The sequence below is a fragment of the Nylanderia fulva genome, unplaced genomic scaffold (assembly GCF_048542155.1).
Source record: "Nylanderia fulva isolate GAGA-0341 unplaced genomic scaffold, ASM4854215v1 Scaffold3, whole genome shotgun sequence".
Lineage (NCBI taxonomy): Eukaryota > Metazoa > Arthropoda > Insecta > Hymenoptera > Formicidae > Nylanderia > Nylanderia fulva.
Window position 1 is genome coordinate 3,417,352 of NW_028190368.1, and position 144,179 is coordinate 3,561,530.

The 144,179-nt window shown below is 30.4% G+C and overlaps 2 protein-coding genes across 2 annotated transcripts; both read right to left on the reverse strand.

Annotated features, from left to right (window-relative positions):
• Nucleotides 1–17,847: 17,847 nt before the first annotated feature.
• Nucleotides 17,848–120,166, reverse strand: LOC114929154 (junctional adhesion molecule B-like). The gene is made up of 6 exons (XM_029300579.1): nucleotides 119,909–120,166; nucleotides 65,153–65,255; nucleotides 51,464–51,600; nucleotides 21,953–22,108; nucleotides 20,152–20,485; nucleotides 17,848–18,629 (listed from the first exon to the last, which is right to left on the reverse strand). Exons 2-6 carry the CDS (start codon nucleotides 65,205–65,207, stop codon nucleotides 18,481–18,483), a joined length of 831 nt encoding a protein of 276 aa, XP_029156412.1. The 5' UTR covers nucleotides 65,208–65,255; nucleotides 119,909–120,166; the 3' UTR covers nucleotides 17,848–18,480.
• LOC114929134 (uncharacterized) lies at nucleotides 82,836–87,972 on the reverse strand. Its single transcript, XM_029300552.2, is given in 8 exon segments — nucleotides 82,836–84,350; nucleotides 84,352–85,276; nucleotides 85,640–85,853; nucleotides 85,979–86,211; nucleotides 86,462–86,633; nucleotides 86,792–87,004; nucleotides 87,196–87,377; nucleotides 87,673–87,972. Coding segments are annotated over 8 exon segments (3,498 nt in total). The 5' UTR covers nucleotides 87,866–87,972; the 3' UTR covers nucleotides 82,836–82,984.
• Nucleotides 120,167–144,179: the final 24,013 nt, after the last annotated feature.

The window sequence follows — 144,179 nt, forward strand, 5'->3', positions numbered from 1 at the left end:
TTTCTGTACAAATTAAAGTACTAATATTAACAAATGTAGAAGTGTTCTAATTTCAGGTAAAACAATCTGTACAGCCAATAAATATAGACTTATAGTTTAATCTAACCTCACATTTTGTCGATAAAACAGGACTGATTAGGATAGAATTAGAATTTTCAAGTGTTTTCAACGTGATCTCGAATTTAAGAGCTAATACAGCTTTACAATCGCAACGAATAAAAGAGATTCCACGGTTACAATCTCGTTGTAATCAAATTTAAGTCTTTGGTTTTCTTCTATTCAATTTCGAATCCAACGCGAGCGGAACTGCGTCTTGATCGGGCTTAATCGCAAATTTAAATCTCCTTTGCGAGGATTCTCCGGAAGTAAAGAAGCCGTAATGGTGCGCATTGTCGGTCGTAGCTGAAACTCCCTGTAATCCGGATAACCGTCGTGCGGTGCACGTTATAGTACTACTGAGAGAGAGTATTGACCGTCCCAGCGGGCACAGTGGAAATTTCCACTGCCCTACCCCAAGACTCATGGTATAACCGCGATCTACACAGACTTTCCGGCCCGTTTGATCGTGTGCGTATGGCTGCGCCCTAACGTCTGCCGAACGAATGTAAAGGCTGTCTCTGAGACGACGGTCGCTTTTTATGCGTCCGCCGTATAAGCAGCGGTTGGCAGTCTTTGAGAAAGAGAATTCCGTTTCAACGAGTCAATTTAATGATCGATGCCTATCGATCCGGCTGCGCGATTCCATTGGATGTTGTCCTATAGCGATAGGAACTCTCGGAATGTTCTGGAACACGCAGATATATACAGCTGGAAATTCCAGCTGCCCGCCAACCGATAACGCTGTCGCGTTGCTTTGATTACACATGGGCTGTTATTGATTTTTCTTCACGGTTCAATTTTTATTCTTTTATTTTATCGACCCATTGAATGAAGTAATTATATTGCCCAAATTGTTCAATTTATGTGATGATATATTATTATTATTATTATAAATTGAAAAGGAATTGAAGATGATTAAAGAGATTTAAAGATTTTTTAGATCAAATAGCTGTAGAGATTTAAATTATTATTATTGTCGAAACGCGAACAGGTGGAATTATATTATTAACGGAGGAACATTAAATTAGAATAAATTACATGTATATTTAACTACTATTCCATGGAAATCTTGTTCGTCTCTAAAATACCACAATTCTGTTTTTACAGTTGAAAGTCACAATTAATTGAATAATAATTGAATCGTCGTTCAAGATCGCGAAACCATCGAATTTGCGCATGAAAGAGTTCCTCATTGTTCGCATGCGAGCACGATCGGGCGAGGTTTCGTCGCGATGAGAGCCACTGTCAGGTATGCGGGAGCCCGGTACCCGAGAAAGGTATTAAAGACGAGGCGGCACGAATTGAATCTGAACTGGTGGGCTATCTGACCTTGAGAGGAAAACCGATGGAATGCAATATATACGCGGCACTGTCCCCGCGACTTTCTTTTTCGGCCGCGATGGCGGCGAATGGCGAGAAACGCGAAAAAAGATATGCTCGACGGTGACAGAAACGGCACGAAATAGCCCGACTCTTGCGGATCTATTTTTAGCCCGGCGCCGTCCTTCGCTTTTACGTAACAACATAAAAAGCGTAATATACTGCGCGTCGCGATCTAATCGGATCATCGTAAGGCGTGTATTATCGCGTGCTTCTACTACTTCGCTGTTTGCAGAGACCCGCGCATTTAATTGTGTCGCTCCATAGCTCGATGACGATATTAAGTATCGGTAATATTTGCTGATGAAAGCTGCCATTTTGCTGTCGTTTTGACGACAGGTCAGCTAATCAATTCTGCGACCGCCATTTCCGCATAGACAACGGAAGAACCCATCGTTGCCGATTCGCGCTGGATCTGTCATCTGTCGTGAGACGGTCGGCAGCTGCGTACGTAGCCGGTCAATAAGAGTGGAGAACACGAAGCAACGATGGGTTAGAGTAAAAACTGTATTACTGTTTGCAGAACTAGCTAGATTTTTCATATCCCGCGGCTGAGAATTTTGAAAATATCATTTGCACCTTTTGTTGATCATATATTTGTTAACGATAATGTTAGAAAGTAAAAATTTGATAGTAATAAATAATACTAAATAGCAATGAAATGTTATTCATGTGTAGGCTAAAGTTTAATAAATGTATAAGGGAGAATATCACTTTTGTGCGTCTATCAAAATTTAAATAGCAATATAATGCAAACATATACTAATCGCGATTTTATATTTCATTTGATATATCAAAATTATAGTCAATTAAATATAGCTATCTTTTTAGATGTTCTTGTCTAAAAGCTTTTCTTATTAGTGGATATCATATTTATTTTGAAGATAATAGAAAAATTTAAGTAACTTTTTTTTTTTGAAAAAATATTTTTATAGCAGTCATTATCTACTTATAACGACAAGAAATAATTCTACATGTTTACAATTTTAAACTTATGGGTTGCCGAATTTTTTTGTTGATATGGTATCGTTTATTATTTTTTGGTATTTATATTATAATTATTTTAAATATTTATAATATTTATATACTAAAAAAATCAAATATTATCGTAATTATATATAAACATATTACTAGTTTATAAGTAATATCAGGAATGTTAAATCAGGAAACTGTAAAATTGGGACTTTGTGTAGGTCTCTCTCTCTCTCTTTTTCTCATTTTATTATAAGAAATAAAAGAGGTGACATGTATATACGAATTTTAAATACGGTAAAATTTACATTACATTTTATTAATTTGTAATATTCTTATATTTTTTTTGGATTTTTTCTGTCGATTATAAAAAAAATTTTTTTATGTCGCAAAGTAGAAAAAATCTCCATCATTCAGAATATCGGAAGTTTTTCCATCGTTTGGATTTTTAGTAAGTGCTGGTTTGTTGGCAGAGATTCACCTTCTTTACCACATTATTTATCGACTGCTTCCGTATGCACATCCTTAAAACTTCTTTGCATATCTTAACTCCGATTTGAAGGCACATTGTATGTATATTCGCTCTCTTCTCGAACGCATTCCCTTCTTTTCGCTCGACCTCTTTACTTCCTTCAACTGCCTTATTCTTCAGTTTTAGTTTGCAGATACCTCGCATTCTCGCGTATTCTCTGCTCTGCTAAAAGTTATCGTCTGGAAATCGTGAATTGATTTGGAACATTTCACTCTCAAAATTTTTGGAATGTAAATATACAAGAGCGAAAGTTTCATCGAACGGAAGTTTTTTCTTAAAGAAAAGATAACAAAAAAATATGGATTTCTTGATGAAATTTATACAAGCGATTAGATATGTAAATAATCAGAAGATGTAAGACATTTTTATTAAAAAAAAGAGAACGTTTTAATTTTTTATTATATTAGCAACATTTTTTATATTTGTTGTTATATAAACGAATATCTAGCAAAACAGTGGGAAATGATATAGTAGAGTAGAAAAAATATAGTTCGCAAAAAAATAAAGGTGAAAACGTTTACACAAGTATCCGAAAAAATTTCTCTTTTGTCTTACTTTTTAAATGGGTTATATACTGTATATATTTCTTACATTATACATTTCCTATACAATATGTGATAGGAATGTGGCATATCGTATAGAATTGATCGCATAATACATACACGTATGTACATTGCATGTGTAATTACAAATACAGCATATGCATATGTTACATAAGTCGATTGGTTGAATCCTATTGTACAGATGTAATCCGTTAATATAGTTATCATTAACGAAAATTACGGTGATGTGATTGTGTATCCGATCAGTGTCATCTTATTGGAGTTTGCGAGATAATTCGTTATCATAGGGAGGATGTAGTCTCATGGGAAATTAATCTCAACTATGAGCACGTGACCTCTTTGACTGACAAAATTATTTGCATTCCAGTCAAGATATCATCTTAATTATTGTTTAGTCAAAAACATATTATAATTTTTTAAATTACATTAACGGATAAAATTTATTCTATATTTTAAGCAGACTGTATGTATTTTATCGAAGAAAATTGTGATACACATACATAAGATATTGAAATATGTTTGAAAATAGAAAATTATAGGAAAAGAAGAGAGAATTATTTTCAGCGACTTATTGACACTTACAATTAGATATTAAGAAAATATTGACTGGTGATTATATTAGGTGCGCAACTAAGTTCTCGCTGTTTTTTTTATGAAAATGCAACTTTATTGTGAAAAAATGGTTACAAATGAATCATTCAAAGTATTGCCCATCGTTAGCCACAACTTTTACCCATCTTTCTGGCAGAGCTCGAATACCGTTACGGTAAAAGTATTCGTCTTTTGAGGCTATCCACGAATCAAGCCATTTTTTGATGTCTTCATATGAGCGGAACTGCTGATCAGCCAGACCATGTGCCATCGAACGGAACAAGTAATAATCGGACGGCGCAATATCTGGGGAATATGGCGGGTGGGGTAGGACTTCCCATTTGAGCGTTTCCACGTAAGTTTTAACGGGTTTGGCAACATGAGGCCGAGCGTTGTCATGCAGTAGAATCACTTTTTCGTGCCTCTGCTCGTATTGCTCGCTTGGAAATGGCTTGGCGGGTAACTCCTAATGCTGAAGCAAGCTGTTCTTGCGTTTGGCATGGATCCTCATCGAGCAATGCCTCCAATTCAGCGTCTTCGAAGGTTTTTGGCCTTCCTTCACGCGGACGGTCGTCAACATCGAAATCACCGTCTTTGAAGCGACGGAACCAATCACGGCACGTTGTTTCACTTAGAGCAGCATCTCCGTAAACTTTTTGGAGCTCTCGATGCGCTTCAGCCGCCGTTTTCTTCGAATGAAATAAGAAAATCAACACTTCCCGCAAATGACGATTATTTGGTACAAAATCAGACATTTTCACACAACTAAAAGTATATGACGCCAAAACAAAATCATTAACATGTCAAAGCGGTTTGTTTACCATATGTCTAAGCTTGGCTCGTGACGTTTTGGATATGTCAAAATCGACCAGCACTTACTGCTGGAGCCATCTATAGACAAACAGCGGGAACTTAGTTGCGCACCTAATATCATTTGAAAAATTTCATTTGAATAACAAAAATTTCAGAATGTCGCATTATAACAATGCTTCATACCTATAAAATAATTGAATCTCGCGATTCATCGATATCATGAAAATTAACATTGCATACTGACATCGCTGATTACTGTTTACTTAGCGTTATTGGGAAATTAGTTAATGCAATTGATATTTCAACTACGCTTTGTGCATCGTGCATGAAGCCTGTCTGTATGTCAGGGCTTTAGACGCAATTCATTTACAATCAGTCGATAATCCAAACAATCCAGTGAACTGAATATTCTCCATCGAATTACCATCTTTAACTAATTACTTTGTCTGCCCTGACTTGTTTGAGGTTCCAAGAGTAACATCTCTCGCGTTGAATAAACTGGTTGCGCACGATGCAATTAGACACGATTGCAATACAAGAGTGAAAGCTATCTCGAGGAATGAAGAGATGTCAAGTAGAATTATGTCTTGTGAAAGAAAAACAACTTAATGAAAAATTAATATTATTTGCAAAATCGATTATTTATTATTACTGAAATTCGCCCTGTTTTTAAGTGCTCACTCTTCATATTTGCATAGATATATTTAAAAGACTCGAGTCTCTATATAAATTTAGATATTTTTAAAGATATATATTTTATATGAGTTTATATACTCTTGAATTAATTGGATTGCTTTGTGTATATTTACTTATGTATATTTACTTGTTTATCAAATATTGTATATAGAATCAATTTATAAATGGTCTAGTTCATTCTTTTTCTTGTACGCAATTATTTGTTAGAGGTAACTTAAATTATTTATTGTCAGTGCTTTGTGTCGATTCATTGTATATTTTCATTCTAATTTATTAAATGTACATTTTCATTAATTGTTACTGAAAGAACAAAAAAATTAATTTTTTGTTAATAACATTTCAATTTTGACATACATTTTTTAATCGTGTTATTTTAATCTTATTATGCGATAATTTAACTCTTTTTATAACAGGCATTCTTGCTACAAAATTCTCATATATGTCAAGAATTAAAATTACGACGTAGAGAAATCCACGAGAACTTAAACCACGTAAAAAATTTGCTCCAACCATTTTGATTTACGTAAGAGCTTTCACAAAGTAACGTTTTTATGCGGTAGTCGATTTTATACACAAGTCGAAGTAACTTTTTTAAAAATTATAAATGTTTATTCTTAGAAATGATATTATCGCTTCACACACATACATACATAAGATCGTATTTTATTTTACATGAAATAATATGATAGAAATATTTGGCCAAGCGATCGAATTTAAGAAAGTAATTGAATAAGTCAACAAGGGTAAAACGAGGATAAAAACGAATAAATATATGGAAAATAGGATAACAATATATATTCTCTTGTTTGCTAAAATGCTACATTTACGATTATAAACATCATAATATACAAGTTGCGTTAAAAAAAAACAATATAGGCAAAAAAAATAATTGACTCTTTTGACTTAATCTTTTGCGACAGATAAACGTTATTTCATTTTTTGACAAATCAATTTAAGAAAAGGAGACGAGATTAATATCAATATCGATCAAAATTGGTAAAAAATGTAATTTGTAATATGTGATATAATAAAAGGCCAACTTAACGAGCTTATATGCTATTAATTGAAAAATTTATTTATTAATTTACTTCATACTATACAAAAGTTCAGATAAACGTTTCGACTGTACGACAGTCTTTCTCAATATCCTAATAATATGTTAACAAATTAATTTAGTCATTTCGACATCATAAATAAATACAACAATTATAAGATTATATGACGAAAGCAGTACAAATTCATGTATGTTGGCATGAGTTAGAGCGTCAGATGCTGTTATATTATGTAACCATTTTTTGTCAACGAACATAACACTTTTTTAAAAAATTATTTCTTTTTACTTAACATAGTCACAATGTGTACTTTTTTAAAAAACAAATCGATATCTGTCATATCTGGCCTTTTATTATATCACATATTTTAATTGTATACGAGCCGAAGTTTAATTTATAAAATATATATATGTAATTTGTAACTTATGTTTCTTTGTCAGCTTTTTAATATCAAAACATCATTATGCAATTAGATCGACAATATTAATATTATACAAATAATCATTTTATTATGCATTTCGTAAGAATTAAAATTATTTACTAATTATATATGACGCGATTTTAAAGTACATAAGCGCAATGGAATTTTTAATCTCGTTGGAGAGGGTGTAGAGTATCGAAAATACTCGGAATTAACGCCCACTGATATCTTGGACGTTATATTGGAAACCGATATTCACGACTCTTCATCCTCGTGTCCTTGCCTCTTCATCCTGATCCCTTTCGCCCTTATTCATTCGCTGGTTGAAGCGAGCACACGTGCGTATACTCGTTCTACTGCCTTATCCTATCGAATCGGATACTATCCGTCTATGCCCGAGTTTATTTTGGATCAGAGAAGTAGCTTTCAGCGGAATGTTTAGAAACTTCAGGCGGATTATACAGTGTTTATAGATCGATTGATTCACATACGGATGAATTGATGGACGATTAGGCGACTAATGCATGGTCAGGCGCCTTGGTTGAATAAATCATCGATAATAGCTTCTAAACCCGATGCGATGCGTGACGTGATAGAGTTTGTCGTGTTATCATATATGAGTGGAGAAATCTCTATTGAGATTGGAATTACCAGAGAGAGACGGGAAAGAATAATTAATTATTTCTCTCTTTTGAGAATGTTATAAGCTTTTCATTAGCTTATTATATCTATTTTTTTGCTAAAAATTAAAAATCCTAGGAAGCATGAAGAATAATTATGGAGTGAAAAATGATAAGATGATCAAAGTGAACATTTTAGTTGCATGTACAGTACCCTCCATAAGTTTGGAAACACCTTACATTTTGCAGTTAAAGAATTGCATGGCAGCGATCTATTATAAATAAAAATGTCATTTAAATATTTTACATTTATTTTATGATTTATTTATACAAAAAATCTGCACAGATCGCTGCCATGCGATTGTTTAACTGTAAAATGTAAGGTGTTTCCAAACTTATGGAGGGTACTGTAGTTTAGAATTTTAGAATCAATAAAATCGAGGAGTTAATATACGCGAAACAAGCTAAAAGCCTTAATACAAATGTATGTCGTAAGCTATAAACAGTTATATCGATGAGTATTCATTGCGGATCTATTCATCAAATTATATATCTGTATCTGTATATCGCGTAATCATGTCTATAGTCTGACAGTCTATCAATCAACTCGTATCTACGTAATGGCCCATTATCGGATTGTAAACGAAATGTAATGCTGCGAGCCATCTTTTCCAGTCCTACAAATTATAGAGAAGCAGAGAGATGGAAAGCTTTCAACGGGATATATTCCTTTGAAACAAAATTAGACAGTCAAATATCTAATCATTATTCCTCGTAATGATTTTATAAGATTGCCAATAAAAGATTGTCATAAGTTTTTAATGATTTTATGATCTTGATTTTAAATTTTGTTTATCAGTACAATATATATTTCAAATTATTTTCTCTATATAGTTCGACGTTTTAAATACATTTTTTCGAATTCTTATTCGCGTACTAATGTGTAGCTTTAATACGAGTGGTACGGTAGTTTTTTGGATATGAGTAGTTATCGAAAAAAATGGTACGTTATAGAGTCATTGATTTCTTTCCTCATCGAATGTAACGTTTTATTTTCATCCGCTTTCCTAAGCGAACGTTTAAAATTCCGTATTTCATAGAAAATTTGATAAAAATTAATTTGATAAAAATTTTGCAGAATTCAAATATAATATCCGGATCTTTCAGTGATAATAATTAATCAAGTCATTTCGAACAATATTATTTAAATTGATTTTATTTGTAAGAAGATAATTAGTATTAATCTTGATTATTTAATCAAAGTGTTCAATCCTTTTTTTAAAATAAGAGTAAATTTTTTAATAGAATTGTCTATACGATACATAATTAAATGTAGTTTTTATTTTATAATTATTTATTTATACAGTAAATATCGACTCGATATTAAACCTACAATCGAATGAAATGTATACAATTAATCCGATTTAAACTCTTTATCTCTCTCTCTCTCTCTCTCTATTTTAAATCATTATTTCATATGTACATATAATAAAAAAATATTTTTTTTAGTTACGTGATATACAGGTATATTAATGTGTGTAATAATTATTGTTTGATAAAAAAATAAATAATTGACACAATTGATTAGAAAATCTTGAATCTGAGTCACGTAACTGATTACTTCTCTTGGCGTTCTATTGACACGAAGCTCGAAATCGATCTCTCGAATCGCACGTCCTCCGTCACTTTGTGCCCGCACATGTATATACGTACTGTAGAAACAATAGCTGCGTGTTGTGTGCTGCCTTTCCTGTCGGGCTCGGCTGGGCTTCCATTCACTCTGGACGGCCCACGGGAAATAAAGCACTTCGGCGTGTCGTCGCTGATGGAGACAGAGCAGAACGAAGAGGAACGACGAACGGCGCTTGGGAAATGAAGGACGAAGGACGACGTAGCTGGCAGGTACCGGGCGGCGCATCAAAACTAATGAGCACGGTCGTGTTTTATGCTCGTTATGTCGCCGAGAGATTGGCATGACCGTAAATCTTTGAGATAAGTCTTTCACAAATTTTGATCATGGTAAAAACCTGATTTCTTGTGAAAAATTCAGATTGGACATTCAAGATTTAAGGATAAGAAAGACATGAGGGTAGGTAGAGATAAGACAAGTTGTTGTCCTCTTGTTTTCCGTTCAATTTGATCAATATTATACATGAGACAAAGATTATGTACACATCTTCTTCCTTGATGTATATTTTTTCCTCTTAAATCTATTTATATATGTAAAATATTTTACGAGACAAACTTTGTCTACATGATAGCGAGATCGATGTCGAAAATTTCTATAGACATCGAAAATAAAATTATTCGGCGAGAAAATAAATTTTAGATTGTTAATTTTTTTAATGAAGTAAATATTGAAAATTGAAATACTATAGGAAAAAGGATGTTATCTAAAGAATGCTAAACGAGTTCGAAGTGATCGATCACTTCGTTGGTTTATATATTGTATGATCTACGAGAGAGACGCGCATCTCCGGGAGGAAATTTTTCTCATTAGAATACTCCGAGAAAAAGGCTTGAATAAAAACACACTGGCGAAGAAAGATCCGGGAAAGGAAGGTGAGTGTAGCGATGCCAGTCAGATATTATCGACGTAATGTAAAACCAATAATCAGCCAAGCGGCGAACATTCAGAGAGGCGAGAGATGGCTTGTGCTCGTCGGCTTCGGACAAATAGAAAAGAATAAAAAAGTTGGCAAAAGGGAGACAGAGGCAGAAAGAGAGACGAGAGTATACATGTAGAAAAATAGAGGGAGAGAGAGAAAGAGAAAAAAAGAGAAAGAGAGAGAGAGAGAGATGCACGAGTGTCGATATCTATCGGATATAACCATCTCGAACAACCGGATGAAATCCATTTCCGAGATTGGCGACTATCGATTGAAGCGTATCGCGGAACCGCCCTCGATGCGGTCGCATTTTACTCTCTAACTTTGCGATAATTAGCTGAAACGGCTTGTTAATATCGTAACCAGGTTACGCCAGCTGTGGTTTTCGGTTCGAACGTTAACAAGCCCTTCATCCCTTTCGTCGCTCTTTGTCACCACAAAACCCTTGCCCATTACTACTCTTCCGCCAACGATATTATCTTTCATGTATTTCTCTCCGAGTGCGATACTTTTTAAGAAAGGATTTTTCATTATTGTATAACTTTATCAGTATCCAATTATTCGTGTTGGCATGAAATTTTTTCTCGAGACTTATATACGACTTATAGTTTTTAATTAAAATTGTAGATTTTTTCATGTGACCCAATATTCTGAGACATCGAGTTATATAAAAAAATATAAAATATTTTATTCATTTTATTTTATTTATATACGGCCAGTTGTTTTATTTGAATTATCTTTTTTTGTTCGTTGAACTCTGATTAATATTTCAAAGTATTCGCTCAGACACAGCGAAAACGCTTGCAACGTTTGGTGTGAAAATATAATTGTCTGCTATATAAAAGTTTAAACATTTTATAAATGCAACAAAAAAATGTGGAATCACAATATAAACGTTGTATTTGTATTTTTTTCGCTACGATACGATTTATCCATTCTAAATGTAGGTATCTTTAAATACGATATAATAAATCGGGACGTGTATTTTTTTTTAGAGAAACAAGATTATTTATTTAAGTCTCTCGTTTATAATTACAATATTATTTATATTTTTATTATCCGTTTCTATTTAAATTCGATTAATTTTTTTTCCACATACATATTTTTCTCTCTCTTAAATCTCCACATATTTAAGCGGATAATTTTTATTAAGAATAAAAGAATTTTAGCATAAAATGCAAACTAATTTTCTTTTTCAAGTGCATTGTATTTCGTATTATATAAGCGTGCTCGTGCAAAAACAAGACATATTAGAACGAACGAGTCAGAAGGGGAATTAAACTCGTCGACGATAGGTTGTTTTATGGGCGCAAAACAGTTTTTACCATAAGTGCATTAATATCAAGAGCGAGGAACATTTGCGCGCCTATTCGTTTATTACTCTCGAATTGCACGAACCTCTTTTCGGGTCGCATAGCTTTTCAATTAAGTCAAGAGCGCAGACACCCCATTGCACGAAAGTCTGTTTCAATTAAACCCGTACGTACATACATCGCGCTAATAGAGCTCAACAATTTAATACCTGCAGGGGGCTTTTGTATAAAAAAAAGTCAAAAATAAAAAAGTATTTTTTACATCCGCGCTCTCCCGTTGACGGGAGATCTCGTCTTGTTTGGAGGGCTTATTATTATTTTAGATGGCATTGCGCGTATTTTAGTGCATCCTATATCCTCTATGCGAAAAATACTCGATATGTTATGAAAGTTCGTAGTATAACATTCTTTTAATCTCTCTTTACGAGAGATATATAAATTTGTCTTTCTTTTTTCTACATACCTTACTTCTTTTTTAACATTTACTAGATCAAAGTATTGGACTGTCATTTTATCTCAGTGGGTCTCTCTCAATGATGAAAGACTTCTCCAGTATTAGACGGATTTATCACGATAGATGGAATCTTGATCGAAGAGCTAAACGAGAGAGAAATCTTAAAATAAAAGTGAGTGACATTTATTTAATTACTCAAGATTCTATCATCAGACAATGGTGCTTCATATTATACCATCGAGCTGTAGCTATTTGCATTTATCGAAATATCTGTCGTACGACTGATAATATTAGTTACGGTGTGAAAGGATTTTAATAGATCCCTTATTTAACGTCGAGTATTATTCTGTCCTTTGCAGCAATGAATGTTTCATCAAATTGGTTGAAATCTTTTAGAAAATTATGATATGGTATATTTAAGTATATACAGAATATTGGATATATTATATTTCATATTAGTAAAATAATATTTTTATACATGTTACTCCGTAAAGAATTTTGTACGAATATTTTGTATGTTGCAGTTATAATAATTCTAATATTCATTAAGTAGTATACAATGTAATATTATAGAACATAATAATAAATAAACAGAACATTGTTTATTTATTTGATTTGATTAATATTAATAATGATAGTATTAATTAGTTTGATATAATTTTTGTATTGCACTGATATAACTTCTGTATTGTATTAATATATCTTGTGGCATAATAATTGCCTTAAGATTTATTATTGATAATTGATCAATAATTTAATAATTTACTATTTGTAAATTGTACTTCTATTTTAATGACAATATTATTTATTATTTTTTGGTGAAAAGGATGTTTATTTTGAGCTAAATATAATATTTAGGGCTAAGTAAATAGAAAGAAACACCTTCGTGTGTTTTCAAATAGGGGGAAAAACGGTCGGAAAGATCAGTCGGAATTATCGTTGGGTAATTGAAAAGAATAAAGATATCTGCTTTGTGTGTTTCACAACTTGGAAAATGCAGCGCTGGTATGAAAAGCATTTTTATCTATTATCCTTATTTTCAATGCAAAACGCAGTAAGTGCTTTTGTTGGTAGAAATTTGAAAGATAAATATTTCCTGAAAGAATAGATTCCCCTCGAATAAACTTGATATATCTTCTTCTCTTAATTTCTCTTTAAATAAGCTAGTGCTGCATTATATAATTGTATTATTATTATTATTATTTTGTATATTAGTTTTACTTTGATTTTAACACAAATGAGCTCTTCTCATGCAAATAATAAAATATATTTCCCAAATAACGTATTAAAAGGCAGGATCTTTAAAGAATCAATACTTTTTTATATATATATATACATACTTATACATATATATACATACTTATTATTCGGTAAATACTTTACATTTTCGATGCATTTTTTAGAGATATTTTATTTATATATTATATCTATACATATATACATATCAAATCTCTAGCACAAAAATTTCATTATAAAGTAGTTTGAAAAATTCTTAGGAAATAATCTGCATTCTTTTGTAGTCATATAACGCGGATGTATTTCAATAAATTTTTATTGTAAAATAATATTTTTTTTCTATCGACTAATACATCGATTCATATCATGTGCATATTGTTGACTTAATTATAGAAAAAAGAAAGGAGGGAGAAAGAGATCAATTGCAAAGGTCTTTTATGTTAAACAATAGTGTTATCTTGCGATTGGATGCTCCGGTAATTAAAGTCGTTAATTTAAATAAGAAAATAGCTGCGTATATACTATAGTACCAAAGAAAACTGCTATCAACGAGATCTAAAAGACAAACTGTTCTCGAGTCACTCGCTCGCTGGGGACGTTTTAAATGAGAATTTAATTTTCTGAAATCTCTCGACGATTTGCGCACAGTACGACCGAGACTTATCGAATGACTGAGTCGACGATTAGTATTTTCTGCAACTATGGCTTTTTGCCGAATCGTTGAAAATTATGTTCGCTCTTTCCGAATTAATTACGCGAAAAATAAGGCAATTTTTACATGACGTTTTTTTGACATATATTTTCATCGCGCAGGTCATTAATATTATACCAGCAGTTACCAACTGCTAATAAATTTATGTCATTGTTACAAAAAGAACTGCAAATAGATTTAAAAGATTAATTTAATCAGTACTGTATTGGATATATCCATTTTCTCTTAATCCTGCATCTCTTATCTATTGGCTGCTATTAAATATGAATGCTGTGGATAGATTCTCGGATTTAATATAATTGAGCGAATTAATCTGACAAGAAGAGAAATACGAATTATTTATGAAAATATATGTATAATTATTTATGGAATTGACATCGCAGTTCAGCTGTTAACGATTACTTAACTTCTGTGAATTTAAAGATTTCATTTTATACGTTGAATGAAGGTATCTCGTTGTAGTTTTACATGTTTACCGAAACTTGAGATTCTCCGCAATTAGTAATCGAAGCTGTGTATATATATTCAATATGTTACACGATTGAAACTCAATTTTTAATAATTGACGTACAACAGAATCGAAGAGAATCAAATGTCATGCAACTTGCAAATATTGAAATTATAACGGAAACGCTCACAAACTCTCATATCTCCAATCAAGTGTGCTCGAAACTATTAACGTTGTATACAAATCACATCTTGTGGTGTTGATCGATAATTATTACACACTCTATGTGATAGAGCGTGTTCAATCCTGCGAATGGCTTCATTGTACACCAATCATACTCGAGGCGGAGAGAATTACGTATATTATTTCGCTTGGCATGAGATGTCTTGTTTTGTATCATTATGACATGCGATGGTTCATCTCGTAAGCGGACTCTACAGAGATTAAGTGATATTGTATCGCGATATTAAAACAGTTATGACAGTTTGACATATTTAGCGACTCTCGTTGAGGATAAAATCGCGGTTGATGAAACTGCGGAACTTACATAAGTCGAAAATGTAATTGTCATGTGACTGTAATTACGCTAACGCTTTATGCACGCATGATATATCCTTAATTAGTGAAATTAACTGCAAATTCTGGCGTAAATCAAATAAATCTGTATTCAATGAGTCTTCAGCGATGTAATTGCGTGTTATAATATATAATTATAAATCAACGAGTAATTAAAGCACAGATACTAGATCTAAAATACATCACGACGATGCATTATAATATATATATATAATCTAATAGTAGATCATTAACTTTTTAATAATACGCAAATTATATGTAAATTATTACAGTTAAAAAGTATTAGTTAATTTATTATTAAGTGATAATTCTTTAAAAATATTTATTTATAAATATTTATAAATATTTATTTGGCAAATGTACAAAATATATACAAATGAAGTTCTATACTTAATACAATCTAACGGCTTTTTTTGTTGAGATAATTTTGTTGTAATGTTCGGATTTACGCGGACAACTGCGATTTGACAAATGAGAAAACCGCTTGGAGTTTTCCCTTCAATCATCGCAGTTCTAAATTTGCTTTCACTCGTAGACGCGCTCGTTGGAATTTACCGATAAATTGCATTCGGGGTATTTTAAGTTGAATTACTTTGTCTGAGCGTTAGATTGTTTAAGTGATTGCCATTCTCTTGGAAATTACTATGCCATTGTTTAATTAACTTTAAGAAACGGACAAAACAAAGTTCTATTTTTTCCTTTTTTTTCTTATACAAGTTATATTTCTTAAAGCTAATTTTAATTAATGTTAGTTATTTTTTTCACTTATTTCTTTTTATGAAATATTAAGAATATATCTTTTTCAATGGGTTTTTTAAATTACTATTATTAATTTTATGCATATTTTTATTTAATTGCAATAAAATAGTATAATTCATTTATAAAACTTTCATGAAATTTTTTACATACAAATTTAAATAAAAATTATATTTTAAATAAATCTATATTTACTCTCTATTTTAGTTATTAAAATATTTGAATTTATATTCATTGTAAATTTTTTAATATATTAATGCTTTAAATAATTTTTAATAATGACGTAACTCTGCAATAAATGTACATTTATAATACTTTATTTATTATTCACATAACCCAAAAATCGTAAGTATTAAAAGTAGTAATTTTTTATAAATTTTTATAATTTGACATATGAAGCGTTTTTATTAAGCCATTTTAAATAAATGTACGTCTTAATTTAATATGTACAAAGTCAGTAAAGTTGAAAATGTTTTTCTGAAATATATCGCAGATACATGCATATACATATAATCACACCAATAAAGTATAAAGTATCAATATACGATTATAATATTAGTCTTATGGCCTGTATTAAAAGTATAATAATATAATTATATTAAAATTCGGTACAGTTGCATAACTTTTACATATTATTAATCTGAATAATTTATCTAATAAGTTTTTAATTATACACGTTACAAATATTTTCCTTTCAGATTCTTATAATTGTAAGATAATTATATGAAATCAATATATGTATATATATATGACATATCACATAGACATATCCTTTATTTGCACAACATTATGTTTCTAAAGTACTTACTAATTAGAAAATGTCAAATGTTAATACATATATTACGTATATATGTGTATTATTATAACTATTCATATTTTTTTTACATTATTTATTCTTGTTAATTCTTTTCACAATATTATTTTAACTTTTGCACATTCTTATAATTTCATTAGATTAGTTTTTCTTCTTATATTAATAAAATGATAATAACCATTTAATTTTTATGAATTTTTATCAGAAATATTGTACGGCAGTTAAATTGTTATTACTATACTTGAATTATTGCATTTTTTATAGTTTAGAATACTTTAAATTTCTCAAAAATAATTAGAAGATTTCGATAATTATTACACTTTATAATTTCGTATAGTCATTGTATAATGTATTGCGTATATAAAAAATAAAGTAACTTGATTGATAATATTATAATATATATGTAACAAATACAAAAACATTATTATAAAGAATCCAATTTTGGCAGTAAAGATTGCGCTGATAAAAATTCCTTCGCTATCGATGATTAATTTAAATATCTGGCAGTTTATTCATGGACGTAATTTCAATTGTAATTTTTCAATATAATTGTATAGGTTTTAATAAATTTTTAAATACTTTTTTGTTTTAAACATCACTTAAAATCTGAAATAAAACAATCTTTATCATCTTATGTTATGTAATATTTATAATAAGACAATCCTATATTGTGAAATAATTATATCATCAATATTAGTAACAACCACGAGAACGGAACTACAACTTTTGTTTACAGAACTCAATGTCCAATTTGCATCAAACTACTTGTTAGAAACTTGGAAAGTTATAAGGAGTAAATAATACCTGATTCTGATGACGAAGTGTTGCTTGTCTCGCGACAAGATTTCAACGTTGGATTCACTCGCGAAGACGTAGTATATTTCACGAATGTAATACAAAACGTGAAGATCTCTGAGAAAATTTTAAATTTTACGTTTGAAATTTCAGAATTCTCCTTTACAAGGATATACATTGCTAGAGACATTAAGTTAATATTATTTCATTATTACTATATTCATAAAAATATTAATTTTTTAATTAATATATTGCATTGTCTCTCTACATATTTTCCATTTAAGAAATGCAGAAAAGATTGATAAGTTTTTACTTAAAAAGAAATGGAATTTGCGCGTATATATATATATATATATATATATATATATATATATATATATATATTTTGGCTAATGAATTAAATTTTTACACACACTTTGATCTAAATATAAACGACAAGTTTTCATGAAAAAAAAAAAATGATTTTCAAGAATTTATATAATATTCAACAACATATAGAGAGGACTCTGGTTCTCGCAACTTGGCTCGCGAGTAAATTCATCCACGTCGAAAGACGACCAAATCTCATTCCGCGGATATTATTCACTCGTTACGAGTTCAAGCGGAGTTTCTATCAAGTAGTGTCACTTGGATAAGACGTTTCTTTAAACGAAAGTTACATGGTTACGTGAAAGTTCGTAGTCTTCCTTCTTGAATTTCATCACCGGGGATACGGGGACTCTCGGAAAACCTGTCTGCAGTTGAATCTCTCGCTTTAAGTTTACTTGCAAATAGATTTTTCTTTGATCTCGCGCGGAACCTGTCGCATCCCCGGCGCGACGTTTGAATTTCATCGTCAGAATGAAATAACTTTAGCGCGTGAGAAGCAAGACATGTATGTCAGGATAATTTTTGATACGCTAATGTAACGAGGCATTTTGAGCTGCCGAAAAGAACCTCGAGGTGTTCGAGCTTGTTTCGCGCGAGCTTGTTTGCATGCGGTTAGCGAATACTGCGGTATTTCGCGAAAATAGTGCGGTTTATGCTAATCACGTGGCATGACAGATGAAGCTTTGAAAGCACCGTCTTACATCTGGAATAGTGAAGAGAGCCATAAGAATCAATATGGTGTTGCTCCACGTAGTCGCTGTAAAATTTCGTTGATCATCCCCGTGCATCGCCGCCGGTTTTTCTTCCTCTGAAATATATAAATGAAAATAGATAAAGATTGTTTAATGAGATAAAATTCAAGAGAGAAAAACAATTTGACATGCGAATTTATTTTTCGTCAAATTTTGATAACGTCACTAATTTTGTTGTGATATTAATTTTAATATTAAATTTAACGATAATACTTTAATATAGAAATGTCTTATAAACATCAGTGAAGATTTCTGAGAATATATTAAGCAAAAGTTAACAATTGAAATACACGTTTATAATTGCAGATAATATAGAATTAAATTGATTCTTAGAGCAAATATTTAATTTATAAATAAATAAGAATTTAAGGCACAGTTTCTTATTTGCCGATTACGTTACAAATTATTTTTGTAAACTGTGTGTACAAAAAATTTAATGAGATAAAATTCGAGCAAGAGAGAAAAACAATTTGACATGCGGATTTATTTTTCGTCAAATTTTGATAACGTCACTAATTTTGTTGTGACATTAATTTTAATATTAAATTTAACGATAATACTTTAATATAGAAATGTCTTATAAACATCAGTGAAGATTTCTGAGAATATATTAAGCAAAAGTTAACAATTGAAATACACGTTTATAATTGCAGATAATATAGAATTAAATTGATTCTTAGAGCAAATATTTAATTTATAAATAAATAAGAATTTAAGGCACAGTTTCTTATTTGCCGATTACGTTACAAATTATTTATTGTAAACTGTGTGTACAAAAAATTGTACGCTATATTTTTACAATGTAAATGTTTGTATATATTTCCTTTCCAATACATGAAAAACTTTGAATGGTCGTCCATTGATCCCGAGCGGGATTGAATAGCCGAAGTAGGTTAACTCTCCCTGTTGACTAAAAAAAAAATGGGCGACCGGCCATCCTATATACAGGCATCCTTCGAGATTGAGGACGGTTTGCGAATTTTACGGCCCATAAAACTCGCCCTATACTCTGACACAATGTCTGTTTTTACCGGATCCAGATTTCGTGCATATACGTGAAGCATAAATAAACGTCTCCTTAATGGTTCGAGGAGAGAAAGGCAGCTAGTGATCGGCAATTCCGATGATCAATGAAAAATATTTTTTGAAAGGCTGGACCGATGGAAAGCGGATGCAATAAAATCGGCGGAGCGTAAAATGATAGAGCATTGTCGATGTACATGTCATACTAAATCATATAAATATAAATGCGTACACATCTTTACATAATTTAAATTTTAATTATAAAATGTAATTAGATTATGCGTGCTCATAAAATTGATTAGAAATCTAAAAAAATAATCCTCATATTTGTTCATGTTTATTGTTAAAAATATTAAACTGTAATAAAAGCTGCATGTGTGTATATATATGTACATATTTATGTGTATGTTTAACATCGAATGCATTACACATCATTACTGTTATGTATACCGAATAGCCAGCTGATCCGATCCAACTGATCGGATGAAATTGTTTGAATATTCGGAACGAGAGAATTGATTTGTGACGCTGTATCCGCGCTCAACAATTGCTTACCTTCGATGACGTGTAACATGATGTGAGCTGGTCTGGCATTATTCGGCGAACATGTGTAATTAGCGCCATGGGAAAGTTTCACCTTCTCCACGATGAGTACCGAGCCGTTCCTCCTCATCTCGAATCTAACCCCAGGTTCATTATCATAGTTTATCATACGTGTTTCGCGGTACCAGAATACGTAGCTGGGCGATTCCGCGGCTGCCATAAGCTGGCATTCCAAACGTAGACTAGAGCCTTGTTTTACATGGAGGTCCGGACCACCTGGTATCACAGAATACGCCTCTGTGATGTTTAGCCGTACGAATTGTTGCTGCTCTGGTACCGTTTGTATCTACATTATTAGAACATCACAAAATATACAAACTATAATTTACAGAGTATATTGCATTTTAAAAACAAGTAAATAGTTATATTGATAATTAAGAGAAAATAATTTAATAAATCAGAAATTATTAAATAAATTTTTTCTTATTTATTAAATTTTTCATCTTAATTATCTTTATTTTAATTATGAAATTATGAAATTATTAAATAAATTTAATAATTTAATAGAATCAATATTTCATGTTTTTTTTAATTTTATTATAATTTTAATCTCGAGATATTTCTTAATTTTCTTTCTGGTTTATTATGATTGATATTTAGTTTTTATATTGTTATTTAATTTATTAAATATTTTGATATGATTTTTACGATAATATATGATAGTAAACATGGAAAATAATAATACAGTTTATTGCATAATTGTATTATATTTTGATTATAAATTATATTGTCGAAAGAGATATTTAACGCCGGCATCGTACAAATACTGGTTTACTAGTCATACATGTAGAATATTACTACTGTCTGACCGCAATTGATTGTTACTATTAGTTGAGCCGAATAAACATCAGTTATTTGATGCAGCCAGTAAAAACTATGTCAATATGTTGAATGATTGTCCTCTTAACTTGTTATTTTTTAATGGATGAAAAAATTTGTCCAGAAGTATATGTTAAAAAAGAATCGACACCGAGTTATTCTTACGATATTTGTAAAAATAACTTGTGCTGATATTTAAAAATAGATATCTTTATGAAAATAAATATCTACTTTTTCCGAGCTCTATATTTGAAATTCTCAAATCTAATAATCAACATTTTAACATATTGTAAAAATATATTATTACATAATTACGTTTAATAGTAATTTAAGAGAGATACATTTTAAGATCTTTAAAGTTTTCAAACTTATAGAATTTTCAAAATGAAAGTAATTACTAAACTTAAATTAATAAATTAATCTGAATTAATCTTAAATTAAACTTAAATTAATAAATTGAATTAATAAATTAATATGCATGGTGTTACGAATTGTAAAAAAATTGCAAAATAAATTTATTTGAAGAATATTATGTGATAAAAATTGCTAAAAATAATAGATAATAATAGAAAGATTTGCTAAATTATATTATATAATTTTTGGATAAAATTTTCATAATTTTAAGAATTATTAACATTTTAATGTATTTAAGATTAAGAGATTTATGTTAAATTATTTTAAGATGTATATTAAAGTTTAAATTGATTTTAGGCAAATATAATTATACAATATAATTGATTTATAAAGAAATATGATTATGCATATTAAGCATACCTGATTTTTCAAAGAATGGTCATACATATTTTGCGACATAAAGGCATACATATTATATAATGCAGCACTATCACTTTTTTCATTAATACGATATCAATGTTCTGAAATGGCATATTTCCCTGGATGCATTATAATAAATGTAAATAGTAGCGAGCATTACCTGACACTCATAAAGGCCTGCATCTTCCTGTTTGACGTTCTTGATTAAAAGATTCCAATCAGGACCGTTTAAGACAACAAAACGATTGTCTATAGAGTAAGTGACTCGACCCACTGTTAGTAGTTGTTTGTCTTTTCCGAGTTTGAGCCAAGTCACCTAAAACAAGAATTTTATTTAACAATTGGTTATTATGAATAATATATAATAGTTACAAATTATAAGTATCGATATGTGTATGTATGTAAGTAAATCATTAATCATTTATGCTCTGCATTTTGGTCAAATGCACGAAAAAAACAATATATATATATATTATAAAAAATAACAAAATTAAAGACGAATGTAATTTACAGATCTGTCACAAGTGTCACCTTTTTTATATACATATATATGCTACGTGCATTTTTGTAACTGTTTTTTTCTTTGTAATTTATGCTATGTAATATAGAATATTATGCATATATGTGATACATATATATAGTGCCCTAGATTTTATTAAATAATCGAATATAGTATTTATAAAACATAGTATTTCGCATTCTCTATCTTCTGAATGTCTGTTATATAATTCCGTTTTAAAGTTACTGTAAAACGTAAGCTGTAAATTACATTCAAAAGAAAATTCCAGAGCCGTTCTAAAAATCATTTTGCATTATTTATCTGCATTCTCCCGGCAAAGCGATGGTCTTTGGTGAAAAGAATGACCCAAATCCGTATGTATTACTTTGCTGGCACTCGATTAAATTTTCAACTTTGCAAGCAATAGGAACAGAAGTATCTGCTTGACAGATCTTCTAAAATATCCGGCGCGATATTTTGCTAGAAATATATTGCGTAGGTTTCGCTCGACTGACTTCAAAGATAGACATCGGCGGTTATTTATGGAAAATGTCACCAAGATAGAAATAGATCTTCCGCACGGAATCTCAAGATATTCTCGATCACTCGTCGATCGAGCGAGAAGTTTTTCTTCTTCGAAATGTATATTTACTATAGATATTTCATTCAATATCTGAATCGTTAGATACTTTTCTTACGGTGCAAGGTATCGTATTACAGTTTATATAAGAGAATACTTTTTTGTATGCATGAATACTTCGTCTTTGTATTACGGTTTTCTTATATTCATTGTCACTGGAAAGAAGTCAACTTTAAATTTTAAAAATTGAATTCTACTAGATGGAAAGAAAATTCTTTTTATAAATAAATATATGCAGATTCGGCTTCCTTTCTCTTTAGTACATAAAATAAAACTTTTCTATCTAATTGCAGGATAATACATATATTTGATGTAAATTGCGTGTAAAAGTATTGATATAATTTTAAGGAAGGATATAATTATCTGTGATAATATATTAAATCCCCCAAAGTGACATTATCTCGAATAAATTTCGAAAGAATCCCAGGTGCACTGCGCACATATTTATAAATCGCGAGAAATTAGCGACGCCGCTTTTGGGAGATGCGCGATTCCCTGTCGGTTTAATCTGCCGATTTTGATGAAATTAAGCGGATTCGCGACGATTACGAGCGGCGCGCGCGTTGAAGCGAATTACGAGCAGGATGTTTCAATTATAGAGGTAGATTCAATATTGACGAGCGTAGAATAAATAATTCGCGGATAACGAGTGGCGGCGAGACGACGCAACGGTGCATCGATGCGTAAAAAGCCGCACTACGTAGAAGCAAAATTACAAAGTTTGGAGAATCCCAACTTTCTCCATTCTTTCATTATAGTTCTTTATAAAAAATAGTGTGTGTATAATATATATCTACACTGCTTCAATATCAATTTGCAATTTATCGTTTTAATCTTTCCTTCTGTCGCATATTATTATATCTTTTTTCTCCTTTTTTTCTCATTTTTTCTCCTATTAATCCTTATAAAAAATTTAATTGAGCTTATAATATTTTTTCGACACACAAACTTAGCGCTTTCTGTTATTGCATTTTAAATAAAATTCATGAAACAAATTTAATTGAATGGATTTATGTGATCGACTGGATATAGATACATAAATATAAGATTACTAACAATAAATAGAACCACGATGTGATGGTGAAGTATTTATAATTCTTTTATTTAAAAATTTGAAAGATATAAATTTTCGAGCTTATAAAGAATTTAATTGAGCTTATAATATTTTTTCGACATACGAACTTAGCGCTTTCTGTTATTGCATTTTAAATAAAATTCGTGAAACAAATTTAATTGAATGGATTTATGTGATCGACTGGATATAGACACATAAATATAAGATTACTAACAATAAATAGAACTACGATGTGAATGTGAAGTATTTATTATTCTTCTATTTAAAAATTTTAAAGACAAATTTTGATGAAGATTTGTTTTTAAAATTGAAAAAATTTATATATATATCGGGGAATATGATTATATTAAATATTAATATAATCTATCTTATATTAAAATTTATATTACAACATATTTATAACATAATTTATGTTACACACACATATATGTATACATGTATACATATAATTAATAATAAAAACTTGCTTTTAATTTCAACTGAAATCAGCAATATGTGCTGAAAATACTTTGTAGATATGCATCACACGTGTCGATAGAAAAAACAATAAATGTGTGGTCCAAACACGTACGAAAACAAACGAATAGGCTGTGAAATTAATTCCCGATATATCTCGAGTCCGAATACGAGCGCAATGGCCGACGAATAGCTCGTTATCTTCTCTTCTTCCGTTCACATTGTTTATCGGCTTCACATACTCACACTGTTTCCAGTTTCTGGTTTTCACGCTTCATATATAATAATTTCGTTTAAAAATATATTGTTATCGATCCTATATAAAGTATATATTATTATAGAAATATATCTGTCAGAAATAGTCTAAAGCTAATTAGAGCTTGGAAATAACGCGTTTTTGTTTTTTTTTTACAAAGACATTAAAATATTTTTTTATAATTATAATGGTAACGACGTTATAAAATTTATTTTTAACGAGAGAAATAAATTTAATATATTTTTTAATAATGAATAATAAATTACTTTTATTATTATTTTTAAAAAATAATTTTTAAAAATACATCACTTCAATTTTTAATATATTTTCCTCTTTGCGATACGAAAATTTAGAAGCAATTTTGGTACAAATAAGACTCGAGTATGTTTTGCGATGCAATCTCATCGCATACGCGACGGAGCATCGTGAATCGCTTTGACCGCTCGCATGTCACGCGTGTCGTAACACGCACGTGTTATCACGCAAAATGACACGTTCATCGCGAACGCGTGGAACATCTGGATGCAGTTTGGACGCGGGAAAGACAGAAAGAGTCGCGCGAGATTTCAGTCGATGCGACATGAATAAAAGATTGACCGCACTACCTTTTCGGGCTATTTTCCTAGCGCGCCGATATCGATCGATCACTTTTCGATATCGTCCGTCGAACCGTCCGACGAAAGCTGTAATTAATCCTTTGAGAGCTCTTTTAATTATTTTTATATCTTTGCTCGAAGACGGCACGCTTGATGAACAGATTGTAGCGAAATATTTGCGGTTTCTTTCATCTGATCCGCTGTTTTATTAACTTGAAATTGATTTTTGAAATTAAATAAAAATCTATTTGGAGGTTATATTATACTTGTGAGTTTTTAACTTTTAGGAATCTCTAATCACTTTATACTTAAGTAGAACAAAAAATTATTCAACATTTGATAGAAATAAGGATTATATAGTTATTTTATCGCATTTATAAAATTTGATTTCCAAAAATTATCTTTTTACACGAGTTAATTTTTAGTACTATTGTTAAAAAAATGTAATATATAAAAAAATATATAGGACTCTAATTGTCTACTTAAATTTTTTATTTTTTTATATTATAATAATTTGCAACACGTAATTAGTGATATATAATAATAATAATAATATGAGCGGTCATTATGCACTGCAATTACTGATCAAGTTACGTATTCTCGCTTAACGACACCTGCTGCCCAACGTGCCCAAGTCCGTTTGTCAGCTGGTATGCATGCGCTAGTGGTGAACTACTTCATCGCATTACATTAAGCGCCAAGGGTTAATGATGTCAGTAATAAACAATATGGTCCGTAACACTGCGTTCTCGTGCGAAGGGTCGCGTTAAGATGCCACGTAATTAACCCTTCTATTCAAGCATAGATGAAATTGTTGAAATTTTTGTTGGAAAAAACAGCACTTTTTTTCTCTCTTTTCATCGCATTTTCTCTTTTTCTCTCTAGTAGCTCAATATTTTATATAATGTAATACATTTTCTTCATGTTTTCCTGATTCTCTATAATATGTAAAATATTTACAATATATAAATTTTATTTCTTTCTATTTCTTTTCTCAAAATTTATTTGACAACTAATATAATTAACAATATATATAAATATACATCTCTGAAAGTAATTGAATTTTTAAAGAGCTGTATTAAAACTTGTAAATTGATCATTAATATATTTCATTATAAACATAAATAATATATTGGTTATATATAGTTAATGATTTTGCAAATGAACGAGATCTTTATACGATTATACAACTCCATAATTCGTATTGCAAAAGGTCGTATGAATGCCGCTCGTTTAATTAAAGGGATTCGCGGTATAACGAAAGGCGTTTGCTAGCGGCGAGGCGTTTTAGTGGCTATAAATTTCCAGCGCAGTTACATAACCGAGCAAAACGTACATATGTCGTAACAAGAACCGGATGTTTTAGTATTCGACCAGGGAGAGTGCAATTATAAAGTTTCATGCATGTTACTCTCATGTTGACCGCTCGTTAAAAGGACGGTAGAGATTTTACTTTTAAGATTATCTGCAAAATTTCTTATTCAAATTTTGGCGATGCAATCGTCGAAAAGCGTTTTATTAAACATACTATTTTTTGTCAATGAAATAATTATAAAGCGATAATTTAAAAAAAAAATATAAACTGCAATTGCAGGGTCCTGTTAAGTAGAAAAGCCATAGCATAAAGTCGACAGCATCACCAAGTATGACATTTAATATTATATATGTTTAAATATTTATATTATCGTAATATGTATTATACATTTTTATGTAATAATAAGTAAAAAAATTGGATGAACCGTCAGGATTTTGTTAAGTACAGAAACCGTGGCACAAAGCTGACAGTATGATCAAGTATAAAATCTGGTGGTATAATTATACAATCTACTTTTGTAATTTAAAGAGGATGCAAAGAAATATTACATATCTTTCAGTATTTATATTTCCATAACATATACTATTAATTTTTATATAATGATATGTAAAAAAATGAGATAAACCGTGATTGCAGGGTCTCGTTAAGTAGAGAAACCATACCATAAAGCTGACAGCATCACCAAGTCAATTAAATCTAGTGTTATATATGTTTAAATATTTATATTTTTGTAATATGTACTATATATATTTATGTAATAAGAAGTAAAAAATTAGATCAACCGTTAGGATTTTGCTAAGTAGAGAAACCGTAGCATAAAGCGGACAGAATCACAAAATATGAAATCTGATATCATATATTTTTAAATATTTGTATTTTCGTATTATATATTTATTATATGTGTATATATTATATATTTTTATATAATAATAAGTAAAAAAATTGGATGAACCGTCAGGATTTTGTTAAGTAGAGAAACCATGGCACAAAGCTGACAGTATCATCAAGTATAAAATCTGGTGGTATAATTATACAATCTACTTTTGTAATTTAAAGAGGATGCAAAGAAATATTACATATCTTTCAGTATTTATATTCCCATAACATATACTATTAATTTATATGTAATGATATGTAAAAAAATGAGATAAATCGTGATTGCAGGGTCTCGTTAAGTAGAGAAACCATACCAAAAAGCTGACAGCATCACCAAGTTAATTAAATCTAGTGTTATATATGTTTAAATATTTATATTTTCGTAATATGTACTATATATATTTATGTAATAATAAGTAAAAAATTAAATCAACCGTTAGGATTTTGTTAAGTAGAGAAACTGTAGCATTAAGCAGACAGAATTATAAAATATGAAATCTGGTATCATATATTTTTAATTATTTGTATTTTCATAATATATGTATATTATATATGTATATATTATTGTATATATTTTTATATAATAATAAATAAAAAAATTGGATGAACCGTCAGAATTTTGTTAAGTGGAGAAACCATGGCACAAAGCTGACAGTATGATCAAATATAAAATCTGGTGTTATAATTATACAATCTACTTTTGTAATTTAAAGGGGATGCAAAGAAATATTATATATCTTTCAGTATTTATATTTCCATAACATATACTATTAATTTTTATGTAATGATATGTAAAAAAAATAGATAAACCGTGATTGCAGGGTCTCGTTAAGTAGAGAAACCATACCATAAAGCTGACAGCATCACTAAGTTAATTAAATCTAGTGTTATATATGTTTAAATATTTATATTTTCGTAATATGTACTATATATATTTATGTAATAATAAGTAAAAAATTAGATCAACCGTTAGAATTTTGTTAAGTAGAGAAACTTATTATACAATCTACTTTTGTAATTTAAAGGGGATGCAAAGAAATATTACATATCTTTCAGTATTTATATTTCCATAACATATACTATTAATTTTTATGTAATGATATGTAAAAAAAATAGATAAACCGTGATTGCAGGGTCTCGTTAAGTAGAGAAACCATACCATAAAGCTGACAGTATTAAGTTAATTAAATCTAGAGTCATATATGTTTAAATATTTATATTTTCGTAATATGTACTATATTTATTTATGTAATAATAAGTAAAAAATTAGATCAATCGTTAGAATTTTGTTAAGTAGAGAAACTGTAGCATTAAGCGGACAGAATCACAAAATATGAAATCTGGTATCATATATTTTTAATTATTTGTAGTTTCGTATTATATGTATATTATATATGTATATATTATTGTATATATTTTTATATAATATTAAATTAAAAAATTAGATTAATCATCAGGGTTTTGTTTAAGTGAAAAACTATGGCATAAAGTGGACAGTATGATCAAGTATGCAATCTGGTGTTATAATTATACAATCTACTTTTGTAATTTAAAGAGAATGCAAAGAAATATTACATATCTTTCAGTATTTATATTCCCATAACATATACTATTAATTTTTATATAATGATATGTAAAAAAATGAGATAAACCGTGATTGCAGGGTCTCGTTAAGTAGAGAAACCATACCATAAAGCTGACAGAATCACCAAGTTAATTAAATCTAGTGTCATATATGTTTAAATATTTATATTTTCGTAATATGTACTATATATATTTATGTAATAATAAGTAAAAAATTAGATTAATCCGTTAGGATTTTGCTAAGTAGAGAAACCGTAGCATAAAGCGGACAGAATCACAAAATATGAAATCTGGTATCATATATTTTTAATTATTTGTATTTTCGTATTATATGTTTATTATATGTGTATATATTATATATTTTTATATAATAATAAATAAAAAAATTAGATTAATCATCAGGGTTTTGTTTAAGTGAAAAACTATGGCATAAAGCGGACAGTGTGATCAAGTATGCAATCTGGTGTTATAATTATACAATCTACTTTTGTAATTTAAAGGGGATGCAAAGAAAAATTACATATCTTTCAGTATTTATATTCCTATAACATATACTATTAATTTTTATGTAATAATATGTAAAAAATGAGATAAACCGTGATTGCAGGATCTCGTTAAGTAGAGAAACCATACCATAAAGCTGACAGTATTAAGTTAATTAAATCTAGTGTCATATATGTTTAAATATTTATATTTTCGTAATATGTACTATATTTATTTATGTAATAATAAGTAAAAAATTAGATCAACCGTTAGAATTTTGTTAAGTAGAGAAACTGTAGCATTAAGCAGACAGAATCACAAAATATGAAATCTGGTATCATATATTTTTAAATATTTGTATTTTCGTATTATATGTTTATTATATGTGTATATATTACATATTTTTATATAATAATAAGTAAAAAAATTAGATTAATCATCAGGGTTTTGTTAAGTAGAGAAACCATAGCATAAAGTGGACAGTGTTACTAAGTATGAAATCTGGCGTCACAATTATGTAATTTATTTTATAATTTGAAGGATATAGAGAAATAATATGTGTTTATAAGTAATTATATTTTTTGATAATAGTGAAAAATTTAAATGACAATGAAAGCATTGTACTATTTTACTCATATATCGAACATTATAGTTTAAATAGTTTTTGAGTTATATACGTTTGAATTTGCGGAAAGTGGGTGTATATATATATATACACAAATACACACACATACGGGACATTTTTTTATTAAAATGTGATTTTTTGACGTTTTAGAATTCCGAACACATTGGTATAAAAATCTGAAATAAATTTTTTTTACGAAAATAAATTATTATAATATCTTAATAAAAACAATTTAAAATATTAATATGCGCTTGAAGGTCGACGACCTTTCTTTTTACCATTGAGTTTCTGAAGCATTAATATTAATAAGATGGTAACGGGGTAAAAGCAGTAGCGCTATTACGCAACTTTCCACACGATTAATCGTAACATGGACTAAATAGGACCGTGTTAATAGGAGGTATAAATATCCTATGATTTATTCATGTGACCCGCTTGAGCGCAGTCACGCTACTAATTTTCCAAATCGTGTGAATGTTAAGTTGCTCCTCTTTACATATTATTCAAGAAAATCTCTATTTTATTTTGACATTTTTTGTGAAAGAATAATTGATTCTCCAAATTAGTTAAAGAGTTTATATATTTCGATAGATGAGACATCTTAGATACAATACACATATAATATAGCAAAAACAAACTTATCAATAATTTTTTTGATTCATAAATATTGTTTAAAATATTTTGTCCTGGTTACTGTTATCATTATATTTTGTTCATAAGTTTTTCTTTGTACCTTTGATTCTTCGGACTAGGAGGAAAACCTCGGTAACTGTTGCAATCCGAGAAACAGCAGAAAAGAAGTGACGTCTATTCACAAAATCTTTAGTGCAGCGTCGGGCTAGAAAGAAAATAATCCTTCTTCCACACGAGAGTGATCCATTAATCATGGCTTTTCTTCGCACGTGTGAACGCGCCGCGCTACGATAACATCGGCGCGCCATTTAATTAATGTCCCCTCGAAAGAACGGTTTCCAATCGTAAGAAATTTATTGGCCCTCGACCGTCGCCCGGTCCAGCTTTGGATTCTGTGGCCACACTTTTCTCCCCATTTTATTTATTCCGTTATCTTACGAGGGTGTTTCCTCCCTATAGACGAGAGATAAACTTCGAAGATCTGAACGAAATGTGTTTTGTGCTCTTTGACCGCTCCATTTTTTTTAGCTTTTTGAAATCGTGCAAAACAGGAAATTGTTTTATCGAAAAATGTAGGAACAAAATTATGATATACTATTGTATATGTAATATGTCATAATCCATTTAAAAATATTTTATTTTCTAAACAACCCGAAGAAAAAATACATCAATTTGAGAAATGTTATAAAAATTCTTATTTTACAAAAATGTTGCAAAACCGTTTTATAATATAATTAAAATATTTTTCTCTACAAAGAAACCAATATAAATTATAAGCATTTTAAAATATAGCAAAATTAATTATTTTGAATTATATATATTTTATTTATATAAAGTGTGGATGTATATTTTTTCGCGAGTTATATTTCTAGCAATATCCCAAAAATTTGTAGTACTGACAATGAGTAGCAATTAAAATTATAATAACCGTCATTAATTACAGTTTCCATACAATATTCTCTTTTCCTTTGTCTTGTCTCTCCGTCGCGAATTTCCGCCTTGATTATTCTTGTAATCCCAAATACGCGACCTTTGTTGCGTCGGGTTTCTCTCGCTTTCCGCTCTCATTACGAGAACCTCCAGAATTAAATCATTCCAATCTCGTAAGAGTAGAGTATTTATCGGGAAGTTCGAGCGAAACGAGACTAGATCGAGTACTCCACCTAAGATTCTCGCGTTTGAGCGTCATTAACAGCGAATTAATAAGCAACGTGAACACCACACGCCGTACATTATCGGCTCGCGGTGTGTCACGCCGCTGGTTTATGGCCGTTATTCCAGTGGTTTACATTCGAGTGTACTTCTCGAAGCTCTAATCGAGCCACAGAGAATCGTCGCGGTCTATTCGGTGCAATTGTCGAGTATTCTTGACAGACTCGACGTCAATCGAAATAATTGCATGACAGAGAGAGGAATTAATTTGTATTATAAACATTATTGCAATCTATATCTTTTGATAATAATAGTAGCAGTAAAAAAAATCGAAATAACTTTTATTTATAATAATAATGATATTTTTATTTTCATCTATTTAAGTGAGGATATTTTAGAAATCTTTTTATTTTTAGTTTTTTTCAAATTGCATCTCTCTTGTTTTGCATTTCTTTTATTTTTTCATTATATATAAATACGTTCATTTTTATTAAAATTATTTTTGAAATATTTTTGGGATTTACTCAATTGATATACCTATATTTACAATTACAACACAGAATTAAACGAATCTGTTTAAATTTAAATCCCTCGGATAATCGTGAACTTTTGATCATGACATTTTATTAAATTTTCTCAATTTTTATATAATTTGACAAAAATGAAATCGGTAAAATACATCTCTGTTAATGAAGCAATAATCCATTTTGAGAAGCCTTTTGCATGTCACACATTCTAATTTATCAGTGAATGGGTTTGCGTTTGACCGAAGCGACGCGATCGACACGTTTAATTTGTCTGTTTAGAAGTAAATGGCGCGTTACATGGGAAACTGAATCGCTTCATCTCGCAGTCTGGATTGAGTTTCGGCAATAGGCATGACTAGTCTGACATTCACTCGATGATCGGAACCGCGCTGCGCATGCTCGTTTGTCTCGTTACCGCAGATTCAACGCACACTTGATTCGCTATCCCAAATTAGCCGATGTTTCGAATGATGTCCGACATTGTTGTTTCGGCCTGTCCGCTCATTATCCGCTCTTTTGATTTGATAGACGAGGCGCCGCCACGTTCGAATTACAACTCGTATGTAAAGGGTAACGAATTTTCGAAGTTCATTTATTTGAAGAAATACACACATTTTTTGTACAAAATATATGCCGCGCATAAAAAAAGGAATAGTTGAGCAGAAGAATGTTATAAATTCATCAGTTCATATTTTTACGAAATATTATTTGTACGTAAGATAAATCAATTTTTTTAAACGTTTTTAATTAATAACGTGAATATATTTGGAAAAATCTACAATTCTGTCTTTAAAAAAATGAAAAATAAATCAACAAAAGTATTCGAAAAGGCCAACTTATCGAGCAATATTTAAGATGTTGTATCCGATTAAAATTTATTTCATAAACAATATATTAAAATTACAAGAAAACCTTCCATAAACGTTTTAAACGTGAAAAATAAATGAAATAGGAAAATTTGATATAGTTTGATGTTTTAGTTTTTTTAATCTCTTATTTTTTTTCACAAATGCGATACACCTGTACTATATATACAATATTTTTCTTTCAATAAAAAATGGCAGGAATTTTTTATATATCCGGCTCTTTTTACACACATTAATTCTATATATACAAAAAATTTTTATAACAAATTTAATACTTTACGAAGAACATTTTATACTTTATATAAAATTAAAATATTCAATTTTTATGTAAAATAACTTTTACGTAAAAGTAGAGTAGTTTCTTTTATTTTTATAATATTACCTTATACATTTTTGATTATCAACAATGTATTATTTGGTTATTACCTTTGGTTATTAACTTTTTACTCTATTTGTCATACAAGTTATATCTCTGCATAATAAATATGCAAAACTTGATCGCTAATTTGATCTTTTTCTTATTTTGAGAAATAAAAAATACTGAATATATAAAGTTTACTCATTTTTTATTACTGTAGTTTCTCAATTAGCATAAAAAACGAGAGAAGAGAGATTTAAAAATATATTATTTATACATTTATATCCTTTTAAGATAAAAGTTTCTTGAGATTTAAAGAGCACGAAAGTATACTCGTATATGGCATTCAGATATCTAAAATGGGAAGAAAAGAGAAAAAGCCTGGAATCAATAATCGAGGGGAGCAACACGCTTCGTGAAAATTTCATTTATCTTTCTTACATAATTGAGCATGGATCGAACATTTCTATCGCGCACCCTTATTTAACCCCGCACGTGTACGTACATCCGGTCACGTGATTGTGCGCGTTTGCAGATATATATATATATATATGCGCGAGTGCATATACGAGAAATTCATGGGATATTATATTCGGCCGATGTGTCGCGTATAAATTTCGCGGCAGTTGGCGCCGATATATGAATATTTCGGAAATCGGTACACGCGCGTCCTAAAATCCCGTGCCGAAATCCCGGCGGAATGCGCGGAAACTTCTCCAATTTTCTGGCTGGCGTGGCAAATCGTCTCTGGAACGCAATACTAAGTTTGCTGCGGAATAGCGAACGCGATCTTCCGTGAGTCGTTTTTTCTCTTCTTCAGATACTACGTGCTAATGGAAGATTCGCGTAGTTCTCGCAATTTGTACACTTGCCCATTTGACATAAAAAGAGCTGCAGGTTTCTATAATTAAAAATGAAAATTTTTCGGCAAAAGTTTGAGCCGATTATACATATGATAAAAAGCTGCATGTATGTTATGTTAAAAAGAATATACAGATTACCCTTTCCGAATTTTTCTCAGATAAACGATATATTGATTAAAAGAATATTTTTTCCCTTAAATTTACGACTTGTAATCTTTCTTGTACTGAGCCTCCATTTGTTAGATTACGTAAATTGATCGTATTCAATATTCGAATTCGGATACAATTTTACGATGGCTGATAATCTCACGATTCTGAAATGCAAAATGTAAATTACGTCGACGCTCTGAACATACGAAGCAAAAAAGTTTATCCGTGATTGTTATACCCGGTTATTTCTCACGAGCTTGTTAAAATGTATATGCTATTATGAATTCTAGAACGAAATTTCCGTAATTCCACAATATTGCTTATTTAAAGCTTTTTCGGTTAATATCACATAAATATAATTATTTCATTTTATCCGTTCACGTTTTTCACGCAAATGCCGTTGTTTCGATTAAAAATGTATTTATACATTGCATGGTAATAAATATTAAAGCTTAACAAAGCATCTCTAATTAGCGAGAATTTTCAATAAGCAAATAAATTTTGTGGAAGATAAATTCTGCGTAGACAGTTTATCATTTGACGAAATACATATAAGAGAGCTTTTAATGGTCACTTACATAATCTCTTTATAGAATTTGATAAAATAAGATATGAAAGAAAATACATATAGTTGCAAATATATTTGCATATATTGGTATATATATTGATTTTGCTTGCAACTATGAAAAAAAAGTATTTTACATGAATGTTCATCGATATTAGCTGACCTAATTACAAATTAATTACAATTCTATAACGTCGATCTGGATAACAAAACTAGGACAATCTATTTCCAGAAGCAATTTTAGCATACGCAAATAAAGCGTGGAATAAAAATATAATTATTAATTTGATTATATTGTATCGGATACAATTCACATATTGCACGTATGATTATTGTTTTAATATTTATTTAACGATTTTGATGTTTTCAATTTTTATCGATATTAAATGTTTCAATTACATTTTATTTAACGTATTGCAGTAAAAGTTTTCAAATTTATCTACGATACGTTTTATTTTACCTTACCATAATTGAATTAGAATAAAATAACGTTGTAGTTATATAATTCCAATTAAATCGACAAATTTCGCGAAAATAAACGTGTGGTACTTAAAAAAAAATCGAAAAAAAATTTACACCGTTCAGTCGCACAGTTACTCCCGAGATATTCCATGGTGGTTTAAGAGACTTTTACTATCTTGACATGGCAACGGCAATAAATGAGAACGTTTGCGTTTATTCGTCTGAAAAACAATGTAGATAAACCCGGCAGAATAAGAGAACGCTTTCCATCGTCATGAAGAGAGAGAGAAGGATGTATATACGTATCTGTATGTGCGTGCATACAATGCATATGTGCACTTACATATGTGTATGTACGCGCCGATATCACACCGACGCGTGTGGAAACATTGAAAAAGCCGTGCGGCAAATATTTTTGCCGCAAAACGCGCCAGCAGTCCGCGACATTTTCCGGTACACGTTGCACGGTAAATTTCACCGGAAAATTTACCGGATGCGAGTAGCGTTTTCGAGCGAGGTTTCATCTTGCGCGCGGCACCGGCGAGGAAATATCAGCCCCGTTAACGTTGCCCGATGTATTAGTGCCGGCAATATCGCGATAAGAAGTAAAAAGTATTATTTTTCGGATATCTAAGTTACGACCGTAACATTTCGGTTAATAGCGGTTGCAATAAATGCGATATCGGAAGTGCCGTGCTAACAACTGATAAGTTTACCGTAATAACTCGTCGAAGATTACTAAATTACTGATATGATAGCGTTATATTTATTTTTTTGCTCAAAATGGAATAATTACCATATACTTTATACTTTGTTATTATTTAATTATCAGCATTTATTTTTATTTTACCATTAATTAAATAAAACGGATATATTGATCATTTAAAGTATTTTATTCTCGATTTATTAAGATAACAATATAATTTTCTTATTTAAAATTAGTATTTATATTTTATCTGAGCTTTTATGAAATATAAATTGCTTCCTTTTTATACACCGATAACTTTTCTTATTAAAGAAAGAATTTAATCTATTTTATTAATTGTTATAAATATGAAAGGCTTCCTCGCAAAAACAATGTTCGATACAAACGGAAGAAATTCGTTGAATAATTAAAAACTAATTTTCGCTCATATTGCGCCGTTCGCGCATGCAAAATCGCGAAGGGCTCTTTAGGGGTAAACGTTGTAAAGTGCGCGCTTCGCCCTGTAATTTCTACCCTAAAGCGCGGGTGCGTACGCTTATATTTGCCGTTTAACTCGGTTAGGCTTCAGTTAGACTCGTACGTCGGAATACAATAGGCTTCAGGAATAATTACGAAATTGCGAGAATTATTGCTCAAGAGATCCCATTCTTCGACATTACATCATTCCAGCGTCTAGAGGGCTATTAAAACTCGACATTACAATGGCCCATTCATTTGGCTCGCCGACCACTTGTCAATTCATTGTATATGTGCATATATACGCATGTTTACGTACATTACGATAAAAATTGCAAATTATAATGCTAAAGGTATCTTATAATTATAAATATTTGCAAGAGAATCTAAAAGAGGATATAACCTAATTCTACTATTAAAATATAATATACTTTTATAATATACTTTTCTCTTTACAATTAATATTGTATAAAGAATTTAATATATTTGTTTCTCTTTCTCTTTGGAATTATAATATGTACTTCGATAATAAATATACTATAATTTTAATTTTGATAATGTGCATCAATTAAATAACTAAACTATATTACTATGTATTTTATTTTGTAAAAAGATTTTTTTTAAAGAAATTATTCTATTTATTTTATTACATCATAAAAATATTAATTTATTTGATTTAATTAAAATAATTTTGAAAAAATAGAGGAAAAAAATATTTGAAGACAAATAATGAAGTGTTAAATTGCCGATTTGCGTAAGAAGATACATATTTTTTCCTCGATCTTTTTAGCTAGAAAGTCACGACACTATTTCATTACTTCATGCTCTATTAAACCCAGCTTCCGACATCGCGGAACGATCTTTTCATCGTATACATCGCATGTATACTTTGTCAAGTGGAACAATTTCTGTAATAGGGCAGGAATAAGACAGGCGGGAAAGAGATGAAATTCTATCGTGGAAGCGATAGTCATCCTGATGTCGTGGGACACGCAATAAAGCGCGATCGCATATAAAGTAGTTTGCACCTATCGTGTTATTCGTCGAAGAGATGCTCTATAGCATGGCATTAAACGTAACCAATCGTCTACGAATGCACGGGTAGATTGCAGTTTCGCGATTGTGTACGCGAGCACGCAAATAGCTTTGCAACAGGTGTAACTGACAGAACGACGTCTGCGCGATTTCGTCGCTTGCATTAGTTAACGTCGATAGCACATATAAGTTAAACAATATCCCTACGATTTCGCACACAGATTGCCTTACGCTCGATGCGGTTTCCGTGGTCGATCATTATTCGACAAATAGTTTCACGAATCTGCGATGGTTTGCTTCGAGATGCAGTTATTAGATTAGAACATTTGTTAGATTTATCTGGCTCATAAATAATTGGTAATACAAGAAATGTTAATTAACTGGAGATTGATACGTATATATTCAATACACTGAAAAATCCACGTACGTTTACATGGAAATTATTTGTTCAAAACTAAAAAAATTACTTAATTATCACTATAATTTTTGTTATATTTTTTAAAGTAAAAATATAAATTAATGTAAAATATATACGTAAAATATAGGTAAAATTACTATTTTTATGCAAAAATCACTTGTAATTTTAAATTTAGTATTTTTATTTTATTAGAACTTTATTTTATATAAGCATTTATTCATTTTATATTATTTCGTATGTATAATTCCATGTTCAGTGCACAATTTAATTTTGAAAATATATAATAATATATTTTATATGAAATTACATACGTAATCTTCCATATGGGTAAGAATATTATATGATTATGTTAGGTCGAAAAAATCCAGCATAATTATGTAATTACACACAAATATTTTTTTCCCGTATACACTTTTTATTTAAAATCTCTCTCTCTGTGTGTGTGTGTGTGTGTGTGTGTGTGTGTGTGTGTAATTTAATTAATTTTTTTAATACAAAATTTCTAATATTTCCTAATATTTTAAATTATAAATATTCTTTTCATCATATTTTAAAATATTGACAGCACTATATCAAAATAACTTTGAGGAAATTATTTTTTATTAATATTACTACAAATAGAGAAATGCAATTTCTTATCCTAAATAAACGTAAAATATATGTATAGGGTAAACATATTAATTATGACTACAAGCTTTCGAAATTTTTCTCTTCCTTTCCTTTCAAATCCGTCCCCTGCAATATCAACCCTAAACTAAACGAAGGTAATGCACCTGTTCACGTTAAATTATACATCGAAAGATATATCACTAACAGATGTGCATGTAAATGATCAAGTATATACTTGGTGCAAGAGCAACGTCTGGAACGAAGCTAATAGACGCGGAAGCTCACATACAGAAGTTATATATATATATATATATATATATATATATATATATATATGTATATATATAAGTATATATATACATGTAACGAACGTACATACAGCTTAATATATGATATATCCATCGACTGGACCAGGTCGTGTGCTCGTTTACGAAGGCGTCCCGCTAACAAGCACCGTCACTGGGTTGCTATTTTCGCCTGATGAGGCAGACGATTGACCCGCACAACGCTACGATACGACGTTGCAGGTATAACCAAGAATTCTGTTCCCCCAATCTGCTACAGTTCCAAGCACGAAGCGCCTTCAAAGGGACAACGAGGTCGCGCTAAACAGCGCAGACAGATCTGTACCCGAGCGGAATTTCAATTTCGATCGCTGAGAGAGTGAGAGAGAGAGAAATATATAGCTTGACTCTGGGAAAAATCGGATACTCTCCTCGGTACATCCTCGTGAACGCTACTGTTGTCGTCACGAATTCGCGACAGGTCCGTTTTCTATAGCTATATCCTTTTGCGCTTCCTTGTGTTAAATGAAATATAAAGTCTGACGCTTTTGAAGAAGAAGAAAGATAAGAAATATAGGTATATGATATAAAAATAATGTATCTTTCGAAAAAATGTATACAGGAAATCTCAAGTGTTTTATTATGACATTTAGTATGCACAATATTGCTGAAATATTAAAGAGATGGAAAATTATCGCAATGATGAGTTTTAAATATCTTTCTTATTCGGTGATTTATTACGATAAAATATCTTTAGTGTATTTCTATATAAATATTTGTTATTTTGTTGGAATACGTTAAAAAAAGGTTTTGTTCTTTATAACTTATATAGAACGCTATTTTACTAGCATCTTTACACAAAAGAATAGCAACATTAACGTAACGCTAATTAATAATAAAATAAAAATAAATAAGATTATGATTAAGTCGTTTCGTTGGTCTCAAATAATTAGAATTACATAGTTATAATTACAATTACATTGGTTTTTATTAATATATAATTATTAATATTTATTAAAAACCGTTTTATATAATTAAAAAATATTTTATTATTTATATTTATTTAATTTTAGATCATGTTATTATATGTAAAATATTTTTATCGGTTTATCGGTTTATTTTTCAACTTTCTTGTTTAAAGTAATGATCTATTATTTCAATAAATAAGTAAATATAATAAAATCTATTGTTAGTGTGTATACATTTTATATATAAACAATTTTTTTTATAAGTTCGTTTAAATGCCGCGCATATATTCGGAAATACCGCTTTTGTTTCCTGGAATAGTTTTCTGCTTACTAGTGGAATCTGTGCTATTTCTTCGGGCAGTGGTTACTTCTAACTGTGGACAGCCACGTTATGCGTCAAGAATTCCTTGCGAGGTTGCACATATCCGTAAGTGCTGAATCGAACATTTTGGAAAACGACAGGAAATATTTTTGCGAAAGAGAGAGAGAGAGAGAGAGAGAGAGAAAAAGAGAGTATATGAATGTACAAGAAATAAATCGAATAAATGGCGGGAATAAATCGAATGCCAGTAGTGTATATATGTATTTACGGTATTATTGTAGCGATAAGTCGTGACACTTTCGTTTGTTCTATTTTGGCAATGCAATTCACTACAGAAAGATTGAGATGGAACGATTCAAGTATAAAAAAGTCGATCCACATCTAAATTATTTAAATAAATGCACAATTTCTAAGCAAGTATAATAATAAAAACATATTTATTTTTATGAAAAAATAAATTCTATTCTATTTATAGGTATGCATTCTAAATTTATATATAAAACATTGAAATTCTTAATACACTATTTATATTCAGAATTTCTTAACATTTTTATTGCCACATTTTCTCCGCTGTTTCGTTGACCAGTTTGAAATCAATTTTAACAAAGATGTTATAATTTTTGAACAAAAATATTTACACACAAACACGAAGATAATTTTGAGCTAAGCCATTCTCTCGAGATAATGAGATTTTAGGAATTTCTAAGTAATTAATACATGACAGAACTTTAGACGACAGAAAGGAAAGAGGGTGAGCGCAAATTTATATATTTCGCACATTTAAAATTATAAGATAATTAAACAAAATTAAGAATTTCTATTAACAGTTTAAAAAAATAAACAATTATATAGAAACTTCATAGATATTATATTATTGCGAAACACGGTGCAAATAGCGGGAGAACAAGACGCGGACTTTAAAAGGGTCTTACAAAGCAAAGCGTGGATACTCTGCATCAGTAAATGCAATATCTTGTGACGTGAATGTATATACAGTCTCAGAGTAGAGGCATCATAGTAGTGTAAGTGGAGGTCAGCTCTTGTGGCTCAATTATATCGGGTAGCCGCGTTGTCCTGCGTTGGCAACAAAAGCAACACCATCGGAGCAGAGTATCGATATATTGTCAGAGAGGGGCGATTAAGTGGGCCATTTCCGAGTGCTCGTTGCCCTGTCTATTGTTTCCGAGAGGAAATTTGCTGCTCTCGTCCGTATGCTCCCGCTAGTCGAGCATGAATAAATCGAAAAACAAAAAAAAAAAAAAACAAGAAAAAAGAATGAATGGTTCAGTAAATTTTGCAATACGCGCGACAAACTAGGTTGTTCATACGCGCGATCATTGTTATTATGATCTAATTGTTACATTCGGAATCAGATGAATTTTTTGGAAACGTTTATTTATAATTCACATTTTGCTAAGCTAAGAATTTTGTTATAAATTAATAAATTAGCTGGAAATATTAACGTTTTGTTATACAATTTGGTTATTTCCAATTAAATATATCGTATATCAAAATAATACAGTAATTCTTATCTCTTTGCGTGCACATTTTTAATCTGTTCAATCAATTAAGCCAATCTTCGTTCAATCTTTTTTAAGCAGTTCTTTTCTCTTCCTTTCCTATAGGATGAAGAATGAAGGATGAATTTCCTCCTTTTGAATGAGAAAATCTCGACGAAGCTCTCTTTAATAACGCTCATTAAATGAGAGTACATAAAAAGTAATGGCTTTGAGTGGCACACAAATTAAATAAAATTATCTATCGTACAACGATTTTGTCATGCGATAATATCGCTTTTAATAAATTATTTTGGCGGAAAAGCTATTTTAATATATAATTAAAAGTCGTTCGTTTTATTGAACCTCGATAATTTTTATGCATATTAAAATTTTTATTAAACATTTTATATAATATTTAGGTAAAAAGAAAATTTAAACGTATAAGAAAAAACGTTGTGTATGTTTGTGATTGCGTAGCGAAAATATGATACTTTCGTGTTAGATTTAGTTACAAAAAAATGAATAATGAATATTTCTGAACAATGTGAAAAGTAATAATAATATTGCAGAATATATTATATATGTACATATATATATATATATATATATATATATATATGTACACATATGTAGTATATTTAAAAAGCACTGTTTCAACTATTGAAACAGTCCGTGTCAGAATAAGTACAGTTTTGCTAACATCGAGATGATGTATGAGATGCGAAATTGATCGGACGATTTATTGGGATCAGAAGCCGCTTGCGGAGAGAGATCAGTGACTTTGAAACGGAAGAAAAATACTTCAATATCCCTTGTGAGCATGAATTTATATGGATAAAAGAACGTCTTTCTCTATCGTTACAGTCTAACGGTTACTTTACAGTTACGTATACTGGCTACTGTCTCTATAATATACGGGATTTCTTTATTCTGCAGTGAAGTATCACTGCCACCTGCATTCATACATATCTGCATGCACTTATATCTGCGCATGATATAAAGGGGAGATCAAAGAACCGTGTTTTATGTTTTGTACGTATGACACACTGAATTAAAGGTACAACGAATGTAAATGTAATTCTTCATATCCAGTGCTTATCAAATATATTATAAATTTACTATACACTTTGTTCTTGCAGTTTGTAATTGCGCAAGTTGTACAAGAATATTTCAATATAGAAAGTATTATATAGGAAGGACAAATTGATCTAGACACGACGTATTTTCCGGTTTCCTATAGATAATATGCCAGGTTCGTCTTTGCATATCCAAGTTTACATATATGTATGGCCACTGCATTCTGCTTATGCATTCCAAACGTGATTCTCGATAGACGTTGTGCATAGGAGTGCCATCGTCCTTTGAAGGGATAATGAAGGGATGATTATTACGATCAATGAGATATTGCTATTATATTGCAGAATTATGTGGTATAATAATAGCTTTAATATTTGTAACTACTTGGTAACGCATTAACTGAAGTTATAATAATTATAGCTTTTAATTTTAAAGATTAATATAGATAAATTATTATATATATGTATATATAATTTATAATTTATTTAGAACAGGTTTTACAAGTCAACTTTTGAAGAAGAATTATAATACTTGTACTTATGTAGGAAAGATTTATTTTTTGTCTAGAATTGTAAGATATATTTATATTTTATGAAAAATATATTCTATATCTTTAAATTTACTTTTCCTTTTTTCTGCAAATAATTATCTATATATTTTTCAATAGAAAAGAAAAAATATGAAAAATATACATATTCTATTATTTAGAATTATTTTTTTCATAGATGTTTAATAATTATAAAAATGATTATATTACTTATGATTAAATATCGAAAGCGTAAATATTAAATACGTATATCGTTTGCAGAAAATTTGCAATATTGACATATGTATTTTTTCGAGTCTTTTATTTTTAATTATTCTATATATTATATTTTGATTATGATTTTTTTTCAAGCATTTACACAGAAAGTAGTACAAGACATAATATTTTACGATCAGTGCTGTTATCTAAATAAAATTACATAGATGATCATCTAGATGAAACTTTGGCGTCATCTTATCTTTATATAGATAATAAAAATATATATAATTTATATATCTGTATTTTAGATGAAAAAAAATATTATTTTTACAAAATTGTCTAGAATAATTTTCAGATAATTTTGGTTTAGAACCATAGCACATAAAATACTTAAATAGTAGAACTTAAGCAGTAAGTGATAAAAATTTATAAATAAAAATATGAATACATATATTTTGATATCTCTTTAATAATTTACATTTTTTTATAACTGTGTTTACATAAGCAGTCTTAAAAATTATTATCTAGATGAATCATCATATATTTTTTTATATCTTTTATCTAGATATATTTAAAACAAAATCATCTTCCTCTTATCTAAGGTAAATTTCAAACCATCTAAGCACAACACTGTTTACGATATATAAATGCACAAGAATCGCTCAACGAAGAATAAAATCAAATTTCGACCGTCAGTTTTTGACATTTGTATCTCGAGCTGTCTTGTCTTGCGCGCAATCGTAAGAAAATTCCATGCAACGGATTAATCGGCCGTCGTGAGACGTGGAAAGCGAAGAGGTTTGCACTTAATTGCCAAATCTAAACTAACGGAAAGTGTCTTGGGACAGCCTGTGCATGCAGTACCCTCGCGTACGGATTTCCAATTAAAAGTTGCTTGTTTTCTCGGCTGCGGTCTTCCCAAGTTTTGACACGGTCCTTTCCTAGGCCGGTCCGCCGTGCAATTATCTCCGTCAGACGCTTCGCGAAAATTAGGTCGAGCAAACGTTTAATTTCTCTCTCGTTTCGTTTCCCGACGTGACCAACTGTCATCCCCGTGCGTGATACAAAGAACACCGTGACCTCGGTATGGTCACGCGTCCTCGATATATAGTTGAAGAATTGATCGACGAATTTTATTATCCTCGAGCTATAACGACGACGGAATCATTTTGCGGTGTCTCTCTCTCGCTATCAAAAGGAATGCGGTATGAATCGAAAAATAGTCTGCAAGTACTTGCTTAACTCTGCATTCTTCTTAATGTCTATTTTATGTCGGAAACCATAAGAAAATGATATTTGATGATATGCGCGACTTTCTGTATTCTGTCGATAATTTTATCATGCTTCATTATATTCAATTCTATTACCTTCTATTCCTTGGCATGATTCTCTCTGATTGTATTATATATTGAATGAGAATAATGTTTCTGTTAATAATATTATAAAAAAGAAAAAAACTAAAAAAATTACTTATGCAATAATATGGTTTTATAAAAATCCTGTAATATATCACATTTTTATGAAAGAATAATTATCGCATTAAGAATTCTATTTTGATTCAGATTGCATAATATTAACAGCTGAATAAAATTTATAATATTGGCGTAATTTAATAATAATAATAATAATTATTATTATTAAAGTTTGAGATTAGTACTCGATAAAAAAATTTCTTCATAAAATCACATTTTTATAAAAGAATAATAATCGCATTAAGAATTCTATTTTGATTCAAATTGCATAATAAATATTAAGATCTTAATTTTATGATATCTGCGTAACTTAATAATAATTATTATTATTATTAAAGTTTGAGATTAGTACTCGATAAAAAAATTTCTTCATAAAATCACATTTTTATAAAAGAATAATAATCGCATTAAGAATTCTGTTTTGATTCAAATTGCATAATAAATATTAAGATCTTAATTTTATAATATCTGCGTAACTGAATAATAATAATAATAATAATTATTATCATTATTAAAGTTTGAGATTAGTACTCGACGAAATTAGCGCGGATTCCAGTTTAAATGTCTCTCCCGGTAAAACGTCCATTTGCTTGGGCATAAGGACGGTCCCTGACCGTCCGGTAAGTGTACTGGAATCGGTGGTGAGCGTTTACGCCGAGATACTGAAGGAGTAAGAGAGAGAGAGGAACAAAATCCTTCCGGTCACTTCAACTTTTGATGGCGGCATGCAATTGTCTCTGGGGCGCCATTCCTTCCCCACTAAACTCGTCGTTTCTCCGTTTTACAATCCCTCTCTCTCTCTCTCTCTTTCTCATTCTCTCTATCTCTCTTTGACTTCGTGGCGGTGTAATTAACTGCTGTCAGTGGCACGTGTGCTCCAAACGAGGCTGCCGAGCGGCGGAGGATGAGATAGTCTGAGAAGGTTGGGGTAGTGAGGTTGTCGGTGGCGAGCGAGCACGAGAAAGATAGCAGGGTTGAGAAGGAGGGATGAAAATTTCGAGTCCTACTGCTTCTCACGCTATTGCCCTCCTTCTGCCACCCCGTTATCCCTCTCTTCTCGCACCCCCTTGTGATCACATTCTCGGTTAGGCGGCCGGATCGACGTCGGACTCTCACGCCCTTATCTACCCACTTACCCCATTTTCCTATCCCGGGCGTGAAATTGATCCCTGTTCCTTGTTCACGTGTTAGCCCGACTAACGAAATTTCGGAAACTTTCTCGAAAGTCGAAAAAAGTGAGACTAGCTACAGCGAGATAATATTATTATTGATTTTGAAGCGCGCGATTTAGAATGGGAAGGACTTTTACAGCAAGAAATCCTTGATATAACGAGTCTGAATAAAGGAACGAGATAAGGACGTTTCTTATTAAGACATCTGAATAAAGCGTAACAGAATATCGTTTGCATATCTGATATAGTTTTTTTTTTTAAGAAAAATCTATTAAAACGTCTCATCGTCAGACGTCGCTTCACTCTGTATATTTTGAATCGTTCTAATAAATATTTCGACGCATTTTACAGAAATACAAACATTATAAAGACAGAAAATGTCAAATAAATGTCAAGTATTTATATATTTGATATCAATCAAAATTTGCTCGCTTAGAACATTTTAATGTCACAATGATTGATCGATTTTCAGTATATATGATTTATTCCTATTCTTTAAATAAATTACGTAAATATAAAGAGGTGTGGAAAGTATTAATCAAATGAAGACAGACACCTTCACAGGAAATTTCATTTATAATTTAACGCGCTGACAAATTGTCAAGAATTACGCTTAATTCAATTCGATCGGTCTGTTCCAGATCTGGCGTTTGCATTAGAAAGCAGCTCTAGATTCCGTTCGCACGTACTAATAGTAGGTGATGGAAGTGAAGCTTAAACTGTAATTATATCAGGGACTGTCGCCGCTGAGTGTAAAGCTGCTTCCATGTCCGCATGCAATTTATTCTCCGTTCTCATCTGTAATTGGATCATTTCTGGCTTAGTAGTTTGACGAATGATGCAGCACCGATATCCGACTGGAAGATGTCCAATGCGATTTAAGTGATATGCATACGTTGATACATTCATGTTGATATATTTGACATCCAAGATTAGATATAGACTCCGTTTAATATCCGTTATATAACATTTTCGTTGCTTAATATATTTATGTATAGATGACTGATCTGGAACGGATATTTTCAATTTAAAAAGAACGTGGTGCTTATCTAAATGATATTTTTTAAAAGCATAATATAGTTTCTATTTATATAAATTTTCGTATATTAATAAATCTGCCGCGAAAATGAAGATATATTATTGAGACTGTGACAGAAGTTTTTTCAAAGCTAAATTCCTATTCTTTATACTTTTTTTGAATTTTTATTATCTCTATTGAGATACATTGCTATTTAAAAGGAGTTAAATATTCAAATTCTGTACAAATAATGTGAAATATTCTTTTTCATTACGTCTATTCTTTTTAATAATTCTTGTTCAAGAATTTTATTAAAATCTCTCGACATGAGAAAAAGAACAAAATATTTATCCTTAAGCTGATATATTTTACTTTGTGTCTCAAACATGACAGTAATATAAAGAATTTGCAATAAAAATGTTACATGCTAGATAATAGTAAAGTAAAATAATATTTTTAACTTAAAAAACAGGACACTGCAAAACGATTTAAAGCTGTACTTAACATATCATTTTGATGTGAATGGCAGAGATATTCTAGGTATTTCAATTCATTTTACACGGTAACACAAAACAAAAAAAAACTGCTAAAAATCTTATAAATATCCAACATAATGCGGATAGATCATAATTTGTCGATCACGTGGAGCTTGTCACAACAACGAACAGAAGCGAGCATTCAATTGGACGTATCCTACTATGTTTGAATGGTCAACGACAGGTCAAAGGTAACCCGCGATACTCTCCGGTTTAAAGGACAAAGGAAATGCAATTCTCTCATGCAATTTCCTCGCTGGCGCCGAATGAAGTGGCGGAATTTGGCACTTCAAAGACCACAGGAATGGTATTGTCGTTCCAGTGGTATCTACTTTTCATTCCGCTCTTGTTAGCTTTTTGTCGTGCCCTATCGATCGCGCGGCTCTACTGACTTCGATGTGCGAGACACATAAATTGAGATTAGTGACAATAAATTGCACATATATAATATAATATAAGAGGTACGATAAATATTATATCAATTTTAATTCACAATTAACATTTTTTATTTTAATTAAAAAAATTATTTTTTATGTATTTATTACAGTGTTTTCTATTTTTATTATGCTGAAATATTTACTAAATTTATTTTATTATTATATGCATATAAAATATTTTTTCAATTTTTTTCTTTTTTAAAATACAATAAAATCTTCATAAAATTATTTTTTTATATCTCTATTATTAGCTTCACCGCGCACTATATATTACTAAATATTAATTTAGATTATACAATAATATATAGATAATTAGATTAATTTTTTAGTATTGGAAGATATAAGTATTTGTAGGATATTAAAAAGAAAATAAAATTTTATACCATCTTTTCTCTGATATATTACAGTAAAATACAGGCAAATAAATAATAAAAATGTTTTTATTAGAGATTAATGACAAATTATCAACGATTTAATATCATCCGATAATCGCTTTATTTCTTGACAATTGAACAAGTTTTATTCGAAGGTTATTACTTGATTTTGCGTGAATTGCGAACGAATTTCGATCTCATTATTTTGTTGGGATGTGCGTATGATATCGGGCCTTTTCAAGCAAAATTGATTACCGCAGTAATCTATCCTTGTCTGGCAGATAGACGGAGGAGTGGTTACAAATTGCACGCGCACCCTCCTCAATCATTTGCTCTCGTCTCGGATAAACGATCAGCCTGATTTTTAACTTTTGAAAAAATTCCTATTCGTATTAATTGTTCGTTATTTCGTCGGGGAACCATGTTGAACGTGCGATACTCATCGTCACAGAAACAGAGGAAATTAGTTCGACATTTTTTTTTTCCGACCGTGTTGGTTTGATGGGTTCTGACAAACGGCTAACCACCGTCGGATCGACATGGCTGTTGAGTTTACCATGTAGACAGATCTAATTGGGATTGGTCGGCAGTGGTCGCGCTGACAATTACACAGCGACATTTCTGTTGACGCGATGATGATTATCATTAAATTCAGCCTCTCTAATTGTCCGCAGTCGCAAACAGCATAAGGAAATGGATTGAGATTAATTGGGTCACATCATCAATTGTTTGGATGTTTGGTACGATGAATTTCATCCTTTATGATCAAAAATTCTCTCTAGCGTAGTTTTATATAACAATATTTCGATATATTTTATGTAAATATTACGTATATATAGAATAGATACTTGTATCGTATATATATTTAAGTTTTTTTTCCAAAATAATTGCAGGTTTTGAATAAATTGCATAATATGGCAGTTCTCTTTTATTACTCAAATATTTATTGAGTTCAATTTTGATTTTAGTGATATTATTCGTCAACAAATGTAATCGTTGTTGGCTATATTATAAGCGATTCAAGAATAATATTCCATTTAAGCCACATAAATTGTACGCAAACAGTTTGAATAGAATCGTAAGATTGTAATGATTTTGTAGTAATTTTGCCAAGCAGATGCAATAATTGTTTATATATATTCTTTTATTTTTTTATATATTTTTTATATTTCAAAATTTATTTTTTAAGCAGTTATTTGTCAATGCACTTTGATGACACGTTATACAAAAAAACTTAGGCATTGCATCTCTTTCTTTACTTGTATATACTGGCAATTCAATTAAGAAAAATATTGCCCATTCGAGATTTCTGATTTTATAATTTTGACAAAGTTTTCTTAATGAAAAAGCTAACTGAATTAAATTTCCGCGCGATTTCTATTAAATCATTTTATTACATATTTTACATCGAATATATTTTATTAAGCATTTGATAATAATGTTCATATGGCTATCTTTGATAATAGATTGATCTTATGAAGATCCCAGCGTAATCCGGCTTCAAGGTTACGCTATTATTGCAGTTCACTGTGTGTAATCGATCCGATTCTCTTCACTATGACAATTGAATGAACGAGGAAGCGAATTGGAAGAAAGGGAGGGATGGGAATGCAATTTCGTGGCATTAATATTGCAAGAGTTGTCAACCATAAGCAGTCTTGCGACTCGCTGAGAACTCTAGTTTTCCTCCCTACAGACTGCTATTATTTTGTACTCCATGATAGGAACGAAATTGCACGTGAAAATTTGTATTTCCCTCGGTGTATGATGAAAGTCTGGCACAGATGACATATATGTTTTAAAGAAACTTGATACAAGAAACCTCGAAGAATTCTAATAGTGTATGTGAATTATGCAATTCTCGCGTAATTAAAGCAATATTTCATTTAAAAATTGAAATTACTTTTAATAAAAATTTAGTGTATTACAATTGCGTTGGAATAAATAATTAAATCGTTGTATCTAATATATATAAAATTTTCAAAGTAAAATACAATAATCTGTAAATTATCGAAAGTGGATAGTATAATTATAAGATTATTTATAAAACCAAAGTTTTAACATTTTTTAAAATATTTTTATTACAAATGAATAAATAATAAACGGCATATATTTATATCATAATATATTTAATAAGAGATAAATATAAAATAATATTTATTTAAATTAAAATTGACGTCTATAAAAATAAAAAGTTAAATTAAAAAAATTGTAATTATATGAAAGTGTGCTAATTGTAATGATGGTAAAACAATTTTCTAAGTTGTTTAGCATATTTTTGGAATGTAATGAGTCGTCGTAATCTAATTACAGAATATGTTTATACATACCAACGAATGGTCAGTCGGATCTCATGATAGGCATAAATATACATATGTCGCGTATAGTTCTATGCATATGATATTGCTAAACACAAGCCAAATTTCCTCCGTGTCTATCGGCCGCGTATAATGCATATGCACGTACTGCATCATATGACGCCCATATACGCACGCTTTTAGGTGCATATATCCATATTAAATGTACATATTTGCGCATCGTCGGCTATGTATATGTACTTACTATTCCGGAACCGTTGAATCGGCAGGGCAGTAGAGCATTTCCGCTGCTTTGTGCTAAAACATCCTTGACGGATTTGGGTCTCACGTAGGGGTCAATGTCGGTTTCCTTCCTTGATCCACCTCGTTCAATTGCACCGTCTATAAATATTCAATAAGATTTCAATCTTTATTATCACTTGAAAAACAATTCGTAGAAATTTATCTAAAATTTTCATAACAATGTTTGATACTTCATTCAAAATCATTATATTATGTACAAATTATAATTTCATTTAACTTAGTTCAATAAAAATATTAAGAAATGAAAATTAATTACCTTAATTTATATTGTTGCATATTACATTTTTTAAGCAACTTTAATTAAATATTGTTTATTGATGTTATTAATTTAAATATAATATTTTCAACATATTTATAATTAATGTTAAAAATAAATAATTAAAGTATATATATATATATATATATATACATTTGTTCAAATTTATTAGAATATTAATGTATTAATGTATTACTTTTATTCTTCATACCTGGCTTTTTTAAAGTAACTTTGATTAAAACTAAGTGTCTTTATCATTTCAGACCGTTCACAAATTTTCGATGACAGTTACGTAAATTAGACCAAGGAGACAATCAATTTTTTCAATCAAATAATGTTCGTTAAGTCTTTAACAATCTCTTAATTTTCTTGTTCTATATTCGTTAATTGGAGATGGTTGTTAAAGCGTTTCTAGCTTTAACGATCCGTTTAAAGATATAGTAAATGATCAAATGGATTGTCATACCTAACAATTTAATAAAAGTTTATATAGAAATCGAAAATAGAATCAGAAGAAAAGGTCAAGAGTGTATCGAGTATCCCGAGTTATTTTTTAAAATTCTGAGATTTTATATAAATTTATTATATGTATTAAATATCATATAATTATTTTACAGGGAAAAAGAAAAAAATGATAAATAATTGTAAATCACTTTTTAAACATGTTCAAGATCTGCGTCATAAAGAATTTATATATTGATATTTACGACTACAAAATAAATTCCGCTTTTTGAAACAAAATAATACTCTTATCGTATAATACGATTTCTCGCATCTCGTATAATGATCATTAAATATATTAGTATATTTTTAGAGAAAGTGGATATTTTCAATATTTTGTTTCCCTAATTAAATTAATAATAAGTTTTAATTGGACAAATGCGTTATAATTAGCAAACATTTTTCCTGTATTGGATAGTGCTTCAAATTTTGTAACGTTCGCAAAGTGGTTATTGCATAAAAGGATTATTAATGTAATTATCATATTTAACAACACGCGCAAATAATATAGCTTATTTTTAAATGTAATACTTGAATCTTGATGGTGCTGTTTGTACTCATTGAATAATTATTTGATATCGGACGTATAATCCGAATGTAATCCGTGAATTATAATGGGTTAAGCATAAAAAATAAGCATAAAATATTAAAAATATTAATAATTAAATCTGTATATAATATTAAGTTGAGCATAAAATATAATACAATCTGTATATATATGCTTGTATATGTGTTTTATTAAAATTTCATTATTTTTATTCAAGTATCGTGCAATTATTAATTGCATATTATTTGAACTGTAAATTTTATGATGTTTCTTTATCTACTAAAAAATGCGCATTTTTCGTTTTAAATTCGCATAGTATGTTTAACAAAGGCTTTGCCGTTGCAAGAAGTACTTATACGACATCAAAGAATTTTAGCATAGAAAAATTATGTTTTAGAGGTATTGAAGAATATTTTAACGAAACTTCTCAATCAAATACACGATCTTGTCTCGATAAAATCCAACGCAAAACTTAATTACCAATATATATATTATACTTATCGTTGAAAATTGCAATTAGTAGATTGAAACAGCTTAATCGGCTCTATTTTGTCGAAGGAGCCGTTGCCTGCTGGAAATGCTGACACGTGAGTTTACGTTTTCATTATTGCAAGAAGTCATTTGAGCAGTCAACGTGCGCATGCTTGGATTAAAGCGTTCCAGCTTTCCCTCTGACCTGGCGTCTACACCCATCTACATTCAATATAGACGGAGGATATATTGAAGATTATGTTGCCATACATGTGTATGATTAGTTCAGATTAGACCCGACTGAATCGGTAATGCTGCGTAGCGTATTGCATATCGCCAGTCGTGTATAGTTCACCTTCGAGAGTTCGCGTTCATGTATGTTACAAACAATGAATAAAGAGAGACAAGAGGAAATTGTTCGAACGTTACGTTCTCAGTAATCTCGGTGTTATATATATAACCCGAAACAGCATACTAAAGTATTATATATAGCGGATGCACGGTTATCTATATATATTGGCATAATATCAATTCTGGGATATCAATAGAGTATTTATAATAGGCTTATCACAGGTGATATCACTCATCATTATGAGTAATATTGTATAATATTATATACACACCCGAAGTATGTATCAATTATCCGTGATTATTAATGCAGACGATTTTAAGGGGATAGAACAAAATTGACGAGCGAAAAAATGGACTTTTTTTCAGTTAAATATTTAGGATATGAAAAATTCGAAGTATTTTGGCACATTATTCTATATTCTTTTATGCCATTGTAAAAAAAGACTAAAAATATTAATTATAAAAATGGGAGTTACTTGCAATAAAAGGAAACAGTTATTTCATTGGAAATAATTCCCGTTCAATAAATGCGAAATTTTAAAAATCGCTCCAACAATTTTTTCCAAAAAATGTTTTAGGTTGTTAAATATAATATCTAAAATATGTGTTGGAAGCAGAATTTCGAAAATAATTCTGAAAAATACCGTAGTTGTAAAAAAATGCAAAATTGCATCTCTTTCAATAAAATTGAAAAAAAAATGTTTAATTTTGCTTCTAACACATTTTATATAGTTTTTAAAATTATAAATCCGTTTTCTAACTTTATTTTAGATTTTTCATTACTCTAAAATCATGTTCACTACGAGTTAATTACTCTGAATAAAAGGCAAAATCCATTGATATACTAAATATATTTAATTAAAATAAAAAACAAACGGGTACAGACATAAGCTATAAAATAAGATATATAAAAAGAAAAAATAGAATAAGTAAAAATTCGTAAAAATAATATTGTAAATATGTTTTGCTGTATTTGTATAATACCAAAAATAATAATTTCAATTAATATAATCCCTGAATATTCAAAATATTTATTTCTAATTCCTAAAGTCAATTTAAGATCTTTAACACAACAACTTGAATGATTATTCTCCTAAGAAACTAATTTATATATAAATATTTCTGGTCTCGTATTTTTCTGGAAGATAATCTTTCCTCCCGCTTTCTTATCGATATTTATTTTGCTCGATCCACGGAAACACGGTCATTGTTACTTCTTGTTGACTTTAATACACGAGCGTGAAAGTGCGAACGGTCGAACGGGCAGAAGAATGAATTGGCGAAGGTCCATAAGTAGGTGTCGCAAGTTTGTTCCGTGTTCCCCGGTATTGCGAAAGTTGAACCTCGCTTCGGAAACAGCCGAAACTTTTCCAACGGGGATTGATTCGCTTCCGGGCGCTCCGTCGTGCACCGACATATTCGCGCTTTTTCCGCGATTGTGTCCGATCTCGCGAAACGGAAACTCTCGGACCGAGCTGTCGCGATTTACTTTCGTGCAGTTTTCGGACAAGTTACCGTCACGTTAACATATGTGTAATGACTTCGCGAGCCACCCCGTCATCGTAAACCGAATTGCGTCGGTTCGAGAATATTATACGGATTGTGTGCCGGTGACGTTTGGCGCGTCGAATGGCTTCTCAGGATCGAGAGAAGAAATTCGCTTACGGCGTCGAGTGTCGACGCTAGATGGAATTTTTATGACCCGAATGTGTTAAAAATATTATATCGCTCGCGCGCGTCCTAGGGCAGGCAGTTTCCGTGTCGGTTCTCTCATTCGAAATGCATTGGACAATGCCTACGACTGCGTGTGCACTATGTATCTCGCAGTGATAAAACATTCCGAAAATGCTATTTTATCGGTTGTGGAATATCGCAAGGGAAGTAGCTTGAATAAATCGTCTTTTGTGTGATGTATTTCTCGCGTGATCGGATCCGAAAGAAAGAAGGAATGGCGATGGCTCTAAAGCATCCCGTATAACACTTGGTAAAAATTTCCATCTGACTTTTATATATATATTTTGTAATCTTCTTGAGAGTTTTTATTAAGAGACATAGCAAGCGAATGGAAATCATTTGTATTTAAAAATGAAAAAAATTAAGTAAGTTTATTTGAGAATTATTGATAAAATGCCCGATACACATGCAAGAATAATGAAGATCTTGTGGATAATTTTCGAAATACATGATAACTATACAGAATAGTCAATGTTGTCGGAAATTGCTGTGTTAAGCTACACTGCGTGTTCAGAAAGTATAAAGCGCTTTTAGATATACATGCATTACATCGCCGTTGCGCTTATGCATATGCAGAGATGATAATTTGACAACTCGAGATATTCCGCGCTATATATCCTTCACTATGAGATTACTGGCCTTTTAGTACACGAATATGTCGAAACTTCTCTTGTCGATCTTCCATGTACCAACTTCGAACAGTGTCGTAAATCGAAATATAGGTATCGAGCGAAATTGTTATACAGAACGTTTGCCATGTCGTACATGTAGTGCAGATTACAAGAAATGGTCGATAGATTAAAAGATAAGTGAAGATTAAGTGCTAAATATATAGGATGGTATATAGGATAAACTATTAAGAATGATAAAAAGACATTCTTTTTGACGCTATAAGATTTATTTGGTACCATAAGATTTCTTTATTCCTGTTAAATTCTTTAGAAGGTTCAGGAGAAATTATTTCTTTTTAATAGAATCATATATTTTTGTTTTACAATATAAATATTATTACACTTAAAAAAATTTGTTAATTTGATAAAACCTTTCAACTAAATTACTAAATTGTTTTGTTAATTGAACATATATTTGTATTTAAGTCAAATATACATTTTGTTAGATTTAATATGTTATATTTAATTTAAATATTTTTATATGTTCAAGTATAACAAAATAATATTTAATTGAAAGGTTTAGTCAAATTAACAAATTTTTTTTCAGTATGTAAAATGAAAGAAAACATTAATATTGATAATAATAATAATGATAAATATAAAATTTATATATACAATATATATATATTATATATCAAATCGTGTTTGTATATTTAATATATGTATTTACAATATTACTGTTTTTTTTTTATATGCGAGCTAAATATTTGTCATTTGGACATTTTGGGATTATTATAATTTTCGTAATTATCTATTTTATTCGAATTTCTTATAATTTTCATAATTATCTATTTTATTCGAATTTAAGTTCAAGTCTTGGATTAGAGATGTATTTTATGGCTCACACATGTATCAAGTTGACGAGGTTGCGCCGTGATATAGCGCGACAGATTATTACACTGATGGCACAGGTGTTGCTCTTGGTTGCTTGTCAACAGGTTTGCATCGCCTGACTCTGTATGCGGTCAACATTACTAGTGAAGCATGTGCATGAACATGTAAAGCAATATGTCTCGGATACGGTTTTCCTGAAGATAATATTTAATCTCTATTAACCACTTACAATCAATCACAATTTAAGAGCAAATTGATCAAGTTATTATAAATTAGTACTAAAATTATTCAATACTTAAATGATAACATTATTATTAATATTACAATTTTTTTTTAATGACAGTTTGAGAATTTTATAAACTCATTGTGTGAAGATATAAAATATGCCTGGACTATTAACCACTTACAATCGATCACAATTTAAGAGCAAATTGATTAAGTTATTATAAATTAGTACTAAAATTATTCAATACTTAAATGATAACATTATTATTAATATTACAAATTTTTTTTAATGACAGTTTGGGAATTTTATAAACTCATTGTGTGAAGATATAAAATATGCCTGGACTTAGAATCGAATCCTAAAGCCAAAGTGGTAATCTTGTTTCTCTTAGGGACAAATTATTTACAGAATTTTCAGAAGCCGCAGAAGAGAGAAATGTAATTTAAAATGTTTCACACAGACGTGTAGCGGCACCGTAAGCGAAAAGGGTGACGTCACGGATTAGGATGGAGACAAGCCCTCGCGGCTTATATATACATGCACAGTAAATCTTAAATTCCGAGCCTACCGCGATAATTTCGTTCCCTCCATCTTCTTTTGCTTCCGCATAACCGAGTGAATAACTAGCGTAATTGCCAGCGACCTAGTTGCAACTTACGCCGGAGGTTGCATTTCGAATACGACAGCTAACGGGATATAGAGAAAGCACGGTACATACATACTATTCGTATACCGAAGGCACGCTGGGGGCGATGTATAAGGGCTCGCCGTTACGTTACGCGTCAAGATTACACTTCGCGATTTCGTATCGGGGGATTAATCATCCGCTCGCGCTTTAATTACGATCGCCGGTGTTTTACATCGCGGTGACGGGATACGCGCGAATAATTGCACCAAGTTACTTGTCTGAATTGCCCACGATGCAATGTAAATATATATATTTATGTGTAAGCAATTTATTATACACTGTAAAAAAATTTAATATAATTACATAAAAATATGTGAAATTAATTTGCACGATCAAATATATACGTTTTCATTATTTATCGTGCAATTTTACACATTTTATATAATTTTGTATATTTTTTTACAGTGTATGTAAGTAATTTAGTGTTCAAAATTCGCTCTGTATATTAAATGTTCAATGTTAAAATATGCTTATATAAAAATATTCTTATAATATATTGTAACAATACTAAGTATGAGTTTTTAATAACGATTAATTTGATGAAAATTATAAATAAAATTAGTCAATTTTTAACTAATAAGATGATGACTAATAATAAAAATTTCTAAAACTTTTCTTTCTTGAGTTTATTTTGAGAGCTAATAAATTATTTCTAATTTTTACAAACTAAATTATATAATTTTTTTACACAAATTCTTGATTCTCCTAATTGTTTTGTACATACAGTTATTAAGGTATGATTATAAAAAAATTAATATAAACTTTATACAGATTTATTTTGACATATTACATGATGAAATATAAAATCTTTATTTTGCAATATATCGTGTGTGAGGAAGCTCATTACATGACTTATTAAGTGTAAATTTATAGTATGCTAACGTATGAATGTGTGGGCAATAAATTTGAGAAATAGCGCAATTGAATTTACATTGCAAAGAGAAATGATCTAATCTACGTTTCGTGTTTATATAAGTCTACCATGCATTAATACATCTGTGCGCTGCCCTGTCGTGATTCTATCGCTCCATTGATCAACTTCAGCGGCTAAAGTTGCCGACAACTCACGATAGAGACACGATCGATAACGAAAGGGCTTTGACCACCGTCGCACAAAGGTCTCGCGCGCATAGGAAAACCGTCAACTTGTCTAACGATCTATTTAGATGGTAACCAATATTTCTGTATCGAAACTGTCTCGAAAAATTGTTTCGAAAGTCTTTTCGCATATAAGCTGCTAATATTTAAAGCAATCTAGCTAATTGACAAATGACTGATTTCATAAATTGACATGTTTATTGGTGAAAATTGAATGAGAATTAAGTGCTTGATTATTCCGATATGTACAATGTGAGATTTACATATGTGCATGATACGTATATTGGAAGATATTTTAAGAGTGAAATTCTTTAACTTTTGTGAGGTCAATATTTTCTTATGCGATACAATACAATTGAACATTATACAAATCTTTTAGATTATGTTTTACAATATGTTAAAAAAAATTTTATATATATCATATTTTTTTTATAATAACTATAACACTTATCAATATTATAAAATATTTCATTTTATTATTATAAAGATATTTAAATGGAAAATAGAGCGTCATGTGCAATATGTATTACAACTTTTCGTGCCATAAAATCTCAATAACAATTATTATCTAAGAGATAATACTCGTGTCTGTTCGTGTTTTCAAGCTGAAATATTTCACTGAAAAGTTGAAGCATTTTAACCGATCTGAATAATATTGCACGAATATAATTGAGTTTTCGTTGGAACATGTATCTGTTATAATCCTAATTGACGCTTAAATATGAATGCATATTCCCTGATACACAATTACATATTTCATATCTTCTTACACAGGATACGATAGTTTACACGCGAAAGTTTTTTATAGATAACCGTTTGCAGTTCATATTTTGCAGTTAATATTCAAGGATTAAGGTAGATCGAATGAACCTTTTATTCTATCAATCGATAGGATTTTCGTGAAACACATCACGGTTGTGTCTACACAGGATTCAATATCGTATAAGCGATCTCTGCTTTTTAATAGTACACTAGCAAATCAAAATAGCGAACCAATTAATAGATATAAAATTTGAATTAAAGTGATGGAGTATTAAGAAACAAAAAATGATCATATTTATTTTAACTTGCATCTCTTTTCTCCTCCTCTCTTTCTTTCTCTTTTTAAACATTTTAAGTAACATTTTATTTTATATGAACAGTTAATTTATTGACCAAAACTGGCTTATTTTATTACGTGCAAAAAAAATTTCAGTTTACTTGAAAAGGATCACAAGCAGTGATCAAAACGTTGTAATTTATTTTGCACGTAATAAAATAAACCAGTTTTGGTCAATAAACTAACTGTTCATATTTCATTTCTTACTGGCGATATATAATATAAATTCGTTTGATTTTATTTTATATTGTAACAGATATATGACGATTATTAATGGCAATAATTTTTAAAATATATTCATTTTTGTGTTTTAGCATTTTATTGGCTTTATTCAATATCAATTATTATTGTTTAGTGGATAGCGAGGTCTTGAAAACAAATGTTTTACGCAGCAGTGATAAATATACAATAACATTAAAACGCACATGATATCGATGCAATCAATATGTTATTTCAAATTGCATCACGATTAAAAAGTTATGACGTAGGATATTCGATATCTTTTTCTCTCTCGTTCTTTTTGCGAAATATATTTGTAATTAGCGGAAAATTTTTAGATGTTGGCCTGGCTTGCATGTCTCTTCTAAAGTAAATCATATACGTATTATTTGCACGCAAATGCAATAATCGATATTATTTAAGTTGCAAGCACATCCGAAACTAAAGACAATTTTAAGTAATTTATAATTTGCGATGAAATTTAAGATAGCTATTTATATAATAATTTTATGTTTCAAAATAATTTCTGTATTACATAACATACGAAATTATAACTAGAATTGTGTTTCGAATTTTGTCGCAAATTATAGATCTTCAAAATTTATTTTTATTTAAACACATGTAAAACATTTACATGTGAAATATATAAAACCTGAATGAAAACATATATATTTTGAAAAAAATATGTTGATGAATTTACATATATTGCTGGAGTTCATTTTCGTATTAAATAAATTCCCTAATTAACAACATGTGTTTAAAAAAATACTTTATATACTATATTCTACAATATAATTTTATAAAATTAGGGGTTAATTTTCTTTTTCTCATTATTTTTTTATGTAATATGTTGCTAAATATAATTTGTAAATTTATTAAAATTTTGCAGCTATAGAAATTTGCATGTCAAAATTGTTTTGCAAAACTAAAATGTTCGTGTGTTGCGGTTCCGTTTCTAATCATCCGTAAGTCCTATCATTGACTATAGCTACTGCTAGAAAAGAAACAACTACGTGCTCCGCAGTAATTAACTCCTACTAGCTTGTATGTGCAAAACGTACATTGGGCGATGGCAGTTATTTAGAGGTAATTTGCTAATCTAATTGACGGCAACTTTATCATGAAATCATTTAGATCTTTTCAATTCATTAAGTAAAGAAATATGTAATCTAACACTATATAAACAGAATATTAATTTAAAGACTCTATAGTAAAAATATTTTAGCATTATTGTTTATTAGATATTCGTCAAAATCTAGTTTATTGTTTAAAATCAAGTATTATTAATAATTTCTTTTTATGTTGATATTGTGTTCTTAAGAGAGATTTTTTAAATTTATATATATATAAATATAAAATATGTAAAAAATAAAAAAAAAAATATATATAAATATATTAAATTATATATATATATATATATATATATATATATATATAAAATAAATTACAGGTGGAGAAAAAAAATAATTTTTGGATTTGAATGATAAAGCTTGAGAAATAAAGAAATAATTATTTTGTAATGTTTTTAGGGTTAGTTTAATTGTAATTTGTTGCAAGTGCCACTTCTTCGATAGGGCGAGAGATAATAGCGGGATATATTCGGTCCTGTAGAGCTGATTGTGCAAACTAAGTTTGCTCGTCATTATCGCACTCGCTGTGTACTGCAGTTAAGCAACACCGGCAGTTTCGTTTACTCGCGCTCATTTCCGTTGCTTGTCGGAAATGTTTTTTGCATTTCGCTGGTTTCCTCCTCTTGCTTCTCGTAATGTTACGGTTTTTATTATTAGAGGCAATGTAAAATGATCGATAGACATTGTAGATGTCTAGTCACGCTAAACATTTTTTCTCAAGAACATTGCGGATTATAATACTTATATAAACTTTTCATTTGGACAAACAATTCAAAATTTGTCTGTATATTTTACAAAACACATTTTAACAGCTCTGAATATTTTCGTCTGAATATTCTTCATTTTTCTTTCATACATTTATTTATGCAGTAATTCATTGAAAACTAGGAATAAAAAAAAAAAAAAAAAAAAAAAATACGAAAGATATCAAGATATTTCTTAATAAAATAAATAACTGTATGATTTAAATATTCGCTGGATGAGAGAAAAAAATATGAATGATGTCACGATGGAATACACACAGACTGCATAATTCGCACGCGTATATAATTGCAGATGCGCGTGTAATATGCGAAAATGCAACGTGTCAAGAACCGAAGAGGTCCTATGACCTACTAAAGAATGAACATTTTCATGGAACGTACCGTGCACAGGGAGCTTTACGATTTAGATGTCGACGTTTGAAATGAGGGGCACGTCGCGCCGGTTTGCGGTTTTACTGCAACCGTTTTTCTCCTTCCTTCGACTATTTTCCCTCCCACATTTCCACCCCTTTATGCGCGTATCATATTTGTAGGATGCAATAAGTTGCGTTAGCTCCTCTCGTATTTCTACTCACGGTTGCTCGTAGCGCCGTGTATTATCATGGTAAGAACCAGGCCTGGCTATATCCTGTTGGGATCTCGAATGATCCTGACGCGAGCGAGTTAAAGCCTCCCTCGTACTATCGGGGATCGATTTGTTCCGGATATCTGATAGCGTAGAATTTCTTATATCGTGCAATGAAAAGCGTGGAATGTTAACGTTATACTGAGCTATAAAAAGTGGATGCAGAACGTTTTTTTGTTAAAAATATAATTTTTAGAAAATTGTTCGTTCGAAATTGAATTATTCGAGATATGATGTGTTCCATGGTTTTTACATGTGTTAATGATCATGATTGCGCTCATTGTATTATTAGAACATATATTTATAGTGCTATTTGGCTAATAGCACTTTGTCATCTCGTTAGTTAAACGACTTTGCTAAGTCCTAACATTTGTATCTCTGTCTTATGCAGACATCAAGATTTACACATCATAAATTAGCCACTAACGTCTTGCAGTTAAAAGCGTTTGTTTTCATCGCGGTTTTCATACATAGTGTTTTCCCGAAAATGGGCTAAATCTGAAGTTTCGTCCTACATACATGCACGTACGATGATAAATCTGCGTTAATATAAGCGAGACAATATAATATAGCGTTCACAGTGCCTCTATATGTCATTCGGAATTTCTGCTTTCATTCGCTTCATCTGTGAATGTGGTTTATATAACAAAATATATGATACTGCTATTTTAGTTTAATGTTTATATAACAGATGTATTTTCGAAATTTTCATTATATGGTCTGTTGGATTTTTGAGTATAAAATAAAAAAGAGGGTGGGAAAAGCACGGGCTTCAAAATTCGCGATAAATTAAATAAATAAATCAATAACAATTCAATTTGTTCTATAACATTTTCACGTGGAAATTAACACTTTTAAAAAATTGTATTATTAGACGTAAATTATACAAAGTTTTAAGATAAAATATATATCTCTTTTTATAATAATTATTTTTTTAATTTTATAATACCTATATATTCTGTTATATCCTTTTTCAATTGTCGTATTTAATTAATTTGCAATTATTATAACAATGTTAATATATTATTTCGGGTTATTCAGTTTTCCGCAATTTAAGATGTTATTTGATATTAAATTAAATATTATTTGGATGAAAATATATAAATTAGATGAACTTGTTAGATTAAAAATTATATATTAGCCAAGTCAGGATGTCTTTTGAAGGAAGGGAAAGTACGCGAAAAATGATAGTCTCGGCTTCCTCATCATGAATACAAACGAGCCAATAGTCGATCGGGCTGAGCCCACTAATTGAGAAAGTTGATCGTAGCTTCGTTGGTCTTTTCTTTGGATCGAGAGCGACTATTTCTGGTCGTAAGTCTTTTATCATGTCCTTTTAATTATAATTGGTTTCTTTTATAACTTGGCGAATGAGACATGCAATAGAAATGTAAAATAGATGTCTTCGATACCTTTGTAATTGAACCAGCATTATATTGTATAAAAAATATATACAATATAATTCTAAAATATTTTAAACTTTTATATACATATGCATTTATAAAATTTATATTTTTATTTCTATTATTTTTTTGTAAATGTATACTTTTGTATATTTTTTTAGAAATTTTATATTTTTAAGAGAAACTTCCCCAATAAATGTTATATAAAAAAGAAAAAAATCAACATTTAAAAATTGTAACATAAAAATTGTAATCCTGGATATTTTACTTTGCTACTAATTTAAGAAATTTTTCATTGATTGCTCTTAAGAATCAATTTATAATATGCAAATTATACTTCCGAGCACAAAAATAAAGTGGAATAAGAAAATGATATGTATTATATCTATCGATTTTGTTTACTTGTTTCTGTCTATCTTACGTTCTACTTATTTTCCTTTATTTTTGATTTTTATTCTATTAACTAGAGACGATTCTTATATAAGAAAAGAAAAAGAAAAATCATTAGCTCAAGCAATAAATCGTGAAGAGAAAACAATAAATTAAAATTTTTTTAATAAATACGAGAAAAACTGCTTACTTTTCTTTATTAGAAGTATAATATGTACATATATAGTTATCATATATATGATACATATTATTCTTGTTAATTGATGCTATCAAATTGAACAAACTAGCAATACGGAGATATTAGCTGTTACATAAAAATTTACATCTGAACAATTCGCGAGACAAATGCAAGGCGCATGCATCCACGATTTGCTGCATCTTTCGATCTCGGTCGAGAGATCACCCGAGCTGCGCGAACGAGGACGCTCGTTAATCACGGTAATTTGTTTAACATGTCAATTAATTATCGACTCTAGTCAACCAGACGTGCGCAAGTTTCAAAGAGCGCGAGTGAAAGCGAGAGAGAGATTCGTATTTCACGACGTGGCGCTTCGCTTTTTATCCCGACGCGACGTCATTGCATTTTCCAGCGGAACGGAACATTGAAGAAGAGCCTCACTTACCGATCGGGTGTATCAATGATGCCAGTAGCGGCAGGATCAATAGGAACGGGGCCATGACGCTTTCGATTCAAACGTCCATCTCGCGTTCATTCACGAGGCTGATCTGTAACAGGGAAAAAAAGGAAAGGAGCAATCGTATTAATAGTAGTACGCTTCTCGAATGCAGTGAATGCACCGCAATAGGTTCTTCATGTCGCCGCGACTGGCATTCATTATTTCGATAATCGATTAAGTATCGCGTCGGATGAACGAATCAATTCATCCACTCCCGTTTCATGCGCCAGCATCTGCCTTTCATCCTTTATCCTCTTGCTATCCGATGTATTTATTGCATTTTTATTGTGCTGTTTTGCGGAAAACAAAGTGCTCCGATTTAGCGTCGCGGACAAATTGTCTTCTATTTTCGACGAGATCGAAACTTTATACATATATACGATATGTAATATTTATTTTAATGCTCTATTTGTTGCGTGTGGTATTTGATTTTTATATATAAAATCATATTTTTGTATATACACATTTATTTAGCAAGAAACTATATATCAACAAATAAACGTTGTGTAAAGTTATCTGAATTGTATATAAACTTATTTTGTGAATTTATAAACTTATTTCTAATATCTTTATACAGTATAGCGTATTTTACATTTTACAGTTACTTAATGTTACAGTCTATAACCATGATTACAAATACATATATATATATATTGACAAGATACTGTTTAAAGAAGACTCGTCTTTTCTTTTTATACATATATGTTTCATGTCGGTTAATAACCTTTATATTAAATACAGCTAATACTTTGAAAACTTTTATGTGGGTATACTTTTACATGTTTGTTTTACATATTTAACGTCTGCCAAACGCTTGCGTTTCTAATTATCTCGGCATTTCGTATGCAAAACCCAGTTTGACCTATGGTTTTTTTATTCTAATCGCAATATTTGCTGAGAAGACATTTGCGTACGCGATGAAGCTCTCAAACTATGCAAACTCTCGTAAAAGTAGCGGTTTTTAATAGGTATCTCGTCGGTAATAATGGAGAATGAGAGAAGCTTGCTCGCAACACGTTCAACTTTACTGCGCTCGAAGCAGCAGAGCTATCTAATGTGGATATATATGTTCGTCGTTATTAGCTCAAAGGAGAAACGCGCGGAGGATGAGGGTCATTGCAGAAGGGAGAACAAAAGACGGATAAGGAGCATAATGGAAAATAAAGGGATTTCTAACGAGTCTCTCGCTTGCGGTTCTCTCTAACTTCTATCACCTTCGTCGAAATAGACTATATATGTATTTCTTTGCCAGACTTATGGTTGACACGCATCACTGCGAGATCGACCGTAATTACATAATTAGTGATGGAATCAATTATATATGTATGCGACACTGATTTTGATTTAATTCACTTATCAAACATTCATTCAGGAAAATCGCATTAATATTGAAATGTACGGCATTTGACTCTGAAATTTGATATTAATGTATGTGTATAAACTAATAGAGTGATTGCTAATTGATACCGATCATGAAATATAATATATCGATAGTATCAACGGCGTTATCGAATGTTTTAAAGCAACAAAATAATCAAATAAAGACTTTTGAAAATCATTAATTACGTTTACAAAATTATCAATCAAACGCTTTAGGATAACCGATTCCTCTTCTTTTTAATTAAGAGCTGAATGAAGCCATGTGTGTTAGTGTTGTATAATCAAAATTATAGACTTCAAAGTTAATTAAAATCATAATTGGCATGTGTATTTATCGATACTTTGGGACTTCTGAATTTTTGTTACTAAAACAATAATAGATTTTAAAAATGTAATATATTATTCGTTATGTAAGAATTTTTAAAATATTTTATATTAAAAAAAAAATTGAAAGCTTTGACCGAACAATTTGATATTTTCTTTGAAAAGTACTGATATTATAGCTAATATAAAGTATCCAATTGATTATTAAAATATTAATTTGTTTTATTAATATATTACACAAATGTTTCATCCATCTAGTGTATTATCCTTGTTACTAATTATATCTTGTAACCTGTATCAAGCTATTTGTATCGATGGTCATGCACTATCCCGCTAACAGATATATCTATAAATGCGTTCCTGTGTCACGGACGTTGATCGACATCGACGATGTATCGACAATGTTAATCTGTCTCGCCAAAGGACTACATCCGCGTCCATGTTACTTGTGTCACACAGCGACGGCATCGTGCTGTAACTTAATTTCCATAGAATATATATTGGAGAAAGGATGCGATCAAGTTGCGACTATTTTTAATAGACTTGCTTGCGCGACGAAGTGAATTAGATGGAACTTTACACGTTCGAATGGTTAAGTGCTACAAATACTTATGCAAATACTATGATATGCTTTTAGATAGATTGAAAAAAATTATTAAGTTCATAAATATGTATTTCAATCATTTATTTCAAACAAATAAACATTTATCTGTTTTGAAAAGAATTTTCTTATGCATATCATATAAATATTTTTTCACATTAAATTAATATTATTAGTTGCAAATAAATGATTTATAAGGCAGTATTGAAATAAATATTTATTCACATTCAGTAAATTTTTTTTCAGTGCATAATTAGGAAAGAGATCTCTTAATGCAAAGATAAAAAATTTTGACAAACTTAATAATAAAATTGTTTTCCTCAAATATGTTTTTGGTCGTATATGAAAATTAGGTGCAATTATTTCCGAGACGATTTAAATTTGTTCAAAAAAAGATTGTTAATTATATTTATTACATATATACATTACATTACATTTAATATATATACATACATACATACATATATATATATGTGTGTGTGTGTATGTATATAAAACTAATTTGAAATTTTTTAGTTAAAATTAAACCAATTTTTTATAAAGGTAAGATAAAAGTTAAAAAAAGAAATTACTAGAAATAAGAAAACATGAATTATTATATGAACGCGACATCAAGCACGATTAAATTTTCTCCGTTTCAAAGCGGGAATATTTGATATCTCCGCTCTTTGACGTTGCCTGAAAAATATATATTTTTTTTGTGCACATTTACTAAATCTACTGGTCAAACATTTATCTTGATATTTTACATGTTAACCCAGATTACAGAACCGGATTTACTCAGGTCTACATCACAAACCGTGGAGGACCCATCTCGAATTACGCAACCGCGAACGAGACCTATATCGATCGGATTGATTTCAGCGTGAAGTAGCTTTATGCAGCTCTGCTTCAGACCAGCCGAGCGAAAATGCACTCCGCATTACGGGAAGATAAAAATAGCACGTATTATATAACATTCTAAAAAAACGCAGCTGATATACAATACGGCAGGTCGGATAGCCGAAAGGTGATTCTGTAAAATTTTCTTAAATCTTTTCGATCCATATTTCATAGCAGAGACGCATATGTTGAGCATTATTTCTACTTTCGCTGGTGTCTTGGCTGTTCTCCTTCGGTCGCTCTCCCTTTATCCTTCGAACAGCTTTTTTGCTCCTATTTCGAATGTCCGAGATGATAAATAGTTAGCTTTACCAAGTTGTTCAAGTCGTAAGGTTTAGAAATTATTAGCCTTGCACGTTTTCTCAGCAAGAACAAAGAAGGAAAGAAATCGGTGGTATTTCTCTCGCTGTAACATTTTCGCCAACTTTATATCCTCTTGCCTCGCTCAACGAAATTTTATATAATTAACGAACGCGCATTTACACCTCTACGAGTTAAATTTTAGTTTGCGAACTTTTGCGAAGAGAAATTATTTGATATTATCGTAATTTAATAAGTTAATAAATTTATTATTATTGATTAATGGCGTTGATTTGCGGCGTGAAGATAATTACCATCATTCCTAAGTTAATTAGAATTTGATGCGTATGTAATTATAATAATAAATTTTTATAAATTTATTAATTTTAAATGCGATCAGCATTAATTAACATTTCATGTTTCAATTTAATGGAACGAAATTAGTGAACAGTCGATGATGATCTCTAACAATAGGTACATAATAGTCTGAAATAAATCCTATATTTAATTTGGATTGAAATCGCATGTTTCTACACACTGTGTGCATGAAAGGTTACTGTCATAATTAAGACCTTTGTCAATTATGTATCTATATGCATATAATACATATTAATTTAGTATTATCTATATAATTTTCGACAAATCCTACTGATTGATAAATTCTCTTTTAAGCTAAATAAATAACTTCAAACAATTATAGTTAACAATCAATGAATGGTTATTTGTGTTAAAATTTTTATAATTTTAATTAATTGAATTGTAAATAATTTTTAAAATTATTTAATTATATTTTTCATCATTAATAATAATATATAAAAATTTTTTATAATTTACAATTTTGATTTAAATTCAAATATTCTAAATGTTAAGAATTATACTTAAAGAGATATATTTAATGTATTTGTATCTTTAATTTTTATATGTTAAGTTTTGATGAGAGGAAAAGCTTCGTGATTAAATATATTTTATGTTTGTCACCTGAAATTTTTGTCATTGTAGAGTTCCATAGATGTATAATATAGAAACGGGAAGATACGTTCGTATAAAGAAAAAGTTTGAACTTCACGATCGGCCAACATTAATGGTCGATAGGAAATGGCGTCGTAAAATTTTGGCTGAATCGGGTTAGCGCCGCGCGATTTCTCGAGGGCGATAAAACTATTGTATTTCCTCGCTGTAGGATGTCCGGTGTCGATTCTTCATGGAAACTAAAGGGCGAAACACCCGGGAAATTCCCGAGATGTGCAAGCGCTGGAAGAAGAGAGAATTCGCTTATCGATCGGCAGATGCCTGGCAGGCTTTGCGTTAATAATTCGCGAGTGGGACACGATAAATGCAAATCGCACGGAGACACTGCATGAATATTCGCGACTCGTCGCGGGCGCGATTTACAATCTGCCAGATAAGATACGTATTCTTTGTGTGCACAGAACGATCCGAAGGTGATGTGTTCTGCACCGGGATTCGCGTTCGCTCGGTTGTGTGTCAAATTCAACTTTAATTAAATATTTTAATCAAAATAAAAATATTCATTATTAAATATATTCATTTATAAATGTAAAATAAGAAATGTATTAATTATATATGATTGTATTATATAATACAATTATCATATACATATAATACAATTTCTTTATTAAAAATCTATTTATGTAGAAAAAATTTTTAAATTAAATATTGTATACAAATTATTATTATTAAATATAAATGATATATTTTATATTATATGCTTGTTTTTTCTGCCGATGAGAGAGAAGAGACATTATTGTGCTCCAAAACGAGCACGAATGAAGACAGATTTTTTATTGAATGAAATTTCGTCAAACGACTGCCAATGTGTCAATTGTCACCGTATTTTTCTCCGTTAGGGAAAAAGAACCGCTTGGTAGCTCTCGGTTCTAGCTCGTGGGGGTCTCATGTTAATACTAATTTGCCGGTGTGGCGTGTCTCTTGATTCTCCGACAGTCGTAATACAAATCCCTCGGCGGTGTCTCTCGGCGAAAATCAGCGAGATTTACGTCCATTCGCCGGGACATTTCTGAACGTAATAAAATGTGCCACCGAAAGTGACAGCGACAGACATTGTTTCGCGACGAAAATTCCAGGGCGTCTTATAAGCGTCCTGGTCGGAGCATCAAGACTATACAAATTGCCGGCGACAAGGATATTTGACTCGCTCGTATTTGTGCACGTCGAGCCTGGAATAATTCACGAGCCCGTGGTTTGCGACCGCTACACGGTTTAACACGTATGGTTTAATACGTCGAATACCACTGGTGAATACCACTGTCGGCTGCGATGTTTGACATTGACGGAATTTTGATGTTGTCCATAACCGCGTATCGCATAGCTGCTATTTTAGAGTAGATATAATATCACTTTGCCGCCAACTTATATCAACGTCAATGTTAATTAAACATTCCTCTTTCTTTAACATTTTTTTTTTTTCAACTAATTTTGATCGACTCTATCCATCTGTCCATTTCGACATATATATAGACATAATGGATAACAACGCAATACTGTTATCGTCGTAAAGTGGATTGAAAACAAGTCGCTTGAGTGTGTCAATAACCACTTCTGCTGACTGCGGCAGAAATTCCATCTCGTACTTTTACATTTGGCTTAAAAAAGAATGAAAAAAAAAAAAAAAACGCGAATCGTGATATCGCAAAATCAAAAGTGTGAAAACCTAAACAGACATTGCGAGTTTGCAAACATGAATTTATGTTACAGAAAACTCTTGGCCACGCTAAAATATTGCTGGCAAATCATTCGGTCTAGCTGCGGCGAAATAACGTTGTTAATCAGGATTTAAATTATTTCAGCGAGCCCGAGAATATTTACTATCCGGCGCGATTATTTTCCGCATTGTTTCGCGTAGGGGAGAAAGAAAATAATGAACAAACGGTAATTATACGAGGAGAAGTATTGTTCGCGCGCGCACGCGCCCGCGTTTCAATGCGCGTCTCACTCATCGCGATTAATCCGTTGCAAATTTACGCCTCGGTGGCCGACGCCCTCACAAATTTGCCGACCGCAAATCAATGATAATCCCTCTATCGGCATGTATATATTCGAGCACGGCGTAAATTTGCAACGCATTTGTAAATCGACTCATTTCGCTGTCCGCAACGGAAATGATGTATAAAAGTTATAAAAGCGAACGGATATACATATATTGGAGAGATGTGTCTTTTCTCTCTCGGGTAAATCGGATCAATGTTCTGATATATTGAAAAAAATTTATTTTCTTCTCCTTCTTCCGGCGAAAAGAATATTTTAATAAGTTTAAGCGATCAAGAATTTTTAAACTCTATTTTATTCGTAATTTTACTTTTATTGTAATAATAATAATTATTAATTATTAATATACACTCTTCAAAATAATTAAGGGATAAAAAAATTGTTCAAAAATAGGCCAATTTTAAATAGCTGTAACTTTGTCTCGAAAAATGAAAATTTAAGTTTAAGAAAAGGGTTTTAAAGTTTGAAATCTCTACTTTCGAAAAATCATAACTTTTTACATTTTTTCCATTCTGATATTTTTTACATATAGAAAATGATGAACACAACGATAAATGGAAATTTTTTTTCTCACTTTATAGACGTGTCGCATACACAAAAAGTAGTGAAAAAATTTTTTGACATTTTCAAGTAAAGCCAGAAGTTTTCCCTGCAAAATCATTTTTTTAAATTAAAATTAAAATTTTTTCTTATCAAGTTATCGCAAAATGGAAAGAAAATGGTCATTTTTACTTTGATCGTTTATAACTTCGTTAAAAATTATCGTACAGCAATTTTAGGAATGGATTCTTAAAGCTAAATCTTTGCTTTATAGTATGATATAGTGACTGAATTATTTTTAACTTGTGAATTTTTTACAAATAGGCGAAAATGATGAAGAAATTTGCGAGTTTTTCCCTTTTGTTTCCTCATAGAGGAAGCTATTTGTTTAAACTTTCAAGAAAGTTACGTAAAGTGACTAAAAAAAATGTTACCGACTGAAATTTTTGTGCCTTTTAGTACCCCTCTCCCAAACTTGGCAAAAGAATCACAGACTTGCTGTGATAATTTCTTTATAGTAATCTGTATGGTTAAATGATCGATTTTTGTACAATATGTTAAAAAAATTTTATTTCCTAAAAAATTTGATATAAAATAAAAAATTTGTTAAAAAATTAAAAAATCCGTAGCAGAACAATCTTTTCTTCACTTTGTAACATAATCTTTTAACTGTCACAACATAAAATTTAGAAAATGTAAAGTTGCATATCATTTGCAAAATTACCATCGACATCAGCTTTAAAGCGCATCATGTGGAAGTTGTACGATTGGATTTGTTTTTTGGATGAAGCTAATGTTGGCAGTAATTTTGGAAATGGCATGCAATTTTACATTTTCTAAATTTTATGTTGAGGCAATTTAAAGATTATTAAGTAAAATTAGAAGGTGGAGAAAAGATTGTTCTGCTTTACTGCTTACCTTTTGTAAAAAGTTAACGAGTTAAAAACATTCAGTCTCTATATCATACTATAGAGTAAAGATTCAGTTTTAAGAATCCATTCTTAAAATTGCTGTACAATGATTTTTAACGGAGTTATGAACGATCAAAGTGAAAATGATCATTTTCTTTTCAATTTGCGATAACTTGATAAGAAAAGATTGCAGTTTAAATAAAAAAAAAAAAAAAAATTTTCCAGGGAAAACTTCAGGCTTTAACGTGAACATATAAAAAAGTTTTTTCAGATCTTCTTGTAAATGGATGCTTCTACAAAGTGAGAAGGAAATTTTCCATTTCGTTATGTTCGTCGTTTTCTGTATGTAAAAAATATCAGAACTGAAGAAAATGCAAAAAAGCTATGACTTTTCGAAAATAGAGATTTCAAGCTTTAAAATCTTTTTTTAAAAGTTAAATCCTTATTTTTCGAAACAAAGTTACAGCTATTAAAATGTGCCTATTTTTTGAATCTCTTAATTATTTTGAGAAATGTATTTAATAGTTATTATTTTAGATTTTATACACATACATATATAAAATAAAATATTATTATACTTACTGCAAAGAAATTCGAATTCTTTCTCTTTTATATTTCTTGGAATAATTGGTGTAAATATAAGAAATGAGATTTATAAGAGAGAGAGATTAGGAAATTGTAGAAGAGAAAATAAATGATACTGTATCATGTAACAAGCAAGCTCTGATGTAACCACGATGTTGCTGAAGCGTTCAGATCGTTCAAGCGTCACGGATATTCCCATGGAAAGTTAACCGGAACTTAAAGGAAGGCACCCGGAGAACTTACCTTAATCCGATTATACGCGATACGAGATAGGGAAGCGGTTCGGAAGGTCGTTCTTAAACGGAGCAACTTGCGTTATTTTGCATCGTTGTGGTCGGGTCGCATTAACGTTACTTCATCTTACACTCTATGTCTATCTTTTGCGAACTTCGAGACGAGAGATTAATAAAATCGGAATGCGCGATCAGTAGAGTTTGACTTAATCCGTTATAATTAAAATCTCGATGTTACCTGGTACACAAGAAGCAAGCTTCTCGCACAAAGAATTCTAAAGATAATTGATTTAAAAAATAGAAAAATTATTTATTTAAGCAAATTTAACTTTCTTCGCACTTGAAAGACGCGCTTAATTATTACTGCGATTACTTCGAAAGAATTATTGCATACGTTATCTGTATATCATCTGACATCATAAGCCGTACTGTCTCTCGTTCTATTCTATCAAATAGATAATATATCTGTTGACTACCGAGATATCAGCGTTAACGTTTAATAAGCTGAAATGCAAACGGGCATTATTAAATCTAGCGATTTCGCGATGCACTGTCGCTGCAATATTTAATCTGCAGTGCGAAACAAAAAAAAGTACGGTCGTATTACGAGCAAGTGATTTAACGTCGACCGATGGCGAATTATTGATCGCCTTTCGTGTCGATATATTAAGGGCAATAGGTTCTCGCCGCGGGCGATATCGCCATTGTAACGAAGGTAATAATATGTTCACGGCATTGCGTTATTGCATCATTTCTTCTTCCCAGTAACATAAGAAAGATTCTTTCTTTCGAAATACGTTTCTTTGAACATACACCAGATCCCCAGCGGTTGAGCAATGTAACATCTGATAATGACGTGCCATTAAACTTTATCAGAAAAAAATTAGTTATAAATATATAATTTATGTATATAAATCTGTAAAACTATTTCAAACTAAAAGAGATTGCAACATGCAATTCAGGACGCGTAAATGATAAAAGTTTAATACGTTTTTCAGCTTTTGTTTTAAATGTCTTGAAAAAGTGAGCGGAATTATTTGTAACAGCGGATTTATGTTACATGGACAAGTTTATAATTTTGCTGAAAGTATCTCTCATTTTTAATATTTATTTATAATAATAAAAAAAAACATAATTCAGATATCCAAGAGAAATTTTGATTGCTTAATTTTTTACAGTAGAAATCGAGAATAAAAGTAGTTGTAAATATTTGATTGCTCATCTGTTCAAAAGGTTCTGAAATGAAAAAATTATTATTCGAAATATAGGTTTTTGCTACACATTGAGAAATTTCAATCAAAGTATATTATTTGAAAAATGTTAAATAAATATATACACTATTGTATAATATTTGTTAATAATATTTTAAATGAATAATGTTAGTCATCGATTGATTTTGTTTCTGTGAAATGTTAAGTGATAGTTATTTTTATTTGTATCCTATATTTCGTTGGACGAACTAGATGTGAGTGGGAAAAGAGAATAAAGACTTTTGAAATATTGACAGGTTTGCCATTCACTGAAAATCGCGAATGAGCCAAACAAAAAATTAAAAGTCCGATATGATTCGCGAGAAAGCTATCTGCTGTCAGACTGATTACGATCAATAAGAAAAACATTTTAAACACAATAATATAATATTAAAAGATCAGAAACAAAGTTCAGTGAAACACAGAAAATTTACAATGTTCAAAAACTTATTTTATTATGCATATACATATATACATAAATATTTTATGATTACATTATTAATTTATGAAATTATTATTTGCTTAATAATCGATTATTATAATAATTATGATTCATATGTTAATTACGTTTTCAAACAGTGATAAACCGGTAAATAATACGTTCGCAAACAATATGTTCACGTCATTGAATGATTTCGTACGTCGTTCGCAAATAACATTCCGGAAAATGTATTTTTAGTTGTACTGAAAGAAAGAAAACAATAAAGCTTTTAAAATTTTGATAGAAGCAAATTTGACATTCGTCGAAAATGTAAACATGAATTGAAGTCAAACAAAAAAAAAAATGGAAAATCTGTCATATAATTCGTAAACCATCAAATCTTATAAATAAATACACAAAAATTGCAATCAATAATTATAGATGAGCATGTTATGCAGAAGAATGTCTCATACATTTTTTTAGTACTCTGATGTGTTAATTTATAATGGAAGCTCAAAGGATTGGAGAGAAATTCTGAGAGTTCCTTCGTTAAAAATTTAAAAAAAAAACTTTAATTTCCGGTGTTGATAATTAGATTGGTTTTAAAATTAAATCTTTTCAAAAATTCTTTTAAATTTGTGCAATCTAGTTTGATCAATAGTTGACAAATGTGTAAATTCTCAGATGTGGTATATACAAAGTGTTTGCATCTGAATTTTAAACAACTTTCTTGAAAATTGTTTTCTGGAAAAAAGGAGTTAACTCTTGGAGTTAAGGCTGCTTAATTTGGAGGTTCTCTCTGTGATCAGGGCGGATCTCACGTACGCCGGAAATACATCTGGTGCCGGACGTCGAATCGTCGCGGATTTCCAAAGCACGCCCGTCGTTATCACGTACGGATCGTTAAACCTACCGGTCGGTCGTGAACTTTCGAAATAATTGCGAATCCGTGGAATTCGATTACCAGGGTGACGCGAACGCATTTGTGGAGAACATCGAGATGGATGCGAGAGAGAAAGAAATGCAGTCGAGTGTATTTCGAATTTTTGTATGCGGTGCAACTGCAACTGCTTGCGCGTCTCGTGAACGTTTCGTTTGTCGAGAGAGCGCGAGAGAGGATCTTTGCTTCGTTTCTTCTTCTTCGTCGCACGTGAAACTTTTATATTGTAACGGCAAAACTTTTCGTCGTTCTCGCCTAAGTTTTCTCACTTTTTCCTCTCGCGGGATGAACGCGACGATCGATAAAGCGAGAAACCGATCACGAGAAAGAGGTTGAATCTCAGGAAAGTCAATAAATAACTGGAGCACAGTAGATGCTTCTTCGAATAGTAACTGAACGGGTGAATGTATAAGTATATGGTTGGTTGAAATAAAGTGACTCTAGAATCTAGAACAATGTAATTATATGTATATTAAGAAATTAATTTCTTAGATAAGTTATTTTCTTAGGTAAGTCTGTGGAATATGTAGTGTGCGAAAAGTAGATTATACTCTCTTAAATAGAATCAGTATATTTTTACGGATAGCAGTTTCAGTGATAAGTACAGCCTCAATCAGTTAAATATTATGAATAGCATGTTAGTGAATGGCTAATTTTTCAGTGAAAATTTTTCTGTTATAATTAGAGAAATATAAGATAGAGAAGATAAGTGTGAATGTTTTCACTAAAGTTAATAAACTTGAAATCTTGTCGCAGCTTTGTGATCAGTGACATTTATTCCATTGCTTTTATTTAAGAAAGTACGTTAATAATGATAACAAAAAATTTGAGATTAAAATTCTAAGAAATTTTAGATTCGATGATAATTTTATAAAAAGCAGTTTACACGCTTTAAAATTTTTTTTTATAGATCCACATATATCTTTACCTGTTTTGAGCCTTTTGTTTTACAGTAATACTAATTTATTTTACTATTATAATATTAATTACATTAGAAATCTTATGTCTATGATTTTGTCAACAGTCCATTTTTATTTCAACTTCTTATAATTTATTTAAATGACATCTAAGATAACACATTTTTCATGTCCGATATTTGATAGTATAATTTTAATATTTTTTTCTTTTTTTCTTTCTTCTTGATAAGAATTTATACATGTTTTTGAACATGTATATCATTAAATGTAAATCACAAATGTAAATAAGTATCAATTAGTATCTATACATATAATGTCATAAATCATATACTATTTTTACGTGATGTTAAATAATTATAAAACGATATATAATAAATCGACACTTGACACAATTGAATAGAATCGTATTTGAATTGTTGATCGCTTTCTTAAATTCAATTTCCCTTGAGGTTATCGAATAATCCTTTCTCTCTACAAGTGCAGACTACAAGAGTTGGACATTGATCGAGAAGAAATTAACGAACTATATTGCCGATACGTTAATGCGTGTTGCAAACCGGAGAATTGCCTGAAATATCATTCGCGCCTGTTATATCTCTCGGATTACTTAATTAAATTATGTCATTTGCGACAGAGAAGTCCTCCGATGAATACGACATCGATGGCGAATGAGCCTTGTAGATAATATTATTGCCACTTTTAATCAAGATTATTGGATTTGTAACGGGGAACAAGAAAGAGAGACGTGTGATATTGACATTTTTCATTATTTGGTCAGAGGATTTTAAGCTGATTATTCAGAACTTGACTATAATCTATATAATTATCTAGGTATTGGTATAATGGTGCAGAATTGGCACCCTTAATATTCTTTCTCGATATGCAAAAATATATAGAAAAATATATAGAAAATATAGATATTTATATTTATTATATTGCGCGTTCAAACTTTTACAAAATAAATTATATGCCTAAAATATACATGGATTATTAAATTATCCATTAATTTAGGGCTTTTAATTTAATTTTATAATACATTAATAACAAACTCATAAGATACACAGACAGAGAGTGAGTAATATTCCAAATTACTGCATTTTTTGAAGAATATTCTGTATATTATTTATTTAGAATAAAAAAAGTATAATTTAACAAAATCTTATATATTTACAAATTAAAATAATTGAATAATTCTAATAAATAAAATTGTATTGCATTAAAAAGAAAATATTTGACGCAGTTTAAATATGTCTTTGATATTACGCGTTATCAAGTAGATAACGAAAAAAATCCAGCAACTCAATCAGACACAAGTATAAAGATATTTCAGGTTAAAGCTGTCACTATCTAACATGAATCGAACTTTTCCTCTCGTTTGTGGTGAACGTCGAGAGAAGAATCTGGGTTGCGAGAGGATCGAAGACGATGGGACGATGGAGTGTCGTGTCTATTAAAATCTTATATATTTACAAATTAAAATAATTTAATAATTCTAATAAATAAAATTGTATTGCATTAAAAAGAAAATATTTAACGCAGTTTAAATATGTCTTTGATATTACGCGTTATCAAGTAGATAACGAAAAAAATCCAGCAACTCAATCAGACACACAAGTATAAAGATATTTCAGGTTAAAGCTGTCACTATCTAACATGAATCGAACTTCTCCTCTCGTTTGTGGTGAACGTCGAGAGAAGAATCTGGGTTGCGAGAGGATCGAAGACGATGGGACGATGGAGTGTCGTGTCTATTAGAAGGAGGCAAGAGTTTTATTGCCCAGCTGATAACGAATGAGAAGCTTTACTTTCTAGTCGGTGTCATGATTCATGAGTTCTTCGCAAAAGATGTAGAAGAGTACGATCCACTCACCGCTCTTTCTTTTGCGTTCCCGCGCTTTTACCTCGCTTTCCCATCCCTACTCGTAAAATCCGGTGAACATATTGTACTTGACTCTCTCATCCTGCTTTACCTTCGTTTACGGAAATGGTGCTCAACTATGTATATATATCTTCCCTTTTCTTCCTTTGCAAATACTTTTCATTTTGTTTACACATTTCGAAGACGATATAAAGGAAAAGAATTTAAACTGATTCGATAATTGACTGGATATAATCTAGATGTTTCGTTATAATATATATTCTTAATGCATACAAAAAATGTTATGTCATTTGTTTTTTGTATAATATATTATGAATATTAACATATTATGACTCAATGAAAGGATGTTCGGTCTGTCAATTTGAGACTCGAGTTCAAATCTATTGTGGTATATCATGATATTTTGAATATATCTGTAATAAATCAGTTATTATTTTGTTAGTATTTATTTTATAGAATAATATAAAGGAACAAATATAAAATTTCAGCGCTTTTAGTATATCTCTTAATTATAGAAGAAACTATTATTTGCTTTCAAGCTTATATATGATAAACAATCGTTTTCTCTTTTATTTTCTCATAAATATAAATCTTGAATATAGTTCATTCGTTCAACAAAAGAGCTGTAAGCATGTTTTTAATTTCAGAAATTATTTTCAGCGCTCAAACAATAACGTAAATGCGCATTTATTGTGCAGTCGTATTATCATGTTTTATTGGAATATTTCTTACAATTCAGTTATGTATCAGTTAGCCATTAATAATGCAACATTACATTTTTTAAATAAAAGATCAGTAAACAATCTTATATGTATTTAATGTAACATGATATACATATAATTGGCATATATCAGGAATGGATAATCTTTGATACGAGAAGTATATTCGCATTTTTATGAACTCAGCACAGAATTTCTGCTTCTTCGATAATAATCTGTCGATTCGCAATCTCGAGAATTCTACTCTTCGTGTTTGACATTGATAGGGTATATATCGCCTTTGGCTCGTGTACTCGGAAAAATGCGAGAGGAAAAGAAAGAACGATGAATAAAAACGGTGAGATTGCTATGCTTATAATGTCATCTGTCGACTGCGGGCGTTAAATTTATGTCATATGTATATCTGTGTTGAAATCATTTTCGTATCTATTATTCGCATTTGTTGCGCTCTTTTATTGATTCTCAAAAGCGCACATTTTTTACCTGATTTAGGGTTACAAATATGACGCACCACTAATATATTCACAATCATTTTTTATTATATTTAGATCTAAATTTTGAAAACGTAGATCTTTTCAAATACCATAAATAATCATCTAGTGTTTATTAAAATGTATGTCTTAAAATCAGAATATAAATTAAATGACGACGTTTTTGCTTGCACCCCTACAGTACGAAATATTGCTAAAATATTGCATAGATATTTTAATATTGCAATAATATTGTAAATAATATTGTAAATATTATAAGTTTAATATTTTATTGGAAACACTGCAAAATATTATTATTATATTATAATGCAATCATATATCTTGTAATAGTTTTTTTTTTCATTTATGCGATATATTTTATCTATCTCGTATTTAAGTTTTAGTCGTGAGAATTATATAAATCATGCAAAAAGCGACTATTAGGATTAAATATGTCATAATTATTTTTATTAATTTAATTTTTCTGATACGATTCCAATACAGGGAATTCATAGATATTGAACAGAATAGATTGACAGAAATCGGACAGATAAATATCCGTAATAAATAAATACAAAAAATTAGAAATATTCCAAGTATTTTGTAAATATTGTATTCACGTTGCAATAATGTTCGTCTAAAATAAAGACAATTGTTATCTCCTACAGTTTTTGTTTTTTAAATGTGATAAATGCATAAGGCATGTTGCAGTAACTATTATATTATTTTTCAACAATGTTGCAAAATATTGTATTACGTAGGTTCTATATATAATATAAGAAAAAGTTAAGATAACGTCAGAATTGTTATAATGTTAAAAAACGGTGTTATATTAAATATGACCTTATATTTTTATTTTATATAATATATTCTATGCAAAAACCTTCCTGATGATTTTGTTTGTAAATTTCGATAATATTATGTAAAAGAAAAGATTTCAAAATAACTTGACAATAAACTAAATATAATAAGAATAGTTGTTTAAACAATAATTTATTTTAGATTTATTAATATACTTTCGCATATAGAGATATTTGTATATATTATATATAAATATTTATTCTACCAAAATTTAATTAATCTTTGAAGTAGTATCAACCCATTTTTGTCTATAAAATATATAAGTTGGCATTATAATCGCTAAAATCTGTCGCTTCCACTTTTGTTGTAGACTTTTAATGACAATCAACATATTTTTATTTATACAGAACGTTCGAGTTAAGAATCGTCAAAGTCCATAATCATCGATATGACGATCGATTGATATGACAAACAATAAATTCTTCATTTCTTAGAGCAAAGTTGTGTATTTATATAAAAACTATTTATAATGTAAATGTTTATCATTAGGCAAAAAATGTCTATTAGAAAAATAACCTTGAATAAAAATAAATTGCAGCTATAGTATTAAAATAAGCGATGCAATTATTGATAATAATATTTATTGCAAGTGGGTCTAATGTATATAGTAAGTTCTATATTATTTTATCAGTAAGACTTTTAACAACACACAGAAAATAAATTTATACAAGTCAATATATATTGACTTTGCTTATCTTCTTCTTTTCATGTTTTTTGTTTCGCAATTTTAAAACGACAATTTTAAAACGAATTGCATAATGACAAGACAGAATTTACATAAAGATATTGGTTTTCACAAAAGTCTTTTGGTCATTTACAATATTGGCGTTTGATGTACCATGTCGAAGAGAACAATAGTTTCATTGCCAAACTGCGATTATAAATGAGAAAGTCCTCATTTTTCACATTAATTTTGCCTCCTATTGTTAGTCAGCATTATGATTTATGAGTTTCTTTTGCCAGGAATGCAAAAGAATACGATCTATTCTTCGCTTTTTTTTATTCAGCTTTATTTTATTTTGCTGTTCGTGTCTCATAAAATTGTATGAACATATTGAACTCGATTTTTCATTATCGTGCGTCTTTTAAGATAAAGATTTTAAACTATATTTTATGTAAATATTTTGCTGCTCGTTTTGTTTATTTCGGAAATGTAAAAAAATAATTCGAAGTAACTTTTTTTTTGATAATTTGCATATATGAATAAATGTAATTATATTGATAATAATATATTTTTAATATAAATTTACAAAATTATGCAACATTACCAAAATTAATATATTAATTGTTATATTATAAAATTATTATATTAATAAAATTACAATATTATTTTAAATATGAAATATTTTATATATAGTATACATATATCTTAAATATAAAAACACAGGATTGAGTACAAAATGCTATTTTATTTTTTTTTTACATACATATTTTATTATTATTGCTTATTGATTGAAAACATAGAAATATAGTTTTCTTTTGTATGTGATAATTTCATTTAATAAATGACATATTTGAGAAGAATAATTTTTTTTTCTTTACTGAATGTTGTGAAAGTTTAGTTTAAAATGCGAGTAGGCTTTTATAAATTCATTTTCAAGATAATCATTATAATTTTTTAAAAATTCATCCTCAGGTTTATCCGTATTGTCTATTGAAGCCCCATCTTCAGGATTATTCGTTTGATCGCTTGGAGATTCATCTCCAGGTTTATCCGTATTGTTTTTTGGAGGTCCATCTTCAGGATTGTCCGTATGATCGTTTGGAGATTCATCTCCAGGTTTATCCGTATTGTTTTTTGGCCCATCTTTAGGATTGTCCGTATGATTGTTTGGAGATTCATCTCCAGGTTTATCCGTATGGTCTTTTGGAGGACCATATCTAGGATTACCCTTGTGGCCCTTTGGAGGCCCTTCAGGTTTACCATTACGATTTTTCGGAGGTCCTTCAGGTTTACCATTATAATAACTTTCAAGATAATCATTATAATTTTTTGAAAATTCATCTCCAGGTTTATCCGTATTGTCTATTGAAGCCCCATCTTCAGGATTATTCGTTTGATCGCTTGGAGATTCATCTCCAGGTTGATCCGTATTGTTTTTTGGAGGCCCATCTTCAGGATTGTCCGTATGATCGTTTGGAGATTCATCTCCAGGTTTATCCGTATGGTCTTTTGGAGGACCATATCTAGGATTACCCTTGTGGCCCCTTGGAGGCCCTTCAGGTTTACCATTACGATTTTTCGGAGGTCCTTCAGGTTTACCATTATAATAACTTTCAAGATAATCATTATAATTTTTTGAAAATTCATCTCCAGGTTTATCCGTATTGTCTATTGAAGCCCCATCTTCAGGATTATTCGTTTGATCGTTTGGAGATTCATCTCCAGGTTGATCCGTATTGTTTTTTGGAGGCCCATCTTCAGGATTGTCCGTATGATTGTTTGGAGATTCATCTCCAGGTTTATCCGTATGGTCTTTTGGAGGACCATATCTAGGATTACCCTTGTGGCCCCTTGGAGGCCCTTCAGGTTTACCATTACGATTTTTCGGAGGTCCTTCAGGTTTACCATTATAATAACTTTCAAGATAATCATTATAATTTTTTGAAAATTCATCTCCAGGTTTATCCGTATTGTCTATTGAAGCCCCATCTTCAGGATTATTCGTTTGATCGTTTGGAGATTCATCTCCAGGTTGATCCGTATTGTTTTTTGGAGGCCCATCTTCAGGATTGTCCGTATGATTGTTTGGAGATTCATCTCCAGGTTTATCCGTATGGTCTTTTGGAGGACCATATCTAGGATTACCCTTGTGGCCCCTTGGAGGCCCTTCAGGTTTACCATTACGATTTTTCGGAGGTCCTTCAGGTTTACCATTATAATAACTTTTAAGATAATCATTATAATTTTTTGAAAATTTCATCTCCAGGTTTATCCGTATTGTCTATTGAAGCCCCATCTTCAGGATTATTCGTTTGATCGTTTGGAGATTCATCTCCAGGTTGATCCGTATTGTTTTTTGGAGGCCCATCTTCAGGATTGTCCGTATGATTGTTTGGAGATTCATCTCCAGGTTTATCCGTATGGTCTTTTGGAGGACCATATCTAGGATTACCCTTGTGGCCCCTTGGAGGCCCTTCAGGTTTACCATTGCGATTTTTCGGAGGTCCTTCAGGTTTACCATTATAATAACTTTCAAGATAATCATTATAATTTTTTGAAAATTCATCTCCAGGTTTATCCGTATTGTCTATTGAAGCCCCATCTTCAGGATTATTCGTTTGATTGTTTGGAGATTCATCTCCAGGTTGATCCGTATTGTTTTTTGGAGGCCCATCTTCAGGATTGTCCGTATGATTATTTGGAGTTTCATCTCCAGGTTTATCCGTATGGTCTTTTGGAGGACCATCCCCAGGATTACTCTTATGACCTTTTGGAGGCCCTTCAGGTTTACCATTACGATCTTTCGGAGGTCCTTCAGGTTTACCATTATGATCTTTTGGAGGTCCACTTCCAGGTTTATTGTTGTCTTTTAGAGGTCCATCTTCAGGCTTATCTTTATGATCTTTTGAATATTTATTTCCAGATTGATCCATATCGTCTTTTAAAAGCATCTCTTTAAGTTTATCCATATTGTGGAAATTTAGTAAGTTTCTCCGTTTTGAAGGTTCTTTTCTAGGTTTATCCTTATGGTCTTTTGGAGGCCCTTCAGGCTTATCATTACGATCTATCGGAGGTCCTTCAGGTTTACCATTATGATCTTTTAGAGGTCCACTTCCAGGTCCATATGGAGGTCTAGTTTTACTTGGAGGACATTTCTTGTATTTTTCTATAAATATTCTGTATATTTTACAACTCTGGATTTACTTTTCTGATAAAATTTATACTTATATTTTTAAAAAATTCTCTTTTATAATAATTTATATTAAGATAAGATAATAAGATTTATATTATACATACATTAAGAAGTAATTAAAAAAATATATTATGCATTACGATAATTAAATAATTATATATATGTATTTATGCTATATAAATTAACATTTTGAAGTAAATTTGAAATTTGATATGTACATTTAAAATTTAATTTTAATTTTCTTTATTATAAAATATTGAAAACATATTGGCATATGTGGTATTCGATGTGATTATATTTTAAAGTATTTATTTTTGTTTCAAAATATAAAATTACCTTCTTTGTCGCTAGAAACAAAACAATTTGTCTCGTTTCGTATTTGTGTTAGATTCATAGACAAAATACGGAAATTTGTCTCGTTTATATCTAATGTATCAGTAATTACATTCTGATATCTATTTGTCAAGATTATTAATTGATGGAATGGATTACGTGCAATTTTCATTCCACTAGGAAATTGCAATTTTTCAGAATCTTGTGCGATGATCACCTTAAAATTAATATTTTATTTTACAAGAAATTGTATTAAAGATCATTAAATAAAATTATAAATAATAATTTGTTACGAAATAATATGTAGAGATACTAATTGCGTTTAAATATTATATGTCTTACTGAATTGTTGGAGTTAATTTCTTTAACAGTGTCCGCACATAATATGGATGTTTCCGGGATATTGCTAAAAAATACTACACGGTCATGAGATGCAATCGGTCCAGTTTGACCTGATAACATGCCTGCTAACTCCGTTACGTTATCAACCTCGCTGCTATTTAACGAGCATTCTGATTGCTTTGGTATATTCATTTTATATATATTGTCCCCCGATAAAGGAGCGTAATATAATTCTAAAATATTTGTAATGAAAATATTAAAGATTGTAAAAACTATCAAAATACTAATAATTATATGTTTAAGTTATTATTTTTGCGTTCTGTTATCGGTACAAAAATAAATAAATATAAATAAATAAATATATAATATATATGTAAAAAAAGCAAAAATAAATATATATAATTATAAAACAAGTAGTCCTAGATCTAAAAATTTTAATCTTAATTCTATAAAAAATTTAATAATTTAAAAATTGATACTTGCTTTCATGAATGAGTGTTTGGCCGAGAATACCATCGTTTAAGATACAAGTTTGACTTTCTAGATTGCATATAACATCAGTTGGTTTCATGTAATCAGATTCGATTCTACAGCAGTTTGAAGTACGCATATCACATTCTACTAAACCATTGCCTAGTGTATCAGATATTAATACCTGAGCCATGATTTAAATAATATAATAGTTACATATTAAGTTATATATTGCAGAATATGTTATATCAATTTAATAATATATTTGCATGAACACAAACTGGAAATTATGGACTATTGTGATTAATACATAATGCAATATTTACAAAAGTGTGTACTAACAATTGCATCATTTATATCGGTACATGGCGGGACAAAAACAGTAAGTGTCGTCAATAATCCAGTGTCATTTTTGTTCTTAGCGACACCATTTGGGATAATAATACGTTTAAATAGTTTATCAGTTGATAAATCAAAGACTAATAGTTGTGGGTCACAGACTTGCTTATCTCCAATTTGGCCACAATCCAGAAGAAAAAGATAATTGTCCATCATCTGATGTGTTAAAATAAAAATTATGTTCGATTTATATTGTCTTTATGTAGATGATTGTTTTAAGAGCAATTAGATTTAATTAAATAATATATAGTATTGTAATATATACAATTTTGCTCATACACATACGTTTGAAAGTAATTTGTGTAAAATGCAATTGTCCCTTAAAGATAAAAAATATTAATACTTACATACATACTATAAACATTAGTGATGCTGTTTATACATTTATTCGTATCAGCATCATTTTTATACCAAGACCAATCAGGATATGGACGCAAAAGTGGACCCCCAGCTCCTGTTTCATTAGTTACCGTCATCACGCTAGCTGGTACACCCTTCTCTCTTACCGAAGTAACGAATAATCTACCATCTACGAGAAATGTTGTAAATGATGTACAATTTTGTTGCAGTCTATTTTATTCATTACATTAGCAGTATTATATAATAAAACGGAATTTATTATATATTTATATAATAAAACGCAAATATATAATAAAACGCAGAACACACATCATATTAAATATATTTATATGCTTTTGCATATATATATATATATATATATAAAGGGGTATTTGTATTTTTATATAAAAGCTCTGTATATGTATAAAGCTTTTATATAAAAGCTCCACTATCACTGTTTAATCTTTCGAATAGTATCAGCCTACCTGGTACTTTTTCTACGTCATATAAAATGCATGAGCTTCGGTTATAATTGCCAGAATCTATTGCTTCCTGGTTCTGCTGCGGACTGTCCCACACATAATCAACATATTTCCATTCATATTTAATTTCCAGGTTTAGGCTAAAGTTCATAATTATCATCGATATAAGTGATACGACAAATAAGAGATGCTTCATTTTTATTGTAACAGATAGAACCACTATTATATATAATAAAGTAATTCAAATAATGTAACTATCATACCGATATACTATATACACTCGAATATAGACAAGCACATCAATGGTCGTTGTACAATACTAACCAATATTTATGATATTCTTAACTCATAAATATGATAATATTTTTTAGGTAAAGTTTTCATTAGAATTATCGATAAACAATTGTAGCCTCGTTAAAACGATTTAATGTTGTGTTGTTGCTAATGACATTTAAATTGTAAATGCATAATCAATTCTAACGTAAAGTACAAAAATGTAAAAAATTTGCACACTCAATTTTCTCGTAATAATTTTATACAAGAAAATGATAATATATTTCACGTATTTGTGCAAATGGTTTTACAAAAGTAAGCGAGAGTATAAATATTTCTTTCATCATTGTATTTTTGATGTAACAATCTGATTCATCTTTTATTTCCCTTTTTGCGTTTTTCTGTTTTGCAATTGGAAAATAAAGTAGTGTTTACATAAAGACATTGCTTATATAAGTATACTTTAGTCATCGATGTTATGTTTCGCGAACGTATTGTTAGAAAAAATAACTTTTGAATTTAATGTCTTTTACTTTTCTCTTAAGTTTAATTTTTCTAGATTGTTATTTATATCACTTAAAAACATTTTTTTGTTTTAAAGTTTATACTTGAATACATATGTATTGTAGGCAATTTTTTCTTTTTTTCTCATGAATACAAATTCACAATATAATTATACAATAGCTTTTTTGTCGAACGAAAAGTTGCGTTAACATGTTTTCAGAGGATTTGTTATACTCGAATAATGTAAAATAATGTAAATACGCATTTATTATTTTAATATTAATTGTATAATTATTATTTTTATTGCAATTATCTTCACTATCCGATGATAATCGATCACACTTTTCGGTCTTGAATAGAAAATTTTTAATGAATAATTCTGTCTAATCTATTATAATACAATTGACGTGTCAAAAGTGAAGAATTCCTGATATATCAAGCATTTCAATACGACTCTCATCTGTCGAAGTACAATCTCAGGAATTTTACTCTAGGTATTTGACATTGATAGGATATACAGTGGTTAGAGCCGCTCTTCAATTCCGCTCGGAAAAGTAGTACGAGGAGGAAAGAAAGAACAGTGAACGCGAGAGCGGAGAGATTGCTGCGTGCTTAACGAGACGTCGCTTGTCGAATAGATTGCGAGCGTTATATTGCCTGCCGTAATCTGACATGTCTGCTTAAATGATTTTTGTGTCCACCATCCGCGTTTTATTCGTTTCGTTTCGTGCGTTCCATCGATTCTCTCGAACGTGAATTTTTCTCGCGCAATTTAATTTATATATGTATGTATCATATATTATTTTTAACCCATTTGAATTTAAATTTCAAAAACAAATGCAAATGCAATGTAAACTGCATGCCGTTGCATTCCGCGCCCAAATACTTCAAATACTATATTATATAATTCTGAAGAGTATGCAGATAAGAAGTTAATGAACGGAAAACAACAAGATTATCGTAACTTTGAATAAAATTACTGTTCCAAGTTGTTCATCTGCTTTCTCTGCAAGTCGTATTCCTTTCGCTTTGCCGATTCTCGGATTTGCGAAGAAATTTAACATGTTTTGGCTTCGTTGAGATATTTATATAGCGTGTTTGTATTTTAAAATATTTTCACTATTGATTTAACATTAAATGTGATCATTTCTTCTTTATTTCACAATTACATTTAAATCGATTTTCATAAAAGTTAAATAAAACTTAAACTTAGGCGACGGCATTTAACTTTATGAACTCTAATTGGAAAAGTAAATGTTTTAGTACTATGAAAAAAATACTATTTAAAAAATAATAATTATCTAGCTTGTATAATTAGCATGTAATATTCAAATTTTGTCGACAATTTTTAACATCAACTCAGTTCTAAATATAAATGTTCGTATAAACTATAGTTTTATACCATATTAAATTTTAATATCTTGCATCGTATATTCTCATATGTTTTATATAAATATTATATTGATTTCAATTCATAGCATATGAAATAAAACGATTTACCATAAATAACTTTGGCGAAACAATTAGGTTGGTTTCGAAGGAATTTTAAATAATCACAAATTATTGCAATTGATTTTCTATCAAGTCTATTAGTGGTCTAATTATTATATTATTTTTTTTAATAAATTTTTCTACAAAAATTACATATTGAACGCAAATAACAGGGGCAATTAGATATATATGTATATACCGACGAATAGGCGAGGGTAGGAAAGTAATTGAAGGACGTCTCATAGACGTCCCTTGATTGGTTTAACAGGATTTAGTTCCTGTAATGCCAAACTCGACGTCTGCTGTTGCGGTTGGCTTTGGTCAGACGCATTATCCGAAGATCGTTAACATAGAGTCAACGTAATAAGGGCAAGCACGCTATCGCACGAAATCGACTTTATAAAATTACATAAAATTACCAAATGTATTTTTGATTGTGCTAAAATTTCTCAGACTTTTTATATTTTATCGCGATAAAAATTGGCGAGCAAGAAATTGTTCTGATTATATAAATTTCTAAAAGATTGATCGTGTGTATAAAGTTGAAAAATTTTAATAAGAAAAGCATGCTATATTTTTTACATATATAAATTCATTATACTTTCTTAAGAGATCTCAAAGTAAACGTAATATTTGTTTAATAAAACTAATATATTTATTCATACGTATTAATATATCATGTTTTTTAAAATTGAAAATACTTCGTGAAGTACGAATATATTCGTTGATCGTTATTAATAAAATTGATTGGGATATATTTTATTATGCACGCGGTGCATTTTGTTTGAGGTTTTTTGCTTCGTGTGCGGAAGTACTCGTAATGAATCCGTATACATCAGAAACCGTATTCCTAGTTCGTGTCTATTTCGCCCTCTTTCGTATTCCATCCTATCCGAAAGGGCTGCATTATAGATCGTGTGAAATCCAAGTGTCTGACCTCGATCAGCAGCGTTGGTGGGTCGCGTTAGAGAGGAGAAAAGGGAGGACAGAAGCAGCCCCTCGTGTGAGGGAAGGATCGAGCGTATGGAAGAGGGAATGAGAGGGATAGAATCATCGTGCGAATTTTACGTTAACCCGATAGCTGGTTGGAATAGATTACATCGATCGGGAAGTAAAATCTATCTGTGCGGATAACGCTTCTATAAACGGTCCAGACATTGTTAGCACATTTTCACCTTTTATTCGCGATAACTGTAATGTCTATTTCCGCTGCATATGATTAGATAAGATCATTTCAAAAATGGTAAATATATATTATTTTTTTTAGAAGAGCTATGACGCTTAGAGGGCTGTCTTTCTAATTAAAAACATATATATAAAAAATTAAAGATATTTTATATATGTATATTTAAAGATAATTATTAACTTTAATAAATTTGTTACAAGAAGTTATAATTTAATTAATTTAATTAGTTTAGAAGACTCTAATTTAAATCATATTTTAATAATGTAATTTTAAGTCATACATTTAAAATTTTTATATTTAATAGTTTTTAATAATATATTTCATTTTTAAATATCGCAGAAATAATTCACAAGAGCTGCAAAAAAATGACATATATGAATAAGCAATTTATACTTCTTTTATCAATATTATTTATTTATTTTTTTATTTTTTTATTAAATATACAGAACGTTTTTAGTTTTCACATAAATTTTATAATGATACTGCGAGATATATATGCAAATACAAAGTGGTCATGCATGTGGAATGATGAGTTTTGTGTATCTCTGGCCACTTGCATTTTAATTAACAAATCCACCTCGCTTTTGTACTACATGAGACAATTCCCACTGTTACGTGATCCTATCTGATTTTAATCGCAAAATCACTTTATACCATCCACTTTGTACTTAATTGCGTTATAGCTTCATTGCTTTGCTTACGGAATAGTTAGGCGTTGAAGACTTTTTTTTCTTCATATTTGTGTTTCCATCGCGGCAAAGCGCGAAACAATGAATTTATTCCACTTTTGAACACTTACCCCTTATAATCTTGTTAAAATACGCGGCAATTGAATTAACTTTTCTACAAAGAAAATGTCTGCCGAGAAAATTCGAGTTTATTTTACTTACTTGCATCTACTCTTACGTAAAATTTCAAAGGAAGAGATTAAAAATTTTGCAGCATATAAAATCATTTATAGAGATAAAAGAGCTGACATATTTTATTTTCTTCTTTTTTATTCAGAAGCATATTTTTTATCAAATTTGAGGGCATTAAATAAATTTTTTACACATTATAGTTTAATTTTTAATTTAGATTTTTATAACAATGAAAATTATGTATATTATAATGGGAAACTATAAATATAAGGCTTTTTATATCTCGTCACATTACAGCAACGTTAATTTTGTGAACATGTTGGATTTAAGGCAATTTGAAGATAAGCTCTTTAATCTTGTTATTTATTTATATAAGAGACTTTTTATCGTTAATACATATTTATATAATAATATACATATATATATATATATATACATATATTTATATTTATAAAATTATTACATTCACTTATAATATGTTTATTATTATTTTAACATATGTACATATATCATGCAATAGACCACGATATCATGTATGATGATATTCTTTTAATTGTATATTATTCTCTCACTCTCTTTTTGTAATATTATTTTCTGCTATGACAAAAAAGTGAGATTAATCTTACTTAGAGTTGAAATAAACTCAATAAATTCACTAACTTTCTTATAATTTGCATTCACGTCGGTTACACTAGGCAACCCTCATGCTTTAGAAACTTGTATTGGAAAACGCGCTTATTCCGCTCCTTCTAACCATTCGCAATTAGTCGAATTAATTACGCAGTACCGTTGTACGAATAAAGCGCGAGTTCGCGTTTCCCGTGTCGCAACTGTGAAAATTTGCCGGTACGGATGGTGGCATTAAAAAGTTTCCCGCTCCGATCGTGAACTTTTCAAAAGTAGCATACTCTTCCTCGCCGCGAATCGCGAGAAAACGGATGTAAGCTGATCGCGGCCAATTACGCTCGACAAATTTTTCATGCCGGCGAAATCTTCAGCTTGATGCTGTGCAACTGCATCACTGCGAATTTCCTCTCTCGCTGTATTGACAGCAACAAGATGCTTGTAATAACTGATTAAAGTGCACATTTTTTTCGAACACTTTTTCAAAAAAAAGGATTATTATTGACTTTTATCATAATATTTTCTCTCTTTCATTTTTAGTACGGCGATAAAGTAAAAACTAGATAGTTTATGTTATACTAAAAATAATTTAAAAAATTTTTTAATTTATTAAAATATTAAACTTTTTAAATAAGTTAATATTTTTTTGTAAAAATAGAAGCGCGCAATTGGAAACTGCTGAAAATCCAGATATCATTATTACTCGCCAATTGCAACATGGAAACTTTCCTCGTAATACATTGCAATCAGCGGATCGCCACAGTGCGGCCGGACACGTGCGATATCCGACATTGAAATAAGTAATCGTTATTACTGGGGTTGCCCTCTGAGGAAAAAAAGGATGGGAAAGTTTTAATCACGTCGCGGCGTCGTAATTAATGGAGAGAGCAAAAAGATGAGTCAAATGTAGAAGAAATAGAGAGAAGATCGGAAGAGGAATTAAGCAAAATGCGTGCGATACGATTTTTGATTAAAATAAAATACAATTAATTAAAATAAAAATATAAAAAAAATTTTGTTATAAAATTTTGTCTGTTGGAATTTACGCTGGTATTCATTGTTATTTGTAAAGTTATTAACTGTGAAATGTAGCTGTTAATTTGACGAATTCTTTTTTAATAAGATAAACAATGTGTAATAATCTATAAATATATTTTTTAAATAAAAAAAATAATTGATATTATTTTTATTTTAATGGAACGTTAAAATACAATTTATAGGAAAGAATACAAATAAAAATGTGCTCGGTTAACAAAATAAAGAAGCTTATATCACATGTTATAAAATTACGCTTAAAATCGCATTATCGTATATCGTAGGATGTAGATGAGCCCGATAACTTTGCGAGATTAATACTTTCAGTTTTTGCGATAAACGTTTTTACTACTGGAATGTTAAAATAGTTAATAGATCCAATGATCGATACTTATCTGCAGCACGAATTAATAGCCTGCGCAACGAAAGTTCTGTAGATCTCCATTCCACCTTCACAGACGATAACGATAACGATTACGATAATGATAACGTATACCAAGATAAATTCTAAAATACTTTTGTGCTCATATAACTGAAAGTGCACCTTTAAGGGAAAACCCTGAATAAGATATCTGCTATCGCATGGTCCCTTAAGTCTGATTTATCGTTCAAGAAAAAAGATGGCAACTAGAGAAGAATCTTTCACGTTTTTGATCCGTGTGTCAAGTAAAGCCAAGAATCAAAAAATTAGAAACTGATGCACAATAAAATATGCTATACATTTTTTGTATTTATAAATTCTTTAATCAATATAGAGTTTATCTTTTTTTATTTTTACAATTAGTAGAAATGTTTCTACAACAAGCAATGTCCAAGGTTTAAATTATAAGCAGTTAAAATTCTGGAAATTTTCATGAGTAAAAATTTAGAAAGTGCAAATAAATAAATTTCATTCTTTAATTAATTTTACATTAGAAGAGTTAATTTTAAAAATTATTTATATAAATATAACAATAAAGTTAGTTTTGTCTTTTAAATAGTGTATGAAAGCGAGAAAATTTATTATAGATAATTTACTTTTGATTCGACTTTATTACGAAATACTTTAAAAATAACTTTAAAAGTATTGGTAATTTTGAAATTTAAATTCTTTCCTTCTCTTCGTTGCCATGTTTTGTGATTTTATCGAGTATTTCAATTTAGAAATCATTGGGTTAAGCATATTCCGTTATCTGGACCGTGTCACTGTATCGTCGATGCGGAGGTAGAGTTTCCACTTGTAAATTGTATGTCGCGCAATTCGACGATAGTGGAAACTCAACGGCAACGAGAATCTGGTAAATTTAGTTGCGATTGTGGAAAACGAGAGTTGTAGGACAAAGAAACTTCGTGTTTGTTGGCTGTAATTAACCGCTCACAAAATGCAAGAACTATTTAGCGCGTCTAGAATAAATTGATAAGTTAATTTCTAAGTTTTAATTTTTCAACATTATCGACTTTAATATTTGATATCTTATACGCGATATAATAATTTATAATCAAAATATAATTATTTGTATTTTTAGATCAAATTTCTTTATAAGAAATCGCTTTTACATTGTCTAATTGAAAATTTCACACAAAGTTGATTTTTTTATTGAATGTTATATACAATATATGTATATAAATAGTTATCACGCTATTGGTACCTATTAATATTATTAATATTAATAATTTTTTGTTTAAACATATGCATAAATAGTTATCACGCTGTCATTGTATATAACACAGTATATAAATAGTTACCACGCTAATATTATTAATATTATTAATTTTTCGTTTAAACATATGTATTTGAAAAAAATCGATATCTTTCTCAATTTATTCTTTCTCTCAAGTACATCGCGAATACGGAATATATTCCACATGTTTATACATGGTAATGCATTCAACCTATTCTAAACGCAAACAGTCCTTATCTCGCTGCCGCCAGTCGTGAATTAAGTATCAGAATAAAGTGCACTCGGATACAAAATTAATTGCTAAAGTTTCCGCGCCGCTTTACCAGCATGCTTTTTTGTACTTTGTATATACGGAGTTTCACCGTTCGTGTTCCTGACAAATTACTTGATAAATGTAAAATCAATGTTTCCTCCGAGAAAATTTCTCGAATGGCCTAACTATTGGATTATTTAATGTCGAAACTTTGAGGGTTTCTAGGGTAGATTAATAAGGATTTAATCAAAGACTTTTAATTATCATTAAGAACTGACGTTTTCTCTATATAAATTTAAAGAAAGTATATTGCTGCCATAACGCTATATCGAGAGAGCAGAATGTTTGCGGTTTAAAAATGAAATGAACAAATTGAGAGAATTGAGGTCGACCTCAAATCAGTCGACGAACTTATCATCAACAGAAACATGCGGTAATCGTTCAGGAGAAACTTCCTTCTGCAGAAAACAGCGATCACCGAGTACAAGTTAGCAAGATGCACTTAACTTTTTACATCCGGCAGTAAAACTCACGAACACTAAGATAATTTTATGCAAACGGCCAGCAACGATCCGCGTAACGAGCTACCTGCAACGAAATACCAGAACCCTCTCAAATTATCGTTACACGCATCGTGTGTAGTGATGATAGTTTATGAAGGTTACATTGCGTGGATAGATAGTGTGCCCAATTGTATGTAATGTAAAAGATATTTTCCACTCGGATATCCTCCTTTAATAAAATTTTGTTAACGATGTTATTTTTAACGAAAATACGTATTGCATTACATCGCAACGTTCCCATTAATGGTTATTTTTCGTAATTATACTTATTCTAGGAATCTTTTACTATAGAATATATAAATAAAGAAGTCATGATTATAAGATCACGTTTTTATTTCACTCAAATTCTTTTCTCTCAGATAAAGAAGAATTGATAATTTGATAATTAAATAGAGTTCAAGTTCTATTTATATAAGTTTTAATAAAACTTTTGATCTTTAACTTCTTCCAAATAATAAATAATTCTTTGGAAACTTTTCCTTTTAATCTGATAAACTATATAATTATCTAATAAACTATGTATGTATAAATATAAAATAAATGTGAATGAAACTAAAGTTTAGAAATAAAATATTTAAAAAAATATAGATATAGTAACTTTTAATCCGTTCTGAGAAAAGAAATAAAAATAAAAAGTGTTTTAAAATATTTATAATATTAATACATATATTAATTTTAAACTTAAAATTATTTGAAATATTAAAAACTTTTATAACTTTTATAATTTTTTCTATATATTTTCATCTGTAATATAAGAAATAAGAAAAAAATCCTTTCTTCTCTCTTTAAAATTTTGAACCGCTTATTGTAAATGAGACCAGAATAAAAAATAAGATTATTTTATGACAGTAAAATTTGCAGTACACTCTTTTATACGTGTAGTGAATGTACTTTTCTGTTTATTCTCGTTATTCAACTTTTGGGAGTATTACTGCAGTTTGCATGTAGTTCGTGCCGCAGTTCCTGTATATAAAACACTAGAGTCTCCGCTCTTTTGTCCTGTCAATTTTAGAAGTGAGTTTTACTTTTCTATATTGTTCTTAAAATTTATCGGAAATTTTATTTATCATAACTATATTTTATTTTCAATTATATTTAACTACCTATTATCTGCAATATATTTTCGCCCATTATCTGCAATATACAATTAAAAAGCTAATTTTATCGTATATGTTACATGATTATTAAAAAAATTGATGAATATTCATATAGTTTTATTATTAATAACTTAATTAAATTTTTTATACTTATTCAATTAAAATTTATTTTTATCGGAATGTAATAAAAATTGGAAATAAAATTATAAATTTTTAAATTTGCACTTTTTTAATTAATTAATACGTCTGCTATAAAGTAACGTTATATTTTGATAAATTGAATATATTGATCGTATAAACCAATTTTATTGTATATCTAATTTCTAAGTTTGCAATATTTAGTTGGTAATTTGAAAATTTTTGATATCAGTAACAGCAATAGTCAAAATTATCATACTCTTTAGCTAATTTCTTTACTTAATTAATTAAAAAAAATATATATAAAAGTGATATATAACATATATTATATGATATGTACAATATACATATATAATACCTACTATGTTTGTCTCGTTATATTTGTATATTATTTTTGCTTATATAAAATATAATATGTATGTGCATTTTATCATTTAAATTTAGAGATAGAAATTTTTGTATCAGAAAGATAAGACTGAAACTTAGCCATTTACTTTCGTTATGTCTCTACTCGCGACCATCTCGACGTAATCAATGTCGCAGAGTTGGATGACGTAATCGCTCGAAGACGATGCATCCTGAAACGACTGCAGCTTGCATTCAACCTGCTCTTCGTGAAATTACGAGAGAAAATGCCGAGCGAGATGAAAAATGCGCGGTTAAAGAGATCTGCGAGCACTTTGCAGAAGCAATTCTCGACAGAATGTCTTATAGAGGAATAAAGCTGAGTTTGTTGAATCCTCGTGTAATTCTCTGGTTACGACATAGTAATTTTATTAAAGCTATTCAAATCCGTTAAAAAATATAGAATTGAAATTTATGATATCATATGCGATGTTAATCAAAAACTTCTATCTGTTGAAAATGTATGTGTGTACATTATATCGTATATATAATATTTTCTATAATTAGGAAATATTCTTTTTATACTATATATCATTTCGTTTAATCTAATCGAATATAATTAGGCACGTAAAGCGAAGTTATATTATTCTTCGATAATAAAATCTCAAAAAGTGTGACGCAAGCATGGAAAAATTATTATTGCAATCAATGCATAAAAATATATTAATTAATTATGCAACACGTAAAAAAATTCAATATTTAAATCTTTAATAGAAAATATGAACAAAAAAATAAAATTTTCTACAAAAATCTTTTATGATTAAATATCTACGCTTTCATTAAACTCGCGTAAGACTCTATACCCCATATATCCATCACGCTGCGCGGCTCGCGCGAGACTGATTTTCGTGCGAGATATCGCGAGCGCGAAGCCGAGGTCACGTGACCAGTGGGTCTACTGGTCATGTGACCGCTGGTCATGTGACCATCGGTCCCGCGCTTGCAATACACCCCACGACTCCTACGAGAATCAGTCTTGCGCGAGCCGCGCAGCGTGATGGATATATGGGGTGTATTAATGTGATAGAAAGAAAAGAAAGAGAGAGTGGCTCATCAGGACCGATTTATTATTAACTGTAAAGTTAGAGAACTGTCAAGTTAATCTTTGCGATGACAGTTGCTTGGTACTATGTATACACTGAAAAAAGAATTTGGTTGTTTTTCAACGAAACAGAATTACTGGTTAAATCGACCAGAATTTCTTTTAATGCAACAAGAATCTTGGTCAGCACACACAATTGATTTGTTGTGCAATCAAGATTCTTGTTGCATTAAAAGGAATTCTGGTCGATTTAACCAGTAATTCTGTTTCGTCGAAAACCAACCAAACTCTTTTTTCAGTGTATACATTGCATCAAGCAACTGTCATTGCAAAGATTAACAATTTGACAGTTGTAAAATAAATAATAGAAATAACATCAAAGGCGCGCGCGAAGCGTCTAGTTAGTATTCAATATTTAAGCAAAATTTTAGCAAATTAATTCTAAATGTAAGTAGATAATAAAATCCTTGTATGTGCATTTTAATTTTAATTGTATTTCATTTTACTTAAGACTCAATAATTAATATTAAAATTAAGAAACTTGTACTTGGATCTTTCACAGATTGTAATCTTTGAATCGATATATAAAACATGGATTAATTATTCCATAATTTTGAAACATTCTGCATATTAATAATATTGACGAATTTAATTATTTCGTAGAGATAATCATGTTTTACATTTTTCCTTGCATGTTGGATTATTTCGAATCTACTATTATTCAATAATCTTTGATTCTTTTCGACTAGCTCGTGTAGGAAATGGTGGCAAAGAGACTCTTGAGAAGTAGAGACATCGAATTGGTTTCCTCACACTTTTCTTCAGCGAGCTTCCGTGAGGTCTTCTCGGTGAATGCAAAACCACCATCCTGGATTTTCGCTTCGTCCGTGCGTATCGGAAACGAGCGGAACTCGGGCCGTTTCCGCATCCTGTACGCTTCCGGCGTTTTCCTTGCCGCGTGATCTCTCGTTGAATTGCGCGGCAATTGCGCTCCTTCGCTGCCCTTTTCCTTTTTACACGACCTTTCGAGCTTTTTTGTTCGTATTGTTTTATCTCGTTCGCGCTTGAATTTGTCATGCTTGTGGAAAGTCCACACTTTACGATATCGTTGACGACATTTTATATAAAATTTTTTCTACGCGTATTCTGGATTCAATTTAAACAAACAATTTAGCAATATGAGTTAAATTTGATAAATAAATTGTAGATGTTTAAAGCTACAATTGTAAAAGATTTTTAACAATAAGCTAATAAATGTTTCATTCTTAATAATTTACATAGTTTGTTATTTATTGTTATCTGCGATTTTAAGGAACTGTAGATTTTCTAAGCCACACTACATAGCAAATATAGCATATAATGAGTTTCAAGATTTACAAAGTGAGCTTTCTTTTTTTTTGTGAGAAGAATAAAATTTTACAATCTGCATTTAAAAAATTCTAAAATCTGCATTTAAAAATTGCAATTGTAGATTATTAATTTAAATATTATTACAATGCATGCTTAAAAATATGTTAATTATGCAATATATAAAAATTCATCGTTTTTTTGTTAAAGACTTATATATTGAATTTTTATACATTGCATAATTAATTAATATAATTTTATGTATGCATTGCAATAGTAACTTTTATGTATGCGTTGTAATTTAAAAAATTTTATTATTAAAGAATATAATATAACTTTGCTTTGCGTGCGTAATTTTATTCGATTAAACGAAATGAGAAAAAATGTATATATGTATAGAGATATATGTATATAGAGAAAATGAATGCATTTTCAATGTTACATAATTGCTCGATTAAAAAATAATACGATTACTTTGTTTTATATGTAATACGTTACATTATAAAGAAAAAAATGTGTGAAGTAGGACAATATTTAATTCAATGCCTCATCAGAGGCTCATTCCGTAAAGCGGTACAAATCTCATTTATTCTAACGAACAATTTCAACAAGAGGCATTAGCAAGTAATACCACTGTATTCCACTGACTTTGATCTGCCAGCGTAACGTTCGTTTCAGCATTGTTAGTGTAGAGAGATTAGCTTTTTGCATATAAATAATTGATATTAAAATCCCTTGCTGTAAATCGATTGCACGCCTCCATTATTCGCTCTCAGCGCGCTATTATTATGCGTATAGTTGAATATCGATTGTTAATTTGTGTCAAATTTATAAAATAGAAAATTTTTATTATGCATACGTTATTAATTGATATGTATATTGAATAATGTTTCCCCGATACAAGAAATATGAAAAAAAAAGATAAATATGCTATGGATTATTTTTTAAAAATTAAGATATTGATAAAATTTACAGTTTATATTAAAGTTATATATAAAGTTAAAGTTAATTGTGTCAATTACAAATATTTGTTACAAAAAATATATAAATATATATTAATATTAAAAAAAGATTATTAATATAATTTTATATGATATACATATACATATACATTTGATATACATATACATTTTATATGATATACATATATTCAAAATTATATAATATTCCAATTATTCTTGTTATTTGTGCTTGTTATGTGTACATTTTGTTCAACTCCAATGTACATATCTCATGTTGCTTGTGATCATTCACTTGCTTTCAATACACAATGACGGAATTTTTGCGGTGCAGCGCGCGGTGTCATGTGATTCGATATCCATTATCGAGATGAGCGAACAAATTCGGTTTACGAGTATTTGTACCGGCAGGATTTCCTAGCAGGGTCGCGTCGTTAATGGCGGGTTAACGATTTTCCGTAGCGCTATTATTCATTGTCGTTCGTATCATAAACTTCGTCCACGCTTGACCGAGCTAATAGCGATCCTCGCTAAAGTAACGACCGTTTCCTAAATTGAGTATTAAATCGGGCGATAATAATCTGTTGATCGTGTTAAAGCCGCCGATTTGCTTGCAAACTCTTAATAGGCTCTTTAGGAAGGTAGAATGATTGTGAGAAAAAGTAGCTTTTTTGATATAATTAAATGAATTAATATTGTTAATCATGATTAATGCTGTTTTAAGCATTTTTGTTAGTAATTTAAAAACTCGCGATAAAACTCTTTTATTTTTTCTCTTCTTTTCTTTTCAAGCAATACATAATATATAAAAATACCTAATTTACTATTATTATAAATTATTAATTTGTACTATATCTTTAATAATAATTTTTGTATTCTATATTTGTATTTATGAAATTATAACAAAATACTAACTTTTAATTGTTTATGAATTAATGTTGAAATAAATAATATTTTTCTACATATATATTAAGAAAAGTATATTAAACAGGAAAGGGGTGTATTACATAGTTTCTCTATAGTTTTATATATATATTTAAATTATTTTAATATATAATTTACATATGAAACAATATAATATTCCTTTCGAGGAAAATAAAGATTCTCATTATAATTAAAATATTTTGCTCAGACACAAATTTAAATTGAGAAACAAGTATAGCGTTGCGTTACAATTTCGAGATCCTAATCAGATCTGTCTGATGACATACGTGTTACGACTACGTGAGCAGAGTGGAACAGATGCGCAGAATATGTTTCCGATTTCCACAGAAAATCTGTACATACCTGGAGTACATACTTATTACTTTCTATACATAACAGTATTTATTATTGGGTTGTTGACATGAAAATTCTCGCAATATCGAGGCCGAGAGATGCATATAAGCGTGAATTTTTATACTTATTGTTAGTTACACAATTTCTGGAATCCGATAATTATACAATATTTCATGATATATTATTATTATTATTATTACAATATTTATAATGAAGCATTTCATATTGAGAAACATTTCGATTTAATTAATTTTTTCTTACATTCATTAATTTAATTGTATGCGCGGCAATTAGTTTTGTGTTTATCTTATCTGTCTATCTGATACTACCCGAGCAAATATATATTTATTACACGATGCGAAACTCGCTAACGAAAATTTACAACGTGTTGAATGAATTTTCAATAGTCGCGTCCCAAACCCCGAAACTCGGCGTAATGGCCGTTTGATAATCACGCGCGAACGATCGCAATAAAATCGTTTCGATTTTACGAGGGCGTATAAATGTTAAGTTACGTTTCCATCGGCGCGATTTATCTCGATACAGCGCGGTTAGGCGCTAGTAGTAGAGCGGGAAATTAATTACTCGGCCGTTAATTCGACACATAGTTAGCGGCTAGAATCCATCAGAACTGTAACTGCAATTACCGCATAAATTAACCGCGGGAGAGAGAGAGAGCGAGACCTTGCGGATTGCAGACGCTTCGGATGATACACGGTTAAGCAACCGTGCAATCCGTGAAAATGAATTTCTTCGGGAATTCCATTGTGCTCGATATGGTCGTAATTTTCCATTCGACAATGGAGGCACGCCGAGAGGGACGAACTTGCGGCGGAGAATTAGAATACAGTGTAATTCGCATTAGCAATAAAGTGCGGGAGAGGATGCACTCGAAGTTCCCCGTGTGTAAATTTCCAAGTTTATGTGCGAACGCCAGCTCTCGAAATTAATTCCACGTATGGCGAATGTAATTATATATGATACGAATAAATTTTATTATATTTGAATCGTGCGCGAGAATTGTAAGAACACTAATATTATATATTTAAAGCGGAAAATTCTCGTGAAGTAATTTAATGATTAATTCGAGTAAATCTTGCTGAAAATGCATGTGCAAGGTTCATTTCCCATTATTGTGTGCATTGACTTTACGCGCGGAAATTTTATTCGGCGTATAATAAAATGCGAGAGCGCGGAATTATTAAAAAAAACTGCTCGCTAGATAGGAATAATACGACAGGAGATAATCGAGTCGCGGAGTTCGTCGATTTGCGCAATATTTGCTCGTACATTTTTCGTGCAAAAATATTTTTTAGAACGCGGGAATCGCGAGATGCGACCTACGGCTTTTGCCATAACAATTATATCCACTTTACTTCTGCCGCACCTGAATTTAATTTACATAAAGAAAATATAAAAGTTTATCAAAACTCTCGCGTCTACGTTGGTACGTCATGATGTAACGTTTACATCACATTATGCTCGGACATTATTTGTCTCTCGTGGCGTCGGCGCGTGTGTCGGCCCGGCCAGTAATTAATACCGGCTATTTTTTTCACGCGAAACATCACGCAGCGTAAAAAAAAAAAAAAAAAAAAAAAAAAAAAAACGCGCGTTGAATGGGAATATCTCAGCCGGCAGTTCTGTCGGCAATAACGATGTTTTATACCGTCGGGTTGTGAAAAAAGACTGTCACGGCCGCACGCGCGGCTACGAAAAATATATTTTTCTCGTTTCTGGGCGGCTGCAAATGAGATAAAAAATCTTTTTTTACGAGTGCGTTATGTACATACAACGGGCATGGCACAAGTATTGTTCTTAGCATAATAAACAACAACTCCAGTCGCGCCTGATCATGCGCGCGATATGAATTAACATATTTTTTTCGTCGGTGCATATTATTCGCGCATTGTTGTTTTCGCCTTTTTTATATATAATATATCAGGATGCCAAGCTACGAGGAAATGCATTGCGAACCATTTAGATGGAGTATGATTAATATCGTAATAAGCATGTTATATGTATATACCAGACGACTGTTCAATGTTCTATCTTTTTTATTCCGACTACTTAAGCTGCTTTCTTTATGTTAAAATGACGAAATAAGATATTAATTAGGCATATTGATATAGTATAATTTCTTCCTGCTATCTTTATTGATTGAAGCTTGTTTTAAATGATTAATTCATAATAAAATGCGAAACGAAATACTATCTCTTTGTCTTATCTTACAATTAATGTAAAACATTTAGAAAGATTGAGAAAATATGATACGATTAATCAGTTATTAATAGAATTTCATCATGATTTATAAATTGTACCAAGTGAGCTTTAATAACTAAGTGTATCGATTATTGTATGAATTCTGATTCATATATATTTTCTATAAGGGTCTTTGTATTACAAGTTATAAATGCTTACAATTGATTTAATCTGATAAACCAAAGAAATTTAAATTTTAAAATTATGAAAGTACGCATTATGTCTTAATGTTAAACATGATCATAATCAGTCCTTGTACCGTAGTTGCAGATATATAGCATAATTATATCCAAATTGTATCGCATATAAGACATTTTGGATTCCTATCGCAAAAAATGTGTAAATAGTTCTTAGTATGGATATTGCAAAGTAGCATATAATTATTAGAATGACAAGACGGAAGAGGATAATGGCATGAAGAAAAAAAAGCTGAGAAAATAATGAATCTTGACGAAGGAAGTAAGGACAATGGCGGATAACGAAACGGAAAATGAGAGAAGAGAGAGAGAGAGAGAGAGTAGAAACGGAAGTGAATGGTACGATATCTCAAGACGCTTTACTTAAGCTGCCTTTCGCCTTCGGGTTGTTAAAACGATTTAATGCACATTCACGGTGCAGAAAATAGACTCCCGATGGCCATGGAGAATAACTTCTTAACGAGACGATTTATATTAAGCCGCGACGTATTGCCGTCCGATATAAATGTCATTGCATCACTGTATTATGCATCTTATCGAATTGCGATTGAGCAAGTTGGAATGCAATGTTAAGCTTTCAATGTGCTTTTACTTGGCGTCACATTTACTGCTTGCTTGAAAGATTTGATTCTACTTAAGTCTAGATAATGGAAGACATTAAATATTTCAACGTTTCCAAAATGAAATTTTCAACGCGTCGACAATTAAATATTTCAACTAATTCTGAACTGTATAATTAAAAGTTTCGCGGAAATCAAGTTTTTTCTTAATTTGTAATAAATTATAAGTCTCTTCGAGACCTTCGCTAAAAAAGCTTGATTAATTATTATTTGCCGTAGTATGTGTATAAATTAAGAAAAGTGTGAATAAAAAAATACATCATAAATATGTATATGTAATAAACGTATCTCGTAAGTATTATATTATTTTTCTATTCAAGTAGTATAATTTTTATGGGAAATAATATAACTCGAATAATATAACTCGCCGAATAACCATTCCACATCTATTCCAATAACGTTCTTCGAAAAATACAAGTTTTCAAACCCGAGAAAAATACACGAATATTTGTTTAAATAAAATATGTATACAGTAGACCCTGCGTCTATATAACGTAGAGGCTATTTTCTACGTTTTACGATACTCATGAGTTGCACAAAAATATATTGTTTATTATGTGTATGAAAGAAACATATTTTCTTAAAATTTAAATTTTACCTATTTACATTTATACGAAGCCTATTTTTTACTACATTATATGTATGAAGTAAGCTCTATACAAAAGTTTAGTGTACGTACATATTTATAATGCTAAATATTAAAATAATTAACACACAATTTAATAAAATAAAAATATTTATCTAAATGGATATTTATAAGAAATATAAACTACGCGGAATAAATAGAATAAGTAAAATTTAATGTAAAAAGTATTTAAATATTTTTGTATATAAATATTGTCGTATAATAAAGAGAAATAATAATTTCTAATGAAGAATACATATTGATATATTTATTTTTGATTTGTATAAAATCAACTGAATATTTTAAATCGAATTTTAGTTAACATATAAATAAAAAACTGTTACAACTTTATATAATTTAGTAAAAGAGAAATATATCATGTAACTATTTTCGAATATGTCAATTTTAAGTATTTTATTTATTTTTTGATATTAATTGTTATTTTAACAATTTGTCTCTTTTTTTCCTATCTATACTTGCTGTTCTTACACGGATTACATACTTTGAAAGCACTCATGATCGCGGCCAGCCGAAATAAAGCGCATGAAACACATGCACCTCTGTTGCGGACGCAAACCCATGAGCGGTTGGATTTCGCGTGTGAAAGCGACGAGAAGCGGGCTTGGAGTTCAATGGCTCATATCAAAAGTTATTCACAGCCGAAAAACTCACACGAATGCGAACAGAATACAACAGTAGCTACACGATTGACTTCTGTACCGAGCTGCAAGCGAGAATCAAAATAGCGAGGCATTTTTCGATTTTAAAATATTGAATTTTTGATATTTTCGTTGTATTTATAGTTTGCTTGATATTTTTGTTTCGCGAGATGCAAAATTGAGGATGTAATATTTTTAAAAGTGAGAGAAAAAAATTTTCTTTCTATCTATTGGCGGAAACTAAATTATGCTTTTGGAAGATTCAGAATTAAAAGTTGGGATAGATATAGAAATTTTTATTTTTCAATAATTGAATCAAAGTTTGCTAAATATTAAGAAACACACTTTCTATAGCTTTGTGGCGCTCAGTTTGTACACAATTTTTTATAGTGTACACTAAAAAAATATTTATTTTCATATTGCTAATCAATCATTTATTTAAATTAAATAAATATTTATTTGTTTTGAAAAGGATTTTCTTATATCAAATAAATATTTTTCACATTAAATTAATATTATTCCTAGACAGCACAGAATATTTATAAAATATTTATAGAATATTTTTATAATAATTATTTTAATATTGTATAAATATTTATTATAAATATATTTTATAAATGTTTTTCGATTCAATAGATCATAAATATTATATATATATATTTATTAAATTATTATAATATTAAAATTATAATTATTTTTATGTAACTTTTAATAGATTTACTTGAAAAAGGCTGCAATGACAGCCGAAACGTTGTATTTTAACTAATTATTTATAATAAATGATTGCCAGTTTGATCGACTTTTATCATTGATGAAAGATTTTGAACAAATTTTTGTTCAGTGTATAGACTCGCAAATAATTTACTTTTCCAGCTTGCGGTTAGTATGAATTTTCAGACTGATGATATCATGGCTTCTGTGGCAGCGACAATCTTCGCGGGCGCGAATAAAATTGCGACTACTATCAAGCATGCGCCGTAATTTTTGGCCCGGCACGGCAGACGAAAAGTCCCGAGAGGCAAATACCGGAATACGGTAGCACTTTTGGGCGGTGTTCCCAGGTGCTAACCGCGAAATTAACCGAAACTCATCCCCGGGCTATGCTAATGGCCTTCCTGGTTAACTCGCTTCTCGAGACACCCCCGAGTTTCACCCTCGGAACTTTGCTTTCTGCGAAAACCACTCTCTTTTGATCGGATAAGACATCATCTGGTTCATTGAAATATCATCACGTGTATGCACTTTATCTCTCTCTCTCTCTCTCTCTCTCTCTCTCTGCCACTTTGTATAAAATTTACGAGTATATCAACTACTTTGTAGGATCTGCTAGGATGGAAATGAAATGCTGAAGTCATCATGGTGACGCATATGAATCATTGTAAAAACTCTCCATTGTTCGCCCTGCGATATTTTCCCTCTACGTTTTTCCTTCATTTATCAAATCGAATCGTGCGAGAGTTCTTTAGAATTTCCAATATCCGTACTATTTTTGAATCCGCAATTCCGATATTCGATACGGGGAAACTGCTACGCGTGGAGATTATTTTTTGCCGGAGAACTTAATATAGATACAGAACTCTTAACAGTAACGAGAAATATACGCGTGAATATAATCCACCGATAGTGAAAAGCGGCGCATATTGCGACAGCGAAAAATAAAGATACATTTTTATGCGTGTTGAAAAAATACAAACAGTTTCAGCATTTTTGCCTCTGCCGTGAACTAAATTAAATATTTACTATGATGACAATTTCGGAAAATATAATCTAGTGCAGTCCTACTCTCTTTTGTGCGCATCAATATTGAAATTATTTTGAAACAATATACTCTTAAATTAATTTGTCGTTATTTAATTTATCAATATTATTTGATTTTTATAAAACACGGTTATAAATGTTATCTATTAATCGTGTGGCTTAATTAACAACAATTTTTGACTATATTTTAACAATTTTAATTAAATTGCCGACAAGTTCGATTTTCTCTTTAGTCTATTTATATTTTTCGTTTATTAAATGGTATTAGCTTTTACATCCAGTTGTTTGTTTTGAAGCAACGATTTTTTGCGTTAATCCGATTATATTTTCCGTCTAGTTTCATTCACCTGACGTTACTGTACATTGAAAGAAGATACCGGGCTATTTCGTAAGCTCGAGTGGTCATCACCGAAAATCCTGCTGGCAAATAACCCAATTCAGCGTTACAGCCAGTTTCATTCTAGTTTTATGTCATGATTAATTCTATATATGTTTTTGTCTTGTGAATTGGGATCTGACGTACAATATTGTACATTTCTCAAAAAGACTTACAAAATAAATTGAATGGAAATAAATGATTCGTCATACAAAGTACATCCTTTATAAGAGAGAATTCTCTTATATTTAATTTCTGTTAGTAAAATAAATATTATCTATACTTTTAGGAGAAAATAGATGTTTATTGGCTTCATATTATTAGTAAATATTAATAATAAAAGTCACTTTTTAATAAATAATCCTTCATAATTGTGACATAAAACTTTCTTCATAATAAATAAATGAGTATTGTAAAAGTATATTATGAATATAGACTTCCCATAAAGCACTAAATATAATTGATTTAAATTAACAATCAAACAAACAATGTGCTATTTTTATTGTATGTGTCCATCTAGGATGTGCGTTTCAAGATTTTATATCGATTTTCAAGAAGAGATTTTTCGATAGACTATAAAGATTACAAAATAACAGTGGGAGAATATTGACAATGACATTATCTCGAAATTAAATCGTTCTAAGCCAGATAGATACACTTTTATCGACATGCCGTTTCGTTATCGCGCTTGTGGCATGAATTGTCTGACTATAGAGAATGCGATTCTCTTTCACTGCAGCCGCTCTTTATGATAATCACATGGCCTCTCTTAATACGGATCGCCGGTAGGGGATGGAGTTGTGATTTTGTGTGTGTATGTGTGCGTGTATGCATGCACGTGGTCTTTAGGGCTTTTGTGCTCTCATGTAATAGATGGGTCAAATTGATAAGTCCTATTTGCATGCCCAACGTATGTATGTATGTGTCGTCATCAGGAAGATTATAAGCGATAGCAACATGGTTATTTCGTTTATCCTTTTTAATCGAAATATTATATTTATTGATACGCATGTACACAAATAGTATTTAAATATAAAATTTTATAATTTCGCATGACGGCGAGTGCAAAATTATTAAGATTATCGAAATCAAAATGAAATTTAGCGGCTATAAGTAGGATAAATAAAATATGCGATAAGTTTTGCAATAAAATATCGAGTCTGTGTATATTACTCGCGCCGTATTAATACTACATTCACATACCATAGAACCAATCCGATATTGTATATTGAATTTCTCTACATTTTAAATAATACGCGCGTTCGGTTTATAAGCTGTTATGTAATAAAAATAAAAATATCGCGAATATTACAAAAACAGATAAGCCATTCGAAATAAAATTGTTTTCCTGATATATCAAACTATATATTTTATTTACGCGGTGATGCTCACTATTATTGAAAATATAGATTAGGTGATGCAAATCCTTTTGTTTATAAAGCGATCTACAGATCCATTGGTTTCATTCTATGTTTAATTGAAAATGGAAGAAAAACTGTTTAGGCAATCGTAAAAAATTATATTTTTTAAGTCTTAAGTTAGCAGCTTTTTATTTTTCGATACATCTATGTTATTCAATAAATAATTGAATTAGAAAAATTGTTTTAAACTCCAAAAGTTTACAGTTTGGTAAACTACAAAAATACACTCCTCAAAATAATTGAGGGATAAAAAAAATTCTCCAAAAAATAGGCAAATTTTAAATAGTTGTAACTTGGTTTCGAAAAATAATAATTTAAATTTAAAAAAAGAGTTTTAAAGCTTGAAATCTCTACTTTCAAAAAGTCATAGTTTTTTCATTTTCTTCAATTCTATGTAGACATGTTGCATACACAAGATAATTTGAAAAAAAAATTTCACGTTAAAACCTGAAATTTTCTCTGCAAAATTGTTTTTTAAAATTTAAATTTCGATTTTTCCTTAGCAAGTTATTGCAAATTGAAGAGAAAATGCCATTTTTACTTTAATCGTTTATAACTCCGTTAAAAATTATTGTACAGCAATTTTAAGAATGCATTCTTGAAGCTGAATCTTTGCTTTATATGATATTGAGACTGAATTTTTTTTAACTCATGAACTTTTTACAAATCGGTGAAAATAAGGAAGAAATTCGCAAGTTTTCTCCTTTTTGTTTAAACTTTGAAAAAAATTACGTAAAGTAACTAAAAAAATTTTATCGATAAAAATTTGTGTACCTCTTATTACTTCCAACTTGGCAAAAAATCACAGATTTGCTGTGATAATTTCTTTATAATTATCCATATGTTTAAAATGATCGATATGTATTGTACAACATGTTAAAAAAATCTTGATTTACTTTGATAAAAAGTTTGAGAAAAAACTTTGAGAAAACTTGCGAATTTCTTCGTTGTTTTAACCTATTTGTAAAAAGTTTACGAGTTCAAAATAATTCAGTCTCTACATTATGTTATAGAGCAAAGATTCAGCTTTAAGAATCCATTCTTAAAATTGCTATACGATGATTTTTAACGGAGTTATAAACGATTAAAGTGAAAATGACATTTTCTCTTCAATTTACGATAACTTGATAAGCAAAGATCGAAATTTAATTTTTAAAAAACGATTTTGCACGGAAAACTTCAGGCTTTAACGTGAAAATGTCAGAAAATTTTTTCAAATCTTTTTGTGTGTGCAAAATGTCTACAAAGTGAGAAAAAATTTTCCATTTTGTTATGTTTGTCGTTTTCTGTATGTAAAAAAATATCAGAATTGAAGAGAATGAAAAAGCTATGATCTTTCGAAAGTAGATATTTCAAGCTTTAAAATCCTTTTTTAAAATTTGAATTATCATTTTTTGAAACAAAGTTACAGTATTTCAAATTTGTTGATTTTTTTGGATAATTTCTTTTTGATCCCTTAATTATTTTGAGTAGTGTATAATGTATCAGTATTAGTTTGAATTTATTACAACAAATCAAATCTTAAAAATATAATTTTTACGATAGATGTTCTCACGATAAAAAAGTTATCGAAAAAACAAACCAAGGGGCAGAAAGTAGGAACTCTATCGTATTCATTTCAATTCGGTCACTCGAGAAACTCGGAAGACAAGATCAGCGGTCATCAATAAGATCTGATAAGATAAGAATATCGAAATTCTCGGTTGGTCCCCGAAGTGTCCTCGGACACTTCCATAGTATCGAAGGACTGTGATGCAAAGACCGCGTGCAAGAAACGATCTCGGTTATTTCGCGCGCGACGAAAGCTGTAGGAGAGCTCAAGAGGAAATGGAATATTCTATTTGGCGGGATATTGGACAAACGAGAAGCCGTTCGGCGAGAATGATGGCGAGATGTCCGTTGGAAACTTGACTGCAATGCCTTCTCGGTGTAATAGTTACAGACGCGCATATGGCGGGTGGACAAGTTGGGACCTGGGCTTAGACTTTCCATCGAGGGTACGAGATGGCTGACAGCTGACTCGAAAATGACAGTTTGCGAGTAAATTGACATGGATAAACGTAGGAAAGTTTCGCGCGATATTGATTGTAATCCGGCGGAAGGCATAAACTTAAAACCAATAAGTTTGCTAAAAAAATTTTTATCGATAAATCAATTTTCCTCCAATAAATTTTTTATCCTTGTGATTTTTATTATATATCTCAACGATACATAGTCTGGCATAGTGTTTTATATTTTTTCTCTTTGTACACACCACTCGCGTAAATGTATCCTCTGTCTAAATAGCATGTGTTTTAAAAATAAATTCCAACAAAAATTATAATGCGCGATTAACGAATTACTGCTGCGAACTTCGCGCTATTTCATACAGCACGCGGATTCATTTCTATGTGCAACTTCCCTGGTAATTAGATTTGCAGAGATACTGCTGCGAAATTCTGTACGTTAATCATATTAACAGATACAGTACCGGATTAAAATTCATCTTGAGCAACAGCTGGAACAGTAAAAAGTTGTCGACAGGGCCAAGAAGCCTTGCGAGACGGAGGAAATGGAATATTCTATTTCGTGGGATAAATGAGCACAAGATCTTTTATGAAAGACAATATAACCAGTAAATGGCATTCGCAGGTGTTCTATAATAAATGTGTAAGTTGGTTGTAGAAACGAACGTAAAAGTTTAAGTTTTGCATGCAATCACGATAATATCAAGGAAAGTGTTACATCATTTTATATTTGGGATATTAGAAACGAGTGTCGATTAAAGTTTTGCGTGGAAATTTATATTTTATTTTTTTCGATATTTCTTCATTTCAGATTAAAAATTTTTTATCCCAGAATTTTATGACATGTAATATAATAGAACTTTAACCCGAAAAAAACGCATGACGCGTGTACAGTTAATAAAATTCATTTTTAAAAATGAATAAAATGTTCTAAAATCTTTTTATTTTTTATTTTTATGTGCTGCAATTTAAAAATTGCACAAAATTATCTCCGCACCACGACGGAAATTGTTTTACGATAATTGTGTGCATAATAGAGACACTTAACTTTATTGTATAATTAAATTCCAGAGCGACCGCGAGCTTTTCTGCGGATTCAAACATTATACAAAATGTTTTAAAGACATTTTCAAGAGTATTTCGGAAGTAATAAAAGAAGCAGTCGAAGTCAAAAGCTGAGAATCTGATAGAATATTCTACTTTGTGAGTAAATATTCTACTTTGAGGACGCGATGCGACGCGATAGCTGAGGATGTCTGCAACACGCGTTGCATAGCGTTGCATAGCTGCTGCACAAGTAAAGAATCCACGCCGCGCGTAATTGTGCCGTTATTGTGGTTGCAACGCGCTTCCAAAAGTGGCGTGAATAGAATGAAGTTTCGCTCATCATAGTTTACCACTCTATGAGGTGAGCTGATTTTCATCCGAAGGAATATCGCGAGACACCGAAGATTAAGTTTCGGATTCAGCAACGGAGAAATTTTCGCAACGTTTTCGCAAAATTTTGCAGTCCTTTGCTGCAAGTTCGAATAATAATCTACGTAAGTTTCTATATTATTGTAAATAGCGAAGCGAAGTTTCTTTCACGCAACAAAGACACGTATTTTCTTATGATTTAATTTCATATAATCGAGAGATAAAATATAAAATATCCTCAGGTGATTTTCAGTAATTATTTAATGAGGTACTCAAGAAGAGGAAGAGAATTTATAATTGGAAAAATAAAATTTCTCGTTGAAGATTTTCCGAAAAAGTCATTCGGAATGAAATCTAGATTTCCTGCTAGAATAAATGTTTTGTTTAAGATCGGATCTCTTGTGTATTTTACAAAGAATAACTACTAACGAAAGTCCAATAGCAAATATTTGTTCGAAGTATTGCGATGGTTTGTGTAACGGATAACGACGGACATGTAGATAATGGGTCTGCTCGCAGAATCGATGTTACTGTGAATACGTTGTCAGCTCTATTTCCGTCTCTTTTATTCAATTCTTCCGGTTTTACATAGTATATACAGTCTTTCAGAATTGTATACTTGATACAAAAAACACATGTTATAAAAGAATGTCATTCGTACAGATCTTCTTTTCTTCGAGAGAGGCATGGAAAAAGTATACGTACAAACAAAACACGAACCTACCGATTTTATGTTAAAAACGAAAAAAATTTTAATTAAAAAATTTTTAATTAATCATTTTTTTGTTTTAATAAAATTGATAGGTTCGTTCTTTATTTCTATATGTACTTTAATTTCGTGAAAGAACATTTATTATTCCATTGAACCAATAAAAAGAAAAGAGTGCGCAAAAATCATTTTTTATCAATAAAACAAGACGTTTAGGATTCCCTTAATGCATCTTCGAGATTACGGGGGAATATTATCGCGACAACGGTATCGACAATTTCCAAAAGAGATCGTCGCTATTACGTTGTGCAGAATGTCTGCACAACGCGGAACATATGAACGCTATTAAACGCTCTCTCCCGAAAACGTAACTCTCCCGGTTGCATTAAATTCGCCACGGTTCGAGACGCATTCGCCTCGTTCGCAGCATCCGTCGCTTCAATTCAATCCCTTTGTCTTAAGGTAAAACGCGTACATAGGCATGCTGCTGCATTCCGTGTTCGCGTAATAGCGCGGAATAACGCCGCCGGGCGAGAGATGGCTCTTAACGACTTTGGATGATGCTAGACGAAGATAGAGAATATTTCGCGAACGGTTTCGCAAATGGTCGAGGCCGACCATTGCAGAGGGAAAAAAAGAAGGGCGGATCTCTCTTTCTTCCTCAAGCATTCGCGATCCGCAAATGTCGAGATGTCGGAAGAGAGAGACTGTGCGGGCTCGGCTTTTTACGAGTTTTCCCATCCTATGTAACTCGCATTTCTTTCCGAAATGGGGTTTTGGGATAAGGCAAAGCCCTCCGATTCGCCGCTAGGTTTTATTCAAATTCTCGTCGCCCTTAAGCACCAGCTGCGCGCGCGCGCTCGGCTGATTCGGAGGAAAAAAGTTACGCCAAGATCTGCGGAATCGCGTGACCGTGCACTGTTTTGCCGTTGCGGGATCGAGTATTCGAAGCTTTTCACTGGGAATGGTGATAAAGTTCCTTCTACCCTTCCTAATGGAAGAACCAAGGAGATCTTTGTGAAATTCGCGTAGTCGGAAATAAGGGATTAAACGATGGAAAGATTTATACTTTGTGCATTCTTATATAAGCTTCGAATATCTAAATATTTACTCCGATAATATTTTTTATATTTATGTCGTTTAATTAAATAATTTAGCTTTAATATTTATGCGAAAAGATATCGTACATTATATTATATTTACACGTATATCGGAATAATATAGTTTATATAATATACGTAATGATTATACGAGTATACGTAATATAAATCGAACCTTTCAGTAAATAATAAATAAATACAAACTGTTGATTATTAAGGATATATTTGTACTTATATAAGTAAATAATTTATAATTAACATCTCTCTCTCTCTATTTTGCATTATTTGTTTGTATAGTATGTATATATTTGACAGAAAAAATATATACATGTAAGAAAAAAAGCAAATTTGAGTTTTCTTTTTCCTATTTTTCAGACAATGTAAGAAATATTCTATTAAAAAATAAACATTTTTTGTTATATCTTCAAAGATGAATTAAGATTAATAAAAGTATAAAATTGCACGATAAAAGTATTTTATTTTTTATTGCAATAAGTTAATAAAATTATATTCACATTTTTATTGAATTGTTTAATTACTTTTATTATTACATTTATAATTAAAATATGCTATGATACTTCGGTAATATATCCTGGAAACGTACAGCTGTCGAAGATTAAAGATATTCATTGATAATTAATGAAAAGATAAGAGCAGCGTTTACTACAAAAGTTGGGAGAATTTTACCTCTTCTTCGCTCCACAGTTTATAGAATAGAAATCTGGTCACGTATAGGGTGTCAGACCGACGTTATTAAATTGAACGAGTAGACTGGCGTGAATATATTTTCTGGTTTCTCTTTATGCAGTTGAATAAAAAAAGTGCCGCGTAGCGGACACTTTTCAACTCTTTTTTAGAGAATGTCTTTAACTGTCTGTTTTGGTCTTCTTCACAAAAGCTTCTTTATATCTATATATTATTGCTATTTATTTTAATGAAAGAGTAAAAATTTATGAGATAAATATATGAACCTACGTAATTCTTTGATTAATTGAGAGATAAATAGAAAGAGATATTTAAAAAAACCACTAATATATAATTAAACGTCAAGAACTAAGTATATATTTATATAATATATAAATAAATAAATAAATGATAATGCATTTTTAGTCTTCTTTTTTTGTGATAATATATTCTAACACTTTTTATTTTTTATGAATTTATCGTATCTATGTGACACAATAATGCTAAATGTTTTTTGAGCGCAATCAGATAACGATAAATCGCCGTGTCATGGAAATCGAGTTTCCGGAGGAGATGAGTTAGTTTTAATGTCTTATTCGTGACTAATACTCTTACGATTGCATGTAAGCTAATTTAATTCATAATTGGAGCACATCATCTCTAAGAATATTTGAAAAATCTTTTTCATGTTTTATTATTATTAAATAAAATTATTTTAAAAAATAAACACAAGACTGCAACTTTATATTTAATGGTACAAAGAGTTTTAGATTTTATTTTAGCAATTTATTTTCTTTTGATATTTAAAATTGATTAAAAAAAATTTTATTATAAGTATTAAATATTTTTTGTATTCTCTTTTAAATTATAAATCTATTAAAAGAGAAACAGAGACAGAGAAAGAAGTAATTGTTTACTTTAAAATTAAATAAAAAATACGATTAATTATATTCATAATTGTTTGCAGCTCTAAAGTTAATTTTCAAGAAAATCTTAATAGCTATGATTTGAAATTGATTATTTTAAGGAATTAACTTTTCAAGTTGGTCGAATAATTTGTAGATAAAATTTATCGACAAATTTTTGTCAAGAATTGAAACTCTTGTACACAATATAAATTTAAAATTTTTTCTCTAATTTATCTATTAAGTAAATATTGACACGCAACAGCGCATGCTTAGAAAAGATTTAAAAATTTTTTAAAATATGATTATATCTAATCAATTTGTTTATTTTTAAATTTTATCGGTTCTTTCCACAATATTTTAATTATCGCGAATGAAGTGACCATGTCACTATAGTTCCGTAGTTTTCGGTAGCTGACTATAAAGTTCGTGTTAGCACGTAATTGCGGTGTCGTAACAAGTCTAACGAAGTACATGGCAAGCAAAACAAATACAAACCAGCACACACAGGAAGTTGCTCTGTGCTTTAACTAATTACGGATAGGAAATTAATCCTTTAAAAGCTTCTTTAGTCCTTTTAGAGCCTAAATGTCTTCGCGTAGTTTTCTTACTAAGTTTACTAATTGTAATTTAATATATTTTAATTTATCGTGAAATTATTATTTACTTATTTACGTTTCACGTCTAATAAATTTTATATTGTATATAATTGTGTATAAATACTTATGTTATTATTATAAATAATTGTAAAGAGAGAGAGAGAGAGAGAGCAACAAAAATTGGTTAATTAACTATTAAAAATATATCGCATATAAATATTCATTGTGTAATTTTTATTTTCCATTTGTGAGTAAATATTCAAAGTACTAAGTAAAAATTTACAGAGTTCTGTAATAATTTATTTTTTTTTGTATATATGTGTGATAACAAAAAGTATATATTAATAAACAAAAATAATTTGCAACATCAGATTAATGTCAATAAAAATGTCAATGGAAAATATTGAAAAAAGGTCTAAGTTGATAAAAAATCGTAATTGCTATATTAATAAAATTTATAATAGAAATGGCATAAAGTTCGTATATTAAATTCAGAGAGTTTTACGTTTATTTCCTGGTAAATAGCAGTTGTATAACACAAATGTTGATAGGAATATTCAGATTTGTTAGTTGCGAGTGATGGAAATAAACTTCCTTGAGAAGCGGTGAATTTATTTAGAATTATACCGAGCGCAGTAGTTACACCGCGTCGGTGGTCAGACGTATTTCACAGCAGGCAGTAGTTGCCGTTACCGCAATTCATACACTAGGAAATCGAGTGAACCGATTAGAATCTAGATATGGTCGACACCCGCGGCGACACAATACAGTAAGCAGGGCTCAATACTGTGCGATCTTTATCTAAATTACGAATTTTGACGATATTTCCTGCGATGTAGAACAATTTCAATTTACGATACCAAAACTAAATTTACAACGGGATTTGAAACGGTCGCATTGTTGAATAAATCATATATACGTTTATGTATATATACATTTTTTATTGTATCTATCTTGTATAACAAAATAAAATTTTTATTATTTTTTTCCAATAATTGTTAAGTTTCATAATACTTAGTATATAACGTTAATTTCTGTTGTAATCTATTTTATAGGATTTACCGATCTTAATCTGCCATTGAATTAATTGGTCATTGAAAACTCATTAGCTTTATTTTATTAATAGAAAAACAAGAATTTATGCATGCTTGGAAAGAGAAAGAAAGAATTAATATCTTGCAACATTAATAAATAAAACATTATCAATATTGATTATTGTAAATGACGTAAATTGATAATGAAGCGCTATTTTCGTTTTGCATCATCACAATTCTCGTGTTCCATAATTTCTATCTGGCCGGTCATAGCAATGTTATATTATATAAATATATAGATCACGCGCAACGCGTGACATATACGTAAATACACATATTAAAAGCATTACGGTAACAGTAAACAATACATATTCTGTTATGTTATAGTTATATTTGATAAAAGTAAATATAGTGTATTAAATATACACGGCGTTAATAGCAATGCAAAAACTGTTGCAAAAAATCTCTTACAAGGAAAAAAATTGAATTTTCTGTGTACAATTTATAGTGCACAAAGAGACTGTAAAATTTTTGCTAAATTAATTTTTTTAAAAATTTTTTAAAATTCAGATAAAATTATTTTTTCTTTCTTTCTTTTTACATCTTCTTAAGAGATCTTAAAGCTTTTAAAATTTCATTTTTTGTTTTTCTGTAAAATTGATGTATTAAAATATTATTAAATAAAAAAGTAGAATCACAAATTAATTTTTAATACCAATAAATATATACCTTAATTTTATTGAGGAAAGAGATCTTATTCTACACTTTTAAATTATGTATAATATTTTTTTTATTCATCGAACTTTCTCTCTTTCTCTTTCTTAGAATAGTAAATTAATTGTATAATATTAATTTAATTGTAATAGAAACTATATTAAGTATATTCCAACTATACGGTTTTTACAACTGGCTAATTTAATTTTCGACGTGATTGACGAAGTTAGACGTGTAATGTTTAGTAATGTTTTAAATAGATGTGTTTAAAATTTTAGTAATTTCTGAATATACAATACAAAATATATGTAGGAAAGAATTACATAACATAAAAATTTTGTAACAATATATATATATATATATATATATATATATATATATATATGTACTGCGTAATTTACGAAGAAATGATGTATATGAAAACTAATCAGTACTTACTTTGATACATAGTTTTCAACTGCAAACTGGACTGTCAGCTATGTTCAATCTTATCTATGACACCGCGCGAGTAAAAAAACATTCGTCCAATAGGAATCGCGACATTATCCGCTCGTTACGTTCGTTTCGTCGCGCAGACGGATCCTGTTATCGCATGTACGAAACGTCGATCCTCGTCGATAATTGGCGCGCGCAAAATGTGTACACCTACGTCACCGTTTTACAGTCCACGGCCGGCCCCGAACCCGCACGTTTCAGCTTCCGCCGACGACTGAGGGTCTCTCTTGGGCACGGCGCCTGCGCCCCTTTGCACCCATCTAGACGCTACGGCCCTGTCGCGCGCATTACGCCTTCGTGAATCCGGATGAGATGGTTACAGTGGGGTCAATCAGGAATACTGTGACATACGGGCTAAATACGTGAGGTAGTGCGAAGGAATTTCAACGATCGATTTAAAGGACATTGTTATTTATGACAAATCGCTGCCATGCGATTGTTTAACTGTAAAATGTAAAGTGTTTCCGAACTTGTGAAGGATACTGTATGCAATAAATAACAAATGTCAATTTATAAGACTGTTTTTTGTTATCACGATTAATAATATTTCAAATAATATATTGATAAAAAACATCCCATTAAGTTTATATTCTGTATGTTACGAATATCTAATTGAAGAATATTTTCTTAGAGAATTTTTCTCTTAAATTAAGAGGATTCTTTTGACAGATCTGTGCAGATTTTTTGTATAAATAAATCATAAAATAAACGTAAAATATTTAAACGACATTATTATTTATAACAGATTGCTGCCATGCAATTCTTTAACTGTAAAATGTAAGGTATGTTTCCAAACTTATAATTATAGTGTTTGGATGACAATTCTGTTGCGATTCTATATAGATTGTTTGACATATTTCACACCAAAAATCTACAAGTAGATCTTGTTATTTGGAGACAATTTTTTGTTAGCAAAAATATTGAAGCATCAATAATTTTCGAGATATAAGCGATTGAAGATAAAGGGTTTTTCACAATCTAAACTTTGTGGGAATAAAATATTAATAAAACCACATTCTCCAATTAATTTCAAGTAGAGTTTTTTTTAATATAATTTTAATTTAAGGTTTAGTTATAAAGATACATGATGGCAAAAATTGGGAACATTTAAAAAATATGGTATGGCTTTTCTCGACATTTTTGCTGAGGAAAAATCGTTTTCAAATAACGAGATCTACTTGTATATTCTAGGTGACTTTTTATGTCAGACACCTTGTATGCAATTGTTGTAACAATTAATTAATAAAAAATTATGATAAAATTAATCAATTCCAAATTATTAATTAACAGCCACTAGTATTCATTGAAATTATGGAAATCGTTGATCAAGTAATCATCATTAGAATTATAATGTAAAGAATTGTGTGATTGTTGCTTGTAAGAAATTATCAAATTAATTCTATTTGACACAAATGTATCACTTTATTCTATTAAGTAGAATATATACAGGATGTCCATGAAGTCTGTCTCCAATCCATATCAGCTCAAAATGATGAAAAACAGCAAAATATGTGTTTAATCATTTAGAGGAACTACTCTTTTAAAGGGATTGCCTATACGGATCTCAACTCAAAAATTTCAAATAAAATTTCCTATATTTTTCTATATCGTTTAAAAGGACATAAAAAATAATTTTTGGTGTAAAATGAAGGTTGATACATTGACCCGTTCAAGAGTTATTTAGGGTCAAAGTTCGAAAAAGACTAATTTCAATAAGTCATCTAAGTTTCAATTAAGACCATTTGAAAAATCCTAAAAAAAAAACTTTCGAGGTGTTAAAGTATTCATCTTTTAAGTTCTTTTTAAGTCCTATTCAAATCATAAAAAATTCAGTAAACTTAAGATAATTTTTAAATTTTTTAATTCGAAAAAGAAATCCAAGCAAGACGTAAAGTTGGCGATGGGAATAGATTTGATGGACACTCTTTATATCCTTTTTATAACAGATTATACACTATATACAAAATAATACCCATAAAAGTTTTTATATCCATAAATTTTATTTTCAACGAGGCTTGAATGCAACAGTGATCGCATGTTTGTGGTTTATCATAAAACTGGTGCGTGGTCAATTGACGTGTCAGGAGTGATCAGTCATCTGTGATTTTCGAATTAGTGTATGAAAGCGAAGCTACTATATGATGTTACGCTGTTTGTATATTTGTTGGGAAATAAATTTTGCCAAACTGCCGCGTTCTATGTAGACGTGACATTTCATCAGGATATTCGTCCCATTAAACACGAGCGAGGGCGTTATAATTATGACGGGTGAATAAATAAGGCCCGTTAAGCAACCGGCGTGTAAACGCGACGATGTAACGTGGCGAAACAAAGTGTTGCGCAAAATAAAATGCAGTCGGTGTGAAACTTGTCGAAGCTCTTGACCATTGTTTGAGATTAAAATAAAGCCGCGACTCGTTCCTCGCTAACGAACCGTCCGCGCTTAATTGGCAACGAGCCGAGCTTCGGTGCCTCCGCGAGAGAATTCCGCGAGTAAAGATAATACGCGAATTTTCTGTCTCCTTTGTCTCGCCTTTGAAAGACGACGGTACAAGAATTGAGAAAGTTCCGGTTTATCGTTTCAATTCTATATATTTTACTTATATACGCTTCATGTTATATGTGCAATATGCCAAAGGACTTATTACAAAGAAGAAAGAAAAAGGTAAGTAAGACACAATGTAATATTACTCTGGAAATAATTCTTCAATCTAATTTCAAAAGTATTCGATTTTTAATCATAAAGAAATTATTTCTGAAAAAATTATAAAATTAACAAAAATAATATTTAAAATGTTATATAAAAAATTTAATTAAAATATTATATAAAAACCAATTAAAATATATATAAAAATATTATATTAATATTATACAAAAAATATACATATATTATATAAAAAATAATAAAAGCGGCCGAAATTTGATTAATTGATCTTCAGCAATGTTTCGATTAAGTATTGGTTTTCGCGAAAATTGTCATTTTCCTATCTTCGATTTCGCACATGTGAACATCTGCGTCGCGCAAGTAGATCGAGCGAAAAAAATCATGCATGAAAATTCGAGTTGTCGCGGCAGAGGAAGGCGATGAGGTTAGATAAAGGAAAACGCGAAAGGAGAAATGAAAAAAGCGCACAAGAGAATACTCTCTCGCGACCGTAACAGATTGGCAGTGGAACTGGCGGGTCAGCATTTTCTCCTGCAGGTGCGGAGCTGGGAGGCTTCAGATTAAAAGATTCGAAGCCCGCTCGGCCGTAATAAGAGTCAGCATCTTTTTCTGGGCAATATTTCACGTCATTACACACCATTTCACCGCAATTAAGATTTGAAAATTTCGGTCGCGCGCGGTTTATCGAAGACGTCGACGCCCCTTTTTCTCGATCTCGTCGTATCTGCTACGAACTCGATTCGTTAATTAATTATTCCATTGCCATGCAAATATTATATTTATTTGATAGCTGAATATTTGTGAAAAAATAGGCAAAACATTAACGATTATTCTTGGAAATGATTATATAATTAGTAGTTATCGGGAATTATTGGAAGGAAAAAGATATAGGTATTGGTTTTATTGGAGCAATCTCACGACTTATTTATCTTCAACTCTTCGATTTATTCATTTAACCTCAGCGTGAATAATATCGTAAATTATTGTAAATTGTAACACTGAAAATAGTAATACTGAAAATAGTTGTAAGCCACAATAATTAAACGTACAATTCAAGGATAATTAAGATTAGAAAATATTAGCGAACTTTGCTATTATAAATCTGCAAACAGATATTTATATTGCCTTTCATTGCATTACATTTTTTTATTTTTAATTTTTTATTTTAAATTTTATGAATTTTTCTCGGGCTTGAACTGCTTGTCGGAGTATTTTTTTATTGAGCCTTGTCCAGAAATGTTCAATAAAATTTCTAATTTTTTATCAGAAGTGCTTGATGGGAATTATAAGTGTGAAATCGAGATCTCGAAAAAACATGATATACAATTTGCAGCACACTAAAAACGGACATTGCAATATTTTTTTACGTAGCTTTTCCTTCAGGATAAACCTTTTAGATATTGAGCTCTCCTATCAACGTCAAGGCATACCCATTGGAAGGATTATATTATACAATTTTGTAATAGAATATATAATTTGTAATATAATATATAATTTGTAGTATATTTTATAATTATGAGATTATATTTCTACTGTATAAGTGAATAAATATGCCAGTCAAAATTGAAGATAAACATCACATATATTCGAAAATATAATTAAATTCGCCGACTATTTACATGGCAGATTTTGATTAAATAAATCCCCGTAATAAACAACAATAATAGGCAAGAAATTAAGTTTAAACGCTGAGTAAATTCAATTAATTTGTTGTTGCCGTAAAACGTTTAATGCAATAAAGATTAAATATGTATATGAAATATTTTGTTTCTTGAACTTTAAATTAGTTATTAATTATGATTCATTTATTACTGCTTTTTATCAATTTCATGCACTTAATTTAATTAGTTTAATTCCGCAATTTGTGTCTTATTATACGCTATCTCAATTCGAATGATAAATTATATATATATTTAGATTAGTAAAATATTTATTATATATATATATATATATATATATATATATATATATTTGACTCTAACAATAAATATTGTAAATATATATATATATATATATATATATATATAATAGATACATATATTATAAATAGGAATGTATATCTGTATAAAAATGGAGAGGGAAGCAAAAATATCTTTCTCTCTACATTTATTTATATCTGCAACTCCTCACCTTTACGTAATAAATACATGCAAATAGAATGCCAGAGCGGGAGCGACGTTTATATCCGCAATGCAGAAATTTCAATTTCGCTTGGAAGGAAACCTCGCGCGCGGCGGATGAAGGCAAAGATAGCGCGACGAAAGTGCGAACATAACAACATGTAAATCCCATGAAAAAGCGAGGAATGGGGGATACACACGTACAAAACTTCGGAGTGAGGGCGACTATTACGTGAGCGACAAATGCGACGAAAGTTGAGAAACGCCCCCTCGTACTCAACGAGAAAACGTCTCCCTATCTTTTTCCTATTTATCGAAGTCCCACTCTTTGACGTTATCGTGTCGATCGCAAAGCCGACAAACGTCGACGAAAGTAATGTTCTTCAAATTCCGTCAGCTTTTCTGCCTAGCGATTTTTCTCAACTTCGACTGCGAATGTCGAAAGTACGTCGAAGATCTGGGTCGTTGCGCATTCTCGAAATCGACGATTCGAGTTCGATATCTCGCGCGTTGCCTCTATGTACTTTCGGAAGAGCTCGGTGTAATCTTGTATCATACCCTGATATCCGTATTGGGAGAAGGGTCCCGCATTGCTCTCTTTCTCTCTTCGTGAGATTACTCGTGCGATCGTCTAACAGCGATTTTTGCAGCTGCTTTCGATGTGCAGATGTATTTTTTCTTTGTATTTTATTCTGATATATTTTTTATAAATATTAACACTGAAGAGTCACATGTCAGTGTTACAATTAGCTAACAAGTTTACATAAGTATATTTTTGCATATTTTATAAAAAGAACGGAAAATGTACATTTCATAAAACAGAATAAATTTGAGAATTATTTGTTTTTTCTTGATTATTCCAAAAATTTACTCATCTACATAACAACTCATTACATTCAAATTTATGTGTAATTATACTTATTTTCTGCCTTTTAATAATTAAATTTATTTAAAAATATAAATATGATGTTTTTTAAATCGGTCAACAGAGCCAAAGCACGAAAAATTAATTATTCGGAACTGTATCTCTTGGTTTGAGATCATTAAGTTCCACATATAAATTAATCTCGAAACTTACATATGGAGAAATAGGCGCGAAAAATATGTAAGTTTCGAGATTAATTTATATATGGAACTTAGTGATCTCAAACCAAGAGATACAGTTCCGAATAATTAATTTTTCGTGCTTTGGCTCTGTTGACCGATTTAAAAAAAACATCATATTTATATTCTTAATATTGAGAGTCGATAAAAATATTTCCTTCAAATTTTTTTAATTATATGTATGTATGCGCGTACTGCAATGTTACATCTTTTGTATAAATAATATATTCATAACAAATATGTTATGCTATAAATAACTCTATATTATATTTTTAATTTTTTGGAATTTAAAACTATTTAAATGATTTTTTTATATATTAAAAATCACCTTAAAAAATGATATTTCATAAACTCTTTCCAAATAATAGATGTCGTTCAATTGTATACTGTTGTCATTTATAAATCATCGTTTTCGGAAACACCTGTTCCCGGAAAATCGCGCTTAGAGCGTTCTAATCGGATTCTCAACGGCTTTTGCCTTCCGGTTACAGAGTCAGGGATAATCGCCTTTTCTGTCTCCGGTGATGGCAGCATTAGTTTATAGTGTTTATTCCTTTCCTTCGTTTCTGCCCCTTCCTACAACGCGTGATACGATTACAGTTTACATGACGAATACATCCGCGATCGCGTTACGATTCGCGAAATTACGTTAATTCTAATTGCTAGACTGAAATCGTCCGTCTGTCTGCAGCAGAATCGCAAGCTTTGCCTGCAATCTTCCACTCCCTTCTATTTTGGATTAAGAATACCGGCGTATTTTCCTCGCATCAAAGAAGATCATGAGAATTCGCAATCAGATTAATCTCCTTTTATCAAGACGAGCGAGTTGATTTGTATTCCTGTTAGTGTTCGCTACAGAAAAAATTTGATTACGAAAAATTCCATCCGTGTCTCTATTGTCGCTCTATTTGATTTCTCGAATCGATTATATTATCGTTGATTTTTTCCTCGGTACTTTTTAACTCACGCGACAGACTTTTGTAACAATTTTTGTTAGCAACTGTTCAACGAATAACAGTCCCGTGAGAGGTGAAAAAAAATTTCATTTATTTTCTCTATTGTCACGCTGTTACGAGTGAGATGGATATTTGCATCTACGATTGCATCAATTTAAATTTGCCGAGTTCGCTGACACAGCGCAATTTTCGTTCTTTTTTTCACTTGCGACAATTTATTTGTTATTGATTTTTTTTTACGTTTATTAAGCATAATAAAAGAATTCTTATAATCGTGTTACTTTTTTATTATTTTATAATCTGGATCTCATCTGTAATAAAAATATTTAATAAAGATAATTTGTTATTGCGGACGAGCATTTAGAACAACTAAAAAAAAAAAAATAAATAATTCTTGAATTTTTTCTTGGAGATTAACATTCTCCTTTCTTTTAAACGAAATAAAGGAGCATCATCTCATTATACCGTAATGCCGACATAAAACATTCAGGAGATTTTCTCGTTAGAGTGCAGAGCTGCAGTCTGGTGAAAGATTACCGAATCGGAGCCTTGATTCATAAACGACGATTCATTAAGCTTGCATTTCTTTGGTCCGACTCTTACAGCGAATTTGTTCAAAGATAGCGTCAAGGTGAAGAATGCGGGTGAATAATGAAATTACGTTAGAAATGAGGTGTCTTGGAGGGTCCCGTATTGGAAACCTGGAGAAAATTTCACTAACGACAAAGGAAACTTGGATAAAGAAGGTTTCGGGTCACGGTAATCCGAGTTTCAGAAGCGTAAATGAAATTGCAGCTTTCTTTATCACTCGCAAATAATTTAAAAAATTTAATAAAAAATATATTTCTAAAAAAGGTAAAAACATAAATCAAGTACACATATAAAAACCTATATAAATTTGTATGCAATAACTTTTAACAAGTTTAAAAAATTTGAGATCTACTTATATGTATATATATATATATATATTTATTTGATGTTTTTATCAAAAATTAATTGATTACTTATTAATCGCAACAATGGAATTAATTAGAAGTAGTAATTGAGTCGAGCTGTATCATACAAATATAAAATCCATTAGCGGCGTCCTCAAAATAATTAATACTTCAAAAAATTATTACTGTAAATACGTCAAATTCGATATTTGATGTGTAAAATATGTATATAGCATTGTTTGTCTGTACTATTATAAGGACAATTTTTATTGCTTTGATGAGAACCAGAAATCACAACATCTGCACATTCTAAGTCTGTGCGAAAATTCAGTTTTTTCGATTCGCTCGAGCTGTCACACTGAGTTGGGAAACAAAACTGTCCAAGCAAGCGCCAGAACGACGATATGTTCGCGGTTTCGATTTACGATTGTAACGTGGTTGTGCAAGTTAATCAATTTCGGTCGTGGACATCTGACCGCCTGGTAAAAACCTTTATCCAGAATACAGGAAGCTTTTTCGTAGCGAGGACGCGCCGGAAGAACACTACGCGAATAGGAAGCAAGAAAACAGAATTGGCTAACGAACGGACGGACGGATCCGAGCACGAATACGTGGATTGACCGTGAAAGTTTCTGCGGGTTTACTCGACGCGAAATTTCTGAAGGCTACGTTGGTTTCGAAAGTTTTCCACAGGACCAAGTTTTTGTTGAATAGCGAGATGAAAGCTCCGTCGAGCGAAAATATAGAAAACCGAGAGCGAGTAGCATTTTTTCTCCGGACACATTTGTTGAGGACATTTATACGACTCTTTTTGAAGTTATCAAAGAAAAGGTTGTCACGCGATTATATTAATTATACGAGATAATCATTATAAATTTTCTTAATTCTTAAATTAATTCTTCAACATTTTTAATAACTATAACTATATTTTCTGCCTCTTTTTAATAGAAAATTTTAATTGTTGAATTATGTGTCCTTAAATATTATATATGTTAAATTAAAAAGAGCTCTATTTCGTATAAAATTTCAATTATAGAAAATCAATAATTTTTAAAAGATAAGTAAGTGTAAAAAAAAAAATTTTGCTTCTCGGTAATATTCGCGGAATAAAATAAAATAATTTTTGCTGAAAAGCGATCCAAACGAGAGGCTTTTTGAAGTATTTGGTGACACGATGTCAAATACGTGTTCGATAAACGGTTTATACTATGGAGATGAGAGAAACTTGACGAGCGCACTATACGAAAGTACTATAAAGAACAATACGATCCCATAAACAAGCCTCGCAACGTTTACTCGAAAGTCATACGAGATCGCGCTTTATCCACCAACTTTTTTCGCCGTTGGGGATATACAACGTATCTCCGCCAGTATCTCACACGTAGACACCACACATCAAATGATATGCGACATCCGGATACGTAAATGCTTTGCACGAGATCTGCATTCAGGTTGCGGGAAGAAAATTGGACGGTGACATCATTTTGTATAGAGATTCTTCGCGGCTCAATTTTATCTCGGATTTATCACGAGATACATGCAGGCGTATGTGAAGTTTTTGATTATATTTTTTTAAGTTTTCAAAATTTATATTTCTGCGAGATAGTCATGCTAAATTTCGATGAGATTATTATACATATAAGAAATTTAAAAAGTTATGTTTTATATTATACAGTAATAAATTATATTATTGGAATATGTGTGACGAATTGTATTTTGTTGAAGAGAAAAAAGAATTAGGAAAAAGTTAAATAATATAACAATATTTATTTTTCTATAAATTTATTTTTTTTTGTGGTAAAACTACACCGAAATTTTTATATAAATATTTTTTTGTTATCAAAATAAATATTTTTAGTTTAGTTTGTAGATAATAATATTAAAATAGAAATCTCAAAAAGATTCAATAATTTGCGAGAATTTATTATGACACATAGAACAAAATATCTTCTAATATTAATTACTGTTATTACATATTTAACAGAAAATATAAATAATAAAAAATGAAATAATATAATATTGAAACTAAATAATACAAGCTAAATAATATAAAATAATGAATCGCGAAAAATCTAAATAAATGCAATTTTGTTAGTTTCTTTTCTTCTAATATTAATTACTGTTATTACATATTTAACAGAAAATATAAATAATAAAAAATGAAATAATATAATATTGAAACTAAATAATACAAGTTAAATAATATAAAATAATGAATCGCGAAAAATCTAAATAAATGCAATTTTGTTAGTTTCTTTTCTTAGCGAAGCTTAAAACCAATTACTCATTACGTAAGACAAAACGCGGAATGATAGCTGCATTTGTTGATGCATATCGTGTTTTTCGGGTAACATCGAGATCCGTTGTTTGTCAAGCATTTCGCAAGAAATACCGCAAGCAGACAGCGACGGTTTTCGCGTGCGCTCACGTGCACGTGGAAAAATAGCTATGCAGCTGTATGCCGAAATAAAAACTAAAGGCGCACATGTGACACGGCATAGCTGAGACATAGCTGTGCGCGCGCGTGTTTGATGTCGCCGGGAGCGATTTTCCGGTGGGATGTAAATCGCTAAGAAATTCCGATCTTAGGTGGATCTTAGGTGGAAGACGAAGGAAGAAGACCCGGAAGAGAGGGTTGAGTATATACGAGCTTATGTAGGGCGGCAATGGCGCCGGTGGCATCACGAGAAAGTGCATTATGTGTCACGCGTAAAGAGCTTCAGCAGGAAGGATATAAAAGACGGAAACGTTTCAAACGTGAGAGTATAAGGATTACTGTTAGAAACGTCGTAGGCCAGTGATGGCTGGTCTCATGACGATACATAGACATACTTGTTATTCCCAAACCACGTAGATGTAAGCTTACACGGTAAAAAACATTTCGTATTTCTGTTGAAATTATCTTGTGTAGAAATTTTTGTGTTAAAATTTTAACATACTCTTATGTTAATATAACATATTGTCGTTATGTTATTTTGACATTTGTCTGTTGAGTTAATATTCACTATTTTTAAGTGTTAAAACAACACATTTAAATGAAAATGTACGAATTTTTGCTTATATTATATTTTTTTGTGTTATTTTTTCACCTATTACGTGTGTTATTTAATTACATAATTGTTTTCTGTTAAATTAATATTAAAATTAGAGTGGATAAATTGGGACATGTGAAATGTGTTAAATTTAACACAATTTTTTTACTGTGTATGTAAAATCGATATCACTTCACTTTTATCAGAGGTACGGACAGACTGAATTCATAATGCGAGGAAATGTGGAATAAATGCGCGAAACTGAATATCTTACGAGTTTCGTAAGATATATATTTTCACGCAAGAGTACAACGAGAAATGTCAAGCGAGTAAGAATTGGTTGAATAAAAATAAATGGAGTCATTTGATATAAAAGAGGTTGTAAAAGGATTGTAATTGAATCATTACCCAAACACAACAGTTCATTAATGATAAATTTAATCGATATTATTGGCGACGAAAACAGAGAACAGCGAGAAAATGAATGTGAAAAATAAATCAAAATGTAAGAGTAAAATTATAAAAATGCAAGAAATGAAGAATGAGATTTCATAAGTAAAAAAAATCAATGAAGAACATATAAATCAAGAAGTAAAAGGATAACGAGGTTAATGAGAGAGACGAGTAAAAGATTATGATTAGAAATAAGATAAGTATGAGAGAGACGTAAAACTGCAAGAATAACAGAGATAAGAAAATGAAAATGAAAAAAGAGCTGAATAATTAAATTATAAAACCGCGCCAAAAGATAAGAAGGAAATAAACCATTTTAAGATTATACGAGAAAGCATGGAAAGTGATAATGAATTCAATGGTGAAATGAATATCTAAGCACAACAAAATCTTTATAGATGAAAAAAGCATATATAGATGAAAGACATCTACAAGGCATTGCATATGTTTTTTTTTAATCTTTATATCAAATTGTAGTAATCATATTATTCTGGTTTTTCTCTGTATGAAATTCAAATTATTGGAAATTGTGACATTAGATATTAATTCTCTTACTACCAAATATTCAAAAACTCGATTAGGTGAGTATAAATATTTTCGATGAATTCCCCACAAATGCTTGTCAGACTACTAAATATATATTTTTGTAAATATTGATTATTATGTTAAAGTTATAAATGGATGACAAATTGAAATTTTAATTCTAAATTGTAAATTGATAAATTAAATTGTAAATTACTTAAGCGAGTAGCTGATTCAAATATGTATAATATAATTAATATGTGTGTGTGTTTTTAATACATGCTACTTGTTACAAGACTCGAATATTTGTAACGTCAAAATAGTAGAAATAGAGAAAGAGAGGAAAAAGATAATACAACGAAATATATATGTTTAGAGATATATTAGGATTAAAGTCAAAATAAGCAAAACGTGTGAAAATTTCCAACATACAAAAAGCGAAGCTGAAAATAAATTATACATCGAGCAAAAGAGTAATATATAAAAATATAAAAATAGCGATGCAGGAAAGGAAAGCATCTGTAGAAAACAGACGTACAAAAAACAAAGAAAAAGAACGTAGAAAATTGAAGGAGATGGGAAGAAAATATCAAATGGTAGCACGAAGTCGCTAACATTTTCAGAGAAGAGAAAGGATACATGCACTCATTCCCTCTTTCTATACAGTTACAGAAGCTGCGTACAGTAGCTGCGCTACTTTTCAGCGTCGCGACAGGATCAAGCAACGATACAAGGACGCAGGAAGAAAGAAAATAAAAAAAAAAAAAAAAAAAAGAAGAGAAAAGGGAGGATTGGTCGAGTCGATCGCAATAAAAGCGACGATATCACGGAAGATAAAGCACAGTGGATTGTACGAGGAGTTGCACTCTAAGCGGAACAAGGAACGGTGAGCTCCGAAAATAAGAGCCCCATGAAGAGAAAGGGAAGACCTCTGTAGAGAGAGAGAAAGAGAGATGGGGTAAAAACGTGAGTCGCGTCGTCGTCTTTTGGGTTGGTTTCTGTCGCGCGAGCGAAATTGCGGCTGTTTATCTAACCCAACCGACAGAAATTCCATTTCATCTTGCGTCTCGCGTTTACCGCCTTCTATCCTTATCCAACATTTTGCCCTCTGTCTTCATCCTCCCTCTCTCTCTCTCTCTCTTTTTCTCGTTGACTCTTATTTATTTCATTCGCGCCATTCTCGCCATGTAGGCGACTTATCCTCGCCTCCATCGGGCCGCAGAGATAAGTTGTGGCGCGCCCGAGAAAGCACCAGTAGCTAGAGCTACCCCATCGGACTTTTCTACCAACCTACCCTTTTAATATGCCGCCTCGAAGTGGCTTTCCGCATCATGCAGTCATTCCCTTCTGGCCATCGGTCCACGTCTATCCAGACTGCGTCATCTGAATGCGCGCGACGTGCCGTTTCCCGCCGGATGCTGTCTCTCGTTGATAAGAGCTTTTCCCATCCCTACGTCGCGCAAGGTATCATTTATGATACGTATCACAAGCTTGACGAGAATTTAGCATGCAACCCGGGAATATTTCCACGCTTGCCAGAGCTTATCATCGTCGAAGCTATTTTTCAATTCAACCACGCTGTTTTACTTAATGTCATTTTTTTTTTTTTATAGTCATCAATGTTCTTGAAGAATTTTTTTAGTCATTTTTGCGCTGAACAGATTTTACTTTAAACAATCGATCAAGCTTAAAATTGTGTCGCAGGGATTTCTCGGATAATTAAATGTACATAAATGAGGGATAATTAATTATAGAGGGAGAAATATATATATATAAATGAGAAATATTTACAAAATATTCGATAAATGAGATATAAATATAATTAATAATAATTTCCCTTTTGTTCGTTTCATATGTATTTTTGTTAAATAATTAATATTCGGTTGGCGTCCAGTACAATAATATTATTTTGTACAAAATTGTTTACTGGCTGAATTATTCTTTCAAATATCATGCATAATGAATCATACATATATTGCTATACAATATACAGTATAAATCACAAAAATATCTAAATTTATATCAAAATGAAAAAATAACTTGCCTTTGAAGAGCGATGGTCCGTTTATTTCACATAGAATTTATTGTCACGCGCTCGGTGTTTGATCGATAACAGATCTCAATTTTCACAACTGCGCGACGAAATCACGAAAGAGTGGCCATTCATGTAGGAGCAATATCTGTCGGCGCAATTTCGCGGGGAAAATAAAGTTTACGCGGTCTCAAGTTTTCGCTCCCGCGTGACCTGCGAAACGCGAAACTTATTTTAGAGTTCGCTTTTCGAGGTTTCGCGAATATGGCTACTGCGAAAACGTGATAGCATCGCGAATTACTGCTTTTTGATTATCGTCAATCGATGCGTGTGTGCTCTCTCCGCCTATAAGGCGAATTATACTGCGAGCAGTTTATGGCAATTGCCTCTCCTTATTTCTTTCTATCGACTCATGATGATAAAGCGCGGAATTTACAATTATAAGAAATTTCTTGTGTGACATTTGATACGATCTATTGTAGTATATATCGATTCGTTATATTGATAAAAACAATATCGTAATGTCCGTGCTCTCTTATTTTAATATAAATTAGTGAATGTTTCGTTATAAATATAAATTAATATAAAATTAATGAATATTTTAAGTATTATAATATATATGAATATAAAATTAAATTATAAAATATTCAAGTATAGATTAATACTTATTGTTATTTTATTTTATTTTATTGACAATAAGGTTGATTACTATATGCTATTCTCATTTTATTGCTAAAATATTTTAAGTGTAATGTTATAACATATATGAAAATGTATATGTATGTACATGGAATATTAAATTGAATTATTTATATATTCGCATTATATTTGTAGCATCGAACGACTGTCATCGCGCGTTAACAGTTTGACAGCTATACAAAATAAAATTAAGTAGAATTAAATAACATCATTAAACAAGATAAAACAACGGCGCACGCTTCCGTTGGTCTAGCTTATAAATAATTCTCATTTTTTAAAATGTAAGAACGTTTAAAAAATTAATAATCTCTGATGTAATTTATGTTTAAGCCGTCACGATACTTATTTTCAAGCATATATAATTTATTCTGCAACTGAAGTATGCAATATGTTCGCGCGAGAAAGTTGGCACGCTAAAGTATTATAACTAATGATGAATGCTTCGCGATAAGTGTTCCATATTATTCCTTCGTGTTGACGTTTTATATTTCTTTTATCACGATCCTTTCATAAACCGCTTTCTATCGCGTGAAATATAAATAATGCTGAATAAAATTCTCGTAATCTTCTTTCTCATAATTAGTTTAAATATTTGGAGATTTATTTTAAAATTTAAATATTGGATTAAACTAAATATTGGAAGGTTTAGTATTTAACATTAATTTTGTTATATTCACATAAAATATAATGGAAACAAATATTAAATAAATTACGGTATCAAAGAGTAAATATATAATATCATAACGAGTATTTTATCACAAAAATATATTAGATATAACAAGTTTTAGAATAATGAGAGACTAGAAGTTTATCACAAAATTAAGAAATTATTGATTTATTCACCTACAAAACTCTGAATTTGGTGAAATAGGATTTTCGTATCGGATGTGCAAAATCAGCTGAAAAAGAACAATTTATGAATGTGCATAGGATAAATGTAAACGGTTTATATATGTATATGTCATCGACACAAGCATTAATGCTACATCGCCAAACTTGATATATAGCTTGCATAATTTACAAAAAAGGTAACAAAATATCTTTTAAGCAAAAAAAATTCACTATTTCACGACAAAATAATTATTTATTTTTCGGAATAAAAATGTGACACCTCGCGATTTTTATTATTTTATTTTGATAGATATTTGTAACATATCTTTTATATTTTTATTTATTTAATATTATTTGTATAAATGAAGCAATAACCAAAATAATCGACAAAAGGAACAATCCGTTACAGTTATTGTCCTTTTATTTCGAAAAACGATCATTTTGGCACAGAATGAATTGATCGGAAAACAAACGCGATAGCGAGATTCCGGGTTTTATCCGCCTTTTTTATCTGGCATAATAATGTTCCGATGCTATGCGAAATCGCGCGCGTATTAATGCCTTAGTACGCGACCGGATGATTTATCGCGGTCGACGTTTATCGCCCTTGGCGGAGTAATGCCAGGGTGGTCTGAAAAAGCTCGGGATCTTCAGTTGCCGTTTTCATCGCGTAAATATTTCTGCTCGATTGAACGTATATTGAGCATCAAGTACATTCAGATGATCTATCAGATTTGAAGATAGCTATAAAAGGAACGCATCATGCATGTGTCTAAATGATAGACAAATTATGATTATCTAATAATAAAGATAAAAAGGCAACATCGATCTGTCAGTATCTGACAGCGTTTGGATATGCTGTCTTAAGATTAATAAAAGATTCAAACTGCATTTAAGATTTAATTACATATTTCTTAATTATATTTGTATGGAACATTTTTGAGCCTTAAGTTTTAATTAACGTTCTTCTCTCTTTGTTGTTTTAAATAAATTGTTTCTGTATTAAAGTTGTGCTATTACTTTTGCCATTTAAAAAGGATGTGAAATAAATATAACAATCAGATTTTTAATTTGAAAAATCTATATTATTTTTTATAAAATTTTTAATAAAATTGTTATGAAAGCTTTTTACATCAAATATAATCTATTCAACTTAAAAAAAAAAAAGCAATTTATGTTGGAAATTATTTTAGGATCAGCTACAATTTTGAGAAAAAAATGCGTTTCTCCGGATAAATTGCTCTAATTATTGCTTAAAATAATATTTTGATAAATAAATAAACAATAAATGTTGACATGGCACAAGCGCAAGGACAATGCATAGTCAAAGTGATTTACGCAAATGCAGTAATAATAGCAATATTAATAATAGCACAATAATAGCGCACATAATTATATACACACACATATATATATATATATATATATATATATAGTGCCACGGTAATTGACAGTAAACATTAGCACCGTGCGCATATGATGAACTTCAGAATTTACTTATACATGACGATAAATGGACATATGTATGTATCGTTTGTTCATTACAGTTTAACGAAACGCTGCATCCAATATTAAGCGTCATTTAACACAAAATGACGTGGGGTGCAGAGAAATGGTGTTCGATAAATTGACAGTCTGCGATTAAATTCCTGCGCGACGCTTCAAAAGCATATCTTTTCGCTTAATTAATTCACAGACAATTTGGTACGATCCAATTATTTATGCTCGCGAGACAAAAAGAACGAAAATTTTAGAATGCATGGGAAATGTATTTTTCACACGCACAATTTTTTTCGTTTCCTTAAAAAGAATTCGTTCATTAGTTAGTCGATGCAACGTTCCCGATTCCGGCGACGAGCAACGAGATAAAAATTGTCGCTTTACCGACGCCGCGAGCTTTAAGAATAACAGCCCCGGATTTGAAAGACGTTTAACGTTGGACGAGCCCCATTAATCTTTTGTCCGCTGTTACTCGGTGCATAAAAATCTGGCGACACGACGGCTGCATGAATAAAAATCCCGGGTTTTATCCTTACGCCTCTTTCTCTTGCGCGAACCCCTTTTTTCGTCGCGTCGTTTTGCATAAAATGGCGTCGCGTTGTATTCTACTGTTTATATCTGGTTATTAAGCTCCGTTCTTCCGAGCGGTTTAGGACGGTCAACGGACACCATCGTGGTCGCGATGCTTCCACCGCTTTAAGCTGGTACCTGGTCCATGAGAAACCATCCTCCGCTGTAACCGTTTCTCTCTCACCATGCATTGTAGTGTTTCGCATCGTCCAGCCGATTAATGCTCAGCCGCGAAAGCTCTAAAGCTGCCAGTCGGATATAAATCCTTTTACTGCCATGTTATTTTCAGCGTTCCTCAAGATGAAAAGCCGATATATAGGATTTTACCAATCGGACAAACAGCAACAAAAACAAGTGTAGCCATTGAAATTTTTAGAACGCTTTCAAGCGACAGTGATATTTTATGGCTGCTATGATAAATAACAAACTTTGGTATTTTAACAGCTCACATAAACGACTATGTTTTTTTCAAATATATTTTATAATTACATTTTATATTTTAATTTTTATTAATAAATTGCTCGCTGTATTTTATCACAATTAAGTAAATTTATTTTATGTGTACAGATATTTTTATTTGACAATTCAATATATGCGTTTGTTTTTCTTTTAATAATTAATTTTTGCACTTGCAGAATGAAACGTTATATTCTTCGACCATTTATTACACACACGTAATATAGTGTTTATTTTTAATCATTTATTTATCTATTATATTATTTGTCGGTGTATATATTGACATAAAAATAACACATTTATTTATATATAGATATCAATTACTGTTTTATTAATTAATTATATCAAATAATTGCTAATGAATAAATTTCAATGTGCGATAAATTAATATTTTCGAAATTATTTTTATTTTAAGAAGTTTTATTTTATGAATAAAAATTTTTTACATATGTTAACATAGAAAAATTTTTTTTTAATAGGATTTGTAGACCGACATTTCTCTTCAATATAACAAAGATTCGTAGTATGTCTTCTAAATGTGTTTGTTTCCATTTTTCCTTTTTAACATTTTACATCTTATTTTTTCTCTTTTGTCAATCCGCTTTTTAATCCGCACTTTAATCATTACACATTTGTGATCTTTCCGCCGTTAGTAACTGACAAATGTGCTTCTTCCCGACATTTTATTAATGAATTATATCAAATAATTGCTAATGAATAAATTTTAATGTGTGATAAATTAATATTTCAAAAATCATTCTTACTTCATGAAGTTTTACGAATAAATATTTTTCACATTTTGATATAGAAAAGTTTGTTTTAATAGCATTTGTAGACTGACATTTCTCTTCGATATAACAAAGATTCGTAGTATGTCTTCTAAATTGTAAATTTCCTATTTAACATTTTTCATCTGACTTTTTCTCTCTGTCAATCCGCTCTTCGCTTGAATCATTACACATTTGTGATCTTTCCGCCGTTAATATCGACAAATGTGCTTCTTTCCGGCTTTTATATTTTTATTAATAAATTATATCAAATAATTGCTAATGAATAAATTTCAATGTGTGCTAAATTAATATTTTAAAAATCATTCTTACTTCATGAAGTTTTACAAATAAATATTTTTAGTATTTTGATATAGAAAAGTTTGTTTTAATAGAATTTGTAGACTGACATTTCTTTTCGATATAACAAAGATTCGTAGTATGTCTTCTAAATTGTAAATTTCCTATTTAACATTTTTCATCTGACTTTTTCTCTCTGTCAATCCGCTCTTCGCTTGAATCATTACACATTTGTGATCTTTCCGCCGTTAATATCGACAAATGTGCTTCTTTCCGGCTTTTATATTTTTATTAATAAATTATATCAAATAATTGCTAATGAATAAATTTCAATGTGTGCTAAATTAATATTTCAAAAATCATTCTTACTTCATGAAGTTTTACGAATAAATATTTTTCACATTTTGATATAGAAAAGTTTGTTTTAATAGCATTTGTAGACTGACATTTCTCTTCGATATAACAAAGATTCGTCGTATGTCTTCTAAATTGTAAATTTTCTATTTAACATTTTCCATCTGACTTTTTCTCTCTCGTCAATCCGCTCTTCGCTTGAATCATTACACATTTGTGATCTTTCCGCCGTTAATACCGACAAATGTGCTTCTTCCTGACATTTTTACGACTTGGAACATGCAGAAGCATAAGTATCGAGCAGTGGCAAGTGCTCGAAGCGATCCTGCGAGAACGATTTAGCGCCGGTCGTGCTCACCTCCCGTAAAGTGTAAAGCAAGTTTAACGCCGTGGCGCGGATCTCAATAAAATCGCGAGGCAGTAAATAACTTAACGACGGCACGGACTGCTCTCGCGGGAGAGAGCAACGAGACACAATCCGGGAGTTGGTGAACTTCCGGGCGAAGTTCGACGTGCCATAGTGACTGCGGTCCGGCGCTGTGGATATTACGAATCGCATGGATATATATAAGAACTACACGAACAAGAGAGAGAGAGATAGTGCAGCTGGCTTTCGATATTTCTCCGTCGTTTGCGATGCGGGTTAAGCGCCGCGACGTTTTTCATAGCGGAATTTATGGAAGAGCGGACCGTACGCGCGGTTTATCCCTTGATTCACTTCCGTTTAACTTGGTTGAAAATACAACGACGAGACGTTATCTCGCGTATATTCGTGACTTGTGTAAACAGATCCACCACATGTTATTATGTTACGTCTTCATGCTCCATTTCGTCCAATTATCTCGAGGAAGTCAATATTTAATAAATAATAGATCCTTAAGTGCAATTCTTTCATTTTGTACCTTCAATTGTAGATCAAATTAAACTTTCTCAAGATACTATTATATTCATTAAAAGAATAAAATAATCTCTCATTCAATTTGTACATATAATAAATATATATAAACCGCGTTATAATTCTATTTTAAATAAATCATTTGAATCTTATTTTATAAGTAATTTGGAAAGAGCTGTATATGAATTCACAAATGACAGGATTGTATTATATTATAATTGGAGATTAAATATTTTCTCTCTGTTAAGATAAATTAATTTTAAATCTTTTTTTTATGTGTGCTTTTCCCTTTTTTCAGAATGATAACATTTTAATTATGCTCTCAGCTAATTATGACCTCACTAGATTCAATCTCATGTCAGCATATGCAGGTAATTTATTAATGTCAGAAAATGTCTAAAAATCTTGATTTCATAATTTTATGTACAAATATCTTGTTATACATATACATAACGGTAATTAATCGAATATATTCAATTAATTATTATAATAATTCATTTTCGATTAATTAGTAGTATTAATTATCATTAAAATAGTATTTTTAAATTAATGAATATAAATACATTTATTTCTATAATTTGCAAACGCTTCTCGATGGAAAATATGTCGCGTTGCGCTTATTAAATGAATTTAATTGGCAAACTTAGATTTTTGGAAATACACGTACCGTTGCGTTTTACACAAAACACGCGCGCAAAGAATACTGATAAGCAGTCCCATATGAATAGTTCGGAAGGGACGTGTTAAGTGCAATGCGCGCGAACATAAAAGAGACAGAGAGAAATGGAGTCGAAGGAAAAAGTTGCCGTGAGTTTCGCAAGGAACTTCAAGCGGCGCGGTAAAATGGCGATGTAAGGCGCGGTAGCGGGATAAGAAATCCGTTGTACGTGTTAATGATTCTTTTTACGAGGACAAACGACCGCGGACGATAAATGCCGGAGGGTAGATGGCAGAGTCCTGGAATGGATGGCAGGAAATGGGGATATCCGTGAATAATGATATCCCCGGCTCGCACTGTCGAGCTGAATGTCGTCAGAGACATTTTTACATCACTGTCATCGGTTTTCCTGTTGTACATTTTTAATCCGTGATGAAGTCACGAGAGGGACAAACATGTTTCCCAAATTGTCTCATCAAAACTTGCAAAGCAGCTTTTTTCATTTTTTTATTATTCGAATATCAGTTAAAATTTTATTGATATTTTGCGATTTATGAAATATCATTTTTCGGCATTTTTTTTTTTTAGTAAATTTAATCTTCCAAGAAAGCTTTATTTATGAATCTCTTATTTTCGAATTTTCGCTGATCTCTAAAAACTCATGATTATTAATCCTGATCTTAAGAAGATGTGAAAAAATTATAAAATAAAAGTTTAAATGAAATTTTTTTGTCTTTTGTATAATATTTTATTATTCGAATATCAGTTAAAATTTTATCGATATTTTGCGATTTATGAAACATTATTTTTCGGCTGTTTTATTTAGAAAATTTAATCTTCCAAGAAAGCTTTATTTATGAATCTCTTATTTTCGCTGATCTCTAAAAACTCATGATTATTAATCCTATTATTAATTCTCATCTTAAGAAGATGTGAAAAGATTATAAAATAAAGTTTAAATGAAGTCAAATAAGATAAAGATAATACTTTTGAAATATTCTTTATAAATTGAATTGCGTGTTTTAAATAAGTATAAAAAGAAAAATATGACTGAGCAATCATTAATCATTAACTCGTATATATAATTTTTATCTGAAATATGTTTTATACGAGAAAACGTGAGAATAAGCGAATACGCAAAAGAAAGAAAGGTTTTGTTAAGAAAATGCTGAAAAAAAGCGTTCAGAAAAAATTTTAAAATTGTGAAAAAAATTAAGAATAAATGAGAAATATTATCTGCGATGAATAATTAATTTCAAAGATAAAAAATTCTAAAACAGACAACGTTTATAAATAAAAATTCAACATATTAATATATTAAAAAATAATAACTGTGAGACGACCCAACTGGCTTAAATTGATTATTATTATTAATTCGATGTCATATACAAGAAAAGACAACGTTTCGACCTTAAGTTTAGGTCCTTATCAAGTCTAAAATTAAAAACAATACCAATAAATGTACATACAAGAATTTCAATTTTAAGAAAGCAAAGCGTGAAATTTAAATTTCTTTCTTAAAATTGAAATTCTTGTATGTACATTTATTGGTATTGTTTTTAATTTTAGACTTGATAAGGACCTAAACTTAAGGTCGAAACGTTGTCTTTTCTTGTATATGACATCGAATTAATAATAATAATCAATTTAAGCCAGTTGGGTCGTCTCACAGTTATTATTTTTTAATTTTATTCATTACTGGCGATACAAGATTACCTGCTATTTATATTAATATATATTTTACTACAGGTTATGTTAATTTTTGATAAATTGTCTAAACTTTGAAAATCAATAATACTCGAGCGAAGACATAAAATAAAAAAAATATATATCTATTTTTCTTTATTTTGATGCACAAAGTATGTGAGTATAGATATTTATATTATATATGCATATCGTTATAAAGTTGTTAAAAATATTAATTACAAGTTTAATTAAAAGCTTTTAATAAATAGATTTACAACGTATATTTTGCAGTTATATTTGCGCGCGACACTTTATGAAACATTCCAATTTTTCAAAGTTTCTAGTAACGCAAACAGTATAATGTAAAATTTTAATTTGCAAATTTTTCATTTGTACGACAAATTTCATGATTTTATATTACAATAAATGCTTATTTATACATATTGTATTACACATAAATAATTAATTAAAAAAGATACAAACCATGTATAATTATTTTATACAATCATTTTATATAATCATATATAAACGATTTTATAGTAAATGGAATTTGTGTGTAAAGGCACACATTAATTCCACGAGTAAAAAATTGATTTTATTAATTCGTTTGACAAAATAAAAGGGAGCGATGCCAGCGTATCGCTGGGTAGGGAAACAAAACGTGCGATCACGATTCCGCCCTCTCGCGCTATCGCGTAAAACAGATTCCTTCCTCGCGATGCATTCGCCACCGCACGTGCTCTGCATCGATGCGTTTTCGCGTAAATTCAACATACGCCTTCTGCGCGGTTTCCGCCTCGTTTCGTCCAGCCTTTGTACCGGGAGATTCGTCTTATTTGTTTTTTAACATTCTCTTAGCGTTCTTTTAAGAAGAAAAAAATGTTGAATTATTCAGATATGAGATTCCAGAAAATAAAATAAATAGCACTTCCTACAATTACGTAAACTGCAACGTGCTTTCGAAGAGTCCCATCGTTCACCGTATTTCCTTTCCGCAGTAGTCTCGTAGGAGAATTTTTTCGCTATCGACGATTCCATTAAGCGAGATGGTCTTGTTTTCTACCGTAATCCGCGTTTCGATGTGCTCGATTCGAGTATCGCGCTCCTATACGATTCGAGATGCCGCTTTTTGTTCCCGAGTATCCGCGATCCTTTCGCGAGAGACGAGCTTCTTATCGAAGCAACGCGTATGCAGAAACGAGGGAGATGCATATCCCGCCTTTACGGGAGAAAGAAGAAGTCGTATATACGGGGTTAAAGTAGGAAGCATCTCTCTCTCCAAGTTTTGTTCCATTTCCGTGCAGCGCTCCCAGGTGGCTTTGATATCGTAAACGCCTCCGTGCATTCCGTTTCCCCAGGCTCTTTTGTACGCGTCAGTATGTCTGCCTGACATCGGGGAACATAGATCTTGCTGGACAACATGCGGAGAGTATCGGTGGCGTGTGCATTAAATTCGCGACAACTGTCAAACCGATCAACGAGCCTGCATTTAACTGTCGATATCAATTTTAACGAGCGTCCGCGAAGAAACTTCTTTCTTCGATCGCTTTCTATACTAGAGCGAAATAAAGGAAAATAAGGGCTGAAAATAGGATAGGATATCGAGTTGGAATCGAAGACACTTTTATCTCGATTGATATTAATGTTCCATTATTTTGACAAATTAAATAAAATATTTT

Excerpts from the sequence above, each read along its gene's own strand:
- LOC114929154 (XM_029300579.1), bottom strand. The coding sequence starts at position 65,207 with ATGGCCCCGTTCCTATTGATCCTGCCGCTACTGGCATCATTGATACAC. Across the intron at positions 51,601-65,152 it reads ATCATTGATACACCCGATCG|ACGGTGCAATTGAACGAGGT; the intron begins GTAAGTGAGGCT and ends GAATATTTATAG. Across the intron at positions 22,109-51,463 it reads GATTCAACGGTTCCGGAATA|GTGACTTGGCTCAAACTCGG; the intron begins GTAAGTACATAT and ends TTCTTGTTTTAG.